Source organism: Rattus norvegicus, chromosome 14 (genome assembly GCF_036323735.1).
Source record: "Rattus norvegicus strain BN/NHsdMcwi chromosome 14, GRCr8, whole genome shotgun sequence".
Taxonomy (NCBI): Eukaryota; Metazoa; Chordata; class Mammalia; order Rodentia; family Muridae; genus Rattus; species Rattus norvegicus.
This window is the reverse complement of record NC_086032.1, coordinates 76858965-77002523: the sequence shown is the minus strand read 5'-3', so window position 1 is coordinate 77002523 and position 143559 is coordinate 76858965. Positions and strand designations below refer to the sequence as shown.

At 45.9% G+C, this 143559-nt stretch overlaps 2 protein-coding genes and 1 long non-coding RNA gene across 7 annotated transcripts; 2 read left to right on the top strand and 1 right to left on the bottom strand.

The window, feature by feature from the left end:
* The first annotated feature begins 26081 nt into the window (after window positions 1–26081).
* On the top strand, window positions 26082–118757 carry Stx18 (syntaxin 18). Of its 3 annotated transcripts, none has more exons than XM_063273356.1 (12): window positions 26082–28979; window positions 80852–80919; window positions 92987–93102; window positions 94620–94697; window positions 94862–94928; window positions 102187–102276; window positions 102403–102515; window positions 107177–107265; window positions 113898–113956; window positions 114988–115057; window positions 117277–117357; window positions 118188–118757. In XM_063273356.1, exons 1-12 carry the CDS (start codon window positions 28812–28814, stop codon window positions 118281–118283), a joined length of 1095 nt encoding a protein of 364 aa, XP_063129426.1. In that variant the 5' UTR covers window positions 26082–28811; the 3' UTR covers window positions 118284–118757.
* Window positions 118758–119701: 944 nt separating this feature from the next.
* Nsg1 (neuronal vesicle trafficking associated 1) lies at window positions 119702–141445 on the bottom strand. Of its 3 annotated transcripts, none has more exons than NM_024128.4 (5): window positions 141396–141445; window positions 140877–141031; window positions 137712–137828; window positions 126770–126880; window positions 119702–120880 (listed from the first exon to the last, which is right to left on the bottom strand). In NM_024128.4, exons 2-5 carry the CDS (start codon window positions 141003–141005, stop codon window positions 120680–120682), a joined length of 558 nt encoding a protein of 185 aa, NP_077042.2. In that variant the 5' UTR covers window positions 141006–141031; window positions 141396–141445; the 3' UTR covers window positions 119702–120679. The 3 variants fall into 3 exon arrangements, with proteins under 3 accessions (NP_077042.2, XP_038947551.1, XP_063128935.1); XM_039091623.2 differs by having other exon boundaries at window positions 141224–141414; XM_063272865.1 differs by lacking the exons at window positions 140877–141031; window positions 141396–141445 and adding an exon at window positions 137935–139478.
* LOC120096634 (uncharacterized) lies at window positions 126876–133736 on the top strand. Its single transcript, XR_005493358.2, has 2 exons — window positions 126876–131476; window positions 132378–133736. It is a non-coding gene; the product is annotated as an uncharacterized LOC120096634 (long non-coding RNA).
* Window positions 141446–143559: the final 2114 nt, after the last annotated feature.

The following is a 143559-nucleotide window of genomic DNA, read 5'->3' as shown; positions in this document are numbered from 1 at the left end:
TTATAGGACTGGACAACCTCTAGATTCTTGGACTTTCTGTTCACAACTAGACATTGCTGGATTAGCTGAACTTTAGCCTATAAGTTGTTCCAATAAATCCCCCTTTTATATGAAGAGAATCATTCCATAAATTCTGTGACTCTAGAGAACTCTGACTAATACAGGAGTAAATGGTAGGTAATCTCACAGAATTTATGCTGAGTGAAAAAGTCACTCCCCAGAGCATGCTTCTGTTCATTGAACTTTCTTGGAATAACAAGATCATAGACATATGGAATAGAATTATTTAGTGGTTACAAGGAATGGAATGTGGGAGAAGAGTAGATGGACAGGAAGGGTCTGAGGGGTGACCCAGTTACCCTGTATAGTGACTAAGATTACATTAGTGCTACTCACACACACTCATAGACAGAGGCATACCTATGGAAGCCTGAGTATGACAGTGGGTTGTATCAGAAAAACTGTTCCAATTGTAATATTGAACTCAGTATAGCTTTTCAAGATGCCTTGATGAGCTGGGCACACACCTTTAATCCTAGCACTTGAGAGGGGGAGGCAGGTGGATCTCTGTGATTTTTGAGGCCAGCCTGGTCTATAAAGCAAGTCCAGGACAGCCAAATCTTGCCACACACACACACAAACAAACACACACACACACACACACACGCACGCACGCACGCACGCACGCACAGAGCCCTGATGAGGAAAACTAGACGAAGGGCACAAGATCTCTGTGCTGCTTTTACAAGCTTATAAACAGCGGGCTTCGGTGTGTGTCTACAGAGATCAGGTAGTATCCTGACTCTGTCACCTACCCACAGGGTGACCTTAGGCAGGTCAACACCCTCAAACCACATCTCTTCATCCCTGTTGAGCAGAGTTGTGGGTCTTGCTCTGTAGGGTGGTGGCCAGGATGTTGCCACTGAGCACAGCGCCCCAGAGAATGTAAAACTTCCACAAATGTCACCTCGGGCCAACTTGTCATCTTTACAAAGGAGAAAAGATACAGTGACCCAGGCAGGTCACTCCAAGTCGAGCCCAAATGCTGGTCCCTGAAGCTATCTTCTATTTGGTCAGAGGAATAAAGATCAAAAGTGAGAAACCTGGGGGTGGATACGCTGGCTTTTCCCTCCTGGCCTGGTGTGTGTACTGGGGGAGGGTGGAGCCAAGAACAAGGAGGAGATATATTAGAGGACAAAGGAGAAGGAGTCAGGGGGCAGGCGCCAAAAAAGAGTCTAAGGAAATCAAAGAGCCGCAAAGCAACAATAGTTCGTGGGGCTATTGTGCTCCAGCCTGGATCTTCTGATGGTACTGAATGGATTCTCAGCCGAGTCTGCTTCACCCAGCAGGGTACCTGGAGGGGTCATCTGGGTTCAAGGATGTGACAGCTGCTCTGGACAGCAAAAATCTCTGCACATGCTTGTGGCTGTTCACGCTGAACACCAGGCTGACTTGTAACTGGGGAGTCAAGGGAGCCCTCAGAAGCCTGTCCATATTTTGTTCATCTTACTTTCACTGGTCTAACCTGGGCGACTCTTGCTTTGTGCCCACAGCTCAGAGCCTAGCCAAGCTGCTCAAACATGACCCAGAGAAGCACAAAGAACTATCTCAGCTGGGACTTGTTACAACTGGGTAACTGCTGTCCCCAACAAGACACCAGGAGCTGCTACGTTTTATAAGATTGCCCTGGATTTGCCCGAGGAACTTTGTTTTGGTTGTTTGTGTGGAGTCGGGATCTTCTGTAACCCAGGCTATCCCCCAACACTCACAATATAGTGATGACCCCTCCTGTTACTGTTTCTGAAGTATTGTGATTATGGGTGTGCCACATGCTGGACTTTGCCACAAGGCTTTGTGCACACTAGAAAAGCACCCTGCCCACAGAGCTAAACTTCCTAGCCCCAGCTTCTGGTTTCATAAGAAGGAAGTAAAGGCTTGGAGAGGGTGAGGGGCTGACTTAGAGTCACCAGGTAGATCTGCACTTAGCCAGAGCTAGCTCCCCATCTCCTAAACTCCCAGACAGCTGCCTTAATCCAGAGGCTTTGGGAAAACAGGGGAGGAGGGTGAGTCTAGATTTCTAAATCTTCAGTCTCTGTCCTTAAAACAAAACAAACAGATAAGACCCCCAGCATCCCTGGGTTACCTACTACTGGCAGCTCCCTGCTTGGCTGCAGGTAAGAAGATAACCATCCAACCCACAGACTGAAAATTTTCTCCTTGAGCCAGCAAGATGACTCAGATTACTCGCCACCAAGATGGTTCTCTTGAGTTCATCCTAGGATCCATATGGTGGAAGGACAGAACCAACTCCTGAAAACTGTCCTCTGAGCTCAACACACAAATAGAATAGCCCCCCAATGAAATTAACAAAGTATTTCTATTTAAAAATAGAAAATATGGAAAATCTCTCCTCCTTGCTGTTGAGAACCTCTGTTCACAATGGCCCAGACCCCACTGTGCCTCCATCTCTCTCCTGGAAAGGACATTCCCCGCCTGATAATCGTGCACTGGGTACCTACCTACCCTGGGACAGGTGTGGCACTCTGGGATCACTTGGGTCCCAATAGTTAAAGATTCATGGAAAAGTGAAGGGGTTGTTGAGACTTCATCTGGGAACCCCACAAGAACAAGCTGCCACTTCTGGAGTATCTGAGCCATTTGCTATTATCCTTCTCAAAGCACTCATCCAAGGACCCACAGCAGAGATCTGGTCCATCTTCAATATCCTGAAGAGGAAGCTGAAGCCCAGAGAGGGACAAAGATTTCCGCAAAGACAACAGCAGCAGCAGCAGCAGCACCGTGTGTGGACAGAAGGTGTCTCCCTCCAAATTTCTATAGTCCTGTCAAATGTCTCTATGCGGTGGCATTTGTGGGAGGGGCTTCTGGAGGCCAGTTAGGTTAAGATGGTTGTCATGGCATTCTGTGGCTGGGACCAGTCTTTACAAAAAGATCTGAGAAATGGCTTTCTCTCAGCAAGGTGAGACCACTACAAGAAAGTGGCTAAGCCAGGGTGACAAGAGCCCTTCCAAACACAGAATTGACTGGTCATTATTTCTAGGCCTTAGACTCCAGTGTCAGTTGCCAGTGTCAGGGAATTATATTTCATGTCAGCAGCCTGAGACAGCCACCCCAGGGCTCCATACCCTTTCCGGCACATTTTATGTACCCATGAGAAGGTATGCTGAACCTGTGTCAACAAGAATCCTCACTCTGAGTCGGGCAAAGATCTGGTTAAGTTATGGTGTCTCTGGAGTGCTCAGCCTAGCAGTGCTGAGAGAAAGGAATGCAGCTCACACCCCAAGTTCAAGAACCAGAGTCACCTTACGGCTCCCTCAGCAGGCTGGGATCGGCCATGGTAAGGAGTGGCTTGGGCCCAAAGTCTGCCGTTACCCAACCGTTAGAAGGGCTCTCCAACAAAAATGTTGGAGAACTAGAAGAGTATTTCTTGGCTCTACCAGGAGAAAAGAAATCTGCAAAGTTGAACCTAATAAATGTTTAATTAAATGTCCACACAAGGTAGCACCGTGTCAACATATTAAATTGCTCAATTAATTAAGCCTAAAAAAAAATCTCATTACAGGTAAAAGATTTAGATTTTTCTCACTTCGCAAGAATTTCCCAGTAAGCTTGTCCCTCCTAAGAAATCACAGCTATTATAAATTAATGTATGGGAAAAATTAAAGTACTTTTCTAAAAATCTTTTCATAAATTTTGCATTGGAAAGGCTGTCCATAATGTGGAGATATTGACTTGCTTTACAGGGTCCGTTGTAGGGAGTGGAGCTGGGGGCTGGTTCCTCAAAACAATGATATCCAAGGCTGGTAACAACCAGCCTTCTGGACATTGTCAAGCATGTTACTCAGTTTCTTTGAGCTCTGGTCAGGTCCCATCCTGAAATATGCAGGGGGCCCATAACCCAACTGAGAAAGCCACACCATACCCTTTCATGTGTATTTTGTACCTCATCTCTCTGCCTATGAGACAGGGTGCTGGTCCTGTGTCAAGAGTCCTTGCTCTACTAAGTCAGGCAAGGATCTGGTTAAGATATTTGTTGGGGTTCAAAGCTCAAATGCCCTGGAGGGAGCTTTGAAAGCGGGGATAGGCGGTGCAAAACTTAAGGGGGTACCCGTGACTGCAGAACCATCCAGTCTTTAGTCACTTAACGCCCAGTGTCGTTCTGAGGAAGGCACTGTTGGATGGGTTTGTCATAAGGGCATCGTACCAAGAGTCAACCTCAAGTTCTTCACTGGAGAGGACGTCTGCCCACAGCAGTAACCAAGCCTAGCTGGCACAGCTTGCCACACACCTGGCAATAGGACCCAAGCATAAGTAACCTATGGTTCCTGGGCTACCATCAGAAAAGGCAGACTGGTTTTTGATGGCAATAACGAGGTTAATGAGAGATCATGAAAAAGGAGATGGAGTTCATTGCTAGTATAAAATGCAGGCCATTACAGAGAGCTTTGTTCTAAGAGAAGGCTGCAAAATAACAGTAGTAAGTATAGGATAACAGTGGGCTGGGGTGGGGGTGGAGTGGTTGGCCGCACGTGTGCTTAGGATGCAAAAAGCCATGGGGTTCATGCTCAGTTTACACAACCTGGGCTTGGTGTAGTGCTCACCTATAATCCCAGTTCCTGTGAGGTGGGGGCAGAAGAAATGAAGTTTGAAGTCATCCATGATATGGAGTTCAAGATCAGACTGGGGGGGGGGCAGGGATATAGCAAGTACATCATCAAAAAGGCTGCCCACTGCTGTCCAGTGTGCCGAAGGTCACTGCACAGGCTGGCAATGCATCATCTTCATATGATCTAGCTATACACCTTCATATGGTCTACCTATGCATCTCTCACAGGCTGGCTATGCATCTTGGGCAGCACAGACCTACTCACATCAGCATCCCACAAACAGTATGTTTGGGACAAACACTGGGACATCACTTGTTGTTGGGAATTTCCAGCTCCATTATATTTTAACGTTGTGTTTCTCAACCTGTGGGTCGCGACCCCTCTGGGACCCAACCAGCCTTTCATGGGACTGCATATTGATGCCCTTTATGTTAGATTTTTGCATTATGACTCATACCAGTAGCAAAATTACAGTTATAAACTAGCAATTGAAAATAATTTTATGGTTGGGGGTCACCACAAGATGAGGAGCTGTATTAAAGGGTCGCAGGATTAGGAAGGTTGAAAACCACTGCTACTGGAATCATCATCCGACGTACCCTGGGTGGAGAAGCCTGCATCATTTTCTTACCCAGAAAAGTAAATGTTCAAAAATGATGAGAACAAGGCAGAAAATCAGAGTCACTATATATAGTTTGACATTTCCGGGGAATATAAACACACGCAGAAGGTTGTAAGTGATAAGCCACGGTGTAAAGTAGGAAAGCGGTACATGAGGTGAAAAAAAAAAAAAAAAACAAAATCTGATGAGGAACAGAGTCGTTGCATAAAGATGATTATCAGCTTCAGGCAGAGTTCAGGCCTAGTAAAAATACTAACATACGGTGGACAACCTGGTGTGCTAACCTGGCCCATCTGTGTGAGCATTGTGGGTAACAGGACACTGAAATAGTGTGCTGCCCAATACGATTATGAGGAGAGCAAGCATTGCCGTGTGATATTTCTGTAACGGAGGTGTGATGGTTTGTATATCCTCAGCCCAGGGAGTGGCACTATTAGAAGGAGTGGTCCTGTTGGAGTAGGTGTGTCACTGTGGACTCTCAGCTCTGCCAGACCTATGCCTGCCTGCACATTGCCATGCTCCCGCCTTGATGTCAATGGACTGAGCCTCTGAACCTGTAAGCCAGCCCCAATTAAATGTGGTCCTTTATAAGACTTGCCATAATCATGGTGTCTGTTCACAGCAATAAAACCCTAAGACAAGACGCATGCCCTAAATCAACCAAGATGGAATGGTAGCCAGATGCACTTGGAAGGATTTGTTAGTGCGTTTTCTCATTGCTGGGACCCATACCTGACAAGAAGGAAACTTGAGAGAGGGAAGGGTTTGTGTGGCGCACAGTTTGCAAGGACACAGTCCATCAAAGTGGGAGACAGGACTGTGGTGGAACAGGAGAAGGCTGGTTACGTTGCATTTGCAGTGGAGAAGCAGAGCAGGAAGACCTTCGGGCGCTCAGATGCCTTTCTCCTTTGTGCCCCATGCAGGACTCCAGACCATGGAATGGTGCCACCCATGCTTGTAGTGAGTCTTCTCTCCTCAATGAATGAAATCTAGAAACTCTCATACAGACGTGGCCAGAGGTTTGCTTTAAGGTGATTCCAAATCCTATGAGTTCTCTTCTCATCGACTCCATTTGTAAACCAGCCCACGAAGAGTCTTTTCTGGTTCCTCTCTTTCCATGTCTCTTTCAATGAGACACTTTTTTTCCCAGGGGAGAAGACTTAGGCCTCATTTTCCCCAAGTCCTGTGTGATACTGGTACTCAAGGGGCCCCATTCCCAGAGTCCATTATCCATCACAACGGACACTACTTAAAATGCCATGTGGTGTTTAGAAAGGCCACAGTCAAGATCAAAGAAGGCTACTGGGACCTGACTTGAAAGGCAAAGTGAGGTTTTGAACAGGATCTTTCTGTGACAAAGAACTTCGCTAGGATATATGAACATGCAATGTGACATGATTTTCAGAATTGGCCTTTTATTTCTTGGATAAACATGCTGAAGCACCTGGGGGCAGTAAGCATCATGCTAGCAAGTTACACTCAGGTAATTCAAGACAAGAAAATTCTTTGTACAACATCTGAACCTTCTCTGTAGGTTTGAGATTACATTGAGCACAGGTGCACATATGAATGGGCTTATTCCTCAGGGATTAGACCCGAACTCCTTCCCTGCCATTGATAGAGTAACCATGTCCAATACTGTCTGGTCCACAAAAGCTTCGTGTCCTGGTCCAGCTTCTACCACGTCTTTGCACTTTCCTCTCTTGTAGCCATTCTGGCATCCTCTAGGATATGCCCAGCCCTCTCCCACCTCTGAGTCAGTGCATGGCTGTCCCTTTGCTTGGAGTACAGCAGCTACATTTCCACACATGGTTCTTCTCACTGCCTCTGGAGTATCTGCCTTAATGCCTCCATGAGACCTTCTAGAGCAGCCTCTCACCAGGTCATGTGCTCAGTACCTGCCCTGACTTCATTTCTTCATAGTTATGATCTAGGAAGCTAGTCCCCTGAGAGGACCCATCCTCAGGCTGCTGTTTCCACCCCTTGCAATTTTAACTCAGTTTTCATCAGTGCATGCTTCTTACTAGAATCTCAACCTGTATGGGCAAGGACTCTACTTGTTTTTTTCCTTCTGCTTCTATGGTTTAAAACTCCTGTGCCTTTGGGGTCAGTGACCATTCCTTAGTGAGGAGCATGTCCCACCACAGTTGCACAGAAGAAAAGTAATTCACAATCTCACAGGGGATAGTCCACAAAGGCAGTGCAACTGGAGTGTCAAAAGCTATTAAAACTCAACACTTCCCTGGGCACTTGTGAGAGGCAACAAGAGAGTTCCCCCCAACCAACTCCTGCCAAGCAGAAAAAAAAGGGAGGGAACCAAGACATCTCTCCTACTGATTCCTGCAGAGAGCAGAGGAGAGGACCCACACAGGCCCAGCTCAGGTTCAAGAAAGACAAAGGGGACTGGGGATTTGAAAGGATCTGCTTCCTTTCATTGCCCTGCCTCCCTCCCTTGCTTCCTTCCCACTATCCTAGACCAGTCTAGGACTCAATAAAATAGTCCAGACTGGCTTCAAACTCTGAACTCTGACACCTCAGCCTCCTGAGTATCATATAGCCACCTAATATTATAGGTATGTGCCACCAGGCAGTTAACATGCTGCCTTCTTGAACCAAGACTGGATAGCAGACTGGAGTCACAGTTAAGAATCTGGCCTAGCCCCAGCACGGAGTAGGGGCATGTCCTTTGCACTACAGGGCAGGCCAAGGCTTCAAACTCTAAAGCAAGTGACAAGTAGGAGGATTCTGAAAATTGCTTTAAAAAAGTATCTCATTCTCTTCCTCCAGCCTGAGGTGGTGAATCACAGTAAACAGAGCCACCTGACACGCTCCCATGTGCAGTGCCAAGCACAGTAAGTGGTCATTGGCAGCGCTTAGCCACTGGGAAGACGCAGGTGCTGGTTAGGACATAACACAGGAACCAGGGACCCCCAGAGTTGACCGTTAGGAAAATAAGACCAGTCTCTGGTTGATGACTTCGGAGGAAGCTGCAAGGACAGAGGCCAGGTTTCACAGCCTGATGCAATCCCTGTGGATAGAGCCCATGGCTCCAGAGACTGCTTCTCATACCCATCTCAGATTCAACCCTCTCTGCACCGTGAAAAATAGGCTTTCTTAACTATTGGCCAATGCAGCCAATCTAATGTGGCCAAATCCGCCAGGGCATGACTTAACCCCCAGGCTGTTGGCTCAATGTTAAGAAATACTGAACCATCCTGTGACTTTCCCAGCTCTGATTTTGCTTGTTCTTAACACACAACATAAGTGTAATGCCAGCGCCTGCCAGCCAAGCCCTTCTCTACTGATCCAAGCTCTTCTCTGCCACTCAAGCCCTTCTGTGCACTAGCATCAACTCTAAAAGATGTGGTTGGGTTTTTCCCCCAAACTGGAGAGTGACTGGAACCATCTGAAGCCCACAAGGCATTCATAACAGAAAGGAGACTGCAGAGTTTATATTTGGAAGGGGTGTGTTTCAGGACAAGGTCTCCCTGGTAACCCTGGCTGTCCTGAAACTCACTATGTAGACCAGGTGGACCTTGAACTCGCAGAGATCCACCTACCCCTGCCTCCTGAGTGTTGGGATCAAAGGCCCGTGCTACCATGACTAGTTTATAATTAAAAACATGTTTTTAATTGAAATAGAATTATATCACTTCTCCATCCTTTTCTTCCTTGATCTTTTCTCAGCCACCTTCCCTAGAGCTCCTCCCAGGGTCCCCCTACCCCCCTCCCCCGCTCCAAATTGATAGTCTCTTTTGATTATTATTGTTACACTTATTGTTATATATATATGCATAATACACAATACTATCTTAGTTTGGGTTTTACTGCTGTGAACAGACACCATGACCAAGGCAAGTCTTATAAGGATAACATTTAACTGAGGCTGGCTTACAGGTTCAGAGGTTCAGTTCAGTATCATCAAGACAGGAGCATGGTAGCATCCAGGCAGGAATGGTACAGGAGGAACTAAGAGTTCTACATCTTCATCTGAAGGTTGCTAGGAGAAGATTGGCTTCCGGGGAACTAGGATGAAGGTCTTAAAGCCTATGCCTACAATGATGCACTTCCTCCGACAAGACCACACCTCCTAATAGTGCCACTTCCTGGGCCAAGCATATCCAAACCATCACACTCCACTCCCTGGTCCCCATAGACTTATTCAAACACATGAGTCTATGGGGGTCATACCTAAAACAAAGCATAATAAAAATACATTTAGTCCAACTTCCAAAGCCCTCATAGTTTATAGCAGCCTCGACAATGTTAAAAGTCCAAAGTTCAAGGTCTCTTCTGAGATTTATCCAATCAGTTAACTGTAATTCTTCAAAGCAAGACAGAAACCAGCCAGGCAAACTCCAAAGTCTGCATCTCCATGTCTGATGATAAAGCAGTTTTCAGATCTCCAACTCTTTTTTTTAATCTTTGTTGATTCCAACAATCTTCTTTCTCCTGGGCTACTTCCACTCCCAGTTAGCATCTTTCCTCAGCAGATGTCCCACAGCTTGCATCTTGAACATCTTGGGGTCTCCAAGGCAACTTCAACACTACAGCTTCTTGTTCCAGTGTCTGGACTCTACACATAATCTTCTGGGCTCCTCCAAAGGGCTTGGGTGACTTCTCCAGCTCTGCCCTCTGTAGCATTCTAGGCTCTGATTCACTCCACTCCATTGCTGTCGCTATTTCTTGGTGATCATTCCATGGTACTGGCATCTCAAATACACTGGGGTCTTTTGTATCAACTAGGCTTCACCAATAGTCTCTCATGGGCTCTCTTCATGGTGCCAAGCTTCAACTTCTTTGCATGACCCCTTCAGTCCTGGGCCATCAACTGCCACTGAGGCTGCACCTTCACCAGTGGCCTTCCCTGGTTTCTCACAGTGCCGAGCCTTATCTGCTTTCCATGATCCCTTCACACCTTCAAACTACCACCTGGGTGAGTCTTTCACATTACCAAGTCCAGCTGCAGCACAGGTACAACCTTGGCTATTTCTCGTTCACAGCTTCTTTGTGTTCCCACTTCTCAGAATTCACTTTAGTGATGCTGGTCTCTTCTTAATCACAACTAATTTCTTAGCTACAGCTAACCAACATCAATTGTCCCAATAAGTAGTACCTTCTCTTCTGGACTCTAAAGCCAGAGCAATATGGCCAAAGCTGCCAGTTCTGCCCCCCCCCCCCCATTCTATCACCAGCTTTTTGTTTTCAATTCCCTCATTGCCTAACCTGTGTTGTCCTTGATCTTGCTCTGTAGATTGACCTTGAACTCAGAGATCTACTTGGCTCTGACTTCTGGGATTAAAGGTATGTACCATCATGCCTGGACTTAAGCTTTTCTTCACCAAGAACTTGTTCTGTCCCAGGCTGGCCTTGAACTCAAAAATCTACTTTTTGCTTTGTCACCTGGGATTAGAGGTGTATACCACCATGCCTACACGTAAACTTAGCTGTGTGGGATCTTGCCTCAAAATCCCACTCCTTTAATCTGTTAACTCCTAGAGTATTGAACTCAGCTCCATTCTACTTCCTAGTGCCCCTTTAATAATTAATTGAACCATATATTTTGTATTTTTCCTTTCTCATCTTGCTCCTTTTCATTAAAACGCTCTTCATAAGAATAAACTTTAGTAACCACACAACAGAATTTATTCCAGGATGTTTTGAGACTTCCTTTTTCAAAGCATTTAATCTAAATCTCTTTACCTTAGCCTCCAGCAGACTCTTCTGACATCACCAAAAGCAGCTACATTCTTCATCAAAATATCACAAGAACAGTCTCTTAGCCACATATTAAAATTCTTCTCCTCTGAAACCTCTAGAACCAGGCTTCTACAGTTCAAATCACCCCTAGTAAGAAAGTCTTTCATATATACTAGGATGGCCCATTAAGTCCCCCTTAAAGCATTCCATTGTTTTCCAAATCCAAAGTACCAAATTCCACATCCTTCTAAACAAAGGTATGGTCAGGCCTATCACAGCAATACCCCATTCCTGGTACCAACTTCTGTCTTAATTGGGGTTTTACTGCTGTGAACAGACACCATGACCAAGGGAAGTCTTATAAAAGACAACATTTAATTGGGTCTGGCTTGCAGGTTCAGAGGTTCAGTCGCCTGAGAAGGCATTTCATGCTATGTTAAACAAAGATGTAATGGTTGGAGTTATGGCAGTCCTTTTGCAACCATGGGGAATGAGCAGAAAGCATTTCAGCAATATTAATCCTCGCCTTCTTTGAGCTGCTGGACAAATGCCTACAACACCCACCTCTAGACACACATACCCCTTTCTAAGCTTCAGCCAGGAGGGCTTTGGTTGTGGTGTGTGTGTGTGTGTGTGTGTGTGTGTGTAGGTGTTTATTAGTTAGTACCCTTAACTAATACAATAGCTAACAGTTTTAGATGCTTACTAGAAGCCTGGTATGGACTTAGACATTTTATAGCTGTTATGGATTTGATTTCCCTAATAATCCTTTGAAAATGGTGTTCTAGTCAAAGTAAGTGTTTTCTCCTAGAGCCCAGATCTCTAAAGATTCCATTAGCACAACTCTATCTGATCCAACTGTTGCCTCATATCACAGAGCAGTCTCTGCTATCCAACACATTGGATAGAGGCAGGGAGGAGACCCGAGCCAAGGTCCTTTCTTCCTTCCAAAGGATAAGACAGGAAGTTACAAGTGGGAACCAATGACTTAAGGTTCTAGCCCAGTGATTCTCAGCCTTCCTAATGCTGTGACCCTTTAATATTGTTCCTCAGGTTGTTGTGGCCTCAAACCATGAAATTATTTTTGTTGCTTCTTCATAACTGTAATTTTGCTACTTTTAAGAATCATGAAGTAGATATCTGATATGCAGGATATCTGATATTTAACCCCTGTGAAAGGGTCATTCGACCTCAAAGGGGTCATGACCCACGGGTTGAGAAACACTAGTCTAGGAGTTCTGAGGATCCCATGACAATTTTGTGCTTAGTGCTCTCCAGTGGACATCCAGAAGGCTCAGAAGGTGTGAGGAGACTCTGGGTATTTCCAGGTCATAGGGTGAGCTAGCCTCCTTACAGGCCTCCCCCAGAGCTAGTTAAATGAGTCCATTCACAACAGGCCTCTGTGTATACCAAATACTGTCAATCACCAAGGAGTTTAAGAAGTGAGCACCCTGGGGGCACTTTAGGAGAGGGTAAATATCCTCTATGATATGTTTGTTTGCCTCAATTTTCTTTGTGGTCTCCAGGTTTTGCTTGGCAATATTAGGTAAATGGTAAAAAAAAAAAAATGAATAAGTGTGTGTACGAATGAGCCTAGCTCATGAAGGAGTGTTCAGTAGTCCATTGGCAGGCTCTTCGGGGTGCATTCAAACACTCATGTGTAACACAATCTCTCCACTCCAAGCCCCCCCTCCAACAATCTCTGTCTCTGTTTCTTGTAGGGCATGTGGGATCTTGTAACCAGGCAGGCATGAGAAATGGGAATCTCAGAAGTAAGAATGGCAGGAGTGGAGCCATTCCCTATCTGCCTCTACCAGCTCTGGAACCTGTAACCTAGATACCCCACTGAGGACCATAGGCACTGGGTCACTTAGCATAAACATGTGGGGTTCTCCATGCTAATGAGGCATCTAGATAGTGTTAGGCCAATGAGCTTCCCTTTCTGGGCATTCTTTCCCCCAAAAAGTTATTTAATCCCTGGTTCATAAGGTATTTGCATTCACATCCACCATCACATAAACCAGTATGAAAAGCAAGGATCATCTCTTCATCAAGGACTACTTCATGGAAGGCCTTTGTCTTAAAGAACTGCTTCCAAGTCTCCCAAGGCCTTCTCTCTTCCAGCCCCTCTGTACTCTTGGCACTCACTTGGATTCAGACTGGTTCTGCCCCTGTCGGGGGCTCAGCCTTCCCCTTCCTGCCCTGAGTGTGGATGCCCTGAGGGGAAGCATCAGGGACCCCTTTTCCTGACTCCCAGCAATACACCCAGGTACTCAGGAGACCGGGAACCACAGCAATCATCCCAGATGCTGCTGTTTCCCACCCGGGAAAACAGGAGTCGAGGACCCCATTACGGACTGCATTCTACCTCCCCTGATCAATGGCATTGCCAGCTGTGGCCAGACACTCCAGTGGGGACAGCAGTTTCTGTCTTTATCTATTTCTTTCTCAGAGGAAATATGAAGTTACTAGGCCTTCTTAAGCTCTGTTGCTTGCTTCTTAAGCAAGAGTCAAAAGACCTGAGACGTTAATAGGGCGTGAATGTCATAGCCACTCCAAGACAGTGCTCCACCTGGTAGAATCTGATGGGAAACACCTTAAGAAACCAAGTTCTCAGCCATGGTTCTTCCTTCTCCCCAAAACAAGATAAGGAGCTATGTATTCCAGTAATGGCCTGGGGGTCTTGGGGTTCTGAGACCCAAGTGACATTTTTGAGCTGGCAAAGGCAGGTGTTAGACTCTGACCATCATTGAAAGTTGTCCTGCAAGAGAGACGGTCGAGAATATGTTTCCTAAACACATTTGTGAGGAGCTGGGTATATTTGCACCAGGTAGGCATACGGGGGATGCCTTTAATCCCAAGCATTCAGGAGGCAGAGGCAGGTGGATCTTTTAGAGTTTGATACCAGCCTGGTCTACATAGCTAATTTCAGGACAGCAGGGCTACAGAGCAACTGTCTTGGATGGGTGCGGTGAGCATGTGTGAAAAGGGAGGAGGATCTGTGGGTGTCGGCCCTGTGCCTTGCTCGGGAATGAGGCTGCCAAAACCATTAACAGCTCCCAGAGCCTCATTATATGAACACAGTTCTTAATAACGGGCCCACAGGGAAAGGAGTCAGACCACACTTGAAGCCTGGGCTCAGCTGTGGAAAGACATGGCCCCTGCCTGACTGGTGATCCCACTGAGAACCACTTGAGGAGAAAAGGTACAGCATAAAAAAAAATGAGATATGAGGTGGCCTCAAAGGAGGAGGGGTTCTGTCAGATTTGCCTGGGATTCACGATGAACGGACCTGCTCACAGTTTTAAAGATTTGCTGACCCAAATAAGTGGAGCATGCAGATGTTTAAAAAGCTTTCTACAAAGGAGTGAGTCCCTGCTAGGTCAGGCCTATCATCCTAGCACCTGGGAAGCTAAGTCAGGAAGAAAGATCATGAGTTCTAGCCCAGCCAGGGGAAGTTTCACATCTGTGGGAATTATTTAGATACAGCAGAAACTACCTCTCGCTGATGCTCTGGAAGAAACCTGTGTGTCCAACTAGGGCTTGAATTTTGTTCCATATCATCCTTCATTCAGTGTTTATTAGTTATTTCCAAAGAAAAAGGGGTCAAGAAGAATGAAGAGAAGAAAAGGAAGAGGAACAAAGGGTGAGTGGATGGTGCCGGGGATCTTAGCCTTGAAGCTGCTTCTCTTCCCTCTCCCCCATCCCAAGTGAGGGGACCACTACTTTAGGCATTCATTCATTCATTCATTCCGGCGTTCCCAGAGTCGTGTCTGCACTGAATGCTTGTCTTTTACCATCTTGTCCCTAACACAGTGTTTGCCGGACCTGTCAATGAGTAGTTGTTGGGTAGACAGATGGGTGGGTGGGCGGATGGATGCACACATGGCAGACGGATACTTCAATCTTTGAGGTGTTTTTTTTTTTGGAACCGTGTTTTCCAGGCTGGCATATAGCTCATGAAATATATTTTTTTAAGGTAGAATTTGTGCATATTGTTCCATTGGAAGGGAGCCAGACAGTCAGGGAGGTGGAGTCATGCTGCAGAAGTGAAAAGCACCCTGTGGGTTTCACTGGTGTCTGGGATGCTGTGCCTGGAGCTGAAACATCAGGTCACATTTACTTCTGTCTGTGAACAGCTTAGGAGTTGCATACAAAATGAATCCTCCAAACATGCACCGAAGCTTCTCTCTGTTTCTGTGTTGCTGCTTTCTATGCTCAGGGGGTTGGGGGTGGTGTGTGGAGGAGGGGCAATGAGATCATGTGAGCCCTGTCCCTGAGATTCTGGCCCTCACGTACTTTCTTTTATTCAGTCTGGCTCTCCATAGTGCAGACAGATCGTATAGCGCTCTTGTACGCATGTAAATGTTTTAGTGAAAGGCTTATAAGTACAAGAAAAGGTTTTACTGATGCCAGACCCCTCCCTCCACTTTCTTCAAGCTCCAGCAGGCAGAACAGGGTCTACCCAGAGTAGGGGGTTCAGAAACATCTTAGAATGAGTGTCATTTTGTCATGGGCATGTTACTCACAATTACTTGTCAATCCACCACCAACCCTGGCATCAGGTGTGATTCTGATCTCACAAAGAAGGAGCTAGTCAGCAGTGACAACTAAGTGAACTGGAACTCCAAAATCAGTGCTGAACCAGGACATGGGGCTCCAGGCATAGAATCCCAGCACTTGGGAGGTGGAATCGGAAGGTTCAGAAGTTTGAAGTCCTTCTTAGCTGCATAGGGAGTTTGAGCCTAGCCTGGTATAACGTGAGAGACTTTGCCTCAACAACAAAGAAACAAAAGTAGTTGCTGCCCAACTCTGGAGCCAGGGCATCTCACCCTAGATGTATCCTGCTGTCACCCAACCCTTTCTTCTGTTGGTCACTCTCTGACAACCTGCTTCCACTGTCCCTAGAAACAAGGAAAGGACAAGCAACAGTTACATGGCTGGTGGCTAACAGGGCACATAAAGGGCAGAGGATGATATCCATCAGAACCCATGGGGGGATAGCAATGGCTCACCCTTGCCCACACCCATACCCTTAGCTTGCCCACTTGTATTTGCTACCACATTCTGAAAACTCAGATCAGCCCAGAGTTTTTCTCATCTGTCTTGTCCCAGCCAGGATGACAAGAGTCCTGAAGACTTGACTACGGTGCACATTCTGGCCTCCAGCCTCTGCCCAACCTCATTATTTCAGAAAGATGATACCCCAGCCAGTAGAAAGACACTGAGTGTGCAAAACTCCTTAATTGTGGGTTTCCTTTCGATGTTTGCTCCCTTAATACGTTTGGAAACTATTTTATGTAAATTATATTCCTTGAGGGGGATGTTCCTAGTGCTGGGGAGGAAATAGGAAGGTCAGACCCAGGGAAGTCGCTGCCTCTTGCTCAGGAGGCAGTCCTGGTACCGATCAGTTTTTCTGTTCTGAATCAAGTCCTAGGTGATCTCGGGTGTGAGTGTGTGCTCCCAGGATGGTCCGAAGGTGCACAGTAGGAAGGTAGACATCTTCCCGCTAAAGGTAACTCTGGAGCAGGAAGTGTATACCAGGCCTGGAGGTGCCTGAGGGTGGGATAGGCCTTTTAGTATGGACACTGGAGAGTGGTATAGAGTCAAGGGAGATCCTGAGTGGCAAGCACAGCTGGGCAAGCATCCTCACAGGGAGGTGTGCGTGCTTGGGGTGTGGGTGGTCTAGTCACACAGGAGTCTCGAGGAGAGATGTCAGAATCCCTTTAGCTCCTCTACATTTCCACCTGGGTGACCCCCATGCTGTCCTGGCAGCTCCTCTTGAGGTGTTGTTTAGATCATGGAGCTGAGCGGGTCACTTTCTGTTTCTCATCTTTTACTTCCTAACTGTGTGACCTTAACCACGTATCTTAACTATTCGATGTCTCAATTACTCCTACTTATAAAATAGGAATGCCAAGAAGGTCTACATTACCGGATTAGGCAATTTGTTCTCCACCAAACTCTGAAGACGGTGTTTGTAACCTGGGAAGGGTGGCCTGAGGATTGGCTACCACCTCATTACTCTCTTTCAGCCCATTTTGCTATAAGGAAAGAACTTTGTATTGTACGTCACCCTTAACTTCTGGAACCCTGCACTTCCCAAGGCCAGCACAAATAAATGACAAACTGGGAGGAAGGGAGCCTGATGTCACAGATGTAAGAGGATGGAGGCTCTGGCTGTGACTGACTAGTGGCAGAAAAGTCCACTTGTGTCCTTCCAGAAGCCATGGGAACAGACAATGATAACATGAGGGAAGGTCAGAGAGTAGACCAAGAAGAGGTAGGAAGAAGGCTGCGGGAGGGCTCTCTGTAGGCTCGTTTCTGCTGACTGCTGAGTGCTGGAGGAAGTGGGTTCTAGAGCCATGGTCGGTCCAGTGCAGAAGTAAACCTGAAGAAAAGGAATGCTCTCACCTTTCCCTGACTGCTGGGTTTGAGAGCCATCACTTGGCAGCCCCCCCCCCCCCCAGGAACTATAGATTGCATGCGTACATGTGTGCGAGCAGCAGCGAGTGTGGCGGTGAGGGTGAGGAGTGTCTATTGCTACATGAACTCTTTGTAGTGAGCAAGTGTCCTGTGCATGTCCAGGAAACAGCTGACACGGGAAAATCTTTTAATGATAATGGGTGCTTTGTAAATGTAATAACAAATGAGGGTCCTTGGGCAAAACATCCTGGGCATGAGCACATTGGGAATGTAAATGTTATCAGTCGGCTTCTGAGCTCTTCCTTAAAAGCCTCCTCCGAGTGAAAGCGGTTCACTTTTAAACTCAATTTACAATTTACATGACCTACTTGTTGGGGAGATGGATAGAAAACTCTTGCCCAGGAAGTTCACACCTGTAGCAAAGTTGCCTGCCTTTCGGAGAACAATTATGGAAATCAGTAGCTCACTTAAAAGCGTCCTAAATGAATGGCTTAGAAAGTTGCTTTCCTGGGAGGCCCCAGGAGAAGCCCACAGTAGGTGGTCAGGACCTGGCTGTCCAAAACCTCTCAAGTCTTGCTGTGCTGACCTGCCCCAGCTTACAAAGCCAAGTGGAGCCGAGCAATAACGGAGGCCTAAAAATATATCAACTAAATAAGTGTGTTGTGAGGAAATTCCAAGCTTTATTAAATGCACTTTTGGTGAAAGAGGCCCTACAGAGAATTTCTTAATAAATTTCAAAGAGAGATGTTGGTTACTGGAGGAGCCTACATAAGCAACCGTGGCATCTGTGGAATGTCAAGCTAGAGATGGCCTGAGGCAATGATCTGGCTAGCACCACAGTCAGTCTTCTTAGAGTGGATCAAGGTCTGGGACAATAGGGTTGGCTCAAACAGGCACAGGCAGAAAGTTCTGTGACTATCCAGGATGCCCCAGCTTAGGAGGAGCATGAGAGAAAAGCCACCTCAAGGGCCCCCAGGCCTCAGCCAGAAGAAACACTGCCCTTATTTCAAACACCTTGCTAACTCATTCCAAAGCCCAACAACACCCACATTCAGGAAATTCTTCCTAATGTTTAGCCTAAATCCTTCATGCTTCAGCGTCAACTCATTACCTCTCATTGTGTTTAAAGCAGAAATGGGGAACAGCTGCTCTCTCCCACTGCCTCAAACACTCCAGCTCTTTCATTTCACCCATCCCCTGAATCTTCTGCTCTCCAGAATAACACTCCAAATCCCAGAACATTCTCCATGGCTTACCCAGACCACAGAGGCTGAGCGTGTCCCAAGGGCTTCCTTTAACTCAAGACATTGGCCCAATGCGTCAGTCTTCTGAGTGCCATCTTTTGCTTGGGGAGATGTTGGCCTGGAAGTAACACAAGCAGCCTCCCGGAAGTTGGAGGAGATGGCCACCACCAGTGGCTGCCCCAGCATCACCCATCAAACCTCCTTGCTGCACAGCCACACAATATCCTTTATTAGTAATTCTAGGGCAGGACCTGTATTATCCTCTTTGTATGTAGATCATCTCATTTAACACAACAGCTCCATTGAATAGATACTTTGTGGGGTTTTGTTTGTTTGCTTGCTTTTTGTTTTTGGTTTGTTTGTTTGTTTGTTTTTTGATGGTTTGTTTTCCAGACAGGGCTTCTCTGTGCAGGTCTGGCTGCCCTGGAACTCAATCTGTAGACCAAGCTGGCTTCCCACTCTGCCTCCCAAATGCTGGGATTAAAGGCATGCAACACCACACTTGACAGTTTTATGTGGGTAAAGACATGGCTTAAAGAGTTCAGGACTAACAAATGGCTGAGATTTGAACCAGAGTTTATCTGACACAGAACTCTGTGACTCAGTTCTCCTGCTCCAATGTCAGGCTAAGATCTACCTCTGTGCCACCAAGTTCTGCCAAGCCTGGGATGCCCGAGACAGCGCAAAGAGACAAGGTCCCTTTCCCACAGTTCTACTGTAGGAGTGAGGCTTCTAAGTCATGTGTATCTGCATGCACATGTATGTGTTCTTATGGGATCAGAGGATAGCCTCAGGTGTGGGCCTTGCCTTCTATCTTGCTTGAGACAGGTTATCACTGCTGTTTATTCCAACTTCTGCCAGAGTAGCTAGCTGGCTCTCAAGCTTCCAGGGGTTCTTCTGTCTCCATCTCCCATCTTGCTGTAGAAACACTGGGATTACAGACATATGCTACTACTCCTAGCTTTGCATGAGTTCTAGGAACTCAAACTACCGACTGAGCTATCTTCCCAGCTCTCTTCCTAATTCCTGATCACAGTTTTACTCCCCACCCCACTACAGAGCAGGCTAAGATTATATAACTCTTAAAAAATTTCGTTTTTAAGAAATGTCATAAAAATCAACTCAAGCTGGGTATGGTGAGGTGCCCCTCTAATGCTAGCACTCTAAGTCATGATTGGATGATTCTGTCTTTGAGGTAATCTGGGGTACACAGACTGGGGGAGGGGCAGGAACAGAATAAGTAGAGAGAGTGAGCTGCCTACTTGTTCTTGTTCCTGGAGGACATTTGGGCAGAGATATGTAGAGGGAAGTATCCCCAAAGAACAGACAAACAGGACCAGAAGGTTGAGAAGGAGAAGATCCAAGGCCCTAGAGTACTCGGCCCATTTGGCGGATTCCCAGTTCTGAGCCCCTCCCTTCAGAGGGGTGGGGTTTGCTGTTCTCTTGCTCCAATCAAGCTGATGCTTTACACTTACACCCTCTCCCTGCTCTGGCCTTCTTTCTTTCCTCACAGTCAATTCTTCACTGTATCACAGAATGAACTTGGCAAACCCCTAGACAAGCACCCAAAGATCTGCATCTCAAAACAAAGACTCAAACAAAATTTAAAAAAAAATCCCAATGAAAACCTGTAGGCTTTGATTTTTCAAAAGCTAAGGGTTTTTAAGTGCTTTAGCCTCCCTTCTAGTCCCCTCCCCCACCAGACATAGTGGAAAGGAAAGGTTAATAGAGCAAAGGAGGAGGTGGACCTGCTTAGAAATAGTTCTTTGGAGCAAATCCAATCTGTGTTGTCAGGATATTAGCAGTTCAGTTCACGTCACTCAGCAGTGGCAGCTCGATTCACTCGCAAACACCATTCACAAATCAGCTCGAATCAGCAATGGCTTGTAGATCCAGAAGACACAGAGGGGCTCTGCTGTATGCTGTTTAGAAGTTGTTCCTTGGGGCGATTCCGATCTCCAATTGTCAGGATACCAGCAGTTCAGTTCAGCAGTTTTAGGAGAGCAAACACGAATCAGCAGCAGTGGCATGATCCAGCAGAAACAGCCAGGCCTCCGCTGAATTCACATGAGTCAGCGGGAGCAACCAGGACCAGCAGGGACACCAGAAGTTCTCTGCCATGCTTCTCTCAGCAAAGACGAAGACACGAGACCAACGAAGCATTGCAAAGCTAGCTGTGGAAGCATGCACCACTCAAGAGTCCTATTTATACTCCCTCCAAACATTACATGTCCTTCCACAGGCCTTTCCTCAGCAAAACACCACATGAGTCTTAACAAAACACCTTAAAAGTCTGTTTTGGCAAAACTTCACATGAGTCCGTATCAGCTGACATATCCAGAAAGTTCCACTTTACCCTGCTAATCAGCCTCGGAAGCAGCAAGGAACTGCCAGAGCACCACCAGGTTTTCGGTGTGTTTCTGTGAAACCATGACAAATGACATGGCCAGGCATACCATCTAGCATCACCCACTGTCTGTCAGGTTATATTTATTCTCTTCTAAACATCATTCGTTCTTTCATCTGTGTGTCCCAGCAGAACATCATTTGACATAACTAACTTTCCAAAGAAACCAGAAGTTTGAACTTCAAAAACCAGCGTTAGATTTTTTTAACATCCATTGTGAGGTATTAAGGAGTGGGAACAGGCCTGGTCTTCAGGATGGGAGTGGGTCAGAAGGGCTCTGTTCTCACAAATGGGTTAATTCGTTACAGGTTAATGAGTTGCCTGTAGTAGGTGTGTTAAAAATGCTAGCAGGGCTTTTCCTTGTACAAACTGCTCTCACAACTGACTCTGCACCGTCTCAGTATTCCGAAGAATCCTCTGCAGCGAGATGACTCTATAATCTGATGTGGCCCCTTGGACCTCCAAGCATCCAGAACTGTGAGAATCATGACAGTTAGTTTTAAATGTCAACTTGCTATAACCCAAAATCTCCTGGGCAAAGAGATGAATTCCTGAATGGGAATTGCCTAGATCAGGCTGACCCATGAGCATGCCTCTGGAGACTACCTTGATTGCCTTAATTGAGGTAGAAAGTTGTAGGCAGCACCATTTCTAAGACTAGACCTTAACTGTGTAAGAGTGAAGGTGGCTAGCTGAACACAAGGAGCAGGCAAGCAGGCACCTGAGGACATTCCTTCCTCTCTGCTCTTGACTGTGAATGTGAAAAGAGCTGCTGTTTGAGATCCCACCTTGACTTCCCCTCAACAATGGACTGTGACCACGTAAACCTTTCCTTCCCCAAGGTTGCTATTTTGTCACAGCAACGAAAGTGAAACTGGGACAAGAACAAACCTTTATTCTTTATAAATTATTCAGTCTCAGACATCCTATTGTAGAAACAGAAAAAAGGACCAAGAGACGCTTCATGATCCCATTTAATGATTGTTAAATGCATTTGTATACATTTTTCTGTTAGTTCTTGACCTGTTCCAATGTAGAAACTTAAGCTTTGTTTTATAGTTTCTGAACCCAGTCCAGTGCCATGTATTGGATAGACAATGGAACCATTTGAATGCCTCACTAACCAGATACAGCCATAGACATACAAGCACACATGCACTCACACACACACACACACACACACACACACACACACACACACACACACACACAAATCCACACTTACCAAAGTATTCCAGAGATAAACAGGTCTCTTTGTATAAAGGCTATGCTAACTACTCCTACTATTTCCAGCATACAGCTAGTTCCAGGGAATTCAATAGTCAGGCCACAAAGAATCACACTACCTTACTATGTGACCTTGGACAAGTCACTTGTGTTCTCATATGAGAGGGGAAGAGTGTTGGTCTGGCTAATACTTAAGGCCTTTCCAGTCCCAAGTTTCCATAATTCTGTGGCTATCTATAGACTTATCTAAATAATCACAAAGACTACTTCATGCTAGAGAAACACAGTCATAATAAACTAAAGCAAAACCAAATGCCGTTCAGTATCCTGTTGTGAACTATAAAATGTCCCTAAAATCACATTTTCCCCTTGAAACAGGATGTAGGAAAAAATATTTTCCTATTAAATCCTTTTAAAGTGCAAGGGAAAGCATTTATTCTGTGATTCGCCATCCAACTCAATAAAAACAAGAGGGTTTGGCTGTCTTAATTACAGAAGACACTGTCAAAAGGCCGAGTGCAGAAACCCAAGCTGGAGACCCTGCTGCCACACCAGCAGCACAGTTCTCGAGTTTTCTGGGGGGACTCTTCAAGGGTGTCTTGAGCAGTTTATTCTGCTATTATGTCAGAGGAACCAGTAAATAAGCTTTTATGAGGTGATTTATGAAGCTCCTGGGGTGGAGAAAGCAAGCGTCGGGAAGAGGTCACATCAACTTCCAAGGCTGTGGGGGCAAGGAGAGGGGGACTTGAATTTCAGGGACTTGATTACATCATCGTTGGGAGCTAAGTCCTCTGACACGGAGCAAGCAAAGCAGGGTTAGAGTTTGAAGTGAGGGAGAAAGGATGAGAAATTTCGGAATGTTTCCTTGTAGTTTAGGTATCTAAAAGTTTCTAGATTAAGCCTTTTGAGGACAGAGGTACTCGTTTCTTCATCTCTGCAGAAACTAGAGTGTTATGTATATGGGGGATGGAGGCAGATAGGGATGCTTTCAAATTGTATTATAAAGACACCATACTTCGCAGTGTACAGAGGATACGGCACAGGCATGTTTCAAAGGCTCAGCATGCATACACTTCCCAAGTTAGTTTGTTCTGTGTTAACCCCTTCCCAGCCCGGATGCCCCTAAAGGAGCACAAGCCCAATATCAGCAACAACGAACAGACTCAGCATTTCTATCTGTGCTTGAGCCCAAACACCCACTGAGGGATGGGTACCCAGGATCATAACGAGACTCAGACATAGAGAATGTCAACGTGACTGACTAGCCCACAGAAGGAGGAGCCTGTGCTCTAGGGAGACTAGTGCCTTTGCCTCTCCCCAATTCTCCCTCATAACCTCCTAGCAGGAGATGGGAAGGGAAATATTTTTAAAATGATAATCTGCCAGCTGATCTCTGAGTAAAGATTTCTGTTGCAGCAGAGTAAGGCCACTTCCAAAGATGTCCTGAGCCCTACTTTCCAACTCTGTGTTGGATAACATTGAAGTTACACATGGAATTAAAGTCAACAACAAGTATCTTAGTTTTCTGCCACTATAACAAACATCTGATAAAATCATCTTGGAAAGAAAAGAAAAGGTTTATTTGGAAGTTTTGGGAGTTCTAGTACGCAATAAACTAGTCTATTGTTTTTGAGCCTTGTCACAGAAAAACTGCTCACCTCAAAAGAGAGCAAAGAAAAAAAAAACCCGAGGTTACCTTTGAAGGTACACCCCCAATGGCCTATACACTAGAGCCTTTTACCTAAAGATTTCATCACTTCCCAACAATGCCAAAGTGGAGGCTAAGCCTTTATGGGTCTTTAGAAGAAGTCTAAAGTCTGGGCCAGCAACCAGATGACAGCTGCCAGGAAGGGTGAAGAATGTTTAGGGGTGGTCCATGCCCAGAGGAATCACACTGGTAGGCTTGTTCCTGGCTTTTCAGGGGGAGCTCAGGGAAATCTTTTGCCTGAAGTCAAACAGCTAATGACTCAGTTGGGATGCAGATCCAAGTCCTTCTGTCTCTGATGTTTTGTGTGGGTTTCCTGGCACCCTCTGGCAATTGTTTCCTGGACTTCTGAGGTTGTTCAGATGTCCCAGCAAAGTTTGCTAGGTATTAAAATCCATGAGGCTCCTGCTGTCCACAGAGATGAAAAGCAAGTATGGAATCCTAAGGCAGTTGGCTGACTAAGCTTCTGTGTCTGAGCACCACTAGCTTGGCGGGTATGCTAGCTACAGAAGTGCTTCTCTTGAGCTCTTCTGAAGCTTTTGATCACCAGGGTCCACACATGCATGGTACCTAGAGGTGGACTCCATCAGACCTCGAGTGCTCAGCAGCCCTTGGACACTAGCTAGTCACTCCCACCCTACCCCATTCATGTTGTGACTCTTAGCATTAACGTTTTATGGAATCCAAGGACCAGTCTCTCAGAGCCACAGTGAAGACTTGTGAGTCCAAACTCCTGAGACCACTCTGTCAGATAACATCTTCAGGGACGAATTCCAAGCTGTGTCAGGTTGTGTGTGTACCATGTCATCTTTTCCTCACTGGGCCTGCACTCTTGACAACTTACTTGTATAGTAGGAGACTACAGGAGTCCCCTAGGAAGGAAAGGTACCTTTTCCCCAAGGCCAATGCTAGTGACAGGAGGACACTGCTAAGAACCAGTTGGCCTGTGTCACCACATAAATTCCTTGTCTTCTTTGTGAAAATAATAGAGGACGAGGCTTAGTTGGAGTAACTTTCCAGATAAGTTAATATCCCCATGGCGATTGCCTGTGATATGACTGGCAAAATTCAGATTACAGGTAATGCTTCACCATATTTGATGTTTGTAACTCTATCTTAAAACCTATTCACATAGTTCTAGGGTAACAAATGGAGTATGGCCAAGAACACAGGACCCATTTTGTCCCTGCGATGAGAATCTTATGCAGTGTTGCTCTCATATTGGCTCACCTCCAATTCCGGGGGAAGCTTGTCACTGACTGACCTCTGGAGTGCTTGTGAATATGTGACCAGCGTTTCTTCTCTCTCTGATTGCTTATGGAACTTTTCAGAAGTGAAACATCTTTCCAGAGTGACAAGCTGCACCTCAGATAATGCAGGCAGTTGAAGAACTTGTAAACATACCCTCCTCTGTCTAAGAAATTCCTTAAAGGACAAGCTGGGAGCGAGAGCTGTGACATATGTTGCCAGCAATGCATGGGCCCTGTGTTGTTGGCCATTGGATGGCCTATTCACTGCATCCTAGATGAAAGGTGCTCTTGTTGGCATCCTTTCTCACTAGATTAGGCTCAATCTTTCTCTATCCTCCCTTTGAGGATGTGGGTCCTGGTCACCTGAAATTCTCTGAAAATGGAGGATTGTAGGGAGATCAGAATTTAAAGTCAAGAAAGACACAGACCTAAGACAGCTTGTCTACAGGAGATGTGTGCTCAAACACGGACAGAGGACTGAAAGAGTGTCTCAAACTAAGTGAGGCAGGCCCAGAAGAGGCCAGAAAATGAAGCAGGGGTCAGAGGAGGGAGGAAATTATGATATGCATTTGTTTCCTGGGGTTGCAGTAACAGGAACAAATCTGGTGATTTAAGACAACAGATATTTATCTCCCACAGTCCTGGAGGGAGATCAAACTGTTTGAAGACCCACACATCCTTCTGAGGCTCTTAGGGAAAATAATCCCTTGCTTCTTCAGCTTCTAGTGACTGTCAACATTTCAAGGCAGGCGGCTACATTTGCCTGTGTCTTCACATACTTTTGCTGGCATCTTTATATAGATACCGTTACTGACCTTAGGTCCTATGTTGTCATTCACACATGTAACTGTAACTTGGCTATTTTTTCCTTTTTTTTTTTCCCCCGGAGCTGAGGACCGAACCGGCCTTGCGCTTGCTAGGCAAGCGCTCTACCACTGAGCTAAATCCCCAACCCCTAACTTGGCTATTTTTAAAGTTCTGCTTGCAAAGTAAGTTTTAGGTTCTAACAGTCATTAGATATAGGGTCTGAATATAAGGTCTAAAAAAATCTAGATATGGACATAGTTCTTGAACATACATCATTTAAGTCATCACAGGGTGGGAGAAATTCAAAGGAGAGTGAAACAAGCCATAGGTGAGGGCAGGCGGCCTTTTCTCTAGAACTTGTCAAGTCTCATGTATTCCTTTGTTTGCCCTCATTTGGGGATGTACAGCCTGAATGGAGTTCACTTGGGTCTCATCTACACCGTAGCTTTCTCTGAATTTACAAATCTATATGGAAAACTTGGAGGCTCATGCCCACCTTTCTACCCCACCAAATTGCTCCAAGTACATGGCTCACAGAAGGCACCACCCATCATTAATATGTTTTGTGGAGCTCAGCATTCCTCCTACATAACACTCCTTCCCACTTATCTACTTTCTAATTTCCTGGACCCCACCAAGGTTCTGGCTTTCCCTTTGTTCCCCTAATTCAACTCCTCCACTTTGTTATGCAAGGCAATTTAACTCTCTTTCCATTTACTCTGCCCCAGGCTTACCTTTGCATGGTCAAAGACTCATTAATGTCTGCATAAAACAAAGCACCATTTATGCAAGATGCAAGGCATAATCACTGGTGTAGGTTCTCTCTCTCTCTCTCTCTCTCTCTCTCTCTCTTTCTCTCTTTCTCTCTCTCTCTCCTCTTCCTCCTCAAGTTGTATGGACAGTGTTCTTCAGGAATGATTAAGTGCTATACTCTGGATGTTAACTAATCTTTTACTTCTTTTCTGTTACAAACATTTCCTTGACATATATTTCTTTTAAACATGTCTTTAATACTGTGGTTCTCAAACATTTTAATTTCAGAAAACTTTTACATTCCTACAAATTTGTGCAGGGCCTTAAACAATCGTTGCTTGCATGGGTTTTATCTATTGATAGTTACTTTATTGGAAATAAAATGGGAAACTTAGAAATATTTATCTGCCTAAAGTAATCAGGATACATCTATTGCACATTAACATAAACATCTTCATAGAAAAATAGTTTTCAAAACAATAAAAGACTGGGTAAGAAGAACTGGCACGCGCATCTTTGCAATTCTCTTTTAAGTCTGGCTTAATGGAAAACAGCTGCCCTGCATTTAGCCTATTGTTAGATCAGTGTCTCTGGGAAACCCAGCCACACAGCTGATCAGAACACACAGATGTAAAGGCCAATATGAGCCTGGAATTATTACAAAACTCGCTTTTCATCTCCATGACAGCTAAAAACCCAATTTTAGCACACATCATAGTGTGCTTCCTTTTATAAGGAAAACAAAATCCAGAAAAGTTGATACTGAAATAAGACTAAACCATGGGGGTCACACTCCTGGACAAGAAAACTCCAGGCAACTATGGCTGCTGAGAGAGGAAGAGTTAGCCTATCCCTCTAATTGGTTGTCCAATACGAAATGATAATCCCTGAAATCATACACACATAAACAGTTTCAGCAGATTGTGCTTGCATAGCCATGGATACTTACATATATATGCAACAATTACAATTAAGGAAGAAGAGGCTATAAATTTGAGACTGAGTTGGGAGACATGGAAGAAATCAGAGGGAGAGGATTGGAGGCTGGAGAGAGAAAAGGGAAGGAGAGAAAGTGGCATAATTGTATTTTTAATTAAAGGTGTACACAAAATAAAATAAACCATGAACAAAGCGTCCAGAAAAATTTTATTAGCTGACTTTAGTCAAGTTAAGTAACTCTCTTCTTTTCAATTTCCTCCTTTCTCTATAATAACTATGACTCAAGAGAGCGCTTTTCAAAACTACTTATTTAGGAGGAACATAACACAGTTATCATCAAGCTCAGTATGCTTCACTTTTCTCTGGCTCTCATAACTTCCTGCTCTCCATATCCCCCCGCTCAGGGATCTCTGCTCTAAGCCTCTTCTACACCATAAGTAAAAAAGACTGAGGACAATAATATTATCATCAACTGCAGCATTTACGGGCTGCGTAGTAAGAGTTAAACAACATGAGAATGCGCATTCTGTTTAATTTTCTGTGCATTCTAGGAAGGTGCTAGCTTCACTTTACCGAACTGGCTGAAGGTTTAAGAAGAGAGCCCTCTGGACTCTACCTCTATACACTTACCCTTTCCTAGTACAAGCACCCAGACGGTCATAGTTCATTGCTTCTTAAGTGGATCCCTAGACGACATAGGTCAAAGGTGTTAACACTCCCCACCTGTCAACCAAACCTCACGCCTGTCTTCTAAAGAATCATACGTGAGCGATCTTTCTAGTTTCCTGATGCTTCCGTTCCTGAAGCCCAGTTTTAGAAACCCTGTGAAACTTCCAAGCGTCTGACCCCGCTGAAGTTTGCAGTGAGGAGAAAGAGGTGCTGATGCACTGCGGGTAGCTGTCTGGAACGGAGATTCCCTGCGCTGGGCCGAGGCCGGAACCTTTCTCTACTCGACGCAGTACACGGGCTGAGAGCGGAACCTTCCTTTTCTGCTCACAGTTCCCAGGCGGAAGCGAAATCGGAACGTCCCTCAGCGACCGAGCTCTTGCTGGGGTCGCTTGCTGCTGACGTGTGCCGACCGGCTTCGGGCCGCGGCGCGGGTCGCTATGGCGGTGGACATCACACTGCTCTTCAGGGCTAGCGTCAAGACAGTGAAGACGCGGAATAAGGCTCTTGGAGTGGCCGTGGGTGGTGGAGCCGATGGCAGCCGAGACGAGCTGTTCCGCAGAAGCCCTCGGCCCAAGGGAGACTTCTCCAGCCGGGCCCGTGAAGTGGTAAGCTGGTTGCTATGGGAACGACTGGTGGGAGTCAGGGGCGGATCTGCAACCGCGGACCCTGCACCCCTAACTGGGCCCTGCCTCGTTAGCTCTTGGTGAAGTGAGGGAGTCTCTAGCAAGACAGAAGAGTCGGTCTCACGAAGCCAACAGCTGGCTCGGGGTGGCGACAGGTTTATTCTCACGAAGAGGGACGCATATCTGGGCACTGAAGGAAGCAAGTTTTGAAGAGGCTCTTGGATGTCCTTGAACTCAGGCTAACTTTTAGAGGCAGTGAGTTCGCCGTGGCTGCTGATTTGAGTGCCTTGGAAGAGTTCCCACAGTCTTACGCTTCCTGTATTAAAACTCACCACTCTCTCCGCTTGCCCTTTCATGTGTGTGTTTGGACCTCCTCTTGTGCATAGGGTTTAATAAAAATCTACGCTCAGCAGAACTCTCCTTTGTCCTTGCCTCCAGGAATAGGTAGAACTCAGTACCTCCAGAAACTGGTTTAGGATATCACCAGTGTAGGGTAAAAGCTTTTTCCTTCAGAACTGCAACACTTAAGCAACACCTAGTGTTGTAACTGTCCTCTAAACTGCTTTCTGTTCTCTGGACACAACCGGCTTTTGTGTCCCCCAACATAGGAACCTTCTCCATAAGGGTAGGAACATGTTGACATTATTTCTATATGTGTGACTGAAAACATTGCTTAGTAAATATTCCTTGGATGGATGGATGGATGGATGGATGGATGGATAAACAAATGAATAGATATTGTTTCCACTAAACAGGGAAAAGGAGATTGTTTGCAAAAGGAGATTGTTTGCAAAAGGAGATTGTTTGCATTATATCCCTTTGTATCTTTGACACTAAGGGTAAATGTTATTTTTGTTGCACCAGGAGGCATATACAGTCTGTTCTTTTAAAGACACACACACACACACACACACACACACACACACACACACACACACAGAGTGGTCCAAAGCATTGAAAGGTACAAGTCAAGGGAACCTAAACTTTAAGTATAATTAGTTTTCCAGTAAGCTCACCTCTGCTTGGCACATAATCCATTGCTTGATACTTCTCTTTTTGAGACAGGGTCTTTCCATGTAGACCAGGCTAGCCTTGAACTCACAGAAAGGTGACTGTTTCTGTCTCCCAAGTGCTGAGATTAAAGGCATGGGCCCCATACCAGATGACACTTGAATATTGTTTTATATATATATATATATATGCACAAGTTAATGAATGACTGTTTAATACTCAAGGTATGGAAGGTATGGACCAGATAAATGATGCCCCTCCCTCCAACAATAAGCATCTACTTAGAACTGAACTTGTGACCATCATTGTTTTAGAGTAACAGGATTCTATTCTTGAGTTACAAAGTTTCAGTGCTAGAGAGATACAAATATAAACAAACCCCCTGCCTTGATTCCTGCGGGTATTCTGTAGGGCACAAGGGAAACAGTAGTTAGTTCCGCTTGGGAGAAAGGCTTCATGGGACAATGATATCAAATATCCATTCTAAAATAAGAGTAGTTGGTTTCATTACAGATAAGGTCAGGAAGGGCATCACAACTAAGTTAACAACAGCATACTGGCCATACTCCTGGATGCCCTCACACCCAGGAATACAGGGACAGTGCAATTAGGCTTGATGGGCTTTTAAAGAAAAAAGTCTGGGGGGGGGCATGAAGTTAGGGGAGGTAAAGAGGTGGGAGTGGATTTGAGAGGAGTTAGAGGGGAATGGTGGTAAATATCAGAACACATACGGAATTCCCAATGAATTAAGAAAATACTTTTTTTTTTTTTAAAAAAAGAAACCAACGTGCACAAAGGCATGAGATAGTACCAGCTTAACTTAAGTTGGGTTTGATTAACGTAAGAATGTGAGACACTCAGAAAAAAAGAGTGGTATGGTACCCAGAGGGAAATCTAGAAGGACCTTGTAGATCACTCTTCAGAATTTGAACTTTGCCTTCTAGACCAGTGGTTCTCAATTTTCCAAATACTGTGACCCTTTAATACAGGTCCTCATGTTGTAGTGACCATGCCCCCAACGATCATAAGATTATTTTCATTGAGACTGCATAGATATAATTTTGCTACTACTATGAATTATAATGTAAATATCTAATATTCAGGATATTTAAATGTGACCCCTGTGACAGGATCATTCAACCCCACAAAAGGGGTCACAACACACAGGCTAAGAACCACTGCTCTAGACAGTCCAATATTATGTAGACAGTAAAACCCTGAAGAAGACCCAGGAGACCACATTGTTGTCTTAACCATGTTAGCTATTAGCCAGATTCATGCTATTAAGCAAGGTTTATTTACCTATAAAATGGTTCATCTTTATCCAAAACAGACTTTAAACATCCATTGGGTCTATCATATATGTCATATATAAAATGTCTTATCATACCATGTATTATGTTGAAAGAGGCATGACTCAGGTTGAAGTAAGAGGACAGGAAAATAAGGTGTCATCATAGCTCTCTTCTGAGTCTGGCCAAACTGTTACCACAGTGTGTGGACGTCACAGTTTTGGTGTGTGGAGGCTCTTCCCTGGGTGGTTTATTAATGCTGCACAGATTTTCAGTCCTTAGGAATAGGGGATTTCGGAACAGTTGATTTAAGATGCACAGTTCAGCTACAGTCTTGTGAGGAGAGAGCCCCGTGGTAAATTGGACTGTTCCCCAAGTGCTGAAAATGCACTTTTGACTGTTTTCTTTTTTTTTTTTTCTTTTTTTTTTTTTTTTTGTTCTTTTTTTCGGAGCTGGGGACCGAACCCAGGGCCTTGCGCTTCGACTGTTTTCTTTTAAGGGCCTTACGGATGAAGATCCTTAGAAGGGTCAGGCAGCCCGGATAGTGGAAAGACAATGGTGGCACTTCTGAGTTAAAGTGAAATATCAGTAAAGGCAAACATGTGGAACCTGTTCTCACATGCTGCCTCTGACCACAGAAGCCAGCATTCATTTTCCAGTAGGTTATGTAGTTCAGAATCCCTCAACTCTGTCCCCTAAGAGCCATTACCAACTGTTGGGCTTGACATTAAGTTGAAATCTGCTTGATATTCTACTGGGCAATTAGTTAAAAATCAATTGTATATCTAAACAGAACCATAGACTTTTAAAGGGCCTGTAATTCATCTTGTTCAGACTAATCTTTTTAATAGATGGGAAGACTTAAAACTCAGACAAGTGCAGTGACTGGCCCCACGTCTTTGCAGCTGAGGTCATGGGCTAGAGCCAGAGGTAGAAGTGTTTTTATTCCTCTGTTCTTATATCTTAAGTATCCACCTAAATTTTTAAAAAGATTCATTTTTATTTATATATGCATTGCATATGTCTGTATGTCTGTGTGACTGGGTGCCATGTATGTGGGGGTCCCTCAGGAGGCCGGAAGAGGACATCAGATTCCCTGCACTAGAGTTATAGGTGGTGGTAAGCTGACTGACATGGGTGCTGGGAACTGAACTCGGATGTCTATAAGAGCACTAATCACCGAGCCATTGCTCACCGCCACCCAATAATTTTGAACAAAGCTGTTGGACTTCCCAATGTTAAAAGTTTTCTTCTTGAGTTCATAGTGCCTGGACTTGGACAGGCTTGGGTTTGAATCTCTTTCTGGCTTCATAAAATCAGGAAGTTACTTAACCTCTGTTATCTTTATTTTCTAAGAATGATAGCTACTTTAGAACATCACATTACTGATGAAATAAGAAATTGTGTGCAAGTGCCTGGGAGTCTGAATTCTTTGGTTACAATAGTTACTTTTGAACTACCCACAACAAAATACATGTGTTGGCTCACATAATTAATGGCTTAATGTGTCTTTCTGTTGTTCCCTTTCATAAAACCCCAAGAATGGGCCCGATCCTGCTTGGACCTCAAAACCTTTGTGGTGGTCTTAGGAATAAGGTTCTTTAACTGGCTAGGCCATATGTCTGCCCCAGTCTGTGGCCAGTGTGACCTTAGGAGGGGAGTGCTGTGTCCAGGAGTTGGAGCAAAGGGTGATAGACAAATGACTTCTCATGGTACCCGACATGCTTGATAACCACCAAACACATTGAATATCCAATCTTTACTCATCTATTAGGATAGATGCTTCCACCTTACCTGCTTGTTGTCTTGAATGACTTTGGGAATGGGCTGGGCTTGAAGATGCCATATCGGGGCAGTTACTCTTCCTCACTAATTTATAGAGTTTTCAGAGGCCGAAGGAGCTACCGCACGGCTCCCTGGAGCCTGTTGAGCAGCTGAGTTGCATGCCCAGAGCTGAAATGGCTCCTGAATAGCTCAGAACAGGGATCCAGGAAACCTTGGTTATTGCTGGGTCTGCCAGGAAGTCACTGCAACCTCTCAGGTCCAGTTAGCACATTTGACAAAACTGAGAACTTAGACTGGATAGTCATGGGACATAATTACAGATGTCCTGACTCTAAGTCAGGTTATAGTGCTTCTGAGTCGGTAAAGAATGACGTTTTTTCTTTATTATATCTTGACTTTGTGAAGGTTGAATTTATTTGTTGATATATTGTTCATCCATCTATCCTTAGGAATTCATTAGCTTCAGTTATTGGCTAAAATCCAAAGCTCTTTTTAAAAGTATTTGTTTTACTAAGACTGCACTCTGTGTGTGTGTGTGTGTGTGTGTGTGTGTGTGTGTGTGTGTGTGTGTGTGTGTGTATGTGTGTGTATGTATGTATGTATCAGTTCATCTGAGGAGGCCAAAAGTCAGATCCCCGGGACTGGAGTTACAGGTGGTTGTGAGCTGCCTGATGTGGGTGCTGGGAACCAAACTCAGGTCCTCTGAAAGAACAGCAAGTGCCTTTAACTGCCAGGCCATTTCTGTAGCCCTGTAAATTTCATAGAGTGACCCAGAGCCAGGAGATGGCCTCATCTCTCTCTCTCTCTCTCTCTCTCTCTCTCTCTCTCTCTCTCTCTCTCTCTCTCTCTCTCCTTGCATCTCACATGCTCCCTTGCACTCCGCCCCTGCTGCCATCTAGTCATCGCTGCTGTTCTCCCATATTCCAGGCCCCTTCCTATCTCTGGGTCTTTGCATCCATCGTTTCATTTATATGAAGCACTTCTCCCAGAATCCACATGGGTTGATCTCTGTTAACCTCATGTGGATCAGATGTTTCCTAAGTAAGGCCTTCCTTCCTCAACTGTTTTGTATAATGTGGCAACCTATTTCTCTTCCTTGTACCATTTCGTTATTACTAATGGGTCGTGTATAGTTTAGTTAGCTTCTCTACTTGACTATGTGCTCCCTAGAAAAGAGGTCGTGGGCTGTACTGAACCCATAGCATCTAGAACATCGTAGGCACATAGGTTTGCAGTGTCTACCTCTTGAATTAGTAAACACTAATTGGCTGTATCTCTTTGCTTTCCCTTTTGGGCTGTGCAGGCTTCCTTCTCATTCTAAAAGTTGCAGTCCTAATAGGACTTTTGACTGTTTCAGATGTTGATTTATACTTAACCCAGCATGTTATAAATAGTAGCTTTAGCTTTATTAATGAGGATCAGGCCTTCTCTTAAGGAGAAGCAGACACAGTGCAACTTGGGGGTGACTGACAAGTGTAACTCTGCCCCATCCAATTCTCAGATCCTCTTTGGTTTCCCATTTAGGGGCCCTGATATTAGGGCCTAGTAAGTGAGCTGGAACCACCTGGATTATTATCTGGAGGGGCTTGAAATAGATTTTACCCAGAAATTGATGGTAATCCTAGTTGAACAGGATTTCAGTGAGGGAACACATTTCAGAAGCAGCATCTGGTAGCAGGTGCAAAGAGAGAAACAGAGGAGGCAGGAGATGGGGCCAGACTGCAGGAGCAGAGAAAAAAGCTGTGGCTTGTAGATAGTGGGGAGCAGAGCAGGAGTGTGTTGAATCATACTGATTTATACAGGGCATAATCTGTTTTCCAAACAAAGTGAGGAGTGGTTTGAGTAAAGCTGTGGTGGGAAGGGAGCACAGGAAAGACACATTCATTATTCAGGCTGCTTTTATGTCTTTCCCCCTTCTCCTTTAGGACCCTCAGGAACCAACAAGAGGGTCCAGAGACTCACTAACTGGTCTTTTACCTTCATATTGCTGTGTCTTTGTGGTTTACAATAACTGATGTTTCCTGTATGCAGAACTCAGGGCCCGAGACTCTCATGATGTCAGTTGTGAGCTCTTTCTGTGGATTGCTCTTGTGAATTTTGCCCAGGATCTTGTGAATTTTGCCCAGAATTTAGGAAGACTACAGCTTTTGAAGTTTTGTTTTTTAGTAATTGGTTTATTCCATTTCCTGATTGAACATCTGATGTGTGTTAGGCGTTGTGTGGACACAAAGGACTTGGAAAATACAGATAAAGGATGCCTAAATTCCCTGGGGGAGAATTAGTGGAAACCCCAGAGAGAAAGTAGTAATTTAATTGGGGCATCAATGTTGAGAAACTTTATACTGAACTTAGGAAGGTATTGTGTGAGCTAAGACAGTGAAGCACAGTAGGGCCAGCCAAGCAGAGGCAAGACAGGGATAAGAAGGGCCACTTATTGGGTGAGGCCTGAATGATGGAGTGGCCCTAGACATGGGGATGTTCTGGATTTCATAGATGAGGGTGCAATCTTTGGTCTGTAGGCCAGATCCAGCCTGTTCCTTGTTAGTGAAGTGATAGTTCAGTTTTCTTCAAACAGGCTTAGAATGCTCTCATTTCACAGCAATAGCACTGTAGTCTCACAAGCCTGTAAAGTGTAAGGCTGTGTTTGCTGTCAGGCCACTCTGAGGAGTGTGCCAGTTCTAGGGCACACACTGGGCTTTTAAAGCCTGTAACTCTTTTCTTAAAAGTGTGTGTATGTGTGTGTGTGTGTGTGTGTGTGTGTGTGTGTGTATGTGTGTCCGTCCGTGTGTGTGTGTGTGTGTGTGTGTGCACATGGGCATGCATACAGAAGCCAGATGTGATGTATCTCTTTTATCATTACCTGTTCCCTTGAGGCAGTTTCTCTCTAAACTTGGTGCTTGTGTTTTCTCAGCTAGTCTGAAAGCCAGGAAGCCCCAGCATCACCCTGTCTCTCTGCTTTCCTTGGAGCCAGGGTTACAGGCATGCATTAGATGCCCCTCTTGTTACAGAGGTGCTGTAATCCAAAAGTCATTTCAGAACTGTGCAGCAAGTTCTCTTAACCTCTGAGCTATCACTGTAGCCCTTGTGACCCCTTTCTAGCCAGAAATCTTTACACAGCTTCCTGTATGTAGATTATAAATTAGGCACACAAAGTAAATGTTCATTGATAGTCATACATTTTGTAAAACAATTATTTGGAATATGTTAACTATCACTTTCTGGAAATGAAAGCAAGTTTTCTTACTAATGCGAATGTTTATTTTTGCATAAAGAATCAACTCTTGGCTAAATATTTGATATTGAAAGATCTTGAACATTTTCAGCATTTCTCAGTTAATTGATATTTTGATTTTTAAATTGTCAGTGTGAAAAATGCTGTTTTATATATATGTATCGTACAAAAAAAGGCTATGCTTTGGGCAATTTCAGAAACTGTTGGAAATTGAGTCTTAACCTGAAGCCAAAATTCATTAAATGATTTTTTTAAATGAAACTTAGTTTGGTAATTCAAACAGGACTGAGAGAAAACAAACATTCTAACAAGATACACTCCAAAGATACACTAATCTAATATTTCCATGCTGAGCAGTGGTGATATTAGAAGTCTTTGTTTTCTGTATTGAAACCATGGCTCCTGTAGAAGAAACTGCCGTGTTTTGTAGAATCACTACAGTTCATAACATGCAGTAGCCTTCCCTCTAAGCCTAAAGGTGTTTCAGGCAGTGCTGGCTAGCATCACAGGATGTGACAGCATGCACAGTGCTATGTGTTTAGAACCAAGGCTGCAGTGACATTACACACTGTTATAGGCTAGGGGTGAGTACTGCCAGAATATTTCATTATGGGTTAAAATTTGAGTTTAGTTTTGTCCATTTTGCCTCAGAAACTTCATTGTTAACCACATTTTTGGTCTCCTCCATTTCTAGTTTGTTGATTAGGAATTTGGTTTTGTTTGGATGTGAAGTGCTTCTTTCCCCTCATAGGCTCATATCTGTGAAAACTTGGTCCACAGAAAACTAGGCTCCACAGTACTATGTGGAGATATTGTACAACCTTTAGGAGGTGAGGCTTCATTGGAAGAAGTTGGCCACTGGAGGGAAGACCCTGTGGGTTTATCCCTGTTCTGTACTAGTGTCAGTGTGTTGCTTTCTTATCCACCAAGATGTGCACAGGCAGCTTTATGCTCCCAACTGTCCTAGACGGGAGCTGCCCTGCCTTCAGACCTTCTTCACTGGTGGTCAGCAGCCTCTCAGTCTGTGCATTGAAATACGCTTTTCTTCTCTCAGTTGCTGTTGTCAAATATTTTATTCTCAATAACAGGAATGCAATATAGGGGTACTCACTGTTTAGTATGCTGTTGGCTATCCCAGCACATTTAGTAATCAGTTAGTGAGAAAAGAAGGCAAGGAGAGAAGGAGGAAGTGGGGGAGAGTGAGAGAATACCCTAGCTTTCTGGGTGGAAAATTAAGCAACGCTAGTTTTCCTTAGTAATCCTTCAGATTTAAGAGAAGGTGCTGGCCACTCATGTCTTAATTCCACACAGAAGAGAATAAATCTGAGAGACACTTTCTTTGCACTTAATTAAGACGACAAGTGATACATGTCTCCTGGTGGCAGTGCTTCCTGGTAAACCTTGATTGGACCTTGCAGCATGGACCCAAAGGAGATCCTCCAACTTTGCTGTGCTTAGGTCTTGGAGACTAGATAGCTACTTAATCCACACACCCAGCCAACAGCACAGGCTAAGACCTATCTTACACATCCAGAACAAATAAAACCCAGAACTGGGCTGGTCCTTATGGCCACTCAGCCTCACTGGGGTGCAGACCTGGACTAAGGCTTAGAAGCTCTATTTGCCTCATTGTTGTAGTAGTGATGGTTGTGTCCCATGCGTCTGTGGTCGGTGAGTTGATGATACTCTTCAGCATGGTAAGAGCAGTGTGAGTGGAGAGGTCCCTCTGTCCTCATTTTAGCTTGCAGAGCACCAACAGTTCATCATGTCACCTCCTAACTTAGACCTAAAATCATTCCTTTCTCTGTGACAATTTCAGTAAAATTCTTTCTGTATAGGCTCTGGTTTCACCTTGGAGGATCAAGAATCAGATTTGTCTGTACATTACAAATATAACCGTGTCTGTGTAGCAGATAGTCAGCTAGCCTTGTGCTAAGTTGTTAAGTCAGAACACAGTTGGACTTTCATGTTGTAGGGTTCTCCTACAGAAACTGTGCATTCATTCAACTGTGGGTCGAAAAGTTAAAAACTGCTTAAGTACTGAACATGCATTGATATTTCTTCTTGTCACTCTGAGTTATCCAGCCTAACAGCTGTTTACCAAGCAGTGAGATGTTTTGCTTTATAAACATTTAAAGTATGTAAGATGGCATATTTTGTGCCATTTAATGTAAGAGACTCAATTCTGTGGAATTTGTGTGCATAGGGACTCTAAAACCTGTCTCCTGTATCACTTAGAAGGTGACTGTGCCAAGTTGTTGATTTATTGCGAACTCTGTAACGTATACTCAGGAGAGCCCACATTTTCAAAAACTAGTCATTTTTAGGTGGCTTCTCTAGGCAAGTGGATCTCTGAGGTCAAGGCCAGCCTGGTCTATGTATCCAGTTCCAGGCCAGCCAGGGCTTTGTAGTGAGACTCTGTCTCACAAAAGAAAACAGAACAACAAACAAACAACCCTTCCTGCCAAACCACAAAATAAATAAAATTCTCTTAAAAAGAAACTCCTTGAAAATTCCTCTTAGAGAGTGCATAAACCCCAAGGAATGAGAGGTAGACTTGTTGAATGAACCTGGTAACTTACACACAGAAAGCTTGCAACACAGTTGACATGGTAAATGCCGAGAGCTCTTTCTGTCCTGGCTTTCAAGTTTTCTCTAAGTCTGGAGGTTCTTGCTTGTGTTTCTCCCTATATGTTGTGGTCTAACGTTTGTCTGTTTGTCAAAATGTTTTCATCCTTGGACTCGCAAGCTGGGCTCACCCAGTTAGTTTTTCCTTCCTTTTACAAGATATTTCTTCTACTTAAGAGTCAGTGATAAGGAGGCTACTAAAACAAACCACTGCCTTTTAAAGGGCACTTTTGTCAGCTCTGATTTTGTAGTTCAAGTAGAAGAGACAAGCAACAAGACATTGTGACTCCTGAGAACTGAGAAAGGAATTAAAAGTGTGTGTTTTGAGTTAGAAGTCCTTTTGGCCCTAGGCAGTAATTAGCTGTATGGTCCCTACTCTCTGCACTCACTGTGCTTAATGAGAGGTTGTGAGTAGATGTTCCTTGGGAGCCTTTGCAGTAGGATAGTCTCATGGTTTGTTCAGCTTCTGTCCTGACATTCCTAGAGTGTATTTTAACATTCTTCTTGATGACAACTGGTCATTGCCTTGAGATATTTTCCCCAAGTCCCTCTATTGCTTAGAAATTTTCATTCAGATTAAAAAAAAATGATTCTTTCAAAGTTGGCATTTTGCAAGTTTTTTTTTTTAACAAATGAGTTTTAATAATGGCACATACTCCCACGATGAACTACTATCAGTGACATACGTAATTGAAGCTGGTTGTTTTAAAATTTGATCATAAAGGTGGTGTATGCTCATTAAACAGAACAGACAAATAAGAATGGGCATTATGTATAACTTCCCAGACTTTTATTTAACTGAATATAAGATTCTCCTATAGTACACCCCTGTTTTTGTTCTGCCTTTTCAGGATTTTCTCTATTCCATTGTGTTGACCTTCATTTTTCTGTGTCTGTATGCATTGCTATAGTCCATTAATGTATTTGGCTGTTTGCCTATTAGAAATGTCTCATAACTGATTTATCTGACTACCTGTTGAAATACTGAGAGTAAACTGTTCCCAGCTTGGCACTGTTTTGAACTAATGGAACATTTTTACTAAATTTGTTTCGGATTTATCCTAACTTCTTAAAATAAGACAACAACTAGAAATTTAGTTTGTTTTATGTTTAATTTTTCTCAAAGTTTATATGTCTTGATATTGATAAGGAGAAAGTGGCTACTGGATCATTTGATAGCATGACGTTACATTAGAACTTCTTGTGAGAATATGGAAAAGGTGGTAACTAGTATAGCTAGGTCTGGTCACTAGAGCCCATAATTCCAACTCCTGGGCAGCTCTGGCAGGAGATCTGTCCTGTTTGAATGCTGCCTGGACTTAGTAAGTTCTGTGGAGCCTTAAAGAGCAAGCACAGAGGCCGGATGGGGGAAATGGGGGGATGGCGTCATAACAGTGAGTGCTACTGGACAGGAAAGTACTCTGGCTCCTAGGCCCAAAGGTGCTTGCAGCCAGTGCTATAAGGCAAGTACAGATGGGTGGGGTGAGTTTTCTGGCCTGATCATGGAAGTGTACAGACACTAGAGATGATCCCGAATCTATTTAATGGCCACTTAAAGTAGAACAAAAGCATTTACAGTCATAGCAATAACTTTGAAAAGAAATGTAAATGACTCAGATCTGTAGTGATCTAGAAGACCTGGGTATCTAGAAGGACACTGTGAACTTGGGAGGGTGAGCAAGTATTGTAGGGACTAGTCAGTCTAAAGTAACTTGTAAGTTTGAGTCAGTTCCCATCAGAATTCTAAGAACGTTTCTGAGAAGAACATGGAAATAGTTGTAGAGTTCATCTAGGAAGATAGCAGTGAGGACAGACAGGTAACTGACCTTTTCAAAACAGCAGAAAGGTATGGGCTGGCAGAGCAGGGGTGCTGGCCTTCTCATGCTCAAAGCTTGCCACAGCTCCGCCCTAACAGATACAAGTAGATGTGATGCCCTCTGAGGCCTTTAAGCCCGGGACTGTGAACTCCTTCAGAGTTATTCATGATTTCAAAGGAGGCGTATAAATCATTCTTACATGCCTTAGTGTACATACAGTATGAATGGACTAGAGATTTAGTTAGGAGAGGAAAATAGAAGAAAATGGGAAGCGAATGTTGGCATACCTTGCTTCTAGAGGTGGAGGGGTACTCTTGAGTCTGCAATCAATGACGTTAATGATCCTGGTCCTGATGAGAGTGTAGGAGAATTCTTAGTCAAACATGGCATGGGGAAGAGTGTATCAGGGTCCAGGAAGAGTTCCTTCACTGTCAGCTTAGGTTTAAAGGTCAATGCCCAAAGTCCTCACAGTTAAAACTGTGGGGACAAAACTCCGAACATGAACATACCCGCTAGCTGGAGAAACCTTAGGAACTAGGCTGTTGCTACTTGGGTGATGAACTGTGAGTGCCCTTGTTTCTGCTTCTGTCATTCAGAATTTCTTTAATGAACACATGCTACTTCTGTGTAAAGAGCAGAACAGAAGGGAAGCACCTAGAAGAGGTGACTTTACTTGCAGTAGGAATTGAGGAAGAATTAAGGCTTTTGAGTAGAAAAGTGTTATGGGACGGAATATACATTTATGTATTAAATGTGCTGTGGAGGGGCCGCTATTTAAACAATGTCTGTGGTAAAGCCGTTTGTAAAAGTCGTAACTTTCCTGCAGCTCAGCTCAGTTGTCCTTTTCAAATTCTTTTAACCTGCCCAAGAAAATCACCCATAAATGTTGTACTGACCTCTTAGCTTCCTGGTTGTCACTGTAAAATAAGCCTTAACAATAGCCACCGTCACTGAGCACCTACCCTATCTGGCCTTGAGTAGCAGCTGTCATTGACTGTCCTGAAGGCTAAGGGCCTTAGAAGAGGATGGGGTTCACCCTCCCTGGCTGATGTCCTTAGCACTGCAGATGTGAGGAGCAGTGAGAGGGCACTTGTCCCTGGCTGGCCTGCTGCATCTGTAGGCTCTCAGGTGTACATTTTCTCCTGAGGGAGATGCATGCTATGGCCTCCCATGAGCTGGTGGCCCTCTGGGCTCTGCTCCTTGATGTATTGTCACATCAGTTGTCCTTAGAAGCATAATTTGACCTATAAGTCACATAGATTTGAAAGTACTTGACTAGTTTGGGAGAAATAAAGCTAGTACTGCTGAAGCAAGCTGTGTGTGTGTGTGTGTGTGTGTGTGTGTGTGTGTGTGTGTGTGTGTGTGTGTGTGTGTGTGTGATATCTTTAAATTCCTCCTTCCCTTTTCCATGCTGGCTCTGTTTTTGAAAAAATTGTCTAGCAATGGCTTGTTTCTTTTAGATAATGTTGATGTTGGTATGTTCTCTGGGGGAATAGGAGAAAAAAGCATGTTAGTGAAATCACTGAGAAAGGAGTGTACTTAAGTTTGTAGGGAATAGACATTGATAAAATATGATTCTGCTTTTCATGGAGCTGGGGGCTGAGATGGCTTTCTAGAGTTGCCCAGTAAAGCAAGGGACCTGTCATTTTGCCATTGGGTGTAGGACCCTAATGTGGGAGGAAGCTGACTACTGCTCAGGCCTTGTCTTGCTCAGAGTCTCCAGTAGTTGAGGCGAAAGACCCCCGAAGGCTCAGCTTCCACACTAGCATTGTGTTCTGGGTAAGAGGAGGGAAACCACCAATTTTCTGGCATCTGACAGGAGACATTTATTTAGCCTGTGATTGTGCCATGCTCATATATTTGGTCTTGAGAACCCAGCAAAGAGAAGAGGTGAATTCTCATGGACTTGTATGCTAATGGGCACTTCAGTAAGCAAATACCCACAAGACTTTGGCAGGAACTCAGAGTTGTCTCAGGTACTCCCAAGGCGCCTGTAAGTGGTTAGGCAAAGTGATGGGAACTTTGGGAGTTCAGGAGACAGGAGTTTACATCTGGGTGAAGTTGAAAGGCTATTTTGGGGAAGAGGCAATGAGTATGTCTTAAAGGCCCATACATTTTCCATGTGGGAATGAAGAGAAGGGAGACAAGCTAGGAGTGATCAGCAGACTTCCAGGTGGATGCTCAGGATGGCGGCTCAGACTGAGTAAAGCTCAGCTTAATTAGGATGAGGATGAGGAGGCCATGGATGTGCCATTTATCCCTTGGCTCCTGGGATCCACTCTGTCTAGGCCCCCCTCCCTTTGTCTAGGATGCTTATTTTAATGGAGAGTATGCCAGGATGCCCTTGCTTCTCTGGTAGGTAGGAGTCAGCAGGGGAAGCTCCTGTGGGACAGTAGAAGGCTGGATGACAGAGTTGGTTGGGTATTGAGATACTAGCTTTGTATCTACAGCCCATGATCCCACTTGGTATCTGCTCACCACCTAGAGCCTTCCTTGTGCATGTCACGCATCTTGTATATCAGGATGCATTTAGCTAGTAAATAGCGTGATAGCAGCCAGCCATGCTCAGGGCTGCATTACAGTCCCACTCAAGTGAGCCTGGAAGACGGTGACAAGGGGGAAACTCCATGAATAGCTAGCACTTTGCACAATTCATCTCTGCCTCTCTTTTTAAGGTGAGTTTTGTTTGATCTCTGTTTTGCTGCCTTCCTTTCTAGCTCAACATTGCGGAGGAAAAGTCAAGTACGTTGAGCTTCAGTGTGCTTTTTCTCAGTGATATGGCAGTTTATACTTTTCTTCCAAATGCGCCCTGAAAGGTTAGAGGTGGTAAATGGCTCATGGCACACTGACTGTAAAGCTGAGCTGAAGTGGAATCTGTAAGCCATTATCAGATTCCAAATCAAGCTGCTGTGGCCTTCTCCAGTTTTTGTTTCAGTGAAAGTGTGTTTTCATTCTGTCAGTGGACAGTTCACACACCTACTATTAAAGGAGCATTCACAGTGAATACTTGATGTGAAAGAGACTAGTTAAATACTTCAACTCCAAGGGATTCCATTAAAGTAATAAGGAAATTACATTTAATTTTGAATGGAAGAAAGATTTTTAATGCCATTGCCATTAAGCATTTATCATCTACATGCCATGCTAGTTTTTGTGAGTGAATTCCCAAAGCACAGTTGGTCTCTGTGTAGGTAGAGAGGAAATATTCCTGTCGAAGGCATAGTGTGATGCTGCCTTCTTAACTGTGGAGAAAAGCATACTTCTCCAAAGAATAGGATGTGATGGTTGATTGGAAACTTTTGGAACTACAGTTTTTAAGAACTCCTGAAATAAGAAAAAAATATATATAAATGAGTCCCCAGATGAAGGCGTGGTGAGGTACTTCACAGTCCTAATTGACTCCAGACACAGGCTGAGATTTGTAAGCAAGCTGTGACAAGAGGAAGTAAAATTAAATTAAGAGTAGGAAGGGGAGAAAGAGATATGGAGGAGAGGTGATGAATTTTTTGAAAGCTTCTAAATGTGTGTCTGTGAGTAAGCGATCAGAAATCTGCAGCCATGCATCAGTTATGCCAGAAGGGGAAATCTGGAAACATCTCAGTCCAAAAATAGACCCTTTCTCTTGTTTACGACTCTGTCTTGATGCTCACTGCTTGGTGCAGTGTAGAGAGCTCAGGCGCTTGCTTCTGGACCATCTCACTGACCAGCAGCATAGCATCATCTGCTGTGAAGCACAGGACAAGGTGTCTTGGAGGACAGACAGCCTTTTCTGTTTACACTTTGACATTGTGGCATTGTTGTAGATCATGTAGTAAATGCCCAGGAGTCAGCTGTCCTCAGTGACCACAGTCTTCTGCAACCCACAGCTGTAGTCACTTATTTTCCCCTTTCCTGGTCATCCCTGTCATCTTAGTGACATGGGCCCAAGGGACAGGCAGGCCCTTTGTCCCACTTTTGTTACAGCATAGAGCACATGGTTCAGTGTATATCTGGAATCAAAAGAAGTTAATTATCCGCAGTGTTTTTGCCCTCACATCTATTTCACTGTGGCTGTATGAGTTCAGGCCCTGGCCACCTAGAGCTTGAGCTTGTGGAGAGCATCAGGCCTTTCATCTCTCTGTAGCCAGTCCACTATGTAGAAAATGTAATTTTCATCGTCTTTCTTTTAACTCAAAACCCTCCATTATCACCCATTTCCCACAAGACAAGCTCTCCATTTCTTAGCTGGTATCTAGAAGACTCTATAAAACTAGCTATATCCCTCCGGGCTGGGTTCCATGCTTCTCTGATGGTTCTATCAGCTTCAGCCAAGCTTCCCTGTTTTAATCCCACCTGCTCTTTCTCCTGCCTGGACCACTCCTTCTCCTCTGCTTTCTCAGATTTGACTTACCTCGTACGACCTGCCGTCCTCTCACCTACACTGAACTGGAGCCCATTGCTGTCTGCTTTATTTATTTATTAAGTGAGGGACTCTATCTGGCTTGTAACGCCTTTTTTATTATTGCTATATGTAATTTGTCGATCACACAAAAGTTACCTTTCAAGATGAAACTGGAAAGGAGCTGTTGTGTGAATTCTGCATGGCATTTTTACTGTAGACAAAAGAGGAGATGTCAGGACTCCGCCTTTCTTTTTCCTTTCAGAGAATGTAAACATCTAATGCTCCTTGTCCCTCCTTGTATGGCCACAACCTAGCAGAGTCTGGCCAATAGTATGGTCTCATACATGGCTATGATTATAGATGAATCAAAGGCTCTCCACGGATATTTGTTTATTTTTTGACCAACAGGGATAAATTTCCCTCTTCAAAGCCGTACAAGCCCATTTTCATTTTGCCTTTCCATCCTCAGCAGTTTGTCCTGCAGCATGGCTCCTTTGTCTGCCTTGGGTTCATACTGAAATTTAAGTCAGTTTTCTGTCCTCCTCCTCTCTGGGAGGCTGGAGAGCAGCTCAGTCCTGTGCTCACTAGAAGCCCTCCAGCATATCAGACTGCCTCCAGGAGAAGTTTCTCAGATTAAGTTAGCCCAAAGCCTTTCCTGTTCTTCATAAAACCATTTTGTTGTTGTGAAAGAAGCAAGCATTTTGTGTTTGTTTTTAACTTCTTCCAACTCTTCATAAAACTTAGTTCTTCATAATACCACTAAAGGGTAACTCTACAGGGGCCTGGTAGACATTGTCAGGAATGGAAGGCGTTCTTTTTTAAATCTCTTTCTTCTCTTCGCAGTATGCTGTTTGCTGCTTTCCCCTAATCTTGTCAGGTGTAACCTGGGATCTACTCTCACCTCTCAGTGTTTGTTGTTATCCCCACATTCCCTGACTTGAGTAGGTTAGAGTATGCTGGCCTTACAGGTAAGTCAAATTTGAGAAAGCTGAGGAGAGGGAGTGGTCTAAGCAGGAGAAAGAGCAGCAGCCAAGCAGGGGGACAGGAAGGTAGATGGGATTATGATATTCTTTAATATATACCTTGATTCTTTTCTCACAAATACTAACTTACATATCAGGAGTCTTATGGTTACAAATCACAAAGATCCCAACACAAATCAAATTGGCTTAGATGATCAAAAGTTTTTATGGATTGATATTCCCGACTGGCTGGATTTAGTTGCCCTAACAATGTCACTACATGGTGAGTTTCCTTTGTTCCCTCTAGTCATTCTTTCAGTGTTGATACTTCTCTGTAACAGCTTTTGTTTGTTTCTGTACTTCATTTTTAGGTCACAGGAGCCTTTTGTTTTTTGTTTTGTTTTTTGAAACGATCTTTTTATGTAGTCCTTGCTGTTCTGGAAATCACTATGTTCACTCAGGCTAGCTTTAAACTTGCAGAGATCCACCTGCATCTGCCTCCTGGTGCTGGTATTAAAGGCATACTCCTCCAGCCTGGCACCATGGGCCTTTTTATCCCACTGTAAAAACACAAACATTTGCTTTAGCACTCTCTTAAAGATCCCCATAAACCCTTGCTTCGTGGTACCTGAACAAGAGCTGCTCTGTCCTTGTAGCACCCACACAGGTGCTGGGCCTCAGCTAGTTGAATCAAAGGCCTGTCGTGAAGCACAGGCCTCCCTAGGAAATGGATAGTATGTATATTTGGGCCATTTAGCTCACAGATCTTCAGCTACAGTCTGTCACTACTGAGGGATGGGGAGGAGGTTTCCAAAGGAAATGTGAGAGCTCCTCCGAAGGAGCTGTGTATAATGGTGGCAAAAAGAGCTGCCTTGTAGTCAAAGTTGTGCCCCCTCACTTCATGTCAGACACATTGTTAGCTCACTCTGAACTGAGAGTTATCTCTGAGAACTAGGTCTTCCATTTCTCACTCTTGAGTTCTTCTGTTTGAGCATCCACTATGTCTAACAGGCAAACACTAGTAATATCATCTCTGATATTGAGAATTCCAAGTCTAGTGAAAGGACAGATAGACATTAAGGTACACAGGGAAGCCTGTTATGGTAAGTGCTGTGACCACAGTGGCAGGTGGCAGAAGGGGAGCTGACTTCTCAGCTTGACTTTACAGGTGACAAAGGGATTCCCTCAGCTGTGAAAGGAACAGCTTTCTACTGAAGGCTGCTGTGAACTATCAACAGGGGACTGACACAGGCAGATAGAGAACTCAGTCTGCTGCCTCTGGTGGGTCAGGCTGGCAGCAAGGATCATGACCTGGCCAGCCACCACATAACAAATTTGGGCAAACCCTGTAGAGGCCTGAATTAAGTCGATAACTGTAGGGACAGAAGATTGAGTGAAAATGTGTCTGACAGGAAGTAAGCTCCATTGGATAGAAGAGATGGCATTAAAGATGTCACTGAGTTTTGGTTGGGGTGGGAAGTGACTCAATGGATGCTGTTATATTTTGTGCTATTATCTGAGATACATGGCCAACAATCGAGTGACACACTGATTAGGTAGCTGCCAAAACAAACGTGTATTTCAAGACTGGTTTCTCTGCTGGAGATGAGGACCCAAGTGACATGAATATAAGTGGAGACTAGACCTCGCAGAGTGAAGAAGAAAGGGCTTGGGGTGAATTGTAGAGAAGGACATTTGAGCATAGGATACCCAAGGCGTTGGCTCTTGAGCAGGAAGGCATGCAGGGGCGTCCATATAACACACAGGTTAGAACTGGATTACGGTGGTGTCACCTAAGATGGCATATAGCAGGGACCCTGGAGTCCTCTGTTCCTGGAAAATGATTTGTGGCCAAGTTACTTATTAGCCCTGCTTTCCTCCCTGGTATAGGTGAAGAAAGTGGTTTTTAAGTGAGGGAATTAAAATGAATAAAGGCCTTGAAAGTGCTCAGCCTAGACAGCAGATGTGTGTGCCACTCTGTACTTTGGCCTCTGCATTGGGCCACAATCTAAGGACAGAAGTAGCTTATTTGGTCTTAAATGTGTTTGTTGCTCTGAAAACTGGGGCTCCCTGTGCAAACTATGCAAGTGCCTGATGCCTTGAAGGCTTTTTAGATCATGTATTTTTTTCCTGCTTATTATCAGTTTGACCACTGATGTAGATGTGATCATCTTTTGTTTCTTCTACATTTTATGTATTTTTTATTGTTCCTAATGCTTTGTAATGTACAGTTTCCTATTTTTCCTTCCTGCCCTCCTCCTTTTTCTCCTTGCCTTTTCATTTTCCTTCCTCAGAATCTTTCCTAAAACTGGCATGCTCCATTAGTTGCCCACATTGGGCAGTTCGTGGTGTATTACTTCAGTCAGGCTACTTTCCTCATCTACCTGTAGAAACTGGCAGTAGTTTTGAGTCTTCTCCATCAGGGTCCAGAATCTGAACTTGCTGTCTTTCTTCCTCTTCTGTTTTCACAAGTCCATGTCTTAAACCACTGACTGGATCTGTGTGCCCATAGTAACCTAGGCAGCACGAAGCTGGAATCCAATTTAAAGGAAAATATTGCACCGCCTATTAAGTTTTGGTCTTTTTCGAGCCTAGATTAAACTAGGATGGTGTTCAGAGTGTGAACGTATTGCTGAGTCCCTAACCCTCATGAGCCTGGCATCGTGTGTGTTCATTTTTCAGTAACTGGGTGGGTCACTTTTTTATTTATTATGAACACAAACACTGATGCTAACTACTGACATGTGAAAGGAAAGAAGGCGCTGGTGATGAAAACCATTTAATGATTAGTGAGGAAACAAATATTGTTTAATGAAAATAAAAACCATGTCGAAAGGGCCTAATGCTGACTTTTGGAAATATAAGCATGTTGCGGTCTTTTGTGTACCCTCTGTCCTGTACAGTAGATATTGTTTAAAATTGCTTGGGAACTGGAGCTTGCAATTGTGAGCCTGGAATGTCCTGCAGATAATTAAGTTGTGGTCAGGCTTTGGAAAAATAAAAAGTTCTCGAACTATGATTTTATAAACATGCTACAATAACATTTCTTTATATTTAACAGTTTCTTATAGAAAGTTGATACTCTCATGAGGCATTGATTAAAGGTAAAACATCAAGAAAGAAAAAATATTAAATTAAAACTTCACTTAGGATGTTGACAGTTGGCTTGTAATATTAAACAGATGTGTATGTTCCTGGGGATAGTCTTCTTTCTGAACTGAATTGCTAAGTTGTACTTTTTTTAATGACAACTACAAATTTTTGATCAGTTAATAATTTTAAATGCCCGTTCTACAATCTTCAGTATCTAACTTCATCTGTAGTTTGAGCCTTCTGAATGATATAATGACTGGTGAGACCTTTTTGCTGCCTCTTCTAAAGCCTTTCATTTTCTCCACCCCACCCCCAGTCCTGAAGCTTAGCCCGGCTCTTCTGATTTCATGATGCCGTCTTGGAGATTGATTCCTTGAAATAATTTTAGGATCATTGGGTGGAATTCTACCCTGGCAGATTTATGTCTGTAGTTTCCTCCCATGTAAGCTTTGCTTTGGCATTTGAGCACACAAGCTGACCTACATTGTGGTATTGTGTTTGTGTGGCCAATTGTAAAGGCTTCATAATATGTCTGTAGAGCCAGCCATGCAGATCAGCCCATACCCCACACTGTGGGGCCAGAGAAATGCCAGTGAAGGGACTTATAGGAAGGGGACATAGAGGAGACCTGGTCAGGAATGAAAGAGCTGCAGTGACCTGGCTTAGGAGGGCTTTACTCTTGCAGTCTCTGAGGCCAGAGTCTAGTAAGGACAGTGGGCTTGGGAGGAGAAAATGTGGGTTACATAGGCGGGTGAGTTTCCTTCGATGGCATGAAGTGAAAAAATACTTGGTGACATCATAGAGTCTTCAGATCTTTTTGCATGACTAGATAAACTCTATATTGTTGTGTTTAGGCTAATGCAAAATTTAAATATATACATTTTTGTTGGTAGTCCTTAATATGCAAGCATCTTAAGTTTTCTGGAAGGTGTCTGGTTACACTGGACAGAGCTTTGGGACCTTGGGTGCACTTATTTATCTTGGAACCATAGGTTGTTTGCACAGTGTTCTTTGGGGATCAGAGTTTTGTTGTTGTTTTTTCTCTACAGATTGCATTTGGACAGCCCTGATTTGGGGTCTTAAGTATATGGGAGATATGTTTAGTAAACAAAGGCTTGCTAGATTTTCTAAAAAAAAAAAATCTGTTTTATAATATAAAAGTGTATTTTGTTCCAAAAATAATGGATTCTCCTTAATAGCTTGCTTTTTCAGTGTGACTGTTCTTTGTTTATATGAGTGTGTATATATGTGTGATGTATGTGTTCTCTGTATGTGTGTGTCCATGTGTGTGTTTATGTATTTGGTATGTATGGAGAATGAATTTTGGTGTCTGTTGTTTTCATAATTTAATTCAATCTGCCAGTTTTCCTGAAAGCGAGACTCACTGGTTAACTGCACCCTTTTGGAAAGACTTGGAACTTTGAGCTATGTACAAAAATAAATTCAGTAGAATTTGTTACTCTAGAGAGAGCCATCCTGTCTTAAGACTCTGAAAGGCAGTAAAATATATCATTAGGGAGTTGTATGTATTGGTTCCCCCTAGTCTTTCTTTATACTGCTGCATTCCAATTCTCTTCCAATGTTCTGCTATTAAGGACTAATGCAAATATTTTGGATAGTTCTCTCTAACCAGAATTCATAATTATTAACAGATTTAAGTAGAAAATTCTGTTTCACTTTGCTATTCTTACTGCATCATAAGATAACTCTGTAAATGATATTCACTTATAGATATTTTGGCTAGCTCACAGATCCTAATTTTAGTATTACGCTTGACTGAGCAGCAAGCTGCTGTGATCAGCTAAGGGAATTGTATTGGGCAGGCTTTATTTTCTCTGTCTGTGGTTTGCAGTGGCTTCCACTCCACAGAGAAGCACAGCTTTAAGAGTTGGTTTTTAATTTTCATTGAATAAGGGCAAGGAAAAGGAGAAGTTTCTTGGAGCAGGTGATGACGATGTGCTTGTACTGTGAGATTCACACACTGCCAACCCTCAGACCCCTCATTTGGTCTTCACTTTTCTTCACATAGTGTTTGCATCTTCTTAGCTGTTTTGCAGATAAAGTCGCGTGTTAAGGAAGAGGAGTTACAGTGGTCCTTCCCCAGGATATGGGTTCTTGGGTCTCTTCACCTCTCAGTTACAAATTGGGAAGGTGTTTTATTGGTCCCTAGTGGTCTGAAATAGGAACTGCGTCTCTTGAGTTTTTTGTTAGAACCCTTCATGAGTTTGATGGGAAAGAAAGATGTTAATAATAGTAGCCGGGTTATCTTATTTAAAGATGCTTTTTGGGGCCCAGCTGTATTACCTTTCCTGTTTGGGCTTAGCTGCAGTCCATCAGAGAGCATGGGTGCTGGGTTTACCTGTACTTTAAGCCACACAGGACTCAGAGGGAGGGACAGTCTGAATATGCGTGTGTGCTAAGCAGGTTGAGGAGCTCTGTCTGGGACTTGCTTTTGTCATCTTTTTGTCAGGTTTATCTTACTTAATTTTCATGAAAATAGTGTGTTTGTTACTGTGGTCACACTGTGATTAAGCTTTGGCTGATGTAGGATATTTTATTGTCCCTGTCCTGGAAAATTATAGCAGTTTTTATGAGGAGTGGTTTGTGGGTTCACACAGCCCACTCGGAGTGCCACTTACTATAATTCTCTTCTAAAAGAACCATAAAACATCATGTAAATTGTTTAAAAAGGGAAAGGTCTTTTCTGAGAAAGACACGACATCTCTCCAAGCTTCATGGCTTGGCCCGTTTATCTGGAGCAGGAGAGTGAGCACAGAGAGTGCATGCGACTGAGGCCAGAAAAGCTGTGAGCTGCAGCTGCTCAGCTCTAAACCAGGCTTTGATGGAGTATAAAGATTCGTATTCTGTGACTTTGGATGAAGTTAAGGAAAAGGGGAAAGCAGAGGTGAGGAAGGAATTGGAACATTTTTTTTTTTAAAAATAAGTCCTCAGCACTCACATAAGAAAGCTGTGTGCTCAGAATCTGCATTAAGAGATGATTTTTGGTAGCCAGTCTTCTGAAGCTTGTATTGAAATTCACATGTAGACTGACCTGAAGAATCTCTCTTCCCTTGGCAGTTTCTCCATGCCATTTGGCTTGCTGTGTTCGGTTTATGTGCAGCACATGAAGAAAACGTAAAACGGCACAATCCTAAGGCCAAAGTTCTGTCATGGCTTTGTACAAATGCCTTATTCTGATCCTATCTTGGTTTGAGCATGAGTCTTACAGAGAGCAAGGGCGGAAATTGGGAACGATTTTCTACAGCAGTTACATGCTCCTCTGCTTCTAGTCATTCAATGCAGGTCAGTCTTAAGCAGAGCAAATCGGCATAAGAAAATCTGTATACATGTGAAGTGGGAAATCGGGGTAGTTGTTCATTTTCCGTGAAGATATAACTTATGGTAGATTTAATTTTAGAACTTCCTGGGTCCTATAACTTACAGTTGGCCTAATTTTAGAGCTACTTCCTGGGTCCGTGCAAGATCATTATATTTGCAATGATTTCCTTTAAAGGCAAAAATGAAACATACCATTATCTTTGTGCCTTAGAAACTGATTTTGTGACAAAAAGAGGTGACTATTAATCACGTTTGTGTGTCTTACCAGGAGTGTTGGTGAAACTGTCAACTGTGACTATGAAAACGATGTTTTCAGCTGAAAAATTTCCTACATGCGTGTGATTTCAAGAAGAATAGTAACTTAGGATTTATTCTGTGGCCATAAAATCCCCTTTGCTGTAAAACCTGAACACACACAAAAGCAGCTTCTGAAAATGGAGACCTTGAGATTACTGCACATTCTGTACTTTCTGTTTTCACTTTTCTGGAGTTAGGACATTTCTACTCTATCAGACTAACAACAAAAGTGAGCTTAGGGAATAGAAAATGAAGCTGTAATTGGAATGGAGATTGGAAAAAAAGGATGTTCCTAATGTCATGATGTGGGTGGGAAAACCATGAGGAATGCACAGACAGCCCTCCATCTCGAACTGTTTTCCCCAGGGTCATCTGACAGGGTTGTCCAAAATGTTAGCCTGAGAAGAGTCTGCCTGTGTATTCAGCACACCAAGCAAAGGCAATGGCATTTCAGCCCGGGCTGGGAGTCTGTGCAGATTTCCACAGGGACCTGGAGCCTATACATCAGGGTGTGTGCTCTGGGGATTTATGTGGTGCTGTGTGGTGACTTCATGGTTGTCCTGCTGGATAAAGAATGCTGTGTTTGTGGGGGAGGGCCTCTTTTTTAGATTAGGAAGTAGTTTTGCTTGTTTTGTTTTAGCATAGACAAAATTCCTGGTCATTTGCAATTCTTAAAGAACCATATGCAAGGGTTTAGTCAAGAATATGCTTTGCTTTACAAGTTGCCCAGCTGGAAGATAACCACATTAATGTTGCTAACAACTTGTGTCCAGAAGAATGTTTGCTTTTCTGTTTTTCACTTGAGTCCTTTAGGAAGTATTTTTCATGGACTTCGAGTGATACCGACTCATTTATCAAACAGTAACATTTGTATGTGAAAATCTTCATTGTAAGGCAATTTCTGCCAGAAGAGAGGCAGAGTCTTTGAATTTCCCCCCAAAACTGCAACTTCAGAAAATATGTAAGAGATGTAGCAATTAACCTACATGCAGGTTTCTAATACTAGAAAATGGGCAGCTAGTTACATTCAAAGACGGGATCTGATGGGCCCAAATTGCTTAAAACAGCACAGTTACTGAAGATCTTCCCTAGGGAGCTTGAGAAACCATTTAACAGATGAAAGTACATTCTGAAAAGTCTGACCTTACAGGCAATCATAAAATGAATCAAAACAGTGCTTTTTTTCCCCCTGAAATGTACAGAGCCCATCTGTGTCTAATCCAGTAATTATAGACTGTGTTCAATTACCTTTTCAAACTTGGAGCAGACTGGAGACTAGGCAGTGAACAAACATAGGGTTTTGTCTAGACCTCAATTGACCACAGTCTAAAACGTGAATTTATATCTAATTTTATTTTTTGTTTGGTTTGATAGTTCTTAGAGGATTCATTTTTGCTACTTGGTATTTCAGCCTCTTGATCTCAGACACCGCCTTCTCTCATCACAAAAGCTTTTGTATCTGCTGTGGCTTAAGCTGTAAGGAGAGGTTTAGTTTTTGAGTAGTCACTGTTGCCTGCAAATCAATAATTTGCGCTAGAGAAAAGGCTCCATTGGGCTGGGGGAGGGGATTTTGCCAGTGAGTAGCATTTTTTGAAATAGTCCTTTAAATGTGTTGCTGCTGACTGTAACTCTTTGTTGTATGGTAAGGAAAAATGAGCATAAAAAACTCTTGATAATTTCACTTACCATTTAAAAAACTATGGAAATGACCAGAAGAAATCTGTCTTTCCCTAGTCCATCAGTGGTACAGGTTTTGTGTACATTCATTTTTATTGCGTTTGCTGGCTTTGTTATAAGATGTGTTTCCCTTAAGTCAGTTTATGCTCTGATGAATCAGCTTGCTACCTTTCGTCCAAGAGCCTTGTCAGTTCAAGTGTTTTTGTTTTTTTTTTTTTTTCCAAATGCAACACAAAAGATTAGCATGACCTGGAACTGGAGTGGACTTTTTGTTGTTGATGGTGTTTAGTACCACTTGTCTCATGCTGGTAGTGTTGCAAACATGTTTTGGTGAAGTATCATTGCATACCAGCCAAAAATTTTTCCAGAAACTTTAGGACCATTTTTAGTATATGATTTTTAGGTAGCTGTGTTCCCTTAGATCGCTCCCTCCTTTGGAAGGTCTAAGGGCGGACATGAGGGATAGACTAATTAATTGTACTTGGTCATATAGATGACCTTTCTGGGAGTCACTTGAAAAAAAAAATGAAACTTACAACAGGACACGTAGACTTTTTCTGAAGTGTAGGGTGAGCTCTATGCTAAGAACATATGGCTCTGGACTTCCTCTGTCTCCTTCATGGACCCCATTCTGTGACACTGTTAGCACAGTATTACTGTAGGCTTCCCGGTAGGAACTGGAAAGACACTTTGGATCTTCTGCCATCTATCCCTCTTTGCTTAGAGAGAGGTTTCTCTGTCTGTTTACTGAGGCAGCTCCTTCCTAGCTCCTACTCATTGCCCAGTGTAGGGACTCCCATGGTTGTGTGGGTTTCATAGTATCTAATTAACCCTGCTCACACAGCTTCCACAGCTCACACAGCTCACACAGCTCCCACAGCTCACACAGCTCCCACAGCTCACACAGCTCACACAGCTCCCACAGCTCACACAGCTCCCACTTAAGTATAAGTGCCTTCAGGTCAAGGCTGTGTGGGATGTTCTCCCACTGTATCCCAGCCTCAACTAACCTATGCAGGCGTCTGCTCTTGTTGACTGAGTAAGGAAAAAAATGGATCTTCCATTGAATTCTTACAGTTGAAAGGTCAAAGTGAAGGATCCTTAAAGTTAATAGAAATTATATCTGAATGGCACTTACGTACATAGTCTCTGTAGCTTTATTTTCCACTCTTAATTTTTAAGTGATAGTCATAAAATGAGTTTTGTCTGTGGAGTCTCAGTTTCTCCTTGACACTTCCCTGCCTATTGCTTTACTGACTCACTGATGGCTAATGGCAGGTTTTATGCAACTGCTTACCCCACCTGCAGTGAGGAAACTGAGAAGCCATTCTCTGGTTTGCACATCTGCAAGTCTTCATAATTCTTATGGAAACTTTACAGGGATAGTCACCTAATAGAATTGAGTACGTGAAAGATGCTGCTTAGCATGGTGCTATCATAATGGAGTAAGTCCTGGCCTTTGTGATTTTGAAGTGTGAAATGAGTGCTGATGTCTTCTTTATGACTACCCCACACTCTCTCCTTGCTTACTTGCTATCCCCCACCCTTGGTCACAGTATCCTGGTATTCCTACTCTCAGGTTGAAAGGGAATGAAAGCATGTTTATATATAGACAGTGATGTTTACTTTAAACAGTCCACAGTTCTCCAGATACATCTCAGACCACTAGCTCTGCCCATTCTTTTCTGTTGGTATCAATTTAAAATGTGTTGTGATTTTTTTGGGGGGGCAACTTTGGAGTTTAGAGACAGCGTGTCACATTTAAATAATCCACTTAAGGATTGAAAATACTACTTTTTTGTGATCTGCATAAAAATACTACTTTTTTGTGATCTGCACACTGGTGAGTGTGGGCCCCCAAGCCACCTAATACACCTTTAGACCCAAATGTAGAGAGGACCGTAATCATTAGACCCAAGGCAATGGAGGTGAGGGGAGGTGGGTCTGGAAATGACTAGGAAGGTTGAGGTCTTCAGCGGTTGGCTTCATGTCCTCAAACCACCCACTTCATGCTTTGAGCCTGGCTTTCTTCTGACTGGAGGAAGAAGAGCTGTTTCTACGATAAGGAGTTCTATTGAAAGTTAGAGACACAGGCCTGCCTGGGGCAGAGCTGAGATTGGAGAGCCGGGTTACAGAGCAAGGTGCAGGCTACTCTAATCCACAGAGCTTAGTTCCTAGGTTTGCTGCTGAGAATTCTGGATATCCTGACTCTGAGTTCTTCTTAGCTGTTGAGGAATCTTAAGATTTTTTTCTTCAACTTTTATTGCTTCTCTTAGCATTCTGAATCGGATGCTCTCATGTCCATTCGATACGTATATTATCATATTCTTGAATTTTATTCTTGAACCAAGTTGGAAAGTTTCAAGGCAAACATTTGGTTTTCTGTTAGCCCACAAATTGGGCCATGGTTGTTCAATGATGGCCCTGCGTTAACTGAGGCAGTATCACATGTTAAGAGTATTTTGTTAGGAGCCCACAGAGCGTACCAAATGTCAGCCCTTTGCCATGTCTGACTGTGAGTAATTCACCAAGTTCCATCTTCAGGTACCTAACGTATCATCTAGAAATGTAGAGACTTGTCGAGAAGCCCTGAAACTGTAGCTGTAATGTGACCTGCTGGCCCCATGTCCCGAAGTCAACAGTGGTTTTTCCAGTGATCTGGAATGCGCCTTGCAGGACTCCACCTGCAAGCCTGTCTCAAAGGTGGAAAGCTGTCCTCAGTGTTGTGAGCTGTTGGAGTGCAGGCTGCTTATGGTATGTGGTGCTTGTTAGTCAGCATTAAAGGATGTGTGTGGTGGGTATTTGCAATTCCTTGCCACCAAAGCACCCTCTATCAACGGCAGGGCCACCCTCCTTTTGGACGCTCACTCTACCTTTGACCTTAGCCAGGAGCCTACTGCAAATGCTGCTCTGTTCCCAAGTGACTTTTGTGCCTATCAGATCACAGGCCCAAGGGTAGGAACCAGACTCCAATCAGGTTGTTTAGAAGCCTTCTTAGGATTTTTTTTTTTTTTTCTAACTAGAATTAGGAAAGAGTCGTTCTTTGTGTGGAAGTCTGGGTCTTACACAGAGCCCAGGTGCTAGAGGATGACAGTCTCACTGCAGTGCTGCAGTGAGAGATTGACAGCTAAATGCAGAGAAAACACGGGTTGGAAATCAGCAGTTCTGGAGGAGATTTTGGTGTTTGGCTGCAGTTGCTTCAGAGGCCCAGGTGAGCTGTGGTTGGGTCGTGTAAGCCAGTCGTGCTAACTGGGGAAGTGCTGCCTCCCCAGAGCCTTTGCAAGTGTTTGGAGATGGCTCTGCTTCACTCAGGGGCTGATACTGGACCTTGTAGGTAAAGTCAGGGATGCTGTTAAATATATTCCGCTGTTTAAGTTTCTCCCATAAATACAACCTCCTCCTGACCCCAGGCAAATTATAATGAAACCCCAAATTTCAGCAGAGATTGATAAACCTGAATATTAACCCATCCTTCATTTGTGACATTCATGGTAAATGCTAACATCTTCCGTCCTCTTTTCAGAAGCTAATTAAAGTTAATGTCTGTTCTGGGGACTTAGCTAACCTAGGAATATACAGAAACTACTTGTAAGTGTGGCTCAGTGAGCGGTACACACTCCAAACTCTTATATCCGGTCTTCCAGCATGTAGCTGCTGCTTTAGAAAGGTGGATTCCTATTCTCTCTGGGTCAGACCTATAGGTTGTCTTAAGCACCTGGGCATCAAAAGCACTGGAGTGGTGCCTGCTCATATCTTGTCACTAACACTGCTTCAGAGTTATATCACTCACCCCCAGATTTTCTCTGAGAGTTATATTCAATCTACATAGGAAGGAGGCAGTCACCATTTAAAGAACAATTATCATTTAAAAAAAACAAATGTTGTATTACACGAGGTAACAGCAACAGAAATAACTCTTTCAGGGTCTGCTAAGTGTGGGCTGGCAGACAGTGGGCCTCCTTGAGTCTCTTCAGAGTACACAGAGTTATGATTCACCTGCCAGCTCCCCTTTAGACATGGAGTGGGTTTCCCTCGTAGGCTTGGCAATTTGAACACTTGTAAGTGACTGGAGGCGGACTGGAGCAGGAGCAAAGAGCTGCTATTCCTCACTTAGATGAAGAGCTTCCCCCAAAATCACTACATTTTATATAAAAGCTGATAGTTCTTTTAGATTTTTTTTCTAACTTTTTATTTTCAAACCTCATTGTTCTGAGTAATCCAGATTTAAACTACAGGATTTTGCAAGGATGCATGAGAAGCCTTCTCCTCCTTGACACACAGTTGATATTTAGTATTCATCCCTTGTTGGAACGATGAACAGTGATTTCCTCCAACTCTGGAGATCTAAATAGTGTCTCTAGCCCAGCTCTCAGGTTTGTAATTTCTGCTCAGACTCCTCTGATTAGAGGTATCTGTAGCTATCTGTATATCTGGATGTCTGGAAAACAGTAAGTTTGCTTGTTGTTTATCACACACACTAGGCACATATCTGTCTCAAGGAACATTCACTGCTTGTCCCTTCTGCTCGGAATGCTTTACCTGGGACGTACATATAGATATGCATGTGGCTGACTTTTGAGCTCTAATTCAAACCTCATTCTCAGAGGTCCTCATGACCACCACGTTTAAAGTGGAACTCAACTCTCCTTCTAGGCTCTACCTCAGTTCTACCTTACCCCTCATGTGCTTCCTCTACACCTATGCTTATGCAGAACTTTATTAACCAATTTCTTCATTGCTGCCAGTTTGTTTTCTCAAGAACTGTGTAAATGTGATTGCCAAGTATAGAACCCTTTGAAACCATTCTACTTCGTCTGACTAAAGGAGTGTGCTCTTGGGACTTACTCACAGATGAACCTGGATGGATATTTCCTTCCTGCCTCATCACAGGGCAATCTCTTGTTACATGGAGCACTATGGTTACCGGTCACCTGTGGTGCAGGCCATGTCTGCTTTCCCCAATTTTGAATTGAGCTACCATGAATGCTTATGTGTAGGTGCTTGTGTCAGCATAAAGTTTTCATTTTTCTAGGGTGCTACTTGGGAGTGGGATTTTAGTTCATATGGTGTTTGTTAACTTTCTCAAAACTGCCTGTAAGCAAACATACAAAGCAACATTATTTATGGTGACAAAATATCCAGGGTCCATTAGCACTGACTGCTTTGATTGAATTTTGGGTTTTAGACTGTATAGGAGTTTTCTCTCAGTTTTCCCTTCCCACTCCCTCCCATATTACTCTGGTTAAACTAGACTAAAGGACTTTGGGACAATACAAAGATACATAATACATACATACATACATACATACATACATACATACATACATACATACATACATTTTGTATCAGTAGAAGGAAACGAAGAATTGATACATGCTACAACCTGGCTGTCCCTTGAAGACATTGTAAGTCGAAGATGTCAGTCACTAAGGACCACACAGCATGTGAATCATCCATATGAACTGTCTGGAAGGCAAATACATAGGAAATCAGAAGTTAGAGAAAGATGTGTGCAGCAACTGATCACGAACATGGGCTTTAGAGGTAATGCAGAGGCAATGGATAAGAACAATGTTTGCATAATTTGTAAATATTGTGTAAACATTAAATATGGTGTAAAAGTAATAAGTACTTTTAAATGAGTAAATTATGTACTGTATAAAATAAATCTTAAGATATATATTTTTTAAATTTGACTTGCTTTTTAATATGACTGTCCCATTCTGTTTTACCATCAGCAATGAATTTAAATTATGTTTGTCAAACATCTCATTGGCATTTGCTATGTCAGTACTTTTTATCTGCCTGCCCGCCCGCCCATCCATCCATCCATCCATCCATCCATCCATCCATCCATCCATCTATCTATCTATCTATCTATCTATCTATCTATCTATCTATCTATCTCTGTGATTGGAATTGAGCATGTCAGACAGTACTGTCCTACCAGGCTCCCCGTGGTGGCTCTGTGTCACTGGTCTGTTAGGAAGTTGGTACCAACTGTTCCACAGTTGCCAGTGATGCTGACACCTTCCATGCACCTCTTTGCCTTCTTTGTAAGCAGTCTGTTACAGTCTCTTGCTTACTTTTAAATCAAACTGTTTTTCTTGACTTGAGTGAAAATCCTTTATATATTTTGGATATAGGTACCTTATTCATATATATAATATGAAATACTGTCATAGTCTCAGAATGTACTCATGTTCTTGGCTCTTAAAGATACTTGTTGATCACCTTCAGGATTCATCTGTCGACTGAATGCATAAGTGTCTGGTACAACAAGGGAGAAACTCGGTGTTCAGTGACTGGATGGATGGACTCCTTCTTTTACCATGTAGCAATAGATTTTTTGTTTCTTCCTGACAAGCAGTATGCTGGAAGATTAGAAAAAGTGATTAGGACATTTTCTGATTGCAATATTTCTTTTTTCTTACTACCTCAGAAGGATTAGCAATCTGTGGAGATTGAAGAACTGGTGTGATGCTGGCTGACTTTTGGATCCTTTCTCATATGCCTCCTAGTTTCCTGTTCCCCCTTTTGACCCACCTTCCCCAACCAACTGTCTTTGCTGGGCCAGCTTCATCTGAACTTCATGTTCTATCTCAAGAATCAAATGCATGCATTCGCTCTGCATGCTGAGTACGCACTTAGAGGCAGCTGTGCTTCCAACCCCTTGAACTTCCCTTCATTGCTACACATTTTGCCCTCTTCCCTTATGTTCTTTTACCATTTCTGTGGTTTTGCTTCAGAGGACTTCATTTATTTGTAAATATTTATTAGTGTTTTTCTCTTTGCCTCACTGGAAGCCAATGACTTTAAATATTTTTGTTCATGTATTTCCCAAAAGAATTTTGAAACAACTAGGTAACCTTTCTTATTTGCAAAGGATATAATTTCTAGCTATTTTAAAACTTAATATATTATAATACAACTTGCTGACCCATCTTCTGAATATATCCCATGGTCTTTAATGATGTACTTGGTCATCTCTGCAGTGTATCAAGTCTAGCTTTGACAGCCCTTTCCAGTTCCAGGGGCCACGGCCTTGCTTTTCCCTGATGAACTCAAACTTCTGCCTCATATCCCATCTGTGTTTGTGTCCGATTTTGCATTGGCCATGCTGTTGGGAGCTTCTTTCGAGCAAAGATGAATGTGAGTTGAACTGAAAGTCTGACTGTCCATTTATTTGGTCAGTGTTTGGATTTGCATGCTGACAAATGTGAGATTTCAAGTGTTCCAGTGGTGGCCAACAGTCTTTCAGTGCTTTGTGTTGTTTCCTCTGTGGGTATTATTGACAAGCAGATTAACAAATGTGCAGGCTTCACCGGAGGGGCCTGTCAAGTTCTGAGATGGAACCCCTTTGTCTTTCTAAGTGGCTATGCACAAGCTGAGGGCAGCTCAGTGTTCAGGACCTGTTCCATTCTTAATTTCCATGGCTTATAGACAGGAAAAGCAGTCAATGGAACTTTATGCAGTTATGAGCCCAAACTGTCATTTTTAAAAAACCTGTCAGATAACTCATTTTCGATTAATTTTGTTGAATAGGGGGAGGAAGAAAAAAAGGAGTCCCCGAATTGTGCAGATGTGGTTGGTCAGTCATTAGGACCATTCCTTCCTCAGCTTTAACCTGCTGTTGCGTGTCTCTTAAATGGGGGAAAATATTCTTCACGGCAATTCTTTTATTGACTTGGTAGCTTCCCACCCACTAACTGTCTTTCTGTTGCTTCAGTTAGCCTTTATTACTTTTAGGTAACAAAATTCTTTTCAAATGCTCTGTTTGGACAACATTTAGGTATCTTTGACGCCAAAACACCAGCTTATACTAATACAGTATTCACACAATTAGAAAGTAGTGTTAGCATTTCTTCTCTCTCACCTGTGGTGCTTTTGAGGCATCGGATAGATAGATGGTTTGGGGTATTTCATACTATGAGGCTCTCAGTGTGTGTCAGGTTAAGTGTATGGTACTGTGGTGAGAAATCTCACCGCTGATGGCAGCTTCCCCTTCTGCAAATGTGTGGACTCTGGTGCTGAGTAATATCCTAGATGTCTCTGCTTTGCTGCAGAAAATCTAACACAGATTTTTGATTGCCTTTTAAAACTACACTCCTCAAGGATACCTTATCTTTACTTTGGCGTCTGGTTTTCTGTGAAGTCATAATTTTGGGTCAGAATTTCCAGCCATGGCATCTTGTTTTATGGAGCCCGAACTGAGAATTAAAAACTAGGCTATGTGTTTCAATATGTGAAATGAACGTTATCTCTGTGTGAAATAGCGTGACTGTGTTTAAGGATCTTAGTTTGCAGTATTATGCCAAGAGAAGCAGCTTGCACAACAGTGGATAGCTCAGAATGGGCTGGGTTTGCCCTTCCTCCTTTGTCCCATGACATAATGGGATGTGTGCGTCACATCAAGGGATAAAAGCATAAGAGGGCAGACTGCCAGCAGCTAAGGTGACTGCCTCACTTCCCAGATGAGGAAACTGGGATCTTCACTTTGTTCTGAGTGAGTGAGACTATGCTTGCTAATAGGAATTGAAAGGAGTTAAGGTTAATCTTGTTAGGGGGAAATCACATGGCCTGCTGTTTGACAATGCAGGGGTCCTGTGCAGAGAAAGAGCCCCCTCCCATGGCAGTGTTGCTCAGAGGCTGCCTGTGTCTAGGACTAGGAGAACTTAGGCTTGTGAAACAGGAGACAGTTTGGCAAAACTTTTCAATATTCAGTAATGTTTTCACTTTCTACTCTCTAAATCTACTCTTCAATTTTTATCCTAATGAATTACAAAAGTCAGTGGTTTGGAATGGGAATGCTTTGGTGTAGCAAATTGGTGCTTGTTATAGCAGGATTTGTCTTGCAGAATTAAATACCTGGTTGTCCAGCTATGGAGACATGACTCCATCGTGATCAGTGTAACAGATGGATGTTATGTTGCTATTAGAAGTTTTAAGAAGTTTTTGGTGCCAAGTGAAATAAGTATGCTGTAGAATATGATTTCATTCGTGTGGAGGCTGTAGATATACAAATAACAGTACATAGTGTATTTCAGAGCTGGCAGTGTGGCTTGATTTTACCTTCTCTTTAACTCTGCAGAGTTCATAAACTGTCTATCATAAGCAGAAAACAAGGCCATAAAGTTTTAATGCAACCAAATAGACAATTATTTTTATAATATGTTAAAAAGTCATTTAGAGTCTTACTGAAAGTAGGCTCATAGATACAGCAAAGTGAAGATGGTGCTTGGCTGAACTGTCACACAGCTGCCCTGTCTCTGTCCCATGCTGTGGACCCCACTGGTAGGGGGATAGCATCCATCCAAAACCGAGGCAGTAAGGTGAGGCCCACAAGGAACTGTCTTAATGGGCAGTCATTTTATTTGACCCAAAACAAAAGAGCACATGCATTTGAAAAGCTGTTCTCCAGTAGGGAAAGAACATTGCTTTATTCTTTGAGAGTGCCTACTTACCAGTTAGCTTCACTGACTGGAAGGTAACATTCAGCCACTTGTAATGCTTTGATTGGTGACTGGAAATTTTCATAAATCTGCTTCCCAGAACATTCTATTATATGGGTAACTTGACCCAATTCCTCTTCATACCTGGTTCTGGTTTAATAATTAAATTGAGTTAGCCATTAAGTAACAAGTAGTTGTGTAGAAGCCGGTGAGTAAATACCTGGAAGTCTGAGAACATACCTTTCCCCAGGCCAGGCAGAGTACTGTGTTCTCCGGTACAGCCCTGGCCAAGAAGCTGTGCAGATGAAGCTGGTTTCTAAAAGGTAAGCTTTCCCAGAGCGTACTGTGGTTTTCTTTACTCTGAGAAGTCTTTGAAAAAAAAATCCAAAAATATTTTGAAGCCCTCAATTCCACTTTATAATTTTGAATTAATAACTTCTTACTACTGTAATTTCATACGTTTTATACTACCCCCAGGAAAAAAAGTATTTACTTACTTCACATTTCTTATATTGATTTCAGTTGGTCTCATTTTGCATTACAATTATGGCTTTCCATTCCATGAAGTATGGCTTAGAGTTGTGTTTCAAATTTGAAATGGCTCATGCATTAATAAAGCTACTGTTTTTAATTTGAAAGAAATGTTCTCTTAAGGAAAGTTGTTAGGCCCTGGGATGCAGTTTTTAAATGTTTGTCTTGTGATAGTCTCAAGTCATTATTCCCCCAAGAAAAGTGGCATCTTTAGCCCTTCACTTGCCTGTTGGGCCAACTACATTGATTTCTTTGCCATCACCAAGGGGACACAGAACAAGAGGGACAGTGCTATGTAGATGAGCCTTCTATACAAGGCCTTGGGACAAAGGTGACATTTTACCCAAAGGAAATTCCAAGTGGATCCAGTGCCCAGTCGACCTCTTTCCGTACTCCCTCCCTCTGATGGAAAACCGTAGGCGGTTGGTTCCTTAAAACTCAAGCTGCTTCTACTTGCCTAATGTGAGGGTTATGAATGTATGCCCATGTGGATATAAACTGGTTTTACGGCACTCGTTAAACATCATGACTTCCTGTATTTGCCGATAATTTTGTTTTGACAGTGAATTGATTGGGGGCGAGGGGTGTTTTATTTTGTTTTGTTTTTCTTGACAAACAGAACTGATTTCTTTGGAAAACTTACAAAATCTTTTATTTTGAATTGGAACAATAGTGTAGACAGTCCAAACTCATGCTTTATTGTCTACTTAATGAATATTCATGAAGCCAGTCTTCGCTGCTGATTGAAGGTACACCGGAGACATTACCATTACTGGCCTAATGACATAGTGCTCTTTTTGCAAGAAGTAAAACATCCAGTATTGAAAATTTTGCTTCTTTTTGTTGGGAGTGCACTCCACCAGGGGTGGGAGAAACCAAAACAAACACTTTCAAACTTAGGAAAGACATGTAAATTAGTTACAAATTTCTGGTTATAATATATACCAAGAATTCTCCTTTTTACAAAAGAATTATTCTCTTTATTTCTTCATTAGTATTTGTAAGATTCAGCTGAGCGCGCGCGCGCGTGTGTGTGTGTGTGTGTGTGTGTGTGTGATGGCACATTTGTGATTAGTGATTAGTAATTAGTGATGTCCTCTTTGACAAGCTGGTGACTTTCATATGTAAACACTTGAGAGTACATCTCTCTGGCCAAAGCCTGTCATCGCCTTATGTTTTTATGCTTAGATGATAAAGTTGATATTAATAAAATAATAACAATACACACCTTATCCCAAGCACCCTTGATCATCTCAAGACAAGGCAAGGGTGTTGGAGGCCCAGTGAGCACCCTGGAATTTTGTGTTTGGGCTGGTGCAGCATGAAGGGCTGTAGCAGCGGAGTAGGGGCAAAGGCTGTGCAGCCACACCCCCGCTCGATTTGAGTCCAGTTCTGGGACTTAGTAGCTGAATGCATCAAACACAGTGCTGTGCCTTCTTGAGCCTTGGTTCCCCATGTGTGAACAGGGATAATGAATCTCCTCATGCGCGGTAACAGCATCTGAAGTCACCAATCAGGATCAAGATGAACCTATACCCAGTTTACAATCTTCCATGAGTGCAAAGGATATATTTGATATTAATCATAGAATAGTAAAGCCGTTGTTGTTCCTGTCATTCCAGGGCTTGGTCAGTCAATACCAATTAAGTCAAATGATTATTTTTTTCTCCTAATTCCCCCCAACCCCAGAGGCATGTTATAAATACATTAGCGACTGGAATATGTTTTCCCTCTTGGTGGATTTACAGTGTTTCTAGGAATTCAGCTTGAGCTCAAGAAGGAACCTGGTTCTAAATGGGCAGAGTGGAGATGTTCATTGTCTCTGCATGCCTAGCTCCCAGGCAGGCCATGTCCTCTCTAATGCCAGTCTAGTACCTAAATTCTGAATCTTTGTCCCCAGAACTGCTTTGGTTGAGAAGCTGATTTTGTGGAATTTGATTCAGTGAAAAATATAAAGAAAACTGTGATCTTGCACTGGGTACACTGGGGGACTCGTACCTAGTTCAGGTTACTTGGCAGTCTAAAGAGTTCTGCTTCCTCAATGGCTGTAAAACCACTCCTTAATCCAGCTACTTGAGACATCTGTTCTTTTTTGCATCTTAAGTTCTTAAGACTTTAGCCTCCATACATGACACTTCAGCAAAATATGACTGTTAGTAATTTCTGCTAGACCCACACCTAGGTTCTGATGCAGTGTTCTTTAACAAGGGCAGAGTTAGGGATGTTGTGTATCTTTGAACTCACAGGCACCCCCCTGAGTCAGCTTGAGAAGGGTATACAAAAGCCATTGGTTTAAAACTTGTTAGCATAAGTGTCCTAGGCCTCAGCTCTCCTTTCCTAACAGGAGGGTCTGAGCAAGCCCAGTGGGACTGGAGGAATATGGACATTGGCCTGGAGGGGAGGGACAGGTGAGACAGGAGAGTCACTAGGCAGGGCACTAGTAACGATCTGAGCCTGAGGCTAGCAGATGAGCCAGGAAAACGATGGAAGAACTGTAGAGTTGAGTGATCAACTGGCTGTTGCAGTCCAGTGGGAGACCATGATCAGCTATGAGGCCTCACAACTTAGCCAGGCTGACATGGGAGCTCTAGAGGCAAGGTTGCTCTGGATGCAAGACAGAGATGACGATGTGAGAGCCCCAGCAAGAAGCAGGAATGAAGGATGAGGATGGAGGATCCCAGCAAGATGTCTCGATAAGGGCAGAAGACACCTGTGTAGTTTTGGATGAGGACTGATTTTGCGTGTGTGCCTTTTCCCTCTCTTGCATACTCATGTTTCTGTTTAAGAAGTCAGAGCATTTTTATGTTCATAGGGCACGTCCCTCTGGCTCTTAGTGCTTTCCAGTTTCATTGGAAGGTAATAGATTGTTCTACCTTTCTCTTAGGAATGTAGAGAAAGGGTAAAGGGGAAAAAAAAAACTTGATTTTGCAATTGTATATAGCAAAAAACTTTAGAGGAAGGTTCCTTGCATAAGAAAGGTGGTATAGCCACAGGGACCTTGTTCCATGCTGTCTGTTCATCAGTTGCCCTTGTTCACGTGCCCAGCACACTGCATGCTCAGTACTTGCAGTGCAAACCCTGACTGAGTGCACACCCCAACTGGAGACAGAGCACCACAGGGCTCTGCTGTCTACTTTGAATTCTTATGTGTACTTTGACTCTTTGTGAGAGTCCTGTGCACCCTTAGAGAAAATAATGTCCCTGCACCATTCCCAAGTTGCACTGTACTTAGCTTGTGCCAGGTACTTTACTAGTTCCTTTTCATCTCACCCTCTGTGAAGTACATGCTGATATTGTTCCATTATACAAATGAGGAAACTGAGGCAAAGTAGGATAAGTTTTTGGGAATACCCACATATTTCATGAGTAGAGGCACCATCTTAGATGCAGAATCTGGTCCCCAAACTAGTTCTCAGCCTCGTTCTTATGCTGCCTTGGTTCTCAGCTCTGGTGCAGCCATTGCCCAGGAGTTTGTGGATACCAGACATCTTCTCCTGTTTCAAGGTCAGTGGTCACTGCCTTCATAAGCATACAGACCCTACTGTCTGCATGAGAGGAAGAAATAAAGACACACTAGGGTAAGAGCCAAGGAATCCCTCCTATTCTTGTGTCCCATGGAAATGGGGGTATTGGCTCTTTGCTGCCTCAATGCCTGTAAGAGGTAGGGCTGGGCAAATTGATTGGTGACAGCCCTGCTGCCACAACACCGGCACTGAGCTGTACTGAACTTATACTGGAAACTAGAATGTATATTATCCTTAGACGTGATTTCTAGATAGTTAGAAGCGCTATTCTTTTTTTTTTTTTTTTGGTTCTTTTTTTTTTTTTTTTTTGGTTCTTTTTTTCGGAGCTGGGGACCGAACCCAGGGCCTTGCGCTTCCTAGGTAAGCGCTCTACCACTGAGCTAAATCCCCAGCCCCTAGAAGCGCTATTCTTATCAACACTTTATAATAGATTTTTTACACTACTACCATTTGTAACTATTACAGTTTGAGTGGATAGTGAAATCTCATTGACACACAGTGAGAAGTGGACAGGAGGAAGCAGCCCTTCCGAGAACCTCACTGCTGTCTCCCCAGTCCAGTTAAAAAGGTCCTTTCTTTTTTTACTACCACTGAGGATTAACTTTAGCACAGCAGAGGTAAACACGCTGTGGTGTTGGCTGAATCCCAGGGGGACTGCCTGCTTTTAGTATTTAAAATGCCTCAGGGTATTCCGTCTCTTGTCGTACAGACCAATTCATTAGAGTCACATAGTAGACTTTCTTAATCTTTGTTGAAGTTTCCCCTTGCAGGATGTGAAGTGGAGTGGGAAGCAAGTACACTCTACCCGCAGCGAGGCTGCTTACAGAACGAATGAGTGTTAAGCTCTCTTAGTAGTTCACGACTTAAAGAAGCACCTTTCTGGCTTCATCCATTTTGGTGATGGAAAAGCTCAACTTGTAGCCTGTAGGTTCTGCTGTTTATACTCTACTGTGTGGCCACATCCCATATATTTAATGTGTAATTTATGACACGATCAGCAATATCTTTGTTTCCAAATGGCAAGTTTAAAAGTAGTAATGAGAATCAGAATGTGGCTGACTTTTCAAAATTATGCATCATACAGAGAAAAACTTGAAAGTACAAATTTTAAATCTCATAAAAGCTAATCAAATTTAGTAGTATACGTACTCCCTCTGCATCTGAATTTCATAAGCCCTAGGATTGCTGACTGCCTGAGGAGTCTGTTTCCCACCCTCAAGCATACATTCCTTCGCCCACTCGCCCACTAGGGAAGAGACTTCCAGAGGAGCCTGGAGATTGCCCCAGCCATCCTCTGGCTTCCCAGTCAATGACCAGCTTGTCTTACTCTCAGGTGACCGAAGAGTCCACAGCATTTCTCATTGTCCTATGTGTGAAATAGAAATGGCAGAGTGAAAGTTGACTGGTGACACAGCCTGTGTTAAGAAAAAGTGAATGGTGTTTTCCCAAGAGAAACAAAGTGACTTCCGCCAGGAGGGATTCCCTCCCCTTCACCCCCATACTGTCAGTGCTGAGTTAGGGTTGAGTTACTTCTTACTTTCCATGTTCCTGCTGTCTTACTCACAAGTGCTTTTTGGACGTTAGTGTTTCACTTTCTCTTCTGTAGCCATGGTCCCGTCCTGGTCCCTGGCAGAGCCTTCCAACACAGTTTGACTCATGGTGCACACAAGTTCAAGAGTTAATGAAATGTGTTTGATTAATTTATTACAGAGTGCTGCCTCAAGTTAAAACAGTTTTGCTCTGTGGAAAATTCTTTCTGTTCAAAAGAAGGTCCTTATTTCTAAGAGCAGAGCTCTGATTTTAATTAAATAAAGAGCATTTTCTGCAATTTTTTTCTAAAAGCTTAAGACTAATTTCTATGGTTACTAGGGATATAAATCTCTAGATTGCTTTAAAACAAAGATTTGTGTTCAGGAGAGAGTTGACAGCTCCCTTTAAGAGAAGCTATTACTTAATTTTACTTTCCTAAGTTTAAACACATAAAAATATTTGTAATGATACCCCAAAGGCATCATAAAAATGTAAAATAATTGTACTCTAAAATATCTAAAATTACAGGAAATAGACCTCATTTTAAAAAATGAACTAGGATTCATGACTAGGGAACTAGGGTGTGACACACTTCAAAACCAGTCTTTTGTTAGAAGGCTTTTTTTAATTATTAAAAAACATTTTGTTAATTGTACAGACTTTAAAATATGTCAGTTCAGTTAGGAAATAATTTTGTTACTTTTAATTTTTTCTACTGTGTGGATGCCTTCAGTCTCCTGCGAAAGAAGTCATCCGTGTGTAGAGTTATGTGGGAGCTCTGGGTTTGTGTCTGTGACTCCGAATTAGCCTATTCTAAGTATCGTTCACAAAAGGCCCATGCTATGGGCACCAACACTGCTGGCACATTACTCTTCCAAGGCGTTCTTTCTCTTTCAGTGCATAGTGGGAGCTAATAAACGGTTCAGCTTAGAGGTGTGTTCTATTTTAATAAGCACTCTATGAAATATTTGGTAGAAAGACTGCAAAAACATTTTCCACTTTTTAATAAATAAAGCTAATCTTTCCCTTCTTTCCCATGTGATGTTGTGGTTTTTCTTTTGCTGTTTTTGTTTACCAAAATGTTAGCTGGGCCATATATAATAAAACACCCCCATTTCATTAAGAAAGCAACATATGTCTTACACAGTGTTTATGCTAAAGACTAGATGTTCTGTGCAAGACGATCCTGGGCCAGGAATGCTTTGCATTAGCTTCCATTTATATTTTCACAGCAGAATGGGGGAAAGAAATGCCGGACCCTCTTTTTTTCTTTTTTCTTTTTTAAAGAGACAAGAAAATGCAGTTGAGTGAGTACTGAAATGCCGTGAGCTGCATATTTGAGCCGACGTAAACAGTGATCTTTGCAAATGCACAGGAATCAGCTTTTATCTTTCAAGCAAAGCATTTCCCATAGTTTTTGTGGGTTTTTATTTAAGTTGGGAAAACTTTGAAAGTTTGTGTGAAAGTCTAAATAAATTTAGGGAAGTCGTGATTAGAGTTTGATAGTAAACACTGAGCAGCAAACTGGGAAAGTCTATTAAAGTCAGATGCAGCTTAAATAACGTTTGCCCAAAACTTACTCTCAAGAGGAGAGGGACAGTGACTTATGCGGGCTTGGAACAAAGGCTTGGGCGTGATTCAGAATCAAAGCTGAATGTGAATTTTCTACACGAGGTTTCTAGTGTTTTAAAGAGCCTTAATGATTGTTTCAGGATCTCACAATGCCCTTTCCTAATCGTAATAACTACAGAAGTCACTTGTATATCCATACCTGTGTGTTCCAGTTTAAAAGCTAAGCAATTTCCAAAAAATTTAACATTTTTCCCCAAAATAAGTCTATGTGGAGATTTACAATTCTGCAATGAGGGAAAAAAGTAAACTTGTTTTGTTTAGTTATTGAAATGTATGAAAATACAGATATATAGGTATAGATAAAAATAAAATTGAAAACTTCAAATTTGTTTCAAATTCCAAATTTGTTGAAAGCTTGACCTGGAAGCTAGTCCGTGCTTCTGTCCCTTGCTTGTGCTCTCAGGCTGGGGAAGTGGCTGCATTTCCCCAGGGTAATTCCAAAGGGTAGGATGCTGCAGCTGGCCAGTTGTTACACAGGGCTTGGAATAGTGATCAGGCTAACATCTGATCAGAGCTGGCCGAGGGTCTTATAAACCGTTGACTCTTCTTTCTCCTAAACAAGACCGTGTGATCCTTAAAGTATGTATGCTTATTGTCGGGGGTACTTGGTGTGACATTTTGAGAAGTTTTATTGCTAACAAATTGAGACATGATTTTAAAGTGAAATTCTTTGTTATGATAAGAATAGAAATGTTTATATTTGTATTTTTTAAACATCTTAGTCATCTGAAAAAATTGTTCAAGAAAGTACAAACTTGTCTTTACTCGGTTTACTGTAAAAGCTTTCGCACATGAGTTTTAAATATAAAATTTAAGTAGAGACTTTAAAATATTTTGTGTCCCAGTAAAATCATTTTTGAAAGTATGAAATTTGAGTCTCCTAGTTAAGGTATAGTATATGTCTTTATTTTCCTAGCTGTTCTACTCCACCCTAGAATGCTATGTCAGGAGCCAAGTATTCTATCCTATTTGAACATTTAAGTAAACTCGTTTTTATCAGGCAAGTCTTCACTTTGTAACATTTAACAATTGTCAACTTGCTGTAGTTACTTAAGTTCTAGAAACCAAGGGTTTGTTTTTGTTTTTGTTTTTATTTATATATTTATTTTTTTTTTTTGGTTTTTTACATTTCCACTTTTTCAAAGAAAATATATTAGAATGCTTTGTAACTTATCCCTTGAACAGTCTTTCTGCAGTGTGTGTGAGAGAGACCATAATGAGGGAAAGGAATCTATTTTTTTGAGGACAGAGAATGATTAGGCAAGGCCCTGGATTTTCTTGGAATGCGGCATCGGTGCTGTTGGCAGAGGCCAGCATACTCGGCATTTCATTCCCATTCACTCAGCTGAATGAGGATGGTGGAGCCGGGCCGTGGATCTTGTTACCAAACCCTCTCTCCAGAGCTTCCCGGGAGAGAGTGCTTGCTCTGTCCTTTGCTTGCATTTTGCTAAAGAAGTAGGCTAGTGCAGAGCAGAGCTCTTCTGTTATCAGAGCAGGGGTTCTGTTGAGTGTGAGTGATTGTCATCTATCAGGCAGCAGAGACAGTGCATGCCTGTCCTCCCTCTCCACTGCTCACAGTTGCTTTTGCTGGTCCCTTGCTGATGTGAAGCAGAAACTGAACAAGGTAACAGTTTTGATGGTGAGATTAGAGGTAGCCAGGCAGACTGTCTCCTGGCTTTTAGAGACCCTCATAAGCTCAGGCCACCCCCTCCCCTTGTTTAGATATTATTTGCTCTTTTGAGTTTCGGATTACAGGAGCAATTGATCTGCATGACCTATCTTGAGAACTTTAACTCTGCAGTGGAAACTTAAACCAAATGTGTATCCTCAAGAGACAAATCATCTTAGGACTAGGCTGCTGTCACTTTGATGTACTGTGCTGCTTGCAGGGGACCCATGCGGTAGAGAGCGCCACCTAGTGAATACAACTTGTAATTGCTACTATGGGTGATGAAAGGCTAGGTCTAATGCTTGCTTGTTCTTGGCTCAGAAAGAAATGAGTTTTTATGTTGTTCCTAAAAAATAAATTCAACCTGTGGGGAGGATTCTAAGAGAATGAGATGGAGAGCATTTGAATCTATCTGTGGTTACCCACTTGAATTTTACTTTGTTTGCTGTTGCTGACTTCACACACAGTTCCTCCCTTACTGTTGTGATCCATGTTTGTAGTGTGCGTGAGTACATGCGTGTGTGTGTGCATGTGCGTGTGCGTGTGCGTGTGTGTGTGTGTGTGTGTGTGTGCACGTGCGTGCATTTTGTGTAGCAGTGTTTAGTAGTCTTCAAGGACTTCATGGACTAGGTAAACCCATTTTGTTGCTGCAGATTCCATTTGCCCTGAGGATGAGTATGAACTATTGATCACAGTTGGCTCTGAGGTCATATGCCTCTGCTGTATGCTAATATGTTTACAGTAACTATGAAAAAGTGCTATTTTAAAAATCCGTGTATACATTGTAACTTCCAGTAAACTATTTAATCCTTATTTTTTAATGACAAGTTCTTGATAAAATAGCGCTCTCTCTCTCTCTCTCTCTCTCTTTAAGATTTATTTATTTCATGTCTATGAGTAACTGTCGCTGTATTCAGACACACCAGAAGAGGGCATCAGATCCCATTACAGGTGAATGTGAGCCACCATGTGGTTGCTGGCAATTGAACTCAGGACCTTTGGAAGAGCATTCAGTGCTCTAAACCACTGAGCCATCCCTCCAGCCCAATAGCTCTCTCTTTGATTTGCTGAATGATTATGGACATTTGTTGAGCTGGGAACTGTGCTGGGCCTTCAGAATCAAAGCGAACAAGACACTGTTCTAAGCTTTTTAATCCTTAACCACAGAAGGGAGTGGACACCATGTAGGACGCTCTGTAAAGGATAGCAAATGCTTATCTGCTAAATATTTTCTGCTATGGATGGAAAAAAAATCTTTAGCAACTGTTTTTGAAGAAGCCAGTAAATATAACCAAAGCATGATTTTCATGATCTTGGTGCAGAGCAGTAGTAGAAGGTGGCATAACAGCTTCTCTCTGCCTTGTCTTTTGGGTGTAAGTTTATTCCACAGAGTCCAAGTTTGGAAGTACATGGCAAAGAATTCAAAACAACAAGACATGCATTCTAGAGTTTGGATCCTGGCTTTCTATTCGTTAGTTGTGTGACCTTGACAGGTTTCTTCATTTGGGCCGAGTAGTAAATTTGGTCATCAGTGCAGGGTCTCTTTCACAAGAGCAGGGCAACTAATGATTATGCATGGAGGTCAGTATGAGCGATGGGCCCCAGGAAGGTATGTGGGGAGTCAGGAGGGGATGTGGTAGAAAGAAAGAGACCTTGAGAGCAGAGGAACGATTCTGAATAGATTGTACTGGGCAGGACAGGCTGGCTGGTGGGTGCAGCCCATAGAAACTTGCTTGGAAGGAACCTGTTGTCTACTTGCTATGAAGGACCTTGAACTATGGGCCATGGAGTTAGAGAACCCCTACCCCTCTCATTGGTTTGGTTTCCCAGGACCTTATCCAGGAAGAGTATCTTACCTCACCGTCTGCCACACTAGCATGGAGTGTCCATGACTGCCCTTAGCATGATTCCCAAGGCTACTAACCATGATCCATACCTGAAGGAACCAGTCTGTACCTTTAGTTAGAAAACCTAAGCTGCTCTGGGGCTCATGTCATTGTAGTTGTGTGTTCTGTTCATCTTATACTCTGTTTGGTAGAATTACAAGAGGCCATCGTTCTCATTGAACTCCTGCATTCCGCCCAACCGACAGACCAAACCAAAATGGAGTCATTCATGCTAAATACTGCCGAACCAAAACAACATTTTAGTGAAGACAAGTGTTTGGGGTTTTTTTTGGATGCAGGAGATCCTAGTTTATCTGAGTTAGTGTGACAAGGTGAGTCCACCAAGAGGCTCACTGTTGGCTGATCCGGATCTATAGCTTGGGCTGTCTTGCAAAAGCCTTGCTGAATGTCTTGCTGGAATAGAGGCCAGGTCTTCATGAGTGGCAGGCCAAACCAGTGTAATCAGGGGCATGCACATGTGTTTTGTGCGTCCGTGTATGTCTTTTTCCTTTTCCCAGTCCTGGGCACTGAACCCAGGGTCTTATACTTGTGAGGCAGGTGCTTTACTGAGCTAAATCACTGCCTCAGTCTCTGGAGTGCCCAGGATCATAGGTGTGTGCGGCCATGCTGAGCCTCCAAGTTCTTTGTTGATTTCTTTTTGTTAAAATATAATTACAACATTGATGCTTTTTAATTATAGTTGTTTCAATGGCAAAATGATCAGAATTACAAATGACAAGAGACCAGAAAAAAAGCATGAATATAATGAAGACAGAATCATCAGCAGCACTCTTGGGAAAGTCATCCTAGCTGATGTAAAGCCAGCCTGACTCAATGACTCAGGGGCGAGTGTTCCTGCCAACACAAGGTTTCCAGTCTATTCTGAACATCATGGTGATTTGTGAGGCTTCTGACCTATATATTTAATGTAATAAATGTGGCCAGAGTCCACATATGTTACTTCAGGTAAATAATTTAGGAGAGTTCTGAGAATATTTAGCTGAGAGAAAGGGAAGCTGCTGTTTGTTGGGAAAATAATACCCCATTTGTTTTCCAGCCCTGAGCATCGAGCGAGGGACCTAATAGACGCTGGGTAAGCATCTGCCGCCTCGCTGTGCTCCAGCTCACTGAACTGGATTCAGAGGAGACATTTTTTTTTTCCTACTGTTTGAAGTGGAATAACTTCCCAAGAGGAAGTGAACTCCCTGTGTGCTGTCCTTCACAATTAGGTGTCTCCCAGAGCTTTCTAGGGCTGGGAATCCAGGCAGGGGCAGTCAGTTTCTTCTTTATGCTTTGGAACTATGCAGCTTCTGTTAAGCAATAGAAGGTCTAGCAAAGTAGCAGTGCCTGAGCTTCGGAGGACCCAGAGTACACTAACCATCACCAGAGAGATGCAGTATGGGATGCTTGGAGAATGGGGGTGCAAGTGCTCTGTTCATTTAGCATTAGGAAGAAGTTGGGCCCTGAAAGGGGTGTGAGTGTGTGTGTAAGTAGTCTGGGTCCTCCGAAGCTCAGGTGTTTGCTTTATGACAGGTGCTGCTTCAGATCGTTTAAGTTGGTGCTGTATGGGGGCTGTTTAGCCTCCGCTGACAGCAGTGAGTTCTTCTGTTTTGCATTCACACTAAGAACACAGCATGTTTGTTTTCTGGGGCTGTGTGTTTTGTTTTGGGGCTAGGAGCTTAGTAATGTTAAGGAAGCAATACTTTTCAGGTTGTTAAGTCAGCACTAGTTCCTGGAACTCTAGGTCACTGTGCCCTCCCACAGAACACACTACTACTCATCTTTGTTCAGTGTTCAGCCAGCCCTACTGTCTGCCATTCAAGACTTTGGAAAGTTACATTACAAGGGTGAAACTAGAAAAGTAATCTCTGATATACATGGTTTCTGTCTGTTTTGTAGAAGATGCATTGAATTCTGGGAGCTTTTCTGTAGTTAGAACAAACTGGTTCTCAGAGTTCAGAACAGAGCTTCCAGACTGACAGAACACCTTACATGCACAACTGATGAGGATCAGATTCAGTCAGCTGACCTCAAGAAGACTTTCACAGACACAGGGAGAAGAATCCCAGTGTCACAGGTAAAGCCCCTGTGGTCCAGTAACTATGAATAGTCAGTGATGGGAAAGACAAGGGTATGAACAGGAGCCTGCTGAGTCAGACACTGAGGTATCGAAGGGGCAGCTCCTACGGTAGATACTTAGCAGAGTGAGTGGGCAGAACTCACAGGTATGGTTTATTGGTGGGCATGATGGAGGCCTGTGGTTTTCTGACTTGGGACTTGAGAGAGAGGGAATGAGGGAGGTTATCAAGTCTTTATGGTGATGGGACAACTGTGTGTGAGTCATGAGCCGAAGTAGAGTGGAGTGGTTGGTTGCTCTAGTGTCCTTCCAGGACATGCTTCCTTTGATGCACCAGCGAAGTGTCCAGAAGACAACTGGAACACAGAGAGAGGTTTTATGGACTTGTAAATAAAGTTGTGATTAGAATGAGTATAGCCAAAACGGAAAGGGTCCAGCCAAGAGCTGACCTCTATAAGCAGATTCTACAGCCTTGTGCAAGCAGAGGATAGCCCTCAGTGGTAGCCATGCTGTGAAAGCACAGAGACTGGGGAGGGGCTCTGCTGGGAGGACTATAAAGGAACCACCCAGAAGCCTCCAGTGGTTTTCAACCTTCTTAATTGTGTGACCCTTTAATACAATTCCTCATGTTGTGGTAACCCCCAGCCATAAAATGTTTTCATTTCAACTTTATAACTCTAATTTTGCTACTGTTATGAATTGTAATATAAATATCTGATAGGAAGGATATCTGATATGTGACTCCTATTGAAAAGGTTGTTTGACCCCCCCTCCCCCAAAGGGGTTGCAAGTCACAGGTTGAGAACTTCTGCTCTAGGGACTGCCACCCCTTCAGACTCTGTCTTCAGTGAGGGCCATCATTTTGTACTAGGAGAAAATGGAAGGAGCTAGGCCAAGACCATAATACTTGTTTACTTAATAATTGTTGGAAGAAAAAACCTGTTACAGACGACTGAGCCAGCTGTCAGAGCACAGTGGATGGGCAGGGCTGAGCCAGACTCTCTGTAGGTGACTTGTTTAGTGCTGGAAGCGTCTTTCCTAGGACCTACTCTCCCAAGGTGACTTCAGCAGGACCCATGCTTTCCGGAGGCGTGACAGTTTGTGACTTCTCAGGCATTTAGTGATTGCTGGCCATTTCCTTTTCAGTTAGGACCGAAGTTAGTAGCTCCCAGGTTAAACTGGGACCCAGTCCTCGTGAAAACTCACTCTAGCTTATCAGAACCTGTCAAGCTCTCACACCGCCACACCAACCCTGCTGGCCATGCTGCACAGTAACTGATACAGCTAGTTGTGCTCACAGATTGAATGACAAATAAATAAACAATGCTTTTATGTTAAGGGAACATTTTACAATATGCCAGGGGAACCTACTGGAGTCTCTTTAATCTTGAACAATGCTTGCTTCTTTCGGAGGCAAATTATGCAGATCGGTACTTAGTGTTCTGAACTCCATTAAGTCTTTGTTGGTAGTATTGTGTGTGCCTGTAGAACAGAGAGTTCTTACCGTCTTGGGCAAGGGAGAAAGCTACAAGTCAGACCACTGCTGCAATCAGAAAAAGATACCAACTACTGCTCTGAACTGCCAGCAGCAGTAGAGTGGCCATCTGAGGAGTACCACTATTTTGCATAGGGCTTTTCTTTTTGTTTGTCTTGCTTTGGGTAATTTGTAAAGCACCCACAGAGGAGCAGAGAGCCAAGCTGTTCAGTAGGTGACACATAAACAAAGCTGGGGCTGCCCCCCACAACGTGTCCACTCTGCCCAGTGCCATATTATAAAAACTTTCCAAACTCATCCAGAGTACACATGTAGGTGTAAAACAATGTCCTTTAAGTTTCAGCCAGAGCATAAAAGTAAATTGAAGGAATCCTTTGATCCCAAACTAAAAGAAAGAACTAGAAAAGTTTAAAAGCCCTTGTGGGTTAATGTTCTTTTGAATGAACGCCTGGTATTGCTGCTGCTTTAAGGCTCATGCTGCCATCTAGTGGACAGAGAAAAAGTGTTCAGCTGATTCACTGAATTAGAATTTTCGTACTTGCTATTCTTTTTTTTTTTTTTTTAAGATTTATTTATTTATTTTATGTATATGAATACACCGAGCTGTCCTCAGACACACCAGAAGAGGGCATCAGATCCATTTACAGATGGCTATGAGCCACCATGTGGTTGCTGGGAATTGAACTCGGGACCTCTGGAAGAGCAGTCAGTGCTCTTAACCACTGAACCATTTCTCCAGCCCACGTACTTGCTATTCTTGAGTAGAAAAAAAACCAACTCGATGTGAAGGACTAAATTAAAGAGCTGGGAGTGGTGATCATACCTTTAATCCTTCATTTTGGGAGGAAAGACAAGCATATTCTTGTGGGTGAGGCCATTCTGGTCCACAGTGCATATCACACAGGCCAATCAGAAGAGTTGCTTTACCAAATCGTACATGTTTTGTGATAGATCATACTTGTGCAGCTTATAATTTTTCGCCTAACAGACTTAACAGTTAGATTTCATGACGCAGCTTGGATAAGATGAGAACATGAGAAAGCAGCTGTGGTAACTGGAACCGTGCGCAGTATGATTCGGGCCTGAGCTTGAGCCTGAGATCTGTGTACTGAGTATGTGACCCGAGAGGTGTTCATTTTCCTCTATGAGCTTCATGTCCCCAACTGGTTATGGGAACAGTGGTGATCAGTGCAAATGGCAGGGCCCTTAGAACAAGAAAGAGAATGTGTTTGAAAGTGGGTGCCACTGCTCAGTGTTGGGACAAGTGAACATTCTAATCATACTTGAGTTTTTCTTTGTGTGTTTAAATGCCCTAGAGCACCTTTCTGGTCTGCATCTGTAGTACTAGTCAGGACCCTGTGGGAAGCTGGACTAACCTTTCCACACATCTCCACACAGACGTGATATGCTGTCAGGGAGAATGCTGGTCGTCTTCAGTGCTTCCTGTGCACAGAAATGTGAGGAACACTGTGCAGGCCTCCTGGGCAGCTCATGATAAGTCTGAAGAGAGAAGTGTGTGTACACAAGCTAAGTCAGCATTTATCAGCGTGCCACACGGGAGGTGTGCAGAGCAAAGTGAAAATCCTCCTGAGGTGGCCTTTCCAGAAAACCTTATAGAGAAGTGAAAGTTCAGCAGATCTGTCAGCAGGAGCACAAAGACAAGAGGTCTGAGTGAGCAGTAGTCACAGGACACAAGCAGGCCAGTCATTCTCTTCCTCTCAGAACACTTGTCCCAAAGGGCTGTGGCCTGAGTTTGAATCACGGACATATATAGGTACTCTAAAACATGGTTTGCTTTGGTTTCTGGTACTGTCGATAGAACTAGGGCCTAGAGGATGATGAGCCTAGGATGTACCTAGGCTACACCAGCAGTTCCAGAGTAGGCCTTTTTTAAAACTTGAATCCAGCCATCTCAAAGTAAGAGTTCCATAACCCCTTGCTTCCTGCTCCTCTGTGGGAGCACCTGTGAAGAGGATAGGGATCCATTTGGTTTATATCACTGTCCAAATGATCTCTAACTGTGCTGCTCCCAGAAGCCCTGATTATATATGTACAGCTTCAGCCTCAGGGTCCATCCCCCATAACACCTGAGAGAAGAAACCATTGTCTGAATACAGATAACAGTGCCATTGAGGTGTACTTTCTGGTGTAGTTTGCACTTTCCCTCAGCATCCTTACCTAGAATCAAAGTCACTGTAGTCAGAGGAAGAAGCAACCATTGGTAAGAGGACAAGACCCATGAGAGTTAGCATGGTAGTCACTGTGAGATCGTAAAAGCAAAGTTGTGTGTTGGGTTGTGATGGCTCATGCCTGTCGTCCCGGTGCTCCATATGGAGACAGGAGGACCACAAGCACAGGGCTGTCCTGAGCTACATAGAAAGACCTTGTTTTATCACACACCCCTCTCAGCAAAATTAGAAGCAAAGTTTCTGAGTTTCAAGCTTCAGAAATTCTTTGAAGCTGTGCTCTATCTACTGTTGAAAATAGTGCCCTCGCTCGTTTCCGCCTGTCTATATAAAGTGTTTGGCATCTTTTCAATTGTAGATTTCTCATATTGGGAAGCTGAGAGATTTTCTCCTGGAACACAGGAAGGAGTACATTAATGCCTACAGGTAAGCGAGTTCTTATTTCTATGACTTTGGTGTCTACATTGCTTTCTGTTGTACAGTCTGTTCCTCTTTTGTCCTCATTTTTTACTAACTCAGAATTGTAATGGGAAAGGTCCGTGTCCCAGTTTGCTTTCTGTTGCTGTGATAACACCATGCCAAAAGCGACTTGGGAAGGAACAGGTTAATTTCATCTTATACTTCCATATCAAGGTCTATGATTAAGGGAAGTCAGGACAGGACCCTAAGCAGGATCCTGGAGGCAGGAAATGATGCATAGGCTAGAGGAACACAGGCTGCTGGCTTGCTTCTGTCCATCCTACTTTCTTGTACACCCTGGATACCACCAGGAAAGATACCACACCAGTCATCAGTGAAGAAAATGTCCTACAGCCTTGCCTCAGACAGTCTGGTGGTGGCATCTTCTCAGTTAAAGTTTTCTTCCCAAGTGACTCCAATTTCTGTCACATTGATAAACACTCAGTAGCATTTCAACTAGGCACTGGGAGGATATCCGCAGAGTGAAGCAGGACACCATGGCAGGTTTGTCCCAACACACTAGTCACATGGCACCAGAATGTTTTCTAGTCTCTGTGTCTCTGGGTTTTCTGCTTTGGAGCATTATTGTGAACCTATTTCCAGCCCTCCCTTGTGTCTGTTACTGGGTTATGCCTTTTTTTTTTTTTTTTTTTTTTTTTTTTTTTTTTTTTTTGGCCAGTTCTCTTTCTGATGGCATTCTCCTTCTTTTGACACTTAGAGACAGAAACCAATCCCCCTGGCTTGGCCTTTGTTTCTTATTGCACATCTCATGAGTGCTTTACTCAGCCCCTTATATGCTGTGGTTGCATTCCTCCTGGTGGTGATGTTTCTAGTCAGTAGCCATGTGCTTACATCACCATCTGAGTGGAGCCACCATGAAGATGCACTGCACTGGTACTGGCTCACCTTCCCCTCTTAAATCAAGCCTCCTAGATCCCTTTCGCCATAGTGCTCCAGCCTTGCCAGCCTTCCTGGAAGGCTCCAGGCTCCTCCTAACTGCAGGGCATGGCTAGATGAAGTGCTTCCTGTTTCCACAGGTCCCCCTTTCAGCTTTGCCCCTCAACTTTTATACCATATAGTATATGGAGAGCAGAGAAGAGTCCAAACATGCTGAGGCTTTAAACTGTGTTTTCTCATATGCCCCGCCCCAGACAGATCTCTCCTATTAGTGTTTATGTCTCCATCATGAACCTTTATAACCTGAATCACAGTATGTAATTATTTAATCAATTAATAGGTTTTTGTCACTTTGTAAATTATATGAGGTCAGAGACTGTATAGACCTCATTTATATTTCTATAATGCTTCAGCTGTATGTTGAACTTAATCATTATTTCTCAAATAATACATGAGTATCCCTCATAGCCCTGAGGCTCATGCCTAGCCACCCTTTCACATTGATGGGGTTTTGGCAACATCTTAAGAGATTTTGTTGCAACAGTGGGAGGAGTGCTACTGGCACCTGGCAGGTATGGGACAAAGGCATGCCAAGCATCCAGCAGTGCAAACATAGCTTTCTACAGCCAAAGGGCAGCTAGCATTGACCCAGAAGGGGTGCCTCAGCTTGACTGCTGACTCTCCACACATACGAGGATCTGTGAACACCTGCCCACGGTCTTCCTGCAATTCTAGATGCTTAGAGCACATCAGGGAGTAAGGTAGAAACCTGTCTCTTCCTTATAAAGCCTGCATGCTAGAGGATTGGCAAAGACTTTCTAGTGACAGGCGAAGGCAGAGGGAGCCATGGGGTGGTTGTGCTGGGACATTTCCAGTTTTTTATGTAGGACAGGCCCCTTGAGGCATCCTCCTAGTACATTCCTCTGAAGCTTGAACTCTCTGGCAAGATCATGTCCATCCTGCCTTCCCTCATTGTCCCTCCTTTCCATCGCTGCAGAGAACTTGACAGTCCCACTTGTGCCCTGTGTCCCTGTCCCCAATGCTTCCCATTGTTTTGACGGTTTGACTCTCTCCTTCCCTTCCACTCACATACTTACCTGCTTCCTCCCTCAGCCACTGCTTCATGTCTCTGCCAAACATCCGAGTCTGCCAACTTTGGAAAGGGGGTTAGCACCTCAGGCTTTGTGGGCCATGTGTACCTTCTGTCACATGTATTATTTGTGTGTTTGATTTATTACCTTTGAAACACAGAAAACATTCTTAGCTTCCAGATCACAGGAACCTGGACCTGAGGGCTGGGTTTGGCTGTAGTTTGCCAACCACTGGTGCATGCCCATCATCCTCATCATGTACTGTGCTGGAATCCGCCAAGAAGAGCTCCATTGCCTGCCTTCTCTGTTCTCTCAGGCTTATTCACTGACTTGCTCATCATCGACTCCAGTGGCTTCTTTCAATTATGTGTAAATGGAGTGACACAGAGCACACCTTCTAGTACACAAAACGCTCACTTATTCTATTATTTCTTTTTTATATTCTATTATGCTGAATTATCATAATTTGGTTATCCATTTGCATAAGAACCAGATGCTTCCAGGATGCACCAGTGACTGAGCACCTTCTGAAGTTCTCGTAAACACAAATATTCATAAACAGCTAGGAGAGGGGTTTCTAAGTCCTTCACATGGCAGATGTGTGTTTAGCCTTAAAACAAACTCCCAAGCCAAGGCCTAATGACTCAATGGGCAGTACTTCTGACTGTGGATTGGAATGTTCAAAATCAACTATGAAGCAGTTTTGCAAGGCAATTTTACACAGTCTGCCACAACAGAGTAGAGATGCCAGTGCTCCACAAGCCACACCAGCATCTGGTATGGACCATCTTTCGTTATAACCATTATTAGTATGAAATAGCATCTCATTGTACTTTATTATTTATTTGTTTATTTGTTTGTTTGTTATGTATACTTTATACAGCTTTCTGCCTGACTATATGCCTGCAGGCCAGAAGAGGGCACCAGATCCCATTACAGATGGTTGTGAGCCACCATGTGGTTGCTGGGAATTGAACTCTGGACCTCTGGAAGAGCAGACACTGGTTTTAACTTCTGAGCCATCTCTCCAGCTCATTGCACTTTAAATTAGCTCCTAGAATGTCTTACGCCCTTGGCTTCATTACAGTGGGGTTGTCCCTGGTGGTCTAAAGGGCATTGGATCCCACATCATAGAGGTGTTCAAGACCCAGAATGGCATAGTGTGTGTGCTTACTGGAATCGTCTTAAATGGCTGATGATATCCAGCATAGGGTCAATGCTCTTAAGATACTTCTTGCTGTAGCATATGGGAGGATAGAGAAGAACCCATGCACTGTCAATGAGGTCACAGTCCTCTTGCTCTGAAGTTCTGTGGAACCTCCTGTTAGAATGCACTGCAAATGCATAGGACTATCTTTTCACTTCCTCTGACTATGGCAGTGTTTGCTGCCTTATCCTTAACTTGCACCATAGAACTTTGCATGTTTTTTTGCCTCTTTTGTCTTATTTGTCTCTACTTCGCATTTGGAAAGTACCATAAATATTGTGTTAGTCTAATTTTCATCCATGGGGCAAATACCTGAGAAAGCAACTTAAACATAGAGATGATTTGTTTTATTTCCTGATTCCAGGTTTCAGGTCAAAGTCAGTTTGGTTTATTAGTGTAAGCCTGGTAAGGTAGAAAGTCATGACAGATAGCGTGGCAGGGCCAAGAACTGAGAGAAATGGGATAGCTTCCCTCTTCAAAGACATATCTACTGACATGCTCCCTCCACACAGGTACCACTTGTCAATAGCTCCTTGAAGCTGTTTGTGGACTGACTCATGACTCAGTGTTATCAGCTGGGGACCAGGCCTCCAACAGAGGCCTTTGAGGGCCATTTCATAGTCAGTCCTCTGTCCCCACACACTCAACCCTTGTTTGTCCATCTGTGAGGTACGTGCCACTCCTAAGTACTATGTATATATTGTTTCCTTTAGTCCTTGAATTCCCTCTCCTCATTTTTACTGAGTGCTGTGCAAGGTCAAAGACAGACATTTTGCTCCTTGTCACACAGGCAGACAGCACTGTAAATAGGCGGGGCACTACAGAATAAAAATAGAGCTCAGGGGTTTGGAAGACCCCATCTCATAAGGGAACATGTCCTTGGAGAAGTGACATTTGAGCTGAGGTATAAAGGAAAAGGAGTTACCTAGTGACCAAAAGAAGTGAAGGAATTGTGTGTGAGAGCCTGTACCAGCTGGCCCCTGGGGACAGTGACTTCCTACTGTGACAGAGTAGCAGTGCTGAGAGGAGCCTCCACTCAGTCCCCCCCTTGGCCTAAGGCACTGTACCGCCTGGACAGTGAAGTGCGAGTTTGCCCAGAACGTCCAGAATGCTTCTGGCCTGGAGTCTCAGACTCAACACGCAGGAACACTGTGGTGTAGGCGTTTGGACCTGCCCTGGCTGCAGTATGGTTCACTGTGGAACTCACTAAATCATCAGAATCTGGCCATGACATTATCACAAGCCTCTTTCTCAAGTGGTTGTCTGTCTATGTGAAACAAGTGTCTGTACTTCAGTCCTCTACTCAAAAAAAAGTCCTCTATGCAAAATGACAATAGTTTATATACATTCCTCAACAAAGAAACACATCCCAGGTGAATATAAGCAGTTCCTAACACGTCTCTCAAATTTAACAAGCAATTTTATGCTTTTAAATGTTTTGGTGTTTCGAAATATCCTGAGACATCATCCTGATGCAAAGTACTGTTTTAAAGTCTGCTGCTAACTGGCTGGTGAACACTAGATGGCAGTGTAAATTTTATTTCTGAAGGTGTGCCTCTGTATCAGGTACTAATTCTACAGGTCACTCACAATTGAGTCTGCAGTTGAGATTTTATAGACCTTTCATACAGGCATGGTCATTCCCGAGGCCTTCCAGGCTTCTTAGATGTGCATGAGCCCTGTGATTATTGCTGTCCTCTGATGGGATCCTGGATCACCTAGGAGATAAGCCTCTGGGTACTCGTGGGGAACTATCTGGATTAGGTTAACTGATGTGGAAAAATCGACCTCAGTTGTAGGCAGGACCCCTTCCATGGGCCAGGATTGGGAACTGTTTGAAATAGAAGAGCTGAGTGCCAGCTTTCATTGCTCTCTGCTTCCTGATTGGATGTACCATGATCATCTGCTTCTGGCTTTTGTTCTCTTCCCTTCCCTTTCATAATGGAACCTTGAACTGAGACCTAAATTCTTATGTTGCTTCTGTCACAGCAACAGAAAAAGAACTGAAGACAGGTTCCCCCCATAAAGCCTCACAGTACATGAAGAACAAGGATTCTTATATGCTCAGATTAAGCCGACTTTCCAGGAAAAGCTAAGACTATAAAGAACATTGTGCTAAGGCTTGACTATGTTGAATGTAACTGCAAACATGAGAAAATGTTGGCTGTTAAGCAAGATTTTGAATGAGTAAAAGATAAGAAGAGAAAGGGCAGAGAGGTCTAGTCTCAAGCCAATTTTGTTAGAAAGATAATAAAATCCTGAGGTTTCATTCGCATTAAAGTGTAAAGGCTCCTTGTTAATACTCCCGTGGCCTTGGAGAACAATCAGACCAGGTAGATGATGAGTGCTATGGAAGGTAGTCTGGCTCAGGCCACCCCTAGCAACTGTTGAGAGTCTGCAGAAGCCATCTTATCTCCAAACTTCAGTGTCTTACTTATGCTAGGTTGGGTCCTGCCCACTGCCTGTTTCTATACTGGCTGTTAGCTAAGGTCAGTTTTAAGTGTTTAAATGGTTGGAGATTAGATAAAAGAAGATAGCGTTTGCTACATTTGAAGTGATGTGAAATTCCAATTTCAGTCTGTTGGGAGAATGGTACCATTATAATGGAGTTTGAAGTTGATTGTGACAGAGGAAGAGACATAGCAAGTTTCCAGGGTTCCCAGAACTGCACAACTAACTGGAAACTCAGTTCAGCCCACCACAGCTCCTAGCTTATCTCTTCCCAGCCACAGTGGTAGTGAATGCTAGGGCTGGTGACCAGGGTGACCTTGGGGACTGGGGCTTCAGCTTGCCAGCTGTTCGGCAAGCACATCACTTGACCCCTTTGAGCAGCACATATGACAGTGTCTCTGAGGCTTCTCTACTCTTAACTGGCCCAGCATTTTATAGAAATTCGGTCTTCTCTGCTAGCCCTTAAACCCTAGTTCAACCTATCCTTGTCTGCTGGCTTTGAAATAGCAAGGGGCTTTGGGACCAGACACACTTCTGTCCACTTTGACTGAGTACCATTCAGTATGTACAACTCACTTTTCTATGCTGCTTTTCTTTCTGATGTAATGTGAGCCATGGTCTGTGAGGATTGAATGAGGTCTGTGTGAATTCCCTTGGTGAGTGATGATTAAGTTAACTCCACGTCCAGTGATGCCCTGACCATCAAACAAAGCCTGGGTTGGGGTAAACTAGGCCAATGGGCAGGGCTTAAGACTGTAGGTGAGCTGGTTATGATAGTATGGTTCTAAGCTAGACTCAGTCAGGTGAGCGCCACTGATCAGCCATAGTCTCTGGCTCCCAGCTAGCCTGACCAGGTCCCTTTGCTGAGAGAGAGTGGAGTAAAGGAACCTCAGCTGTCTGGGCAGCCAGTCTAGGCATGAGGGTGAGCTGGGAATTGGAGCTCGGTACATGTGCAGTTCCTTTGGCTGGAGTCCCACTCATGAGGGAAATTCCTGCTCCTCTCTTTGGATGGAGGAGGAGGGGAAAGCCAGTACACACAGAAGTGCCAGGACAGGGGAATAGGTGTCCCCATACTGTGTTGCCCATGAAGACGGGCAAGAATCCCTCATCCGCTCCCACCGAGTTCTCCTTCTCTAAGGTTGTAAACTGTTGCCAGCCTTTCAGCTTTACAGTCCCCTCCCAGTGCAACGTGCTGGCCTTGGCCTGCTTCTAGGAACATTTTATAAGCAGTGTAATCACAGAATTGAAAGAGTATGGGTTGAAATACTGCCTTCGGACCATGAGGCTTTGTTAGGTTGACATAATTAGGAAGCTATAATTTTTTCCAGAATGTAGAGCTCAGACTTTATTGACCCATTTAATTTTTTTAATAATGGCATTTTACTAGAGCAGAACAGCATGCAGCCTAGGCAGCCTCTGGCTGGATCTTAGAATGACCTTAATTAGAATAATTTCTCTACTCTGTACCTTTTCCATAATACCCTGGCAACAAAACAATGCCACTTGGGAAAATAACTTGGTTGGTTTCTGTTGTTACTAAAAGACTGACAACACTGTCAGTTTCCAGTGTCCAAGGTCAAGTAGGTCTATATAATGTATCTGTGGACTCCCCTCCTCCCTGAGTAATCAGTATTCTCAGATTAGCCTTTAGAATTCACTCTCACTGAGCTGGGCTCCTTAACTGGGAATATGGAGCCAGAGGATAGTAATCCAGTGTGTTTTGAACCAGTGTGGTATAGGTAACCTGGTAACGTCATATTCTTTCAGAAGCCAGCACCTTTCTCTGTCTGATTTGGGAACAGAAACATTTGAACAGAAACATTTCACTTCACTGTTCCCAGAAAAGCCATTCAGACTGCAGATTAGGGACATGTAACAACTTGCCCTCTCATCACCTGAAAGTAACCTCTCATCACCTGAAAGTAAGGAGTCACTTATTCAGACACCTGGGGAAGAACATTCCAGAAGGAGAACCAGGACTTGTATGGCCCATATGCAGCACGAATGGAAAGTGAAGGAGCAGAAGGCTGATGAGCCCAAGCCAAAGGGCTGGTGTAGGTGAAATGAGCCCAGAGCCTTGTTTCTCCTAACAGTCCTTGCTCTTAGAAGCCTTTGGAAGGTTTGTTCAGAGGACCTGACAGGATCCAAATCTTTGAGAGCATCCACATGGCTGGCATGCCAGAGCAGACGAGAGGGTGGGCAGAAGCAGCAGACTTAGAACCAACTTCAGCTGCAGACTGGGTGGGACATGGTGCTGGATAGAGTCTGGGCAGTGTTCTGAAGGTAAAGCCCACAGGATGTGTAGATGGCTCTGTAAACTCAGAGGGGCAAAGGGAGCTAGGATGCTGTCAGGGTTTGGGTCTGAGCAGCAGGAAGGAATGGACTCACTGCTGCACAGTCTGGAGAAAGCTGCTGGAGAGCCTGTCTGAAGAGGTGAGGCTCGGCTTCAGATCTAAACAGGAGTGGGGCTGCCTAGTGGATCATTAGCTGTGTCTGTCCGAGTTCAGTGACTTTCTCCTTTCACTGACTTGTGGTACTTCAGAGACCTCCCACCATTCTTTAAAGCTCCTCGTGTTCTTCAGGATCTTAGCTGCACAGAGCCTTTGCCCTGGTCCATCCTTCAGAGCACTGTGATGGTGCTGGAGATCCTGTCTTCAGAGCTTTGCTTCTTCTCTGCTGAGGGTACTTGCCCTCAGTTCCCAGTGCTTCCTGGGTTCCTCTTGTGTTCTGCTTCTTCTTGAGCACACAGACTCAGATCTCAGGGTCTGTTTAAGTTTTGCCTAAAATAGCTGTTCTGTTCCAGGCAGTTCTACATCCCTGGTTCTTCCTTTTCAAACCTCCTGCTATCACCTAAACCTTGCCATTCGTTTCCCTCCTTATGTCTGCCTCATTAAAATGGGAGCCTTTCTATTGTAGCCCAGGCTAGCCTTGAGCTCTCAGTCCTCCTATCTTCTCAGTCCTGGGTCCCAGGGGGTGGTTGTCACACCCAGCAGCTCCTTTCTGAAATTCAAGTTCTACAAAATTTTATCATGCTCCTACCCTTAATAAGTGCTGGGAAACCGAGAGACAAGAGAAGCTGGGCATACAGCTAGTTCTGTGGTAAACACTTGCTTATCATACATGAGACCCTGGTTCAGTCCCAGCATTAACTGGGGGAGAGGTGGGAACAAATAAACTGAATGTGGAGATGAGTAAGGCAGATTCTCAGCTCAAGGTCAGTAGCCCCAGGCCTGACCTCCCACCACTGTACGTGTGACATGTCACCTCATCTCCTCTTTATCACCCCAGCCTTTCCATTGGCTACAGAGTCCCTGACAGCTCGGGCAGTCACTAAGGTCAGCATTCCAACTGTCCTGCATTGCAGCTCTTCTCCTTCCACTGTTACCTGCTTCCACTGTTACTCTTGCTTCCTTCAGCCGTGCCTGCCTCTCAAGAGTTTGTAGATTCCTCCACCCCCATCCACTACACACACACACACACACACACACACACACACACACACACACACACTGATCTGAACTCTCCTGCCTCACTGACCATGGTGGCACACACCTGTAACCCCAGCACGTGGGAGGTGGAACCAGGAGGTTCAGAATTCCAAGGCCGTCTTCAGCTCCCTAGTGAGATTGAGGCAAGGTTGACGTACATGAGACCTGGTTCCAAAAAACAAAGAAGTATTCTAGGGATTGATGAAGTTTGAAACTCCAGAGTAGGCTGCCTTGGTCAGACTCCATCTCTGTTAGTAACTGACTGTGCAATCTTGGCAAGTCAGATAGCCTCTCTGTGCTGCAGTTGCTTCACTTGTAAAATGGGGATAAAATAGCACCTACCTGGAAGCTTTGAGAGTTACGTAGGTAAATGTACATAGCCTCCTGGATTAGAACAGTGGTCAGTGTCAGTATGTGTAAAGTCTTGCTAGCCATTGGCCTGTGCTGTGTGATACAACACATCTTTATGCACAGGCCTGCCATTGTCTCCTGCTTGATAGTTTATTGAAAGCTGGATCTATATTCAACTCCTGTGTGTAGCCTAGGCATTAACAATTTAATTTCATAATGTGTACTCCCCATACACATTATATGCCCAGTATATGCTCTAAAGTTGCTGTGAATCTAACATTCCTAGCAAAAACAAGGTTATAGTATTTAACTTTCCATGTCCTTCAGCATGTGACACAGTAAAGCATTTGCTATGGTTTTTTTTTTTTTTTTGTCACTTCTTCACCCTCAGCTTGTGACTGCTTCTATATAAAACTATAGTCAAGACAAGGTCAGTGATGTTTTGACCCTGAACTAGCTATTTCTTGATGTACCTGGCAACCAAGTCAGAAGGAAAAATATACTCCTTTAAGTTTCTGAGCCAGTAAATAAACTTGTCTTTTTCACTTTCTCCACCTTTCTCCTGAAGTTAATTGACCAGTTCAAACTTGTACCTCACTTAGTCGCCTCTAACTGAATCTACTATTTAGATGTAGTGACATCCACAACACAGGCTTTTTTTTTTTTTACATAGTAAAGGAAAGAAAACTTGAAGTTTAGATATGCAGATCCCATGAGAATAGTTTGTAATTATTTACAAGATGTTTAATCTTTTCAGAATAGTAATGGTTTTGTTATTGTAACTTCAGTTGTGGCCTTGATAACTTTAGCCTGCTCTGTTTCAGATGCACACTGTGTATCCCATGCTCTTAAAACACAGTGAAGCAGCAGAGTGGGGGAACCCTCTTGTAAGCACTCCCCACATGTAAGGCCCTAACTTTGGCCGGCAGCTTTGGCTCAGTACCATTGTCTCCTTCCCTCAAGCCTGGGCCTGTATCCTGGGTGAGATGTCTGTTTATACACCCGACCCGCATCCTAGACGTTTCCGTTGCTTCCATACCCAAACAGTCTGTATTACCCTTCAAAATCTCTCACATCTGTCACTTCAACCCCTCAAAGACACTGTCTGTACCGAGCCTAATTCTCTTGGACAATGGCAGTGGTTGCTCCACTGTGATTGGAACACCCAAGGTTAGGATTCTTCAGTAGTGAGGCAGTCTGCTATGGAGAAACCATGCAGAGTACAAATGGCTCTGTTTATAATCCTCCAGGGGTTATCCTGCTGGTGAAGCCAGCACGGGGAGTGGAGGGCGGAGTGTCTGTGTTTGAGTTTTAAGTAAGTGCTCACTGTAACACTACCTTAAAAGGAATGGTGCATGGTGCAGCCATGTGTGAGGCACATCATGTGCTGCCCTACCTTGGGTGCCTGGTTGACATAGGACCAGCCTAACTTTTCCTTTCCTTACTTCACTCACATGTGTCCAGGTATGGAGTAGATGCTATCTATATGTTCACTCAAACCATCACCCACAGGGTGGGGGATTGTATCTGTTCTTTGTCTCCATCCTGTCAGGACATTGCCTTATATTCTGCCTGTCCTACCCAGCACCTCATCCTACACCATCTGACCATGCTCCACGGTGAGCCCTACTGTCCTCTTCTGCTTTTTTTTGCTGATCTCTCCTACAGTTGGGTGCCTTTTGTGGAGATCAGAAACAAGCCTTGCTCAGTTTTGAACCCTGGCCTAGTACTTATCCTGAGAGGGAACGCATGACTTGTGGATGCCTTTACCTATATAAAGGAATCAGATATGCATATGCACTGAGCACAGGCCCAGCATATACTCAAGATTAGTCAGGCACTCTGTGCTCCCTGTTTTTACTGGGGAAGCAGACACAGGCACACGGTCCTTCCACATAGTATCAGAGGAGAAAAACAGACCTTTTTTTTGTCATTTGGAGAAACAATAAATGCAGCGGAAAAAAGCAAAGCAGGGTCAGAAGCAGATAGCAGCACAGCCAAGGGGAGAGTCAGAGGTGGTCCCAGCTCTGTCCCAAAGCAGAGAAACAGGGCAGCTTTGCAGTGCAGGCCCAATAACCTCCTGACCAGCACTGCATGAAAAGTGGTGTTGACTGAGTGCCATGGAAGCCACTGTTTCCGGAATGAAATCAGAGCCCTTACCATAACAGTGGAAACCCTGTGACCTGTGTCACAGGTGGAAATGGAATGGCCAGGACTCTGTCTGTCCTCTGTCCTCATGGCTAGATGAACAGGTGAGTGAAATGGGGTGGTTTGAGTCTCTGTATTATATAAGTGACCTTTCATGCTGCAGCATGTGAGTCTGAAGTTCGTCTGTAAAGTGCAGAGTATTGAACTAGGCGGAGAGGGTCACTGTTACTGATTATGCTACCCTCTCCCACCCCCATTCTCATACCCGTTGGTCTGGACACTCTGCTCCAAGTCTTAGCTTCAGGGTCACTTGGTCAGAAAAACCTTTCTTCTTGACACTCTACCAAGATTGCATTGTGTTCTCACTGATGCCACCCTCATACTTTCTTCCTCTTTTTTAGCCACACCATGTCTGAATATGGGAGGATGACAGACACAGAGCGAGACCAGATAGACCAGGATGCTCAGATATTCATGCGGACCTGTAAAGACGCAATTCAGCAACTCAGAACAGAAGGTGAAGTGCTCTGAAAGATGCCAGCAGATCCCATGGATGTCCCAACCAGTTCAGCAGCTCACTGTGCAGCCACTTACCACTCCTTCTTCCTTTCTGAATGACATTACGATTTTATAATCCTTCCTGGTCAGCCATCTGAGCTAGGGTGATCAAAGCCCTAAAAAGTCTGTCACTCTGAGAGGACCTCTCTAAATACAATCCATAACCTACTAAAGGCCAAGGTCAGAGGAACCAGATCGTATGTGTGCAAGCATTTGTACATCTGTGGAGACATGCATGCACGGCTGTGTTCTGAGTGGCTAAGGGTGGAACCATATTCCCTAAGATCTACTTGTCCTGTTGAAATCAACTCCCATACAAGATATCAAGGTCGAGAGAAGGCTCGGTAGCCATGTCTTAAAAGCTATGTACTAGAGCTCTGCCACACGATAGCTCTGTGGCCTTAGGCAAATCATTTCATTTCCCTGGGCTCAACTTTTAGGCATATCTCTTACGGTTCACTTAAATTCTAACAGTGTGCTTAGAACCCTGCCTGACACCAGGAGCTTCGCATTATCTCCCCTTCATTGATTTTCATCCCTGTTGCAGAGCTAGATGGCTTCCTAGTCTTATGTCTTCTTTATTCTTAAGCATGCACATTAATACTACGGAGGTTAGAGTTGCCAGGTGCTGTTGTTTCCATGATAGAGACTTCTGGTGGAGAAGCTTCTGAGGAACCCTGAGCAGCCACTGGGGAAGTCTAGTGAAAGCTTGCCAGAAAAATATGCAACATAGAAAATTCTGTGTCCAGCATTGCAGAGCTCCTAGATCACTATGTGAGTCCCAAGTTATGTAGTCCTCTGGTAAAAGCATAACCTGTGCCCCATACTCTTAAGGACGTTAGTTAGGCATTTGTGTGACTTTAGGCTACTCACTGCCTCTGAACCTCAGTTGGCTCATCTGAGGTCGTTCTGGGAAGTCCTGTCATCATGCCTTCCTACTGGTCACCTAGGCCCTGCACCAATAGCAGGATCTTACTATAGGAATTGCCTCAGGCTTCTTCTGTGTGGTAGCTCTTCCTTGTGGCTCGTCACTGCGAAAGGTTCTTAGAGGGCAGTATAGTATGGATACTGCCACTCAGTGTCTAAGGGGAGAAGCAGCCACAGTGAGCTGAAAGACAGCTCAGGCGGAGCGTGTCTGGGTTTCTTGCATGTGTGATTTAAGCATGTCACTTGAAGGTGAGCCTGAGCACTGGATGCTGTTAATACAGCCAGGTCAGCATTCCGGAAGGCGCTGGATCAGCTCCACTCCCCCGGTGCTGTAATAAGCTATAAATTATTTGACTGCAGTTTCTATGGGTTTAATCTCTCACCTGGTGAACCCTAATAAATCTTACTCTTAAAAATGTAGTCTCACTTGACACGAGGCTGTTTTATAGCTACGCTTTTGAACATGCTTTCAATGAAGCGTTCTGGGGACGCTGACTGTTCTCTAGGGTCCTTGAGCACAGACCTAAGTGCTGTCCTTTTCTCTTACAGCCCACAAGGAGATTCATTCCCAGCAAGTGAAGGAACACAGGACTGCAGTTTTGGATTTCGTTGAAGATTACTTAAAAAGTATTTCATTTTCTTCTAAAGGTCAAATGTGGTATTTCATAAGAGATGCAATTTAGATGGGGCTTTGCTAGCTGAAGACCACAGTGTCTCATTAGTTTTAATGACACCTTTGCCTGAGAAGCCATTGAAATAGTCTCTGTTCTGGTTTCTTTCTGCTTCACCAGGAGTGTGTAAGCTTTACTCTGAACAGAGAGCCATCCGAGTGAAACGCGTGGTGGATAAGAAAAGACTGTGAGTATCGCCGCCTTTGCTTTTCCTCAGGTAAAACAGGGCCCACAGGAATGGTAACCAGAGCTCCTAAAACTCCAGCTCTGTACAGGGGCTGCTCTGTGAGCTCTTCACCAAATGCTGCCACAGGGGCTGAGGACACACTGTGTACCGGGTGGTGCTGGTTAACTCGGTTAGCCCCAGCAGCCGTGAGGTGGATTCTTCCATTTTCTGATGATTCCGAGGTTCAGCTGGTTATCAAACCCCTCAGTCTCATGGCAGCCAAACTGGTACTGAGAACTTAACAACCTCTCTTTCTTTTTCATTGGGAGGAGTAAGGAGATCGTCCAGCTCTGTAGTCCATACTGACTTTAAACTGGCATTGAACCCATAGCTTTTGTGCTTCGGCATTCAGAGTGCAGGGCTTACAGGCGTGTGGCACCTACCTAGCTTCCCACCCTGTTCCTTAATTGCCCTATGAGGTGGGACACTTGGAGCTGTTTGACCTTGGTCTCTGCCTTCATATCTCCATCTTTGAAAGTTTTTCCAAAAAAGAGTTTTCACAGTGACCAGAGCTCTCCTGTGTGACAATATGACAGAATATATTCAGGATGCCATGTATACTGAACCCATCCCTCCCTCTACTCCAACACCCATTTTGGCATGGTGGCTGCCAGTTTACCCAGACAGCACCCAAGGGAGCAGGCCTGACTCTGGTGATGTCTGTCTGTCATCTGTATTGTAAGGTGACCAGTCTGTTGCTCTCATAGCCCCCAGGGAGGAGAGGTATGTCTGCCATACTGTTGCAGGTAGGGACAGAAAGAGGCCTCAGCACATTCAGCCTTAGTCTTGCTTTTAAGCAGAAGTTTCCTCTGCAGCCCACACTGATGTCAGTCAGATGAAGAAGGTGCAGCATTACCCTAAGCAGAAGACCCGGGGGAATAGCCCTGTACTCTTGGGCTTTGGAGACGTCTCTACTTCTCAGGCAGGCCCTCAGCCTCCCGATGTGGCTATTGTGGGAACTGCAGGCATTTGTCACCACTCTGACTCTTTCTAGTTCTTCCCTCATAGACACAGATGTCTGCTAAAAACATACATGACGTTGATTATGTAATTCATGCCCCCTTTTGCCCAGGTCTCACAAAGGTCAAATATAGCAGATTTAAAGCTGCAGTGGTTACATCAGAGCTTTTGTTTCTAAATCAGTCCCCAGCTCATCTGCTCTGGCAGGTCCATGTGTGACTTTGTTCTGAAGGAGCTTTGCTTTTCTTGCGCCTAATTCTTGTTGAATTCTCTTCCCATGGAACCTTTTTTACAGCCTGTCCTGTCCTTCTTGTGAACAAAATTGTACTCATTCTAGCCCAACTCAAATGTCACCTGTCCTATGAAGTGTTCCTACTGCTGCCAGGAGTGTTGTGCCTTCCTTCTTAGTCGGTTCCCATTGTGTTGTTAACAGTCAGACACACACACACACACACACACACACACACAACCACCATCGTGTTTCAGCCCATGGTGCTATCCCTGTCCTTTGAGGAAGCCATGGGCAGAGTGTTCACCATTGTCATGAGGGATCAATGGTTGTTTCTCTCTACTGTTCTGTTTGGGTTCCCGGTGGCTGCCATTAAGAGGTTGGTTTGAAGAGTCTGGCTGCTCGTGTTCTGTAGCCTGGTTGTTACTGTCCCGTTTGTATGGTGAAGGAAACCATGCCTGTTGAGATTGCCCACTGTAATGTCTTGAGAGTGTAAATGGGATTATGTTGTATTATGAGCCTAAAATGTTCCCCATCTGCCCTTTCACCGTGTTGACCTAGCTTAAAACAACCCCCTAAGGTGAAGGGCCACATCTCTGTAGTTTTCGCAGTCCACCAGGGACTGATGTGTCATCTCCTATGCACAGCGTAGTCACGGCTGTGCTCCAGGTGGCCTGCCACAATAGTCAGATGACACCAAGCTACTGTATACTATGTCCAGTGAGACAAAGGCACTGTTGGAGTTTGTGCATCCTTGCTCCTTGTTTTATACTCAGCCCTGCAGCAGACCAGCAATAGGCAGTGAGGAATCTGGCACTAACTGTGTACCACACTTGGAGGAACACTTACTTAAAAAGGAACTTCCCTAGTAAGTGGTAGATGCCCAGTAAATACCTGTCAGGTGGGTGTGGAGTTGCTTGAGGTAGAGTGAGCTGACTCTACCTTCCCTGTGATTCAGGTCTCTGTTACTCAAATGCCACTTTGGACTAGGGCGCTGGGCTTTATGTAGAGTGACTTTGCCCTCCTTGTTGGTGCATAAAAAACAGAGAGCAGTCCTTCTGGAATGACTTTTCTGTTTGCAAAGTGTGCTTTCACTACTACTACTACTACTACTACTACTACTACTACTACTACTACTACTACTACTACTACTACTACTACGTCTTCTTCTTCTTCTTCTTCTTCTTCTTCTTCTTCTTCTTCTTCTTCTTCTTCTTCTTTTTCTTCTTCTTCTTCTTCTTCTTCTTCTTCTTCTTCTTCTTCTTCTTCTTCTTCTTCTTCTTCTTCTTCTTCTTCTTCTTCTTCTTCTCTTCCTCCTCCTCCTCTTCCTCCTCCTCCTTCCTTCCTTCCTTCCTTCCTTCCTTCCTTCCTTTATTTATTTTTTGCTTCAAAGCCAAGGAAAAGCTGTCTCTTTCTTGCTTGTTCTTCTACAATTTCAAACACAATTCTAAGGTTTTTTAAAGCCAGGGACCTGTGTTGATCACAGTTAGACAATGCATGGCCTTTAGTTTGAAAAGTACACTGAAGTGAATCAGGGGCATAAACAGATCTTTGTGGTGACATTTTTTTTTTAAAAAAAGATTGCTTCCCCCTCCTGCCAGGTTGCCTTGAGCCAGCTCATTTGTAATTTCCCTGGGGATTTTAGTAGATATTCTCTGTATAATTAGAATCTGTTTTTATCACCTTCCAGAAGTGTTCAACTTTGTCTCTGTCTGCTTCTCTGCAGCCCTTTATTTATTTTACATTGAAAACTGGCACTGCCATACTCCAGGGTGATGGGCATTAAATGAAATGTTCAGTGCAGCCCATCCCCCTTCCTGAACCAGGAGATGAGGAGGGGTAAAGGTGAGTGTCTGTGCTGCCCAGGGTAGGGTATCAGAGAGGCAGTGAGAGGCATGCAAAGATGAGAATATCCTCTCTAGGAGATGGAGGAGTGGTGCTAGAGCTGAGGGTCTCGGTTCTCAGCTGATACAGAAGGTGCAACAATGCTTAGACCTTGTTAATAGGGGTTAGAATAGTTTTCAGTTCCCATAGCTCAGTCTGGAAGTCAATGTGGTGTGTATCTTTGTGACCATGCACAGTGTAGGTTTTCTAGATCTGTCTACTGGGAAGGCCTGTGAGCAATGATGCCACAGTCTGTCTGTCTGTCTGTCTGTCTGTCTGTCTGTCTGTCTGTCTCTCTCTCTCTCTCTTTCTCTCTCTCTCTCTCTCTCTCTCTCTCTCTCTCTCACACACACACACACACACACACACACACACACACACCCCACACGTTTTGGTTTCTAAGTACCAGTTCAAGGTTTGAGGGGCCAGGCTTTCTGGAGAAATGGCCTATTCTTAGGCTGGATTAAGGACAGTAAAATGAGCCAGGGACATTTCTGTACTGCATCAGGAGACAAGGGAAGGATTACAGAATGCCAGAATGCGTGATGATGACAGTGGCTGCTCTGAAAGGGTTTCTACCGCCACAGTGGAGTGAAAGCTAAAGGAGGGAAGCGGGCTGTAGCCCAGTGAGAAGTTATATGACTGCTGTTCTTTAGTCTGAGTGGTCACAAGGCTGCTAGGAGCCAGGTTCCTACTATCACAAAAGCTGAAGGTTCTTAAGAAGAAGCCAGAATGAGCCCTGGGTTGGGGGTTGGGGTAAAAAACAAGGAGAGTAGCTTTATTGATAAAGAACCAGGTTTATTGGTAAAGAATCAGGTGGGAGCTGGGTCCTAGGCACTTCCTACTGGGTGATGTCATTTCATCCTTATAAGTACCTTAAAGGCAGAGTTTTCCCCATTTTCTAGATGCTGAGAGTGAAATCATATCCATAGTCACATACAGCAAGTAAGAGGCAGGCTAGACTCAAACCCATGGTTATATCCACACCTCATTTCTGAATGTCTTTTTTATGAGGGTTACTCAGCTCATGACTTCAGAACCCAAACTCTTAAGCTAGGATCAGCGGTCCATGGATTCAGCATCTGCTTAGCAATTAGCAAGCCTAATTTGATATAAAATGTTAAGCAATATTTCATTTTATAATTATACTAATACACTTAATGTTAAATAGACTAAATCCTGTCTTGTTTCTTTTTTTTTTTAACTTGGATTTTTTTATTTACATTTCAAATGTTATCCCCTTTCTTGGTTTCCTATCCATAAACCCCTTATTCCATTTCCTCTCCCCCTTCTTCAATGAGGGTGCTCTCCCACCCATCCACCCACCCTTCCCACCTTCCTGCCCTGACATTCCCCTACACTGGGGGTCCAGCCTTGGCAAGGCCAAGGGCTTCTCCACTCATTGATACCCAACAAGGCCATCCTCTGCTACATATGCAGGTGGAGCCATGGGTCTGTCCATGTGTACTCTTTGGAGGATGGTTTAGTCCCTGGGAGCTCTGGTTGGTTGGTGTTGTTGTTCTTATGGGGTTGCAAACCCCTTCAGCTCCTTCAATCCTTTCTCTAACGGGGACCCCGTTCTCAGCTCAGTGGTTTGCTGCTAGCATTCACCTCTGTATTTGTCATCCTCTGGCAGAGTCTCTCCCTGTCTTATTTCTAAAAAGGTTCCTTTGAGTTTGTTTTCCAGTACTGGGATCAGGACTGTAGGCACGTCAGTGAGCACTGTGTCCTGAGCCCTGCTTCCTGCCCACAGTTGTTTCTGCTATTGACAGTTGTCTCCTTCCTTATGCTTTGTTTAGTCAGGATCTGGAGGGCATTAATGAGCATCTGTTCTCTATAAATATCCACTCACTCTGTTAATGTTGGGTAAAGAGATGTTCTTCATGGAATTGACACGACATGGACTCTGGAGCTGGGCCCTGAAGTCTTGTTGCAGCCTTGCTACCATGTGGCCTCAGCTGCCTTCTTTATAAAAAGGTCATTTAATTCTAGTACCTTCTAGAGAGATTCTGGAGTTGAATAAATTTGTCTACATTTACCCTCAATAAGAACTTAGTGCGACCTAGATGCTCGTCAAATACTAAGTGGTGTGCATAGGCCAGGCCCAGTCAGCGCACATGGACTTTATCCTTTTACTCACAGGCCGCCTGGCCCATAGGTGGAGGCCGCATCACAGATCTTTTCAGCACCCTGCCTGTAAATTTTATATTTTCATATAAGTTTTGGTAAAACTGTTGTTTTATTTTGGTGATTGAGTGATTGAGTCTTTTGAGAAGGGCTGCACACTGTAACCAGGTTGTCATATAACTCCTCCCTACACTCCTCCTGCGTCTGTTTCCTGAGTGTTTGGATTATAGTCGTGCACCACTTTGCTTGGCTCTAAAGCACATTATTTTATAGTCAGTTTTTCTCTTCTGTTAGCCTTTTACTCATATTTATAAAGTATTTATTCATTCATCGTGTGTTTATTGAACTGCATTAGTCAGACTCCCATCTCTCTAACAAAATTCCCACGACTGTCAACTAAAAAGGAGGACAATCATGGTAGTGCCTGTCATTAATCTAGCACTCAGCTCTCTGTGAGTTCAAGGCTACCCTAGTCCCATAGCAAGTTCTAGGCTAGCCAGGACTACATAGTGAAACCCTGGCTCCATATTAAAATAAAATAAAAAATAAAAGTCAGAAGGGGAAAGTCTGTTGGGTTTCAGAGGTTTTAGCTTATAGTTTGCTTGGCCCTTGGTGATACAGTACATGGCAAAGGAAGCCTGCTTTCCTCATGGCAACACAATTGGAGAACAAAGAGAAGGGGAGGCCAAGGTCCCCATGGCCACTTCAAGGGCCTTTCTTAAACTAGCCCTACCTAAAAGGTTCACTCATTAAAGCCATACACTCAGTGAGTATATGGCCCCTTTCGGAGCTTCTTTTCAGATCTCAGAAGCAGTGCATGCAGGCACTTATCTAGCTAAGCAGCACACGCAGCTCACACAGACAGACCTGCTCTAAGGAGGAATGAGTGCATGTAGATGAGCAGGGGCATGCTTGTTAAATAAGCTGGGGCCTAGACAGAGGGAAAAGTGCTTGCTGTGCAAGTGTAAGAACCAGCATTCAGTTCCCTAACACTCATGTGTGACCCAGGCATGATGGTGCTCACCTGTAATCTCAGCACTGGAAGCAGAGACAGGTAGTTCCTGGGGTTCATTGGCCAGCCATGAAACAGCGAGCTCAATAATAAATGGAAGTCAGATATGGTGGCATACACCTTTAATCCCAGTATTCAGGGAGCAGGGGCAGGCAGAACTGGTCTGCCCAGTGAGTTCCAGGCCATCCAGAGCTACATAGTGAACACAAACTCACAACAATAAAAATAAACAGAGAATTCTAAAGGAAAATTCCTAACATTAATCTCTGGCCTCTAGACATGCACATATGGGTAAATGTACCTGCGTGCAACACACACACACACACACACACACACACACACACACACACACACACACAAAATTGGGCAATAAGATGGCTTAGTAAGTAAGGGCACTTTCTGCATCAGCCTAAGAGTTTGATCCTTAGAATCCATGTTTTAAAAGGAAAGGAAAGAAAGATGCTATAGCCCACATGTGTAGTCTCAGTACTCCTGCCATGAGATGGGAAGGGGAGAGGAAAGCCCCTGGAAGTTCCCAGAGAAATGGGGAGGGACCCTGCCTCAGCAAAGTGGAAAGAGAAGATGTGCATACAAAAGTTGTCTTCTGATCCCTGCACATGCAGTGCAGGCCTACAGACACTCATGTGCACATACTAATGATAAATAATAAATAAAACTTAAATTTTAAAAATTTAAGAAAACCTGTGAAGATCTCTAAGTAGCAGAAATGAATGTGTACCCTATAGTGGAAAAGGAGACCACACCGTGGGCAGAGAGTATGAGAAGAGGTGAGAAGAGAGCTACATGCAGAGCTTCCTGGCCCAACTAGCTGTTGAAGACTCGCACTCTCCTAGTTAAACGATTTCAATAATGATTTCAACAAGCGTGCGTGCGTGCGTGCGTGCGTGCGTGCGTGTGTGTGTCTCTCTCTTTGGCAGTATTTTTGTATTAGTGTAAAACTACTACATTGCTGTATACCCACTTCCTGGTGTGGTGTCCCTCTCCAGGGCAACCTCCGTGCATGCAGGGACTAAGCACTGTGCTGTGGCTGGAATGCAGAAGGCCATATACTGTCAACATGGAACCTTCACACTAAGGTGTGACATATCCGTTTGACTCCTAGACCCCAGTAGAGGGGCCAGAGTCACACGTGACCCTCTCTGTTGTCAGAAAGGGATCCTGTGTGGGAGGTGAAATAATAGCTTCCAAGTATTTGTCTTTAGATCTAAGCTGGAGCCTGAGCCTCATACAAAGAGGAAAGAACCCGCATCTGAGAAATCCTCTCACAATGCTTCCCAGGACTCTGAAGAAAAGCCTGCTGCTGAGGACTTGCCAGGTATGAACCAAGATAAAAGTCTTGCTTTGCGCTTCTTTCTTCTAACTTGTTGGCAGGAATATGAAAGCAGGGAAAGGCCGCAGTTCCCGCCCCAAGGTGGTAAGCATAGATACCCAGAGCAAAGGAAGCTTGGAGTTGCTTAGTCCGAGGACTCTGAAGGGCTGCTGCTCTGCGCACTTGCTGGGTGCAAACTGAGGAGGCATCATTGAACCTGCCTGCTCAAGAGTGGTGGAAACCTCCACAGTGGACGTCTGCACTGGTGGCAGGCAGCTGCACGTCCCCACGGTGGAGTATGTTTTCTCAGGGGTCTCCACAGTCAGGTAGGCCCTTGGCATAAGATGCAAGTGTAGGTTTGTATTCCTGGTCATCACAGACACAGTGATACTCCTGACCGTACATGTCAAAGAAATGCACAGTTTGCATCAGATGAGAATGTCATGGACTGCTTCATTATGTGTACAGTCCATGTACCTCTGCATGTGAGGATGTGCTGCAACCTGCATACGGTGTAGCAAGCAAGCAGGTTTCATGTGGCAGCACCACTCACTGCCTAGCAGCTCACTGAAGCTGTAACACCTGAACGTCTTCTCTGCCATGGCTGTGGCTCTGCCAGCACTGGAGGGTCAGCCTCTCTTCTTTAGAAGATCCTGAAAGGCTCAGGGCCTGGGCTAATTTTCCAAGGTGAAAGCTCATAAATACTAGGTCCAAGACTCACTGGTATGTGGCCTGGCTCTTGCCCATCTCTATCTTATGACTCCCAGCATTTCATAAGTGTTCCACATGCACCGTGGCTCACCACCTTGGAGGATACCAGAGGTCCCTTGTGCAGTGGGAACAGCACTTTTGGAGCCTTTCATTGTTCCACACATCCTGACTGAGTGACAGGCCTGACTCACATTGGATCTTTGTGAGTATTTTAATAAGTGAGGAAGCCAAGAGTCAGAGAAGTTATATAACAGCTCGAAGTCCAGCACTGAAGAAGCACAGCAGCCTTGCATGTGGGTGGTTCTATTTGCACAGTCTCAGCCCATTCCTGGCTCATAGCTGCTGAGGTGAGGTATGCAGGGGCTCTGTTTATCTCCTGTGCCTGCCTGGGGCTTCCCCACAACCCCATGGGCACAACTCCCAGGAGGATATGGTGGACATCATAACTACATTTACTGAAGCTGGATGCAGCATCCATATTCAGCCTTTCACCTTCTCAGTAAATCCTTACAGGCTGGTGACAGCAGGGAAAGCCAATGCTGACTGTGGGCCCAGAGGCAATGCATCTCCTGAGAAGATACTCAGTTGTATTGCTGACCTCAACCCTACAGCGCTTGTTGTGCCAGGCCTTGAGATGAACTTCATAATTAGTAGAAATGCCTCTCCTTTTGGGCTCACAGGGAAACAAGTGAGGCCCATATGCCAGTGCCCTTTCACTGTGGTGCCTGTGAGGGTGAGGAGAGAGGTGGCATTCCTATGCTCTGCCTTAGAGTCCACATGATCAAAAAGTTGTCTTCTGACTGGGTGAGCTGGGAGCAGTTCTGAGCAGTGTGCAGGAGACAGCGCAAGTGGACAGCAGCACTTGGGCCCTACACTCACACCCATGCTCACTGAGCATCACTTTGACTGCCTAGACATGGAGCAGGAGGTCAGCCCTGGTCACTGGGGCTCACTCTCAAAGAGAGTGCAACGGCAGCCCACAGAATGGAGAACTACTTACATGGTACTGCATATCTGAGGAGGCACTTCCACCACATGGATGGACACACAGAGACTTCTCAACTGAAAGCTAAACTCACACCCAGCTGGAAAATGGGCAAAGAATCTGAATGGCAGTTTCTTTTTTAATTGAAAAAAAATTCTCATACAGTATATTCTGATTATGACTCCCCTCCTCTCATTCCTCCAAACTCCTGCTCACCCCCCCAGCACCACAGCCTTCCTCTCTGTGTGTCTTTAGAGAACAAATAGGCAAACAAACAAACCAACCAAAGTTGATTTTAAAAAATTAAGAAAACACACACACATACAAGCACAAACCCCCTTAAACCAGAGTGAATGGCAGTTTCTTAAGGACATCTGTGCATCACAAATAAGCATCCTAAAGGACCTAGCATCACCAGTGACCAGGGGACACATGACAGCTTCGAGGTGCCTCATACCTCAGAGGGGCCAGTGTTGAAAAGGCAGCATGGTGCTGTTTGCCTCAGCAGGGTAGGAATCCACCAGGCATTCCAAAGCGGCAGTGTGGCTTCTATCCTAAAAGCTCTGACACTGCTGAGAGGTGGCATGGAAGCTGGCAGGCTGGACAGGAATCTCTTGCCACAACCCAGAAAAACGATACCTGCCACGGGGGACTACCGGCTACATGCACACCCAAACACATAGAGCAGAGTGATGAGTGCTCGTGTCACAGTTTGTGTGTGTGGGATGGGAGCTTGGTAACTTAGAACCTTGAGGCTGAAGAGCGGTGAAAGGGGCGATGCTGCCTCATATACTATCTGACAGCAAGGTGGGGGAGGGAGTCCACATTCCTGAATGTGCTGGGCCTTTGGTACCTGCCTCCTGGGTGTTCAGGTGGGAACGCTGTTGATGGGGTGAGCAGGGACACCTTAGGGCTAGGAGCTTGGCAGATCTTGGGAAACAGGCAGTGTGGAGCCCTAGCCTGGGTGCACCTCTGAAGCAAAGGGAGAGGAAAGGAGGGGAGAACAGGCAGGCCAGGCAGGCCAGGGAGAGACCTGCACCAACCTTTCATGTGCTGCCTGTTTCCTAGCTAGGCTTTTCTTTCTACCCCAGGCTTGATGTTGATAGGGAAAATCCTCCCCTACAGCCAGCTCTCTCCTTCACATGGCTGTGTGTCTGCCCTTTCCACCATGCACTAGAAAGTGTTTCTGCCTGTGTGTGATTATCTTCTAGGCTGTCTGCGAGTGCTGGTTTTCAAGCCTGGCCTGTGTGCATGTGTCTTTTCCTTACTTTGCCTTTCAGGTTTCTTTTGAAACCTGAGATGCCACCCACACAGGCATGTTCTGGTACCAAACAAGGTGAAACAGTTCTAGGCAAGGGATGTTATCCTGTTTGTCATACTCCCTTAGCCACTTGGCACTTGTTCATTTAGTCAGCAGGTTCACACTTCTGCTCATGGTCACCCGGTCTCTTCCAGCATTAAGGCCTTTTCTTTAAATATTCTGCCTGCCAAGGCTGCATTCTTCATGTCTCTGTGGTAAGCTGTTTTCCCATCTTGGTTTCTGGGTATTCAGATGTGTTTCTCAGGTGAGTCATGGTTCCTGCCCCTGAGAAGGTCAACGTTGCCAGGGAGAATAGGATTCCAGCTCCTAGAAGAAAGTAGTATCCTAGGAGAGACAGAAGTGGGGACAGAGCACAACAGAATGTCCTGGGGACCTCAGGAAGATGGAGCCTCAAGCAAGTTAGCCAACACCAAAAGAGAAGCTTGGCAGTTGTAGGCAGAAGGTTAGAGCAAGGGAAGCACTGAAAGGCCAGAGGGATGGAGGCCCATGTGGCCATGGAGGACGTAGTCACTAGGCCCTTGGGAGCACAATTATCAAGGAGCACAAATTGTAAGAAATAAGGTTGCAGAGGCTGACTGCGGCAAAACCACAGAAGGCCTGGGATGCAGGTAGGGCATCTGGATCTGATTGGTTGACTCAGTTTGCTGTGAGCTCTGTGCTTCAGGCTGAGTCCTGGGGCCCAGATCAGAAGGGCTTCAGGTGGCACACAGCTGAACCCCCTGGAGAGCACAGAACTTCTCTATACCGATGTAGCTAATCCATGTTTGGATCTGTTATGATGGGCTTTATTTTTCTAATTTTGTTTTTGTATTCAAAGGGGAAGGGAAGAAAAATCTGAAATGAGGACCATACTGAAGCCAGATAGGGGACAGACATCACAGGGGTGTGAGTGTGATGGGTTCTGCTCGGAGTGTGCTGCTCGGAACAGAGCCACTCTGCCTGAGCATGCTTTGTGATGTCGATGTTTCCCCATATCTGTAGCTCTGCTTCACCTGCACGAAGGTATAGGTCACTGCTTATGAAGATATGTTCCTAATAGTACCATGACCTTCTCTAGACTCTGCTGTGGTCATGTGCTTTCCCACCCAAACCCTTGAACTCTGACCACTCTGCAGGACTAAGCTCAATAGGAAATTGAGGCAAAGGAAAGGAAAAGGGAAGGATATAGCATTTGCCTTTGAATCCCTGGCAAGACAGTGATGGAGCCCAGGGACACTATAACAAACAGAAACCTGCAATCACCTTTGGGGTCAGGCTTGTTGTGGTCTCCGCTGAGCGACCCTTCCCTTCCACCAGTCGGCCCCACTTCCATGTACAGACTACGCCCATCGTGCTGGGTGAGAGTTCTTTCTAGGCACCTGTGCTGTTGAAGGGATGTTGTGTGTTTACCTTGTCATGAACAGAAGGCTTTCTAGAGGAAGATGCTCATGCTTTAGTATTTGTGGCTATCCTAGAAAAAGACTTAATAGTGCGTGGGCTGGGCCATGGAGCCGCTGCTATACATTAGCTAACTGTTCAATATGGACCACGCTGCAGAACTCCATCCACTCTTTTTGGTATCTTCATGCCTGTTTCTTCAGCTGCCTATTCTGAGTAAATAATTAGCTTCCTATTTTTGTCCTAAAACTTTACTGTTTCCTTTCTTAACAGAAAAGCCTTTGGCTGAATCACAGCCCGAATTGGGAACCTGGGGCGATGGCAAGGGTGAAGATGAGCTGTCTCCAGAAGAGATACAGATGGTAATCCTAACTGCTTCCCTTAGCTTCTGTCCTAAGACTGTGAGTAAGTGGGAGCTTGTGCAAATGTCCTTTCCATAATTTGATATTGAGCCCTAAAAGTGTAAACACATTTTAGATACATACACTTGCCCACTTATTTTAGATACACTTCCTGTTAGGCTTTTCATGATTTCAGTTCACGGCAGCACAATTTAAACAGAAGTTAGCTTGGACGGTCTTGCTAAGTGTGCTCACCAGCAGGGTAGCAGGCATTGTCTTAACTGTGTCTTTATACTTGCAAAGATGGTGCTTATACTCGGTTGAGTCTCTGGTGTCATAGAAATGAGAGGGAACATGGCGATGGCTGAACGGGGACAGGAACAACCATCAGGACAATGATGACCTCCTGGTAACCTGTGCCCTGTGTTAAGTGCTATTCTTTGGGGATTGGGGATTTAGCTCAGTGGTAGAGCGCTTGCCTAGGAAGCGCAAGGCCCTGGGTTCGGTCCCCAGCTCCGAAAAAAAGAACCAAAAAAAAAAAAAAAAAGTGCTATTCTTTATCTTTTCTGAGTGGTTTCAGGGGACAAAGTTTTGGTGATAGCTTCCCAAATGGCAGCCTCCTGGCTATACAGCATTGACGACGAGCGTTTTAGGACTCATCTCCCTGGTCCTTCTTCAGACCTGCAGTATTCGTCATCTCCTCCTGTGTTTGGCAAAGAGTAGGAAAGGCTTTGCCAGTAATCCCTTGCTGACAAGGGTGGAGCTGGGTTTCCAGCCTCTGGAGACAGGAGGATCTGTGGCAAAAAGAAGCCCTCCTGTCTAGTAAGAATAGGCTTTGGCCTTGGCTTAGCCTTCAGCCTTTCAGGAAACTGTTTGTGATGCTGGCTTATTTCCCTGGAAGGTGCTCTTCTCCCCACTCCGGTCTGACTTCTATCGTGTCTCCAGTGTGACCTCTTGCCCTCTCTGACCAGCCAGCTGCCCTAGTGTCCTACTGTATTCTGTACCCTTCTCTACTGTGCTAGCACAATCGTGGCTCACCGACATCACCTTAGTCCCAGGTCAGTGATTGCAGAGGGCTGCTAAGTAGGTGAGTGACTGGTGAGTGTGGCATAGATGCTTTGGGTTCTTGTCAGTGGTACGGAAGGCCTATCCACATGCTGCTCCCTCAGAATCAGCTGCCCAGCCCAGGTGACAGGCCCAGGATCTCTTACTCAACATCCTGCCTCACCTTGCCTGAAGCAAACAACTGAAACAGAAGATTTTTCTTTTAGAAAGTAGCATAAACAAGTGAAAACCAACATTTGGGAAGTTTAAGGAGCCGCTGCCCCAAGGCCAAAGAAAGGGCTGTGGACTCAGCCAACCACAAGCCACATGTACCTTCATCTGGAACCTCTGTGTACTCTCCCTACTCTCAAGGGCAGTAAGATGCTGCCTGGGGCTGCTGTTGGAGAGCTACTCCTTGAAGGACAGACCCTTGGGAGGTTTCTGATTTGGGTAGTCAGGAAAAGGGGGGCACAGGGAACAGTAGTTGATAATTCCATGTCAGAAACCTTGAAAGTGCCATGGGCATGGCGAAAGATGTAGACTGCCAGTGGGTTTACTGGCTTAGGCTAGAGGCATCTTAGGGCCAAGAGGAGGTCCTCTAGAAACACTGTAGACAGAGATGAGACAGGGCCATGAGTGTTACCTGTGAATGCTACAGTAGAGGCAGAAAACAAGTGAGTTCCAACACATCTGGACTGTCTTCCCTCTGACAATAATGACAGGAATGTCTTAAAGTCATGCTGTTTGTCACTAGTTTATACAAAGGGAACTTGCTGGTGGGAATGCTGGGTTGTATTGCCCCAAATGTCACCCAGATGTCGCAGATTTGCTAGACATAACTGCCCCATCTCTTCAGTGAGAAAGGACACATTGATCAGGTTGTAAGCAGAATGAAAATTTGTCAGGCCGCACTCCCTTATGCCCCATCATTCTCTGCAAAAGGAAATCTCCAGAATCCTCACAGGGGTTTGCTAGAGGACTTTGATTTTCTCCTGGAGCAGTGCTGAGCTCCAAAGATCTGTTTATCTTTGCAGACATGTGACTTAGAAACCACTGGCACTGTGGAAGGTAGTCCTAAGGAAGCTGACAGGAGGAGGGTGTCTGCCATCACAGGGCATAGTCCTTTTGAGGTAGTAGAGAACTAGAGCTGGAGATCCAGGCAGTCAGCTGTGACTCCTCCTCTCACTAATTGTCTGTGTAACTTGGGAAGCAAATGAGCCTCCATGGACATCAAGCTTGTCAGAATGGATGCCCTGCAGAACTATAGGGAGTCACAATTGAGAGCCTCTCAGCACAGCCAGAGAGGCCTGTCCATGATTGACATGACCCACACCTGCCACAGAGCTACCGAAGTATCAGAATGAGCCTCTCCCAAGTCTGTGGTGTCATCTTTCATGTCCTGCTGTCCCAGCCAGACCATTCAGCAAAAGACTGGCACTGTACACTGTGTGTTGGTGCCCTATAAGCCGTGTCTGCAGTGCTTCCAAGCGTTTGTTCTGCTGCTGCAGGTGGGTGGGACACAGGCATGTCACGGACTTTTTATAACAGGCTACTTAATGCTCACCTAATGACATTCTTGTTGGGGAGTAATTGCTGAGAGTCATATTGCAAAGTCTGACTAGCCCAGATTCAAAGGCCCAATCCTGAAAATGATAGGGCAGAAATACTATATTAGTGGTTTATGATGAAACTAGTCATAACTCATAATGAGTTTTGGAACTTTTCCCTCAGTGTGAAATAGTCAATTAAGCCCTCTACTGGCAATTTAATTCTTTCTTTTTAACAAAGAAGCTGTTTCTAGGTGCTGCAGCATGGCCACCGGATGGTTTTTGCACGCACAATCGATCGCTCTCTAGGTGTAAGGCATGGGACAGGTGGATGGGACCTTGAGTCAGCAGAGGTTTGTGGCAGGTGTAGTAAAACTCAGTTGTTTTCTAATGTCAAACATCAAGAAGATAGCTGTCTTTTAGAGCCCACATTACTCGTACGTGCTCCATTCATTTTACTCAAGTAAAGTCACCTTTATTTATTGATGCGTTCATTGAAGTAACTTTGAAAGACACAAGTGTGACTTCTTTCTTAAATCTGTATAAAATGAGTCTGTAGCAGGTGTCCTCGGAGGCAGCTCATGGCACCAAGCAGCCAGTTGGCGTGGCTTTCATACTGAGGCCCAGCACAATTCATATATCAAGAACTTAGGTGTTGGGAGAGTCTGAGTCCTCACAACTTGAGATGGGAGCACTTCATCCTGCCTTATTTTCAATTCTAAAGCCTTAGCAGTAGTGACTTTCAAAGAGGGATAGATGGAAACTCAATTTCTATAGAAAGATATTGCTAATGGACTTGTATCTTTTAAACCAGACTAGAAGCCCTTTCTAGAGGCCAACTGGAAACGCTGCCTGACCAGTAAGAGTCAGAGAGAAAAGGGAGCTATTGCGCACTGTGCTTGCACCATGGCTACCCTGAGTACTTCTACCTGTGTTATGTTGCTTAGCCTCATCCAGAAGGGAGTATTGCAGCCCCACTGTACGGTGAGCCACAGACGCCTGTTCAGGGGTACCTGAATCTCAAGTCCTAGGTCCTTAGGTGATGCTGATAAGACGGCTGTGGGAGGCACACCTGTCATCTTAGCACTTATGAATGAAGGCAGGGAGACCTGCAAATACATAGTTATAAGCCAGCCTGGGCCATGTATGCTGCTTGTTGGCCATTCTTCCCCGTACCTGAGAACAGCTACCAAGGTGGGAAAGGTTTACTCAAGTGCTTGGTTTCAGAGGCGTCTGTTTGCTCTGGGTCTATGTGGCAGAAGGGCATGGTGCTCATCTTACAGCTGCCCCAAGAATAAGCCCCTAATGACCTACCTCTGCCAACTGGACCCACCCTCAGCTGCTTCCTTCCTCATTCTGAACCAGAAACTGAATAATTCAGTGACTGGTCAGAGCCTCAATGGTCCGATATCCTCGCAGTGGTTTAATGTGCTCGCTGGAAACCAATGCTTCTTTCAGCCGTGAGCATTTTCAGGAGAGAACTTATATCTAAACATAGCACATTAAGTGATAAGTATCTCCTAGACTGTGGTACATCGTATCTCTGGGCATATAGACATCCTGCCGAGGTGTTGACCAGAGACCAAGGCTTTGGTTCAGCCCTGTACCTGGCCAAGTCCCTCCTTGTTGAGGAGGCAGCATGGCTGCACAGTAAGACTGACCCCAGAAGGTACCATCTGTGCATTTTCCAAAGCCAGACAGAAACAGCAAAGGGCCACAGCTGTTCCATTGAATCTGAGGTGAAAGGCATCTCCAGGCATCTCACCACTCACTTTAAAAACCTGTCTGGAATCTGTCTCCCAGAGAGTACTCAAGTAGACAACATACATGTCTTAATGACCTCCTTACCTACTCTTCCCATTTTTCCTGACATAGGCAGAAGGAGAGTGGTTAGATTATTCACCTGCCCAAAGACATAGTTTCAAAGGTGAAGGACCTGGGATTCTAGCTGCGACTTCATACCTCAGGGTCAGGGAAGGATAAGGCTCACAGCTGTCACAAAGAAACTGATGGCCATCAGAAAGTTGCTGACTAGCTAGGACCACCTAACCAATTTCATGAGCTCACATCTGGCTTCCATTCCATGAGGTATATGGCCAGCATAGCAACCTCTAGCACCCAAACTTTGGGGCAAGCTTGCCATTCAGAAAACTGCTCTAAAACCAGTTCCTGTGAATGTCCATGCTTGGGCCTGTTGGACTTGAGTAAGTGGTGATCTTATGTTTGCTTAGGGCAGTGGTTCTCATGACACCTCTGGGACTCTAACAGTACTTTCACAATCCATCAGAAAACACGGGCATTTACAATCCAGGACAATAGCAAAATGTGTTACGAAGTAGCAACAAAATAACTTTCGGTCTGGAGTCACTACAGCACGAGGGACTGTATTAATAAAGCGCCCTGTGTGGAGGCTGCTCTCTGCTGAAGCTCCTGAGCCCTCTCTTCTACCCTAACCACGTGGGATGGCTGCTTCTGTTCCTAAGCTGGCATACAGAGCTCCTGGGGTCAGGGGACCTGTGCCGTTGTCTGACTGCTGGAGCCCGTGTGATGATTTCAGAACTGTCAGCTGCTAGGGCTTGGAAAGGCAGCACAGCCCTGTATCCCATGCATGGGCTGGAGGAAACCACAGGGCTTTGTTTCCAGACAGCATTCCAGTAGTAAGTCACCTAGACTGATAGGTGATCGTGTTTAGGAACAGTTTTAAAGCATCTAAGGACAAGATCTAAAAGGGCAGGACCATATTTTATCATTAGGGGAAAAAGAGAGAAAGGAAATGCCTCCCTGGAAAACAAACTTGAGCATGCCTGAGGGAATTGGTGCAGGTAAATTAGCACCTACAACTGAAATAATTACACACGCTCAGGATATACTGGCCTCCTAAGTCACTGCTGTGTGGACAGTTAACAGCTGATGCCTTCAGACTCAAAGTGAGGGTTTTATTCTCTTACCTGGTCTCTGATGCCTAATGAAAAGAGCCATTAGTAATACTACATTCACCGTCTGTGAGGTCCTGCTGGGAACCACCCCATCCTCCTTCCATGCCCATTTTCTGATCTGATGAGTCTAGGGTAGAATGAGGCCTCTTTGTGTTCTGATGGGCAGCAGGGTTTGTGCAGGGCTTAGGGTCTTAAGAAGAAAGGTGACTCTGCCCCTTGAGAGGAGCCGGTCTCTGAACAAGTTAAGAAATGTCACAGTGAAGTTGCATGCAGGGGAGACCCAGAGGAAGTACTTCCCTCTGCTCTGTGCCCAGGCCTTAACATGGCACCTGTGCTGGAGTCCCCAGCCAGTCAGAAGAGATGGGGAGTGTGGCATGCTCCTACGCCTGTGGAAGTGGCTGAGGCTGCTGTCACAGAGGTGAACTTTGGCTGGATTGCAGATAATATGGATCCGAAGCCTCTTCTGCTGGGCCAGGTAGAACCAAAAGGGAAGCAGTGCACTGGTGTCATGGGCAGTGGGGTACTGAGCCCAACCCAAGGAGCCGTGTGTTACCTGAGTTCTTTTCAGAATGTTTGCTCAGGATCTGAACTTTGCTCCACAGAGGTCATTTTAGGACAGGGCAATATGAAGTAGGTGTGGGGCTCACTCTGAAAGGGCAGTCGTGCTACGTCCAGGCAGTGGGCAGCCCTAATGCTGTCACACAGGCCCTTAGGTTCACAGGTCTGTCCCTGTCACAGGCCAAAAGCCTGTCAGCCTCTGCCCCACAGTCTTCCCCACACCAAGTTCTCTGACTAAAAATGCTGTACCTGGAGATAGGTGGCAGCAGTGGAATCTCAGCAGAGAGCATGTCTGAGGCTGCAGAGGCAGCTTCCTCTGCTCAGCAGCTGCTCCTGAGTTCAGACCCAGGAGGACTCTGAAGCCAGCATAGCACAGTTGGTCTTTGGGCTGGCTAGCATTTTCTTCCCAGAATGCGGTACTTTTCAGACAGTCTGCTGGCAGTGCCCTGTGCTGGCCAATGGGACTGGGCAGTGATGCTTAGGAGGTGGGAGGTGTGTCAAAAGTTCCTTGTTTCTCCTTTCTTGGGCCCCTTCTGATATCATTCTGAGTGTGTGTGTTTCTTTGCAGTTTGAACAAGAAAATCAACGACTCATTGGTGAAATGAACAGCTTGTTTGACGAAGTGAGGTATGTATATAGCTAGTAACTTGATGACAGCTTTCCCAGAGACTGGGGACTTTTTCCACTTGCTTTGGCATCCAGGCGCCCACGTGTAACAGGGCAGGGCTGGCTGGGCCTGTGGAAAGAGACTGACTGCTTCTGCATGCAGAAAGAGCACATACTGAAGACAGTTTACCCCAAATATGGAACCATACCACTAGCTCAGGGCTGCTTGGGTGGAGTGGCTGTAAATGCAGGAGGGGCCTTGTCCCAGGAGTGCCTGTTTCCAGATGACCAGGCTCACACCCACTTGTCAGTGGGCTTCAAGGGCCTGTGTTCCTCAGGAATGTTACAGCGTTGTGGAAACAACAGCTGAGTCTTTGCACAGCCCTATTTCATTCAGGGTGTGGCCCCTCCCAGCCTGGGGACTTATTTAGAGTAAGGGTACTCCCAGGGACAGCCCCAGGGATATTTTGTCCCAGAGGTGGCTCTCACAGGCCTCCTGCCTACCCACCTTCTCTATGCCCTGACATTGCTCCTTCCATGTCACCTGTCTGCCCTTCCCATGTGTTCTACAGGGAACCCCAGCTCCCCTCGACACTCACCTTTCTCCTCTGCCACTGACTCATCCCCAGCTGTTCTGGAGTAGTGAAGCTCAGCCTGAGCCAGCTTCTACTCTCAGACCCTCATAGCCCCTGCCCACCCACCCCATGGTGGAAAGGACTCACCCAGTGTTTCGGGTTGGGCAAGCACTTGATTGCTAAACCAGATTGGGTGATCGGAGAGTGAACTGGAGCATTTTCTTGCCATAATGAACTGGCTTATGAGGAAAATGTAAAGATGGGCTTTCAAAGTGGCCATGCCTTTTGATTGTCCAGCATGTATCACAAGGTAACTAGGCTCTGCAGAGGACTTAGCATGCCTTCCCGCTCCTCCCCGTGTCTGGCATGCCGGCCATCTTTTGCCATCACTTTAATGTTTCCTTCAGAAATGTTACCATTCATCTTAGATACCAGGAGATAACAACCAATATGTCACCTGTCAATTCTCTTTTGAAGGCAAATCGAAGGGAAAGTCGTTGAAATTTCGAGACTCCAAGAGATATTCACTGAAAAGGTTTTACAACAGGTAAAAGGACCCAGAGGCCCAGTGGTTTTGAGTTTTGACTTAGGACTGACAAGGAGCTCGGAGCCCTCTTCCAGAAGCCTCTGAGCTGATGCAGATTAGACAGTGCCATGTCTTGTTAGCCAGTCACACCACTCAGAGTACCCTGGCATAGCTTCCAGTCACCCCACAGCAACCCTCTGGGGCACAGCGGAGGGCTCTGTGTAGGGCACAGCTTAAGAGCAGAGGGACCCACCCCTGTGAGCTAGAGCACCTAGTGGTAGTAGGAGGGTACAGTCCAGGACTGGGAGCTAGGCAGCTCCTCCACACCATCGCTCCCCATCTTAGAAAGGGGTGAGACTGCAGGACTGCTGCTCTGTTCACAGTAAGCACAGAAGAGCCCTGCACAGTGCAGCATGGAGAGCTGCTTCTCAGTTCACTGTGCTCCAGAACTTAGGTACGGTCTCTCAGCCAGCCTGTGCTGCTGCCTGGAGCACAGTCTATGGGGTAGGATTGCTGACAGGTGAGCTTAGGACTACAAAATGCCTGTTTCTCTCTGGATGTTGGCTCACTCACAAAACAACTGCCTGAACCTCACAGTGGAGTTGAGACAACATGGATGAGGTAGAAGCTAACAACAGTTGGGAGTGCAAGGTCATAAAAGTAAGATTCTCTTTATAGGTATCTTTTTAAAAAAGATTTATTTATTTTGTGTACATGAGTACACTGTTGCTGTCTTCAGACACACCAGAAGAGGGCATCGGATCCCATGTCAGATGGTTGTGAGCCATCGTGTGGTTGCTGGGAATTGAACTCAGGACCTCAGTGCTCTTAACTGAGCCATCTCTCCAGCCCTCTTCATAAGTATCTTAAAGAGTTACTGAAGCTACGTGTGAAGGCCATGAGCCCTGGAGACAGGCTTTGTGCAGACACTTGGCCTGATGGCCATGTCAGCTGCATGACAGAGGAAGCCATCAAAGCAAGCTCCGGCATAGCGGCTTGCTCTGAGGAGAGTCGCCTTGGCTGAAGCATACAGCTTTCAGGGTGACCAGGCCACATTCTGGATACTCCACCCTGTGTGCTGTCGTCAGTACTTCTCCTAAGCCCCATTATATGAAGTGGCTGGTGCCCCATGCCTCACTCTCAGAGCCAACAAGTAGTACCACTGACCTACCTGGCCTTTCAGTGGGACTCTGACCAAGCCAGGTAGTGCCCTGCTTTAGTAGCACCACATACACCACCATGAATATGGCCTCTACATGGTACTCCAGTAACACACCCTGGCTGGCCATACAGGAAAGGGTCCAGTATTCAGACTTCTACTGTCCCAGAGGTCTAGGCAAACAGCCCCACTGAGAAAGAAGAGATGTGCCCTAGAAGAGGTGCAGTGCTTTATGAGGTCAGTGTCCCTCTGGAGTCCACCAAGGGCCCCTTGAACTGTGTTTATGTCAGTACCTCGGGTTGTTTATGGCAAACTCCTCAGCTCCTGTTCTGTGTCCCCTCCCCAGTCAGTGTGCTACTACCCACATCCCTGGCCCATGGGCCATGTGCACTCCAGTGATGTCTCTGCTGGGGACTGGGTAACTGAGGAAGGGGTCCCCAAAGCCCACATTAGAGCATACCTCCTTCCCTTCCGACAAAACAGCACCTCATGGCGGGTATGCTAAGGTCTCCAATAGCATTGTCTCATGGTCAGAGGCCAGCACCCCTACTTCCAAGTTCTCTCAGCATCTACACAGGGCATTTGCAGCCAGCAGTTCATGTGTTGTTCTAACTCTTACCCATTTAGCAATGTGTTAAAACATTGGATGGCTAATGTGTTTCAAAGCCTGTAACATCTTGAAGCTGGCTGCTGGACCTTATAAAGAATAAACAGAATGCTGGAGGAGAGCCCTTAGTGGGAGTGGCCAGTCCAGAATCAGCAGTTCATATTTGTCCTTGTCACTTAATGAGTAACACTGGAGAGATAGCATATAGTGTGAGCTGTGCAATCTGACACTAGAGCCTTATCCTAGTCCTGCCACTCAGACAGTATGTGACCCTCTGTAAACTAGTAGACATCTCTGAGCCGTAAATTCCTGTTTGTTGGGTGAGGCTCACCTCTCTGGAGATGATTCCCAGACAGTGTAGGTACAGCCTTTGGACCTTGGAACATGGCAGCACGAATTGCAGAAGAATGTTTTCTTGTTGGAGGAAAGAATGACTGAGGGTCATTCCTTCCCTGATATTCTTTCCTTCCACAGGAAACCGAGATCGACAGCATTCACCAGTTAGTTGTGGGGGCAACTGAAAATATTAAGGAAGGCAACGAAGACATACGAGAGGTGGGTATCTGGTGCTTTCCAGTCTGATGTGGCCCAGCCCTGCATCCCAGCAGCCTGAATGTCACTAGTGAAGCTGTCCAAGAGTACTGTGTAGTGTTCAGGGCCCATCTTGTAGCTGTAGTCATGGGTTTATAGTCAGAGGCAGCCTAAGAGCATAAGAGTGTTCACAAGACCTGCTGGCCAGCCTCCAGCCGATTCTCAGGAGAAAGTAGCTCCCATCCCTGCGAGGACAGTGGGTGGGAGAGCATCCAGGAAGGGTCAGGATAACCTCAAAGCAAGGATGAGCCAACAGAGGGCAGGAGCCCAGAAACTATGGAAGGCACCGAGCCTAATGAGCTGACCATCTCTAAATCCCAGGCCTCCTGCTTGTCCCTGTGTCACCATAGATAGGCATCACTGGAAAACCCAAGCCCTGGTTCAAATGGGAATAAGCCCTGGGGAATTGAGTCCTGGGATGTTAGGCTTTGCCCAACAAGAAGAAGTTGGGGACAGAGCAAGCAAAATGGCTCCGTGGATAAATGTGTTTGCTGCCAGGCAGGACAACCTGATTTTAATTTCTGAAATCCACATGACAGAAGCAGAGAATTAACTCTATTTTCCTCTGACCCTACCCCTACATACACCGTAGCATGCATTCCCACCTACACAGCATCGAGATAAATGTAATTTTAAAAATTAAATCCAAGGTCTTTGTTCCCTGTCAGGTGTCCATACACAGTGGCTTTTGTTCCTATCTAATGAGAGCATAGGATCCACCAAGCGGTGTGTGGGGGCACCTAGGCTTCTGAAACAGTCCAGGGCGATGCTAACACCTGTGCTCCCTCTGCCAGGCCATCAAAAACAACGCAGGCTTCCGAGTGTGGATCCTCTTCTTCCTCGTGATGTGTTCCTTTTCCTTGCTCTTCCTCGACTGGTATGACAGCTAGCCCACCAGGGCCTGGCCTGCACCACTGCCCTGGACAGACCACGTGCCAGCGTGTGCCTCATCTGCTGTGGGGTTGCGTAAGGCCCAAGGGCTGGGAAAGCATGGCCCCCAAACCAACCTGTGCACCTCAGGACCTGGAAATACATGGACTGCCAGTGCCCTGTATGCTCTTCAGGGTGCAAGATAAAGGTAGTCAGGAGCTGCACTGTCAGGACAGGCCACATGCATGGTGGAGGCTGAGCAACGCAAGGATACAGCACGCCTCCTGTCCCCATCTCCTGCCTTTCCCACACCAGTAGCTTCAGGGAAGAACATGCCTACTGTTTCTAAAATCGTTAGTTCTTATTTCCTTGTGGCATCTAATGTGTGCCGGCTTATATGTGGCCGATATGTGGCTGATATATTTTGTCACCATTTTGTCACAGAAAATATTCACATCTGCCTTGTCAAGCTAATAAACGCAATTACAGCCATATATTGCAGTCAGTGAGTCTCCACTGAGCCCCTCTGACCGCCACCTGCTGGACAGACTGGGGCCTCCATAGGCATCTCTACCGACCTGCCACATCCCCCCACACACTTTTTAACCTCAAAGCTAGGGCCTAGGGGCGTGGGAAGCCTCATTTCCTGCCGCTGGGTCCCAGAATTTGTATTCTAAGAAGGACGTGGATCTCAGAAGAGTGGGCCTTCTGCCCTTGTTCCTGCATACTTGCTCCTCTAGAAGAGGCCACAGGGTTGCGAGCTGAGAACTAGAAGTGTATGCCGCATGGCCTACATCTGTGTACAGATGTTTCCTGGGTCACACAATTCCTGCTGAAGCATACGAGTACAGATGTCCAGTGTGCGGCTTAGGTACCCACGAGCTCTTTATTTGCAGAGCGAACATGAGACGTTACATTGGGAGAGTTCACAGTGGGTAAAGGGCTACGTTAGAAAACACAACAGGAGGAGGTTGGGGATTTAGCTCAGTGGTAGAGCACTTGCCTAGCAATCGCAAGGCCCTGGGTTCGGTCCCCAGCTCCGGAAAAAAAAAAAAAAAAAGAAAAGAAAACACAACAGGGCCTGCCTACTGCACGCACAGTCTGAGGGTCAGATCCCTCTACAAGACAGGTTTGGCACATGTTTACTGCTCTATGCATTCCTCACAGCCTCCCAGTGCACTGCAAGCTCTGCCTGTGTGACCCCTCCCGCTGTGCTGAGCTCATGGTCTTTGTTTCAGAACACCTCAACAATAAAATCTTGTCTCGGAAACGACAGTCTTGTCAGGAAACAACAGTGGAGCTGATGGTGGTCACCCTGCTTGTTCACAAAGGTCTGACTATGTGCCATTTATTTCTGACCTACTAAAGAACGCTGAGACCTCTGACATGCCCACCAGACACAACACATTCTGAGAACATGGACGAACACAATCAGGAATAGCTTTTTCTATTTAATTGTCTTACACATTTAGTTTACCTACTGGTGATTTTGTAAACATATACTTTAATGTCAAGATTCAAATTGAAACATAAACATTCTTTTCTTACAAAGATTGTGGACTTATTCTATTTTCAAGGTGCCACATCAGCCCCCCACCAGCCGTCCTGCCCCCTTCCCACAGCACAGGAGTCACATCTGTTCACAGAATAAAAGCTAAAGAAGCCCTGGCTTACCCAAAATTACATTTTCACTTTGCCCACTGGCTAAGAAAACAAAAAACCAAAACTGCACCTGCATTCAGGGCTGTACGTGCAAATGTATCATAACAGGAAAGGAACGAGCCAGTGGGCTTTCTTCCTATCTAGCACATCACCAGCAGACACCACCCACAGGAGCACAGGCTCGGCAACCCCCTGGCCCAGAGCCAGCTCCTCCCCACCCCATCCTCGTGTTCTGCGCAGGGGACATAGCAAAGAGAACCTCCCAGAACTGCCCTGGCAGGGCTGCGTGTGTCGTGGCGCACACCTTCCCTCCTCTGCGCCGCTTAGCAGTGCATCCACACTGCAGTCAGCAGAGCGTGGGGTCACTCTATGTATGGGGTAAGGTCTGCAAATAGCAAAGGGGCATAAAAGAGAACGAAACCACCAAATGCACTGTTCTGATGGCCGGAGCCCTGGCATAGCCAGGGCGAATTACCTCTTGACAGTATCCAGTGCGTCCCAGTGAAGGAGCTAAATGGCGACTCCTCGGCATGGACAGTGGCATCAAGCTCTCTAAGCAGTGCTGAGATGCACTTTTCTTATGCCTGTGGGTGGTCCGCAGCAAGTTTTATTTGCAAAGCAGCATTAGCAAACAGAAGCAATTGCACCGTAAATGAGTAATCTCTAAATTATCGGTAATTATATTTAATGAAATGTCCCTCAAAGTCCCTTTGTTGCCTTCAAGTGACACATTGTAAGGAACCTGCCCCGCTTGCTAAGCTGACTTCTCTGCAGCTTCGGTCTCCTGTTCCGACAGCTTCTCTTCTGACAGAACTGACATCCACGGTGACACTGAGCGCGTGATGCTCTGCTTGGCCAGGTTGTAGTGATTTATGACAGTGTAAAATTTCTCCCGGGCACTGGAGTCTTGCTCCGTGTAGTAGCTCTCCAAGCCTTCTGGGATGCACTGGGTATTCTATAAGACAGGAGACCGTGGAGAAGCAGTAGATACAAGGGCATGCCAGCATGTGTCTGCAGCTACTGTCCCCCAGCAGCTCGTAAGCATCTCCCCTGAGCTTGCAGGGAGAAACACTAGCATGGACAAGAGAGGTGGGGCCTGCCCTCAGAGAGACAGCTGTGTAGAAGATGGCTGTGCTGCAGTGCGCTCCCAGGACAGAGGTAACAGGTGGTGTGCCTCCCTTCACACTCATCTATTAGAAGCAAGGACACTTTTGACACACCTACAATCAACTGAAATAAGAGGAAAGCACTGGGAAAGGCTTTCCTCAGGAGGCAGGGAAATGGCTCAGTGGCTAAAGGTGCTTGCTGTCAAATCTGGTAACCCTAGTTCAACCCTCAGGAGCTTCATGGTAGGAGGAGAGAACTAGCTCCTTCCTGCAGGTTATCCTCCCAGCTGAGCCGTGCAATTAGCATAGCAGCTGGTGACTTCGTTTCTGGCCTGCCTTATAGCCCTATAAGGGCATGTAACTTAACACCAAGCCAGGAGAATCCGAATGGTGGTAACAGCAGCTTTGGGGCTGACTCCCAGTGAACAGCTGTCCCCCCACCAGTGTCCACATCTCCCCTTCTTTGACTGTCCAGAGGACAAAACCCCAGAAGCCACAGGGCAGGGAAAGATGGGACCAGGACTCTAGACGACTGACGCCCTGTACTGCCTTCTATCTGGACTTCTGAGACCAGCACTCAGCACCCCATCCTGTTGAAGACACCGTTCCTCGTGCCCAGCCATCCAAAGCCTGTCCGGCAAGCCTGCACAGATGGGAATCCGAGACCCCGCAGTTGAGTCAGGTAGAAACCTCAGCTACCACCTGTCACTGGGAGTTTTAGACCCAGACAACCATCTGTTTAAGCCTAGGGTAGCTTAGCAGATCTGTGCAGAGGCCGTCTATATTCCAAGTGTCTTCCCGAGGAGTCTGAGTCCAGCCAAGGCCACAGCCCAGGGAGAAGAAAGCCCTTCTGATTTTCACCCACTATACACAGTGCTGTTGCTCTCCCTCAGATGACCTAGTTCCTCCAGCTCTAAACCCAGGTTAGCTCACCAGTGTAAGTGGTCAGGTAGCCCAAGACACCAGCAAGTAGTTTCTAGGAACTTAGTGTTGAGTCTGAAAGCCAAGGGCAGGTCCATGGGACAACCCAATTGGATGCCCTGCCCTAGAGAATGCCCTGAGGATCTCAAGCCTTCTTTCCTTCCTCTTGCAGTGAAGGAAGGGACTGCAGTGTGCACCCACACACAGGCTTCCTTTTTGCTACACCCAGGTCTTTAGAGTACTTTCAGGCCAGTTCTCTCACTGTGAGGTTCATGGCACTCGGTCTGTGTTATAGGTGGAAAAGTGGAGCCCGGGGAGGTGAAGAGGCTTCGTGCAGCAGATATGACAAACATACATGCAGATATGGGAACACGGGTCCAGCTGGGACTTCCCATGATCATTGTCACCGCTACAGAAGGGCCACTCCTCCAGGGTGTCGATCCCAGATTCCCTACTCAGGGGCATAAAGAATGTGAAACAGACATTTCTATCATCTCTACCCACAATGGGTCTAACCTGTTCTTTTCCAGAATCTGCCATCGGCATCTTCAGTCCAGCCAGCACTTGTGAGTTCCTGCCTCCATACACGTGACCTCATGTGTGCACCAGCTCCCATACTGCCAACCCCTCTCAACCCTCAGAGGTAGAAATACAGCACTCAGGGTGGCTCAGACCTGCGCAGAGGGGGCATGAGATGGCACACCTCTAATCCCTGGCTGCTAGGTTCAGTAAGATACCCTATCCTAAAAGAGGACGGGGGAAACTTATTGAGACATAAGATGCAAGTCTTTAACTTGGCCTCAAGTATTTGCACATGCAGTCATGCGTGTGTGCCATGTGTGGGTGTGAATGGAACCAGGATGCAAAGTGCTGTCCTTATTCAGCCAGAGGCCACTGGAGCTGGGATGTCAATCACCCTCTGAATCCAGATTTACTCGACATCACTCTGATACTGCTTGCTGTCTGTCACAAGGCTGAGCATGAAGGATGTTGATGGTGAAAGGAGGCTATGATCATGAAGAGCAGTCATCTGGGCAGCTCTGGAAGCTACTTCTGGAGGGTCCTGTTCTTTCAGAGTAAGCCCTCTCTCCTAAGGACCTCTTCAACACAGAGCCTGCTATGGTGTTGGGCCCGGGGCTGTGGGGAGTGGTCAGCAGGTGGCTAAGAACCTGGCACAGCCTAATCCATGGGCAGTGATTAACTTAGCCCTGCTGGTCACTCACCGAGGTCTGACTGACCTCCTCTCAGGAGGGGTAGAGGGCAGAATATAAAGAATCCCGGTAGAGCTGCCAGCATGCAGGGCTTGCGGGTCATTGCTGTGAGGTCTGGGAAGGTTTGAATGGTAAGATGAGAATATTAACAGTGCGGGGCCCAGTGAGCACTCAGGACCTCGGAAAATACACCCGTGGTTCGAGCCTCAAGGCTACAACCCTAGCAGCTTAGCTTAGACTGTGCCCTGGGTGTCCTTTCTGGGCTGTCATCCCTCAAGCCTCTCCTCAGAAGTGTCTCCACCCCTGATGACGTAGAGACTGATCAGCCCTTGCCTGTGGAGAGGGTCTCAGCAGCTCACTAGTATAAAGCTTAGAAATGCCTGCAGGCTCCCAGGAACGCTGAGCTCTAGTTGAGAAGAGACCACAAAGCAATGGAGGGTACGGCACCCCAGGGGCTAGCACTGCCTACGGCTGAAGGCTACACACAAAACCTAGCTTCAGGGTCAGACCACAGTCCCAGCTGAGATCTCAAGTGGTCTTCAGAGCCCCAGTCCCCTCATCTTTAAAATAGTGCCCTACAGGCTGGCTGCTTCCCCTGTGAGGATGAAAGTCAGGGTGGGACAGCTCAGAAAGAAGCCAGGGTGTGGCCTAAGATGATAAACAGATCAAACACTCCAAGCACCCTCCAGAGCAGTCTAGAGTGTCCTGATACACTGCAGAAGAGAATGGCGAGGTAAGCCAGCTAGGACTGGAGCTGACCAAGCTGCTCTAGCCTGTCACTCTTTCCTGACACACACCCCTTTCCAGTCCTCAGAGAAGTGGGAGGGAGGCTGCATGGAGGACTCCTGTCCAGTCTGGCACACACACAGCACAGGACCCTGCTAAAGTTTTGCATGCATCCTAGACCTGGGGAGCAAGACGCCAGAGCAGGCACGGGCATCTGGCGGCAGCCAGGAAATGGCCCTGCCATCCAGGAGCCTGGCTGAGAGGACACAGGTATTGTCTGACACCTCCCACATAACATGGCCACCAGAAGATGCTGTGAGGCCCTCTGAAAGGCTGATGGTGTTAAGAACCTCAGAAGTAGCTGGGGGCACAGGTCACTCTGTACCCATGTAGAGAGAGATTCTCACACACCCCTTTGGTAAAAGAAAGCAAGTGCAAAGCCTCAGTCACCTGTGAGAATGTCTTGGAAGGAGAATAACTGTCAAGCGGCCTGGGCAGGACTACTGCAGAGTATGGATAGGTGGATAGGGTCTCGCTATAGCCCAGGCTGCTTCCATCTCAGTGCTAGGACGGACACACACACACACACATACACACACACACACACACACACACACACACACACACACACACACACACACACACACACACAACCCTGGTTCTGTCTGCCTTTTAACTGACTCTGCATACTTCTCAGCTTGGGCCATTTGGCTGCTTGGTAGAACTCAGGCTTCTGGGGTTCCCTTTCCACCCAAGCAGATTCCCAGGGCTCAGCTGATACACTTACAGAGGCCCCTAGATAATAAATGCATGCTGAAGAGTGGAAGGAACTTAAGGACATGCCCTTGGGCATGACAAAGTGCCTCTGAACCCTGTTTCTCATTGGTAAAAGGGAAGAGGCACTCCCTTAGGATCTCCAGGTGGCCAGCCAGGGCAGTGTGGCTCACAGATCTCGGGACCAGTCCTCCACCCCTGGAGGTTGATGTGGAACGTACCATGTGCCTGAATACAGAGGAGGAGGAAAGCCTCCCCCACCCACCTAGCTGTGTCATCCAGACAACCACCACCATCACTTGCCACCATTAAAACACTGTTGGAAACTGTACAAGCCCACAGCGATGCACTTCCAGAAGTTCCTAGGGAGTTCTGGATTCCCAAGGAAGTGCAGACCTGCCTTTCATCCGTGTAGATCCCCAGCCTCCTCCCACACCGCCAGGGATCTGATCCAAAGTCAGCCTGGGCCCTGGCCTCCCATCTTCTTCATCATCCCTCTTCTGCACCACCTTCTCCCACAGAACTTGGGTTTGCTGAGTGGAACCACCAGTTTTGGCTTCTCACTGCACTGGGCAAGGAGCCTGCCCCAGACCAGAGAAAATGGGCCAGGCAGAAAACCCAGGACAGCATTGTGGTTGGTGGAGTGCTGGCCCATCATCTGTGACAGTGGCTACAGGAAGGAGCTGTCTCCTACCTATCCTGTTTCCCACAGAGGTGCCACATGCCCCCTATGATGTCAGCCTGAGTCACCCAGCTTCAGGCCAGGTGGTCCTGGTCAGTCCCTCCTGGCCTCCCTAATTCAGTCTTCCTGTCTATCCACTGTCACACTGGTCTGCCTCTCCGTCCCCATTGCGTCAGCCATCCAGACCCTCTCTCCCCTGCCTGACTGCAACAGCCTCTTCTGTCAGCATACTGTCTGCCCCTCTCAATGTCCAGGTGACCTAAGGGATCATCCTCATCACCCTTTTGGGGAGCCTTTGCTAGGAACCCAGGGTGCTGAGCAGTGTACAACCTCGATGTACTTTGGCCACTCTCCCAAATGCCACCAAGCACGCCCCAATCTACCTTCTACTCTCTTCATCTCCTACTTTGCCCTATGTTCCAGAAGCTGTCCCAGGATGGACCACCTTCTAGAAAGGACAGACTCAAGTCCTCACTCAGTATATACATGCCTGCCCTCCTGCCTGTCTCATGTTTCTTGAACCAGAAGGAGTCGGGAAGGTGGGGTCTTTGCTCCTGGGTGTGGCTTAGCACCCTGAGCAACCAGAGTTCTAGAATCCTACAATCGCTACAGGAGGAAGGAAGGGCTGCAAGGCAGGAGCCATGTTAGGACCTTGCAGTGTGTAAGAGGTAGAGGAGGTCCTGTCTGTGGTTCTGTCTACAAGAACTTTCAGGTCTTCTAACTGGCTCTGCCAGGGCATCTCAGCAAAGCCCAGACACATCCATCCAGCAAGGACCCACAAGCGGTACAGGCAGCACCCACTCAGTGCCCGCTCTGTTCACACTTGAGCAGCTCCAAAGCCCGCACAGGGCCATTTCCCATCAGCTCTGGAAAGTTCAGAAGCAGAGCGAGTGAGGCATAGAAGCCTCTCTGCTCTGCTCCATCTCCTACCTCCGCCCTATCTTCCCTCCCTCCAGTTTTGCTTCCTTAGTCCTCTGTGTAAATGCATCTGCACCCACAGTAGGCTCATGGGAAGGAGGCATAGAAGCAGAGAGAACATTTCCATGTGTGCAGGTGCCAACATGGCCTCTGCACAGGAACCCACAGGAGAACCCAAGAGCAACCTGTAGGCAGGGGTCCCTTGGTGTGGCTTGGGGCAGGGCTTTCCTCTTGGTCATTGCACCCCACTCCCGCCAGATACCCGATGGAAGTGTCAGCCTGGCACTTTCTGCCGCAGGGGGCGGGGCGAGCTCTTCCCCAGGGACAAGCCAGTTTCCTCCCAGTGACCCCACTGTGCTTTCTGCCTCCTTGCCTAGCTGCCCAGGCAGGGTCTTCAGCGAGGACCCTCCCATTGAAAGTGCACAGCCTGCTGCTATACGGCCCTAGGATTAGGGAGGAAAGAGGTTCACATCCTGGGGGTCGGGCAATGGGAAACAAGACCTTACCTTCAAGACAAACCCATCAGGGCACGCACGGTCATACTTGTACACTTTGTAGACAACCAGGAAGACGACACAGGTGAGGAAGGCCAGGGCAAAGAGGACCAGCACGGAGACCTGTGGGAAGAGGCAGAGAACGCCCTGGGACTGGGAAGACAGCTGACTGGCAGGGACAAGCAGTCATTCACACGGAAGTTATGTGCGCCTGCGCAAAGAGCTTGGGGAAAATCACCTTGGAGTGGCCATTTTGTATGGCTCTGACTTTTCAACACATCCACAGGTCACCATGTGTTTCAAGCATTTCAGGCTACAAGGAAAGCTCTGTGCACAGACTCGGGAAAGCCTTGGCATTGGCCACATGACTCCCAGACGACTTGGGCCCTTGACAGAGAAGTGGGGCCTGTAGCAGGATCTCAACCCAGGCCACCTCACCCGGAAACACTGCCTGGCAGGAATCCACCCTGCCAGGGAGCCAGCTGCCTGCCTCTCACTAGCTGTCCCTGCCCACAGGGCTGAGTCCGGGAGGTGCTACACACCTGTAACCCGGGCACTTCGGGAGGATCAGAAGTTCAAGGTCATCCCCAAATACATAGCAAATTCAAGGCCAGACTGAGCTAATTGAGATCCTGCCGTAAAATAAAATAAAATAAAATAAAATAAAATAAAATAAAATAAAATAAAATAAAATAAAGTAAAATAGCAGGGCTGGCAAGATGGCTCCATCGGTAAAGGCATTTGCCACCAAGGCTGATGCCCTTAGTTCAATCCCAGAGACCCAGTAGGAGAAAACTGACTCTGAAAGCACTCCCATCTCTTTGTCTCTCTATCTCTCTGTCTCTCTCTGTCTCTGTCTCACACACACAGAGGAAATTAATATTGTATTTTTTGTTTTTAATACTCCATTAATGTTTTTTAATATTAAAAAATCATAAAGCAAGGGGAAAATGGTTGTCAGCCTTACAGGTATCTGGAAAGTGACAGAGTACTAGGAAACATGCTCCCAACCCCACAGTGAAATACACAGTGTGTCCAGCACAAGTGTCTGGGGTTGGGGCCCCATTTGGAAATGAGCTTTTGCACATGGGTTGTGTTCAGATGAGGTCATTAGCTTGTCAAGTCTGGTCAGTGTCCTTACAAGAAAAGGAACTGAGGCAGAGACACACACTGGAGGGAACATCATGTGTGGATGGGGCTGGAATAATGCAAGTAGCAGGCCCAGAGACAGTGGTAACTTCACAACGGGACCCTGAGACAGCGTGCCCCACAGACACTTTAACTTCAGACTTCTCTTGCCTCCAGAAACCTGAGGACACTGGGGGTCCCCCGCCCCCCGCAGCCCTTGTGGTGGTTTGTTCATGCAGCCACAGGATTTGTGCTAAGAAGCCCAGGCCACCTTCCTTGAAGACAGTTCCCACACACATTTCTTCTGCAGATACCCCAATCTTTTTTGTGTCTTCTCATTTTCCTACCCTTCAAAGCCCTGGCCAGTCTCCGGACCCCAGGGAGGGTTTGGAACACCCCAGCCTTGTTCTGAACACCAGTTATACGGACAGGCACCAAATAACCAATCACGAGCTCCTTCCTAACTCCAGGGAAGAAAGTGTGTCCCAGTTTGGAGACCTTCATGACCTCCTCTCCTCCCCCACATACACAGCCTCATGAGACAATTGGTAATATTCTAGAACACGGAACAAAATGACAGAGTCAGACGTCTGCAATTCCTCCAGGTTTCGGGGGGCGGGTCTCCTGGAGGCCTTCTCTACAGGGATGAACAGAGAGTCCACCTCCAGGAGAGTTAGACCACCAACTATTCATCCTTCCATCAACAGCAGGACAGAGGAACCAAAAGACACGGATGAGCTAGCCCTTCACAACAGGGGCTGGAAGGAAGACGGCCTGAGAAGGGCACCCCCTTGTGATCCTCAGTCTCTCATCTATGAAACAGAGGTTCCAGCTCCATGCTGATGTTTATGATCTGCAAGAGATCACAGGCAGGCACTCAGTGGGCACACCAAGCCCTTTTACCTAGTGTTACGACCTCCATGCAGAAGCTGAAAACCCTTCACCCTTGGTTCATGACAAAGGCCTAGATATCAAAGATGACAAAGGCCTTCATCTGAGCCATCAGGATACCAGGAGAGCTAGGAACCCGGGAGGGGCCATGAAGGAAGATATATGGAAGCTTCTCACAATAACCCAGTCCAGACACAAACCAGCCTCAGTCATGTTGTGTGTTAACATCATGGGAGCACCATCCAAAACAGTGACAGCGACTATCAGGAATGAGAAATGGACACCAAGATTGCTGAATGGTGCCCGAGTCTCCCTGTACTTGGCCTGAGTGGAAGACATGTGCACAAACAATGGGTGCCACTTGAGGGCAGAATTCCTGTGACCTGGGGCTCCTGAGCTACCTTTTAGGTTTGAATATTAAAGTGTTCACCTAAGACTCATTGCTGAAGACTTAGTCACCAGCTGGTAGAGCTCCTGAGGTGAAAGGGTAATGGTATGGGCGCCATCTTTATCAGGGAGTTACTCCATGGACAAGTTCATAGCTGAATAGACTCAGGAGATGGGGCCTGGTTAGAACAAGGGAGCACTGGGGAAAGGGGGAGGGGAGAGCTTTGAAGGGGCATCTTGTCCCTGGCCCCCTGCCCCATCTCAACTTCCTGGCTGCCATGAGTGAGCAGCTAGGTCTTACACTCTATTATTATCTAGGTCCACCTCTCCATTACAACACTTTGCCTCAGTGCAGCAGTAAAGGTTTTCCACATTAAAACAAACAAACAAAGACATGGCCTTGTCATCCCAGCACTGGAAAGACAGAGACTGGAGGGGACGGCCACCCAACCTAGCATAAACATTGATTTTCTGAGGCAGAGAGAAGCCTGCTCTCCAGAGGAGGTGGTTGGGGCCTGAGAATGACACACAAGGTTGCCCTCTTCCCTCCACACATACACAAGAAACAAACAACAGCCAGATCCCCAGTATTATTTTAGTGACACAAACTGGGCTGAGAGCCTTGCAACCCACCAAGGATCTTGGGATGGAAAGATAACCCGGGTTATCCAGGTGAACCTTCATCACCTCATCCTTGTCCTCCTCAGAGTGTCAGGGTAATTCAGGGACAGGACACAGAGATGGGGACACGAGGGAGAGTGGAATGAAGGTACAGAAAGGCAAGGACCAGATCCCCAGAGCCCCACCAAAGCCTAGGCTGGCACACAGCCCACCTCCAAATGAGTACTTACTAGGCAGGCCTCTGGCACCTAGGACCAACCTAAGAATTGTCCACTCAGCAGACTCAGTGTGAACATGGCTTGCAGGGGTCCAGGTATTTTGGGGTTAATTAAATAAATATTCTCATACACAAGATGAGGAGTATCCGGTATAGCTTTGTCCTTCGTATCCTGAGGAGGCCTAGAGAGCCACAGGCTTCCAGATCAGGCTGACCCTACCCTTCTCAGCCAGGGACAAAACCTAGAGATTCTCTTGACAAGAAGGGATTGACTCACCAACTGCTGTCCTCTGGGCCATTTCCGGGTACAGGGGATATAGTGCCTGGGTCCACGTTTCACTTTGAGACAAGGCCTCATTAAGCTGCCCAGGCTGGCTGTGAACTGGCACTCCTCTTGCCCCAGCCTCACAACTGACTGGAATTGCAGACCCTGCCATGAAGCCACCTACTGCCATAATTTTCAAATCAGACAAGTGTGTGTCAAATCAGAAGGAAAAAGAATACAACAAGGAGTATATGACAGACTGACTAGACTTGTCTCTAGACCAAGCCTGTCACCATCTGCTTTTCTCTTTATGAAGGGGCCTGTGAGACCAAAGCACCTTCAGCCCAGAAGGCCCTACCTTCTCCCACCTTAGGGATCCCTGAATAGTCCGGGAACCTTCTTGGGTGATCTGACATGAGCTACCCAAAGCTACCCAACTCTCAAGAGCTGGCTGACCAGCCTGCAAGTTCCACTGCATCACCCTGGTGTCAACTCAGCACAGGCAAATAAGAAGTGTCACAGGAGAGGCAGGGCACAGAGGCAGCTCTCAGTACTCTGGAGACCTCCTAGAGGAGCATAAGCCTCAAGGGATAGAGTTCATTGGGAGGTGAGAGAAAGGGGAGGTGAAGATCAGAGAGGCTTGCGGTATTAAAAAACATGGTGACTAGTTGCATCATGACCCGGCAGGAGTCGGGACATGAGCCTGCTGACTGAGCCGCCCATGGGCACATCAAGGAGCTGGAGTCTAGACATGTCCTCCGTGTGGCAAGACCCCAGGAAGTAGGTCGATGTGGCTAGGCATCAGAGAAATGCAAATCACACCACAAAAAGATGCCCCACTACACCTACTGGAATGGCTGTACCAAGAGCAGGTGATGTACTGAGGAGACCCTGAAACCCTGAGAGCAATGAAAAACGATGGCCTTGATGTAAGAAACAGTGGCAGTTCCACAACTTATAAACCACAAAATTACCATGGCAACCAGCAATCCTACTCTTGGATATTCACTTAAAAGAATGAAAAACAGGCCTTCGAGTAAAAGTTAATACAAAGAAACACTATGGTTGAGAGGATAAACAAATTGCGGTATGTCCATACAACAGAATATTACTTGGCCTTCAAAAGGAATGAAGTTCTGATTCAAACTACAACAGATGAACCTTGACTATTTGATGCTGAGCAAAAGTCAGATATGGAAGCTTGCACAGTGTAGGTCCCACTTCTGTGATGGGTCCAACAAAGGACACCATGGGAGCAGAAAACTGCTGAGTGCTGTAAGGGGCTGTAGGGAGGTGGGGTTCATAGCTTCGTGGTTTCAGTCAGCTTCTGCGATAATGAAGTGTTCTGAAACGTGACAGCATGACAGTTGGCAACTGTTTAATGTCACTAAACTGTACTTTGAAATGGTGAGTTTTGTATCTGTATTTTACCACTATCTCTTAAGTGGACCAGAGGAGGAAAGCAAGAATCTGAGTGTGTCCCTGGATTCTGGTATCTCCAAGCTAGAGCAGCCCTGTGCAGGAGGTCAGCAGAATCTGAGGAGCATTACCTAGAAAGGAACATCGAGGAATGGACTGTGTCCCTTGGTGAGACTGAGGTGGCAACAGGGCTCAGGGTGTGACCCAGTGAGGATGATGGTGAGGAGAGGGGGCTCAAGGTGTGGCCCAGTGAGGAGGATGGTGAGAAGAGGGGGTTCAGGGTGTGACCCAGTGAGGAGGATGGTGAGGAGAGGGGCCTCAGGGTGTGGCCCAGTGAGGATGATGGTGAGGAGAGGGGCCTCAGGGTGTGGCCCAGTGAGGATGATGGTGAGGAGAGGGGACTCAGGGTGATCCCAGTGAAGCAGGGAAGGACACTTAGACCCAGCGTGATGGCCAAGCAGTGCTGGAATCTCCCCCACTTAACCTTCTGCCTTTCACCAAAGTGTTCCCGTCTATGTATGGGTCACAGTCCTCCTCCAACTGCCAAGGCAGTGGCTCTCAGAGCACTTCCCACCAGGCACAAAGCAGCAGAATCCTAGCCAGGAACAGCGGGGGAAACATTCACAACCCCACAGACACGGAGTGGGTGTCCTAGAATGTGGGTCTGAGTCCTGTGTTCATCTCTGTTACAGCTGACCTTGGGGCTCCTCCTCAACGAGAAGAGCAAGGGCAAGAAGGACAAGGCTCAAAACAGGCCCAGGCTGAGCAGGTCGATGGTGCTAGGTCACTTGCAGTCTCTGTCCTCCATCCCTCAGGGGGAAGGGAAAGGAACGAAACCTTTTGCTGACTAATACAGTACAGGAAAAGAAAGAGGGAAAAAAAATCTCTCAAGAGAATGAATCTTGAAACCTCCAAGTGTTTACAGAACTAAATATTTTAGGTACCAGAGAGAAGAGAACACAGACGAATACACAACACCCCAAAGTGATTCAACCCGTGCATTATTAAAGTTGGGAAGAAGCCCCCACTCCATAGCTACACCCCGAATCTGTGAATTCGCAGCTGCAGGCCTGGGTGCTCCTGGCCACAGGTCATCAGGGCATTTCAACGAATTTCTAAGGTCTCTCTTCCTACCATGAATGAACACCTCTTCCCTCGCCATACTCTACTGGATGTAGAAAAATTACATCACCGTTTATAAACAGTTAACAAGTGTGACTTAGGACCTGCCATGGGGATTATTAGACAGTGTGCAGAGCAGGCACACAGGAAGCTCAAGGTCATTAAGGACGAGGGAGAAAGAAACAAACCACCCACAGCATCCTTTGCAACAGCATGCCAAGGGACAGCTGCACTGCAGCATCCACTGACAGCTTTGAGGACCATCCTTAAGTGGCCTCTCCTAAGATATCCTGCCGGCTCCTCACTGACCTTGAAAGGCGGGCCTGAGAGGGCTGTGGCTCCATCCCCAAACCCGTAACTGGATGGGGAAGGGATAGTATGTGGACCTCAGAAGACAGCCCTCTTCACCCTGACAGCCACAAAGCACGGGAAGCAGAAGAGCCCGGCAAAATCTTCCCCAAATCTGCCTCATTGTGGAGCATCTGTCTTCCAGGACAGCAGCCTACCTGCACAAGTGGGAGAGCACAGTTTTGTTTTGGTTTTTTTTTTTTTTAATGTTGAAGTTTAGCTCATTTGAGCAACATCCTAGCCTACATTTACTCTCAGTGTAAAAACACCTCTGATTAATTAAATGGCTGCTCTCCCCGTTGACTCAAGCCTCATTGGAAGCCTAGGCTTTTGGCTGCCACGGGGTGATTCATCTTGCTATCCCTGTGTAGCAATCTTATGAAGCCTACTCCATGCCCCCTGCACCAGCTGTTACCTAGCAACCAACCTAGCAACCTTGCAGCCGAGAGTTTAACCCTTCAGTGATAACCACAGTATAATATCCAAAAAGACACTTGGTTTCAAGGGTGTCCTCTGAAGTTGAGATGGGTCATACCTTACCAATACAAATAAAGGACAAAGAGGCTCCCACGTGCACACAACTTGTCTCTTGCTTCAAGGTCTTAAAGGCGGGATCTCCTTCCCTGGATTTACACACATATAGAAGAAAAGATCCAAACTATCACTGTCAGAATGGTATGCTGTTCCTACTACCACCGTGAATAATCCCTGGTGGGAGACTCAGAGGGTGGGCCCTTGATTCCAGATATCCTGTTCTTCCCCAAACCCCCATGTTCAAAAAAGACCCCCAACCTTTAGCCAGTTGAGGCTATTGTGCACGGCAGGCCCATGGCCTATTGGATGTGTGCACTCAGGGACATGGACAATATCACTAAGTCTTAAAGGCCAAGAGAACATTCCAGAAGGGTGGACAATCTTAGCATCTCTAAAGGGCTCCAGCCCTCCAAATGTCTCTGCTGCTGTACCAGACTGTGCCCTCCATTAAGAAAAGCACAGAACCTCAGGAGACATTAATCCAACTGTAGACCTGACTAAAATGAATGTTGCCTGGGTGCAATCTTGTGGAATTCCCAGGTGAGGAACTCACTTTCTGGTTTGGAAGCATCTCAGAGCTGACAAAAGCAAGGGGTGCCCTAAGACCATGGATCCGTCCTCTAAGTCAGCTCTCAGTGCCCTCAGGACACTGCTCGCCTAGTGTGCTCAGAGGAACCAGCCCTTGCAGCTGAGTTGCGGGGATCCTACCCTGCTTCTGCCATTTCCTGACTAAGGCTGGTCATCTGCTGATCCTGTGACAACTGCCCAAGTGTCCCCTATAGAGAGCACATACACGTCCATGGCCCAGTAAAAAGGCTAGATCAGGAGAGCTACCTGGCTGTTAAGGAGCCCACAGGGACACCCTAGAAATCATGCCAAACCCCTTTCACAGGAGTCTACCAGAATGATGGATGAGTCACTCATTTACTTAGCCAGCTCTTACTGAGAGTGCGGTAAGCGCCAGAGAGATGGTATCGAGGACTCCGACAGTGCTGGCACAGGCTACTCATAAGTGCTGTCTGCACACACAGGCCTCACACCTTCATTTTTGGCCAATATTCCTATCTCAGGGGGCTGCTATGGCCTGGTTTCCTTTTTCAAGGTCATGAAGCGGGTCAAGGGGCCTCTGCTTCATGAGATCAACTCTTCAGAGCCTGCTTGGGATAGCAGATCACAGGGCCCATGCCCAGAGAGAGGTGTAGACTAGTCCAGCTTCTTAAAAGAGGACAGACAGCTGGAGGAGCTGGGGCTGGGATTTGTGACACAGAGACAAAACATGAGAAGAAAAAGGACACTCATCAGGAGTGCCATCCGGTTCAGCTGCTGGAGCAGGAAGGAGACCCGGGTTCTGTGGGGTGGTAGGCATTGGACAGGGTCTAAGTCAATAGGGGAAGGGATGTAGTGAGTGACATCCTTGCAAACCTGTGTCCTCTAATGCCACAAGCCAAGAGCAGGCTTCCTGAGCTCAAGCTCTGTTTCTACCTCCGCCTGATTAACCCGGAGAGAGGGATGACATCCTACTTCCTGAATCGTTTGTGGCATCAACAAGATTAAAAGCTTGCTTCTGTAAGCCCCACCTCCTGGCAGAGGGCAGCAGGAACTCATCTCTGGGAACCTCAGTGTAAAAGGAGAGAGAGGGGGACAGATTCCTGCCTGGGGCTGGAGCTCAGATAATGGGCGTTCATAATGAAGTACTGGTTTTAGAGCCCAAGATGAGGGGAGTCCCAGCCATCCTAGGGGTAAGTCATAAAAAAGGCACAGAAGCTAGGCTTAGGGAAACACTGACAGCCGTGTGTGAGACCAGGCAATACTGCAGTGTAGAGCAATCCTCTAGTGGGTCCCCATTGTATCCCGTATCTTCCCAGACACCCGGGAGAAAGCAAGAGAGGTGAGGTAGGCCTCCTGAGACCAGAGGCCTGCCACTGAGATGGTAGAGACTGTCTGAGGCCTTCCTGCGTCTTCTGAGCCCTAAGGTTCTGGCAACAGAAGCCAGGTTACCATGCAGAGGCCCAGCCGTGGCTGCCTAGAGCCCTGGGGCCAAATCTGCGTCACTTGTGCCTCAGGCAAGGGACCTAGGGACCTGTCTCAGGTGAGAATGTGAGAAAAACACAAACCAAGAACGCCAAAGGGGCCAGAGCCCAGCACTTGGAGACACTCAACAGATGGAGAGGATATTTGGCTACCATACTACTCTTTGACCTAAGGTGTAATAGGGACAAAAATCTAATCAGACACAAGAAACCAGGACATGTTTAGGCAAGATGACATTCAGACAGTGTGGTTTTGACATTCAGGTCTGCTCCTGTACTTGATCTCAAGAGCCCATGATGCTGATGAGAAAAAAAAAAAAGGCAAAAGATGATAACCATGCTAATTCCATAGTAGAACAGAGATGCTGACCTCAAGGCTGACCTCAAGTCAACCCATCTTAATACTGGTCATGAACCTCAAACATGTTAAGAGCTACCCCTGATTCAGGAAGAGCAGCTCAGCATACCTGACACCCTTCCACACCCACAGAGATGCAGACACAGACCTCTGCACTTCTGGACCTCAGGCCCCTATTGGAAAAGCATAACTGTTACTAGCAGGGAAGAGGAAGGAGGCTGGAAAAGTCAAATGCATCACCTGTGCCTCAGGCAAGGGGCCTAGGGACCTGCCTCAGGTAAGCATGTGAGAAAAACACAGACCAAGAACACCAGATGGGACAGAGCCTGGCACACAGACACACTCAACAGATAGAGTGAATATCTGGGTACCATACTACTCACTGACCAGCAACACCAGGGACACAGAGGGTAGTGACACGCATGGAACTCATTTTACCAGGAAGAACCCAACATCAGTGAGAAGCAACAGGAAGCAGAAGGGAGTTTGTATTACAAACTCCATGAAAACACTATGCTTTCCTGGATTCCCTTGCAGCTATGAACTAGGGTTGGTCCTGCAGTTGGTTCTGTAGTGTGTGTTCCCACGGTCACCCAAGAACTAAGCAAGAGATAATATAGATGCTCTTCAATGTGCCAAAGAGTAGGTCTGCACCGGCACACCCGTGAGGGGGTTGCGCATATATCCTAGTGGATGGCCGTCCATCTATCCAAGACCACTGATTAAGGTCTGAGGATGGCTTCCAACTAACCCCTTTGAATCTGAGCCAGAGGCACCATGTTTATTTTCTCTTACATCTTTCCTGAAGAGTGGTGTTGCCGGAACACCAACGCCCCAGCTCGTTCCTCAGCAGAGAGCAATTTAGAGGACACGCACCCTTGTTGTGGGAAAGGCTCCTCCCACCAGAGCTCACTGGTACTCAGCCCTTGCAGCAGCCATTGCTGGAGGTAGCAGAAGGTGAAGAAGGATTGGAGGTTGAACACACGGGCTCTGCAGCCGGGCAGACTCTGGTCATGGCTCTGCCGTAGAGAGCTGGGACCAATGAGCTTGCTGTCCCCCCCACCCCCGTCCCTATAAGGTGGGAAGTAGGAGAGCCTAGCGCCCCAAATCTATAGGAGACAGGCTTGAAGGCCAGCCCTAGTTCATATGGGAGACCAACCCAGTGAGCAGCAGTACCCACTCTCTCATGAGGTGGGACCCTGTTCATTTTGGGAGCCTTGGAGGAGCCTGCATAGGCACAGGGCCCTGTCTGGGTAGGTAGGTGTTAGTGTCTTGGGCTTTCAGCTTCCTTCCTGCGACTGTCAGGCAAATATTTCCATGTTGGGCAAATGTTTGATCATGTTTATTGCCTTTGCCTAAAGGGAAGTTCATGGGTAGGTTTTCCCTATTGTAAAAATAAACAATGTCTGATTATTTTGGAGGAAGAGGCAAAGAAAAAGGAAAAACTTAAAAAAAAAAAAAAAAAGCAAAAACAAAACCCCGGAGAGCCAGCCAGCTGGGACTGGAAGCTGTTGGCTTTGCACAGCCTAGATAAGTAGAAACACATCCTGTTCCTGCCCCTCTAACTCTCTGCAGCCTGGCAGACGCCTCCCGCCTCCCGGCCTGAGGGCAGCAGCTCAGCCTGGACCACTCACCTTAAACCTCTCGGTGACACCCTCGGTGATGCTGACGGTGAACTCGGCTATCTTGGGAGGACGCGCTTTTCCTTTCTTGCGGTCAGGTTCATATTCGGTCTTAGTTTTCACAACGACCTTAGCCAGGAAACAGAGAGGTGTATGGTCAGCGGTGAGCCAGATGTGTTCAGGCGCACCTGCCCTGAGCTGGTGGGTCTGGGACTCTCAAGTTCTAGATACCCACCATTCCTCCAGGCAGTGAGAACAGCTTCCCTGAGAACTCTCCGTGTAGGCACTTTCAGAGACATTGCTATTCATGGGCCATTAGCCGTCCCAGGAAAAATACAGAACTGGGGGACATAGAAGTGATGCTCACTGGCCAAAGCCACAGGAATACTGGCTGGCAGACCGAGCACCCAGTGTAGAAGAGCGCTGGCACCCAAGGGCGAGGGCCTGGAAACAAATTTCTCTTGGAGTGTGGAGGGTCTCTCTTTCTTTCTTCCCCCACCACTCTCTCCTGGGAACCTGGGAACCCATTCATCTGTCCTGCACAAACTTCCCTGCAGCCCTACCAACTTGACATCAAACTGGGAACGCACGCTAAAGCTACAATAACATTCCCATCTCGGTCTCCCCCAGCTTTGCCTCTGTTGGAGATCCATTGCCTTTCTGCTTCCCTTGCACGGGGAGAGTGAGGTCGAGGAGTTACCAACCTCTAATCCCCAAACTCACTCCCCAGAGCAGGTGCCCAGCAGTGGCTATGGGCTAGGAGAGAACCAACCACCCCCAGCACTTCTGGAGGGAGAATATCCTTCATCGTTCCATGGTTTAAGAGACACTCACTTGCCGGGACAATAGGACAAGCAGAACTGAGTGACTCAGAACAGGCCCCGAGCAAATGACTGGGGGACTCTCCAGCCATGACCTGTGTGGCCAGCCTCAAATGTGGTCTTAGTGAAAGCAGCCTATACCTGTCACTGAAGCAGAGAGCCCTGAGCTTCAATGTATTCTGTCAAGTTTTACTTCACTCTCCTGAAGTAGACAGGGGGTGTCCAACTCCAAGGCGTCATGTTCCAAGGCAGCACTGAGCACTGCCCTGCCATCCTCACATGCCAACTGCATCCATGTAGCCTTGTGACCTTGAGCACATTTTTTTTGAATCTACTTCATTTGACCATGAGTACAGAAGGCTTCTTCATGTCTTATTCATACCTGGTTATAAGGCCCATGTCATCTGGAACTGTAAGAGTGAGGACTTCTGTGATCACTTAGCCCACCTAAATTCAAACCGTACCCACCACTAATGGACAGGTGACCTTGGACAGGTCTAAAAAAACCTTCTAGTCTGGTCTTCATTGCTGTGTCTGTCAAATGAGGGGCAATGGTCGTGCTTGCCTCGCGAGACGTGGGCATGTTGGAGTTTAACCTAGGAAGTGCTCAGGACAATGCCTGGTGTGGCAAGTGTCCCTAATTGATGTTAGGCAAGGCTAAGTCCCTGACGTGTGGCAGCCCTCAGCGCCAGTGCATATTTTCAGGTGGGTGCAACCTAGTTTTCCAAAGTCACATCCCCCACCTCTCTGAATCATGTCAGGTGGGAGAGGTGCCCAGTTAGAAGCAGAGTGAAATAAGCAAGAAGGATAGAAACTTCAAGGAGGCCGGTGACCTTCAGCATGATGACCTTGGGTGCCTGAGGTGAACTCTGAGAATCTGTCTCCTCTTTGGTGACTTCGGAAGCCTTCTAGCTCAAGGACCTGTTCCCATGGGAATATCCTTTTCTGGAGCATCCCCATCAGTCACCTCAAGAGAGGAGAGACTCAGTCCATTAGCCACTTAGCCTACTCCTGGGCAACAGGACTAGCTGGCAGAGTGTGGGAGCTGCCTGAAACCCTCCGTCTTGTGGTCAGCCATGCCAGGCAGTTTGGGAATGGAACACACTGAGGGCAAAAGAGGGTGCTTGGGCTGAGCTGAGGGACTCGCCTGATAGAGCTGCTGCTCCAGGACACAGAGTTCCTGGCACAGGCTTCTGGTGCTCCTTGGCTACATGTATCAAGGCGGGAGGGTTCGGGAGATAGGAACCAAGCCCTGACAGCCCACCACAGGGTGGAGGTCAAAGACTCAACAGCCCCGTTGTTCTTATGAAAGCCATTCTGGACAAACAGCCGTGGCATGGGGTACACAGGTTCATGGCACTCAGTGGATGAACAGCTGATTTCCCTTTCTCAAAGGGAAACACCTGCTGGCAGCCCCCCTTCCCTGCTCCCAGGTTGCCATCTCCCCCACCCCACCCTCAAAGAAACACACACACACACACACACACACACACACACACACACACACACACAAAAACCCAGACAATAGAATTCGGGGGATGAAACCAGTTTGAGAAGCTAAGCTTAGGAGTGAAAGAAACCTCCACCAGCCACCATCGAAGACCCACTGAAGGTCTCTTCTATACCCCATTCTATTGCTGCCCAGTGAACACAGAACCTGGAGCCAGAGCCTCTTTATCGGGAACGAAATGAAGGCATCCGGGAATAGTGAGCAAGCTCCTTTGTGTGTTTGGACTGTAGATGCAGGGCGTGTAGCTTAACATTAGTATGAGGTGATGCTATCTACTTACTACTTGAAGGGTAGAATTTGCTTTTAAACATTATGGCTTGAGAATGGCTTTGTTGGAGCAATGATACCTCACTGGATGCAGTGTTTAAGAGAGGAATCTTTAAGTCAGGGTAAAAAAAATACAATCAGGATAAAGATGGTCCACTAGCCTTGCTGAGCTCGAGCTCAGATCTTGAGATGTCACAAAAGGAACAAAGAGGAATGAGCACACACCCAGTGAGGCAAGTGGAGCTGAAACCCTGCACGACAAGGAAGGCACAAGGACCAGCTCACTCCTGACCCCCTAGACTATGGTACCAACCAGCAACGCTCACGAGACTCCCCCAAATCAAGAGGGGGGTACTTTCACTGAGGAGTCTTGCCAGACAAAGGTGTCATCCAAGGCGGGGGGCCTCCAACATCAGCAAACCCGTAATCACGAGGGTACATTGTGCTCGCCCTACCTTCCTCCTCCAGGCTGAGCCCGCCTCCACCTCTCAACACGCACAAGGCGTTTCTTTTGTTTCAGTTGCAGCTGAAGATTTAGGGGTACACACTCAGCAGCGCGGGAAGGTCGGGGGCTCATACCTTATCTGGGGGTGGGAACTGCAGCTGGTTGACATCGAGGGGCGTCATCAGAGGAATGGTGTCGAAGCCATCCTCCAGCAGTGGCTGCTTTGTGCCCTTCTCTGCAAAATTGTTCCCCAACTTCACCATGGCTGCGAAAGACACGAGGCTGCGGCCTGCGGAGGGAGGGCCGCGCGGGGATCAGTGCGAGCCTTAGCCCAGCCGGCTGGGGTGGGGCACAGCCAGGAGGACTCTGCACACCCACCCGCTGTCCCCGCATCCGCCGTCCCTGCCTGATCTCCCCAGAGAGGTGGCAGGGACACGGCAATCGCAGTTAGATCAGAGTCTCAGGCTGTGTATTGACTGACATTTCTAGACTCCCATCCCGCAGGGCGCATCACAGCCGAGTGAGGGGACGCCACCCGTGTCCAGCCTTTCTGGACGCGTCCCCTGTCCAGCGGCGCTGGCCTCCTGCGGGTCTCCCGCGGCCCTTGCTTCAGAGATGCTCTGCTGCCCGCCCCGCTCGCCACCCGCACTCACCCCACGCCTGGCTCCAGCAGATCTGGGCTTCAAGCGCGCTCCGAGGCTCCGCGTCGCCCGCTCCCGCGCACAGCAATGGCGGAGGCGGCGCCGCGGCCGGGGGATCAGCGATTGGGTTCTGTGCCTCCCGCCTCCGCGCGCCTCCTCCTTCCTGCCGTTCCCGGGGGCCGCGCGCGGGAGTGCGCGTGGGGCCGCGCCGATGCGCCTCCGCCTTGACGCAGCGCCGCCCGCGCGCGGATCGGTCGCACAAAGGAGCACGCGGCTGCGGTGGGGGTCCCCGGGGGACCCCGCGCGCGCCCCGACCGGAGGAAGGAGAACCTGAGACTCCCGATGCCTGACTAAGGGAATACCCGGGCGGGCTGCGCAACCCCGGGGCGGCGGCTGAACGCCGGGCGATTGGGAGGAAAGAAGGGAAGGGAAGGGAGGAGGAGATGCTGGGAAGCCAGGGAGCCCCAAAGGTGGATGAACACAAGGTGCGGCCCACTGTCGTTCAGATCTGAGAATTCTGAAGGATGACAAAGATTTTCGGAGGACAGTGTGGGTGATAGACCTTGGTGGCCCTTCGTGTGAGGCTGGATGGGAAAGGGAAGTAAAATGAGGGCGAGTCCCTATAAAAAGAGGGAGGTTGCAGGATGTGAGGTAGTGCTGTCCCACTAGAGTGTGGGAACAAGTGGACAGGTGTTCAGAGCGTAAGGGTTTGCGCAGGAGAGGCAGCCTAACCAAAGCCATCTGTGGTCAGGGCAGAAGGGAAGACTCTAGCTCCCCAGGCAGCTGTCGTAGCCTCCCCGATGAAGGCCACTGCAGGTTACAGACCTTTAGCCAGCCTCGCTTGCAGGATGCAGGGAAGGAAACACTACTTGGATGTGGAAGCGAAGCTACAAAAGGAGTAGGGCTGCTCGCCAGCGCGGGAGGAGCAGCGCCTCACCATCCGCGACCATCATTCTATTCCCCAGAGAACTTAGATGTCCCCGTGGTTGTTACTGGCGCTCTAAATATCCCCCAGAGGACCATGGGGAATAACAGAAACCTTCAGGGGCAGCCTATAGATCCAGATTCCAAGCTCTCCAGGAGGGCCCCTTCTTTAAAGGAGGGGTAGGGATGCTGCCGGTGCTTCCCTGCCCTCTAGCAGGTCCAGGCTACCTTTGAGTCAAGCCAGGTCAGCCTGGCTAGGGCCCAGAGTCTCCTCTGGGGTGCCTTTGCAGGCCTCTCCAGGTGAGGGAAGGGCTTGAAGACACCTGTCTGACATCAGGTTGTCCCCTTGGCAGCTGAGAAAGGAGTTAGAAACCACCCAGGTGCCAGCCTACAGGCATCAGGGGCCTACCAGTCAGACTGTCTGGTTTGTGTAAGGGAATGGCTTTGTCTCCATCTCAGTCTCCAGTCGTTTCACAGCACTAGCCTACTCCGGAGTCAGAATCGGTACAAGGAGACATAGGGTTGGTCACAACCTCTCCCCCTTCAAGACAGCCAAGGATCATGCTGTCCCAGAGATAGCCAGGGTCATCCCGGACTTGCTGGCCTGGAGATTGCTCTTTTCTTCTGTGTGTTTTTCTTTGCTTGGATCTGGACCCCATGAAGGGCACTGGAAACACAAAGTGCACAAGGCACACTGCCGCCCTTCAAGGACAAAGCATCAGTTCCCACCAGGAGATGGGACAGAGTCAGAGCAGGGAGCACGCTCAAGGAGAGGAAGTATGTCCAAATAGGGAGAACGAAGAGCCAGCATATTCACTTCCTGTGACTCCTGGAACACGTGACCCACAAACTAGCAACCCTAAAAGAATGAAAATGTAGTTCACAGCACTGGGGGCCAGAGGTCGGCAGTCAAGATGTAGACAGGGCCCTATTCCCTCTGGAGGCTCCCAGGAAAAACTCTTCTTCTGGCTTGGTGAAACAGGCAGTCCTTTCGTGTGGCCACATCACTCCAAGCTATGTCCATGTTACTCCCAGCATAGCCCTCCCCTCTACCTTGTATATCTCACTTCATGACTGAGTTGGGGACTGCTCACTCTGGTGTCTTAAGCGAATGACATCAGTGGCTGTGTGTGGTAGTGACTGAGCCATATAAAGTCATGCTCACAGATTCCCAGGATCAGGACGCAGGCAGATCTTTACGGGACCATCATTCAACTCATTCCAGACATCAAGGACGCAGTGGTTTGGGTGC

Bases quoted from the DNA above. Each gene is read 5' to 3' on its own strand.
- Stx18 (XM_063273356.1), top strand. From the start codon at position 28,812: ATGGCGGTGGACATCACACTGCTCTTCAGGGCTAGCGTCAAGACAGTG. The intron at 102,516-107,176 runs GTATGAACCAAG...CTTTCTTAACAG, and splicing joins TGCTGCTGAGGACTTGCCAG to AAAAGCCTTTGGCTGAATCA. The intron at 113,957-114,987 runs GTATGTATATAG...TCTCTTTTGAAG, and splicing joins AGCTTGTTTGACGAAGTGAG to GCAAATCGAAGGGAAAGTCG.
- Nsg1 (NM_024128.4), bottom strand. From the start codon at position 141,005: ATGGTGAAGTTGGGGAACAATTTTGCAGAGAAGGGCACAAAGCAGCCA. The intron at 137,829-140,876 runs GTATGAGCCCCC...TTCCTGGCTAAG, and splicing joins AGTTCCCACCCCCAGATAAG to GTCGTTGTGAAAACTAAGAC. The intron at 126,881-137,711 runs GTGAGTGGTCCA...CTCTTCCCACAG, and splicing joins GTGTCACCGAGAGGTTTAAG to GTCTCCGTGCTGGTCCTCTT.